Here is a 144,179-nt window from a genome sequence, read left to right on the forward strand (position 1 = left end):
AGAAACAAGAACAATCCACTTCCAAAATTAGTAGACAGAAAGAAATAATTAGAATCAAAGCAGAACTAAAGGAAACAGAGACCCCCCAAAATGATACAAAAGATCAAAAAAAGAAAAAATTGGTTTTTTGAGAGGACAATCAAAATAGACCAACCAATAGCTAGTCTAACTAAAAAAAAGAAGACAGAAGCCGAAATAACAAAATCAGAAATGAAAAAGGAGACTTTACAACCAATATCACATAGATACAAAGAATCATTAGAAACTATTATGAACAACTTTACACAAATTTCTAGACACATGGAAACTACCAAGACTGAACCAAGAAGACAGAAAACGTCGATAGACCAATAATGAGCAATGAGATTGAAGCAGTAATCAGCAGTCTCCCAAGAAAGAATACCCTTAAACCAGATGGCTTCACTGTTGAATTCTACCAAACATTTAAAGAAGAATTAAAACCATTTTTTCAAACTGCTCCAAAAAATTGAAACAAAGGCCATTCTTCTAAACTTATTCCATGAGGCCAACATCACCCTGATACCAAAAGCAGACAAAGGTACAACAACAAAAAAGAAAACTACAGGCCATTATTCTTGGTAATTTCATTTTAAGGAAAACACATAATACAGTCTGTGTTGATATAATTATTTCTGCATGCCTGTCTGTCCATTCATCCATCCATCTATCCATCTATATTATTTACACATATGTAGAGAGAAGTAGTTTCAATAATGATATTTCTGGGTGGTTAGATATAGGATGGTTCCTTTACTTTATTGTACTTTATTGTTTGAATTTTTATAATTCATAGGTATCATTTTTACAAAATCAGAAAAGTAATTTGACTTATAAAACATGACTTCCGTGTTTGTAGCTTGACAGTCGAGAAGAGTAAAGGAGTTGGGACAGAGAGCTGATATATTGTTTTGCATTTTTAAACTTTAAATAAATGTTGCATTTATTTCCTGTGAACGTGTTGTTGTTTAGAGTGGATGTGAACTGACTATTCAGTTTTATTTTCTGCAAGAAGGTGTGGTATCTTACAAAAGTGCTGAATGAAGATATGGAGGGAAGGACACCTTGGCCAAAGTGAACTCAGGGAATTTGGGGGAGGAAATGTAATGGTCTATAGGAAAAAAAAATTGAAAGTAGTGAGACTCTTAGAGTCTATAGATTTCAGTGTTCCTTCAAGAGAGTAGATGACTTGATTTGGAATTCATAATACTGAACTTTTAATTGTCACAGTTATTTTCAGTAAGTAGCCCTCAAAAGTAAGCTTAGGAACAATCTTTTACTGCTTCTATGTATTTTCTACTTAGAGTACAAATTATTTCTTGTCATTTAAAAGTGTCTTAGGACAGACATATAGGCCAATGCAATAAAATAGAGAACCCAGAAATAAATACTTGCATATATGTTCAAGTGATTTTTCATAAGGTCACCAAGATCATTCACTGAGAAAAGTGCAGATTTCAACAAATAGTGCTGGGAAAATTGGATATCCATACACAGTAGAATGAAGTTGAACCTAACACCACATACAAAAATTAACTCAAAATGGAGCAAACACCTCAACATAAGACTTAAAACTATAAAAATCTTATAAAACAATAATGGGTGAACAGCTTTATGATATTGGATTTGGCAATGATTTTTTGGATATGACACCAAAAGCACAGGCAGCATAAGTAAAAATAGACAAATTGAACTTCATCAAAATTAAAAACTTTCCTGTATCAAAGGACACTATCAACAGAGTGAAAAGGCAATCCATGGAAAGGGAGAATATATTTGCAAATCCCATATGTGATAAGGGATGAATATCTAGAAGATATTGTATAGAACTCCTTAACCCAAATAAAAAAAGGGCTAAAAATCTTAATAGACATTTCTGCAAAGAACATATACAAATGACCAATAAACACATGAAAAGATGCTTAACATTGTTAGTCTTGAGGGATGTGTAAATCAAAGCCACAATGAGATACCACTTCACTGTCCATACTACACAAGTAATCTGCAGATTCAATGCAATAAGAATAACAAGGACCTTTTTCACAGAAATAGACAAAACAATCCTAACATTCATATGGAAAAACAAAAGATCCAATTAGCCAAAGCAATCCTGAGCAAAATTAAATAAATAAATAAAGCCAGAGGCATAGCACTACCTGACTTCAAATTATACTACAAAGCTGTAGTAACCAAACAGCATGGTACCAGCATAAAAACAGACACTCAGAACAATGGAATGGAAGAGAGAACACAGAAATCAACCTGCAAGCTTGATAAATCTTTACCCATTCTTTACCCAAATCTTACAGCAAACTGATCTTCAACAAAGGCACCAAGAACATAAACTGGGGAAAAGACTACCTCTTCAATAAATGGTGCTGGTAAAAATGGACATCCATATGTAGAAGAATGGAACTAGACCCTTTACCTCTCAACATATACCAAAATGAACTCAAAATGGATTAAAGGTTTAAATATAAGACCTGAAAGTATAAAACACTTAAAAGAATACATAGGGGAAATACTTTAGGAAATAGGAATGGGTAAAGATTTTATGAGCGCACAAGCACAGACAATAAAATGAAAATTAAACAAATGGGATTATATCAAACGAAACAGCTTCTGCATAGCAAAAGAAACAATTAAGAGTGAAAAGACAACCTAAAGAGTAGGAGAAAATATTTGCAAACTCTACATCCGACAATAGATTAAATTCCAGAATATAAAAGGAACTCAAACAACTTAACAGTAACAATAAAGAACTTAACTGTATAAAAACAATAACCCCACTGAAAAATGAGCAAAGGAGCTGAATAGGCATTTCTCCAAGGAAGATGTACAAATGTCCAATAGACATATGAAAAAATGCTCAACATCACTCAGCATCAGAGAAATGCAAATCAAAACCACATTGAGATATCATCTCACCCTAGTAAGAATGGCTATAATCAAAAAGAGAATAACAAATGCTTGTGTGGGTGTGGAGAAAGTGGAACCCTCTTGCACTGTTGGTGGGACTGTAGATTGGTTCAGCCATTATGGAAATCAGTATGGAGGTAACTCAGATAACTACAGATAGAATTGCCATACAGTCCAGCAATTTCACTGCTGGGTATCTACTGAAAGGAATGGAAATCATTATTACCTGCCCTCCCATGTTTATACCAGCTCTGTTTACAATAGCCAAGATTTGCATGCAACTTAAATGTTCATTGTCATACTGGACAAGGAAAATGTGGTATATATACACAATGGAATACTACTCGGCCATAAAATAAATGAAAAACTGCCATTTATAGTAACATGGTTGAACTTAAAGAAAATCATGTTAAGTGAAATAAGGCAGGCAGAGAAAGTGAAATACTGCATGTCCTCACTCCTAAGTGGGAGCAAATAAATAAATAAATAAATAAATAAGGGTACTATAATCACAAAATGTGTTGAACTTTCAAAACGAAAGAACAGAACTGAGATTACCAGAGGTGGGAGAGTGGGAAGGGATGGGGTTAAAAAAGGAATTGGTAAAAGAACCACAAAACTGATTACATTGTATAATGTTTAACTTTGAAATAAAATATTTATTTTAAAAAACTTAAAATTACAATCAGCACAGAACCACTCAGTGGACACTGGTAAGGAATATAGAACTGCAGGGGAAGCAGTTTGCTGAAAATACTCAGGTCCAGACCAGAGTTTCTACACAACCCAGGTGTACTGGACCTCACAAGACCTGGAAGTACCTACAGAGTCAATCATTAAAACCTGGGATGCACAAAGAAGCTTCCCGATAGAATCAGCAGCAAAGCAGCAATTTAGCTCAATCACAGGGCTCAAGTACTGGTCCCCACAGGAAGTTCCCCCATTTTAGAAGTAAGCAAAGGACAACAAATTAGTTCTAGTGTAGAGCTTAAGTAATGGAAACAGTTAATAATCCAGCACAGAACTGAAATAAAAAGCAAAATACCCGCAGAGCAGAGGCAAAGTTTGATTTTAACGAGTAAAGGTCTCCCTTCACCAAAGAACACCTATAAAATCTAGAAGGACTGGAAGCCCCCTGGGCCCCCAAACCAGGGATGGGGTAGGGCTGGGGGCCTCAGCCACACCCCACAAGCTGCCACAGGAAGTGCCCCAGACTCCTAAGCCAGGGCAGTGGGGAGCTGAGTCATTTTACATTCCTCAGTGATGTATGACAGTTCCAGCTATTCTGCGTCTGCAGTGGGTTGAATGTCCCTCCAAACCCATTGAAACTTAATCCCCACTGTAACTGTTGAGGGTGGGAAGCCCTATATAATTGAAAGGTGGGGTCTTGAAGAGGTGATTAGATTGTGAAGACCATGCCCTAGTAAATGGATTAACCCATTGATGGTTTAATGGTGGTAAAGTGTATGGTTCTGAAGGCTTTAAAAGGAGAAGGAGGGAGGAGTTAACTCTCTCTGCTCTGCCATTCTCTCCATGTGATACCTTGCATTGCTGAAAAGCCATCATCAAGGGAGGCCCTCACAAGATGTGTTCCCTGGACTTTGGACTTCCCCGCCTCCTAAACTGTGTTTCGTACACATTACCCAGTTTCAGGTATTTCTGTTATAAGCAACAGAAATGGACTAATACAGAAAATTGGTATCAGAGAAGTAGAGTGTTGCTTATGGTAAATACTTGCAAATGTGAAAGTGGCTTTGTAACTGGGTGTTGAAGAGAGAGTGGAAGAATTTGGAGGAACAGGCTAGAAAAAATCCTAACTGCCGGTGAGAGTTTAGAAGAAAACCAGGGAAGGTTTGGAACATCTTAGAGACTGGTTAAATTGTGCTAACTAGAATGCTGGTAGAACTATGAACTGGGGCTGGCCCCGTGGCTCACTCGGGAGGGTGCAGTGCTGATAGCACCAACGCCGCAGGTTCGTATCCTATATAGGGATGGCTGGTGCGCTCACTGGCTGAGCGTGGTGCGGACCACACCAAGCCAAGGGTTGTGATCAAAAAAGAAAGAAATATGGACTGTAAAGAGTATAATATGGAGCTTTTTGAACATTGGGGCAAAAATGACCCTTGCTATAAACTTGCAAGGAACTTGGCTGCATTCTGTTCATGTCCAAATGTTTTATGAAATGTGGAACTTATGGGTGCTGAGCCAGGGTATTTGGCCGAAAAAATTTTTAAGCAGCAAAACACTCAGGAAGCTGCATGGCTACTTGCAACAGCCTTCATTGAGTTATGGCAGCAAAGGCATGATGTAAAGCCCAAATTTATAATTAACAAGGAAGCAGAGAGTGAAAATTTGAAAAACCCTCAGACTGGCCATGAAGAGTGAAAAGGTGTCTTCAAGACAGGAAATGAATGGTGTGGCCCAGCAACCATTTGCTAAGGAGATTGGTACAGAAGAAAGGGATTATCAAGAGAAGGGAAAACAGACCTTGAAGGCATTTCAGAGATCTTCGAGGCTGCCCCCTCTATCACAGGCCCAGAGGTCTAGGGAGATGGAATGGTCTCAGAGAATAAGCCAAAGGCGTTCTCCAAAGGCTTGCTGCCCAGGACCACCTCAGGAAGCTGCTTCCAGCACCAGCAACCCAGCTGCTCCAGCCTTGGCTGTATTGAGCTCAGGTGTGGCTGGACCTACAGCTTTGGAAGATACAAGCCAGAAATCTTGGCAGCATCCATGTGGTGTTAGATCTGCAGGCTCACAGAGTGCCAGATATGTGAAGGCTAGGGAGGGAGCTTCCACGCTGATTTCAAAGGATGTGTGGAAAAGCCTAGAAACTCAAGAAGAGCTCTGTTGCAGTGGTGGAGTAACCACATAGAACCTTTGCTAGAGTGATGCTGAGTGATACCGAGTGGGATCGGAGTTGCAGCAGAAAACCCCCACCAGCACCATGCCTAGTGGAGCTGTGAGAGTGAGACCACTGCCATGGAGACCCCAGATCTGTGGAGTTAACAGCAAGCGATGCCAACCTGCGAGAACTGAAGCATGGCCTGAGTCCAGGAAAGCCATAGAAGTGGAGCTGCCAGAGGACTTGGAGGTCCAACCCCTGCACCAGTGTGCAGAGGATGTCGAACATGGAGTCAAGGTACATGATTCACCAGTTGTGAGATTTAATTCCTGCCCTGCTGTGTTTCGGACTTGCTTAAGATCTGTAACCCCTCTCTTTTGGCCTATTTCTCCCTTTTTGAACGGGAATATGTACCTTGTGTTTGTCCCACCATTGTATCTTGGCAGTAGATAACTTGTTTTGATTTCACACATGGAATTTCCACTTTTGAGCTGGTACAGGTTGACACCTTGGAGCTATGGGAATGAAATGAATTGCATTTGTATATGAAAAGGACATGAGTTTTGGGGGGCCAGGGTGAAATGAAGTGGATTGAATGTCCCCCAAACTCATTGAAGCTTAGTCTCCACTGTTAACTGTTGAGGGTGGGAAATCTATTATGATTATTGATAGGTCAGGCCTTGGAGAGGTGATTAGATTGTGAGGATCATGCCCTAGTAAATGGATTAACACAATGATGGTTTAATGGTGGTCCTAGGCATAGTTCTGAGGGCTTTAAAGGGAGAAGGAGTTAGGTGTTAGCTGTCTCTTACTCCTGCCTTTCTCACAATGTGATACTGTATTAGTCCATTTTTGTGTTGTTATAATGGAACACCCGCGACGGGGTAATTTATAAAGAAAGAGGCTTATTTGGCTCATGATTCTGGGATAGCTGCATCTGGCACAGGCCTCAGGCTGATTCTACTCATGGTGGAAAGCATCAGGCAGCTGATGGCTGCAAGATCACATGGTCAGAGGAAGCGAGAGAGAGAAAGAGAGAGAGAGAGAGAGAGAGAGAGAGAGAGAGAAAGAGGGGAGGTGCCAGGGTCCTTCCAAACAACCAGCTTTTGCAGGAACTAATAGAGTGAGAACTCATTCACTATCCCCACCCCCAGGGAAGGTGTTAATATATTCGTGAGGGATCCACCCCCTATGACATAAACAACTTCCAGTGCTGCCACATTGGGGATCATATTTCAACATGAGTTTTGGAGGTAACGACATATTCATACTCTATCACATACCCTGTTGCTGAAGTCCCCACCAGAGAAAACCCTCACCAGATATGTTCCTTGGACTTTGGATTTCCAAGCTTCTGAAATTTTAAGCAATAAATACTGTTTCTGTACAAATTACTCAGTTCCAGGTACTTTGCTATAAGCAACAGAAATGGACTGATACAGCATCCTTCTCAAAATCTGAATGTCAGTTATTTTGTATTTTAGCCAGTCTCATAGGTGTTTAGTGAAATCTCATTGTGTATTTAATTTACAAATATCACTAATGTTGAACATTTTTTTATGTGTTTATTTTCTACTTGTATATCTTCTTTGGTACAGTGTCCATTTAAAACCATTTGCCTGTTCTTCATTGCTGTTTGTTTTCTTATTATTGAGTTTTGAGAGTTCTTTATATATTCTGAGTAAAATTGTTTGCCAGATATGTGTTTAGCAGATATTTCCCCCAGTTTATGATTTTCTCTTCATTTTATTAAGTGTATTTCAAAGAACAGAAGTTTTATTTATTAGATTTTAGTTTTTAGAGCAGTTTTAGTATTACTGAAAAATTGTGCTAAAAGTAAAGAGCATTTTCATATACTCCTTCTCAATTCACCCCCACCCCCACACATAGTTATTCCTATTATGAACATCTTGAATTGGTGTGGTTCATTTGTAATAATTGGTTAAATAATATTGATACATTATTATTAACCCTAAAGTTCATATTTTACACTAGGATACTTTTTTCGTGTTGTACAATTCTATGCATTTGACAAATGTGTAATGTCATGTATCTACCAATACAGTATCATACGGAACAGTTCCACTGCCCTAAAAATTGCTGTGCCCAAGTAGTCAGTGAAGCCATCCAGTCCTGGGCTTTTCTTAGTTGGGAGGCTTTTTATTATTGATTCAGTCTTGTTACTCATTGTTGATCTATTCAAGTTGTCTATTTCTTCTTGGTTTAATCTTGGTAAGTTTTATGTGTCCAGAAATTTATCCATTTCATGTAGCTTTTCCAATTTGGTGGTGTATATTCGTTCTAGTGATCCTTGTGTTTTTGTGGTATCAGTTGAAATATCTTTACATTTCTTATTTTATTTATTTGTTTGGGACCTTTCCCTTTTTTTTTTTTTTTTTTTTGGTTAGTTTAGCTATTGGTTTGGTTTGTTTATTTTAAAAAAAAATTTTTTTGTATCATTGATCCTTTCTATTGCTTTTTAAGTCTCAATTGTATTTATTTCCTCTCTGATCTTTATTATTTCTTTTCTTTTACTTATTTTGGATTTTGTTTGTTCCTGATTTTCTAGTCCTTTGAGGTTCATTATTAGGTTTTTTTTTTATTTTAAATTTTTCTCTTTTTGAAGAAGGCATTTATTGCCACAAACTTATCTCTTAATATTACTGTTGCTATACCCCATAGGTTTTGGTATCTGGTGTTTCCATCTTCATTTGTTTCAAGAAATTTAATTTCTCTTTTAATTTCTTCATTGAACCACTGGTCATTCAGGGGCATGTTGTTTCCATGTATTTGTATAGTTTCCAAAGTTTCTCTTGTTATTGATTTCAGCCAGTCTATATCTTTTAATTGGGGAATTTAATTCCTTTACATTCATGGTTATTATTGATAAGTGAGTACTTACTCCTATCATTTTGTTAACTGTCTTCTGGTAGTTTTGTATATCCTTTGTTCTTTTCTTCATCTGTTATTGATTATCTTTACAATTGGTGATTTTCTGTAGTGATAAGTTTTTATAGTTTTTATTTCATTCTCTTTCTTATCTGTGTATCTGTTTTCCAGTGAGTTTTATACTTTGTATGTTTTCATGATGGTAGTTATTATCCTTTCACTTCTAGATGTAGGACTACCTTCAGCATTTCTTCTAAGGCCAGTCTAGTGGTGATAAATTCCCTCAGTTTTTATTTGTCTGGGAAAGACTATTTCTCTTTCATTTTTGAAGGATAGCTTTCTTGAGTATAGTGTTCTTGGCAGTTTTTATCTTTCAGCACATTGAATATATCATCCCATTCTCTCTTGTTCTCTCAGGTTTCTGCTTAGAAACATGCTGTTAGTCTAATGGGGATTTCCTTACTTGTGACTCAGTGCTTTTCTCTTGCTCTTTTTAGAATTCTCTTTGTCTTTGATTTTTGATAGTTTTACTATAATGTGCCTTGGGGAAGAGATTTTTGTGTTGAATCTCTGGGGATCTTTGAACTTCCTGGATCTGGATGTCCTCTTTTCTCCCTATACTTGGGAAGTTTTCATCTATTATTTCCTAAAATAGGATTTCTATACCTTTTCCCATTTCTTCTTCTGGAACTCCCATAATGTGAAAATCTGTTTGCTTAATGATGTCCCATAACTCCTGTTTCTTCGTTCCTTTTTACTCTCTTTTAAAATTTTTTTTGCCTGACTGCTATTTTAAAATGCCAGTCTTTAAGTTAAAAAATATGTCCTGCTTGATCTTCTCTAGACTGTATTTTTTACCTCATATACTGAACTCTTCAGCTCTAAGATTTCTGTTTGGTTCTTTTTTTATGATATGTAACTGTTAAATTTCTAATTCAGGTCATGAATTGTTTTCCTGCTTTTGTTGAATTTTCAATCTGTATTCTCTTGTATCTCATGTGGAATACACTATAAAACATAAGTACTTCACAGGGCCTGGTTTTCCAAAACCTTGCAGTTTCAAGTATTGACCTTGCAAGGACAGGAAATTTCCCTCAGGCTATAAGCCTCTGTTGCAAGATAAGAATTGTGGCACAGCAGGTTGCTGGCTCAAAGAAAGACTAGTTACTGATTGTTATGTAAAGATACTAAGAAATCCCTATAGGAAGGAATGTTTGCTGAGATCAAACTGTTGTTGATAGGACCACTTAATTGCCTTACTAGAATACCATCCGGCTTGTTTCACTGAAAGTTACCAGCCTATATGGTTAAACTATAACCCAGAAGAGATGGGCTTTGAGTAATCCTTTGCATCTCCGTCACCCAGGGGATGTGGGGTGACAAATCCATGGGGGGTGAAGCAACACAAAGCAACAATCTCATTGAATTTTCTTATGATCATTATTTTCAATTTCTTTTCTGGCATTTTGTAGGTTTCTTTCCTTTAGGATTTGTTACTAGAGAATTATGTATTCCTTTGGAGATGCCATGTTTCCTTGCTTTTCATGTTGCTTATGTCTCCATATTTATATCTGTACATTTGGTGGAACAATATTCTCTTCCAATTTTATGGAATAGCTTTAGTAGAGAAAGATTTATTCCTGTAGATGGGTACTAGGGTGTCATTTGAGTAGGGTGTATTGGCTTTGTTTATGGGTGGATACAGTATTGTAGTCTCTGACCAGCTTCTTTAGCTGTAATCTATGTTATATATGTCTACAAGTGCCTAGTAGCCTAGGCTGCAGAAGTTTGTGGCAGTGGTGGTACAGCTTTGCCAATAGTTGGCCCTGTAGGCTGGTTCTCAGGCCAAGGATATACATGATGGGTCAACCAGCTCAGGGGCTGGATTTTCAGGGATGGGGCTGCTAGGCTGTCTTCAAGTCTGGGGGTGCTTGGCACACAGTGGATTAGCAGCTTGGAGTCTGGCACCCTGCAGGCAGGATTATGATGCTGTTTCTCTGGCTTTGGGCACAGCCACATGGTGCAGAATTCAGTAAACTTGCAGGGTACAAAATCAACATACAAAAATCAGTAGCATTTCTATACACAAATAATGACCTAGTTGAAAAAGAAATCAAGAAAACAATCTCACTTATGATAGCATCAAAAAAAGAACTGAGGAATAAATTTTTAAAAGAAAGTGGAAGATTTGTACACTGAAAACTATAAGGCATTGATGAAAGAAATTGAAGAAGACACAAATAAATGGAAAGATATCTTGTGTTTATGGATTGGAAGAATTAATATTGTTAAAATATCCATGCAACTGAAAGCAAAATACAGATTTAATGTAGTCCCTATTAAAATGCCAATGGCATTCTTCATAGAAATAAAAACAAAATTTAATTTGTATGGAACAAAAACAAAAACAAAAACAAACAGCCAAAGCAATATTGAGAAAGTAAAACAAAGTTAGAGGCATCATACTTCATGATTTAAGTTTATATTACAAAGCTATAGTAATAAAAACAGTATGCTTGTAGCATAAAAATTGAAACATAGACCAATTGAACAGAACAGAGAGACCAGAAATAAATCAAAACATATATGGTTCACTAATCTTCAACAAGGGCACCAAGGGGACACAGCAGAAAAGGATAGTTTCTTCAATAAATGATGCCGGGATAACTGGAATAACTGGATTTCCATGTACAAAAGAATGAAATTGAACTCTTATACCGTAGACAAAAATCAACTCAAGATGGAAAAAGACCTAAGTGAAACACCTGAAACCATAAAACTTCTAGAAGAGAACATAGAGGAAAAGCTCCTTGACATTGGTTGTGGCCATGATTTTTTGGATATCACACCAAAAGCTTAGGCTTTTGGTTCAAAAATAAATAAGTGGAACTACATGAAACTAAAAAAAACCTTTTTCACAGTAGAGGAAACAGTCAAAAAAGTGAAAATGCAACCTATGAACTGAGAAAAATATTTGTAGTCCACATGTCTAATAAGGAGCTAATATCCAAAATTTGGTGGGGGGGAGGAACTCTACAAGTCAGTAGCAGAAAAACAACTAAGCTCATTTAAAAATGGCAAAAGTACCTGAACAAACATTTCTTTAAAGACCATAAAAATGACCTACAGTTATATGAAAAGGTGCTCAACATCTCTAATCATCAGGGAAATGCAAATTAAAACCACTTTGAGATATCACTTCATACCCATTAGGATGGCTATTATCTGAAAGCCAAGAGATAACATATGTTGCATAGGTCTGAAGAAAAGGGAAGAAAAGGGAATCCATTTGTGGGAATGTAGATTGATGCAGCTATTATGGAAGATGTTATGGAGGTTTCTAATGAAATTAAAAAGAGAGCTACCATACAAACCAGCAAGCTTTCTTCTGTTTATATAAACAAACGAGATGAAGTCACCACCTTGTAAAAATAATCTGTACTCCTATGTTAATTGCAGTATTAGTTACAATAACCAAGATATGGAAACATCCTAAATGTTTGTCAAAGGAAAAATGGATAAAGAAAATGTGATATATATATATATATATATATATGTGCATATACATATGTATGTATATATATATCACATATGTATATGCATGTATATGTATGTGTATATATAAATGTCTATATACACAGACAGTGAAATATTACTCAGCCTTAAAAAAGGATATCCTGCCATTTGCCACAATATGGATGAACTGGAGAACAGTATGCCACATGAAATAAACCAGACCCAGAAAGAAAAATATTGTATGATCTCACTCATATGTGGAATCTAAAAAAATAAGTAAATAAATAAAGATCAAATATACAGAGATAGAGAATAAATAGTGGCTACCATGGGTGGGGGTGGAAGAAATTGGGGAGATGTAGGTCAAAGGATACAAAGAAGCAGATATGTAGGATGAACAAGTCTAGAGGTTCTAATCTATAATATGAGGACTGTAGTTAGTAAAAGTACATTGTATTACAGATTTTGGTTAAAAAAGTAGGTTTTAGCTGCTGTTGTCACAAAAAAAAGTAACTGTGAGAGGACAGACATATTAATGTGCTTCAGTATAGTAAATAATTTACTATGTGTATCACCTAACATCATGTAAACCTCAAATATGCATAATTTTGTTTTAAAAAGAATGTCAATGAATAGATAGACATTATAAAAAGGAACCAAATAGACATTCTGGAGCTTAAAATTACAATAACTAAAATTTAAAAAATCACTAGAGGGGCCCAACAGCAGGTTGTAGCAGGCAGAAGAACCCGCAGAACTGAAGATAGTTCAATTGTGACTGTCCAGTGTGAGGAGTAGAAAGAAAAAGAATAAAGAAAAATGAACAAAGCTTGAGAGACCTGGGGGACCCTAGCAAACATAGCAACTTACACATAATTAAGAGTCTCAGAGGGAGTGGAGAGAGAGAAAAGGGAAGAGAGAATATTTGAATGAATAATGGCTAAAAACTTCCCAGATTTGAGGAAAGACCTATAACTATACTTCCAAGATGCTCAATACACTGAAGCAAGAAAATTTTAAAAGATTTACATGAGACACATTATATTCAAATTATTAAAAATCAAAGACAAAATGACAATATTAAAAACAGCAAAAGAGAAGTGACTCATTACACACAAGGGGTCCTTAATAAGGTTAATAGCTATTTTCTCTTCAGACACAATGAAGGTCATAAAGAAGTGGGGTAACATATTTTAAGTCCTGAAATAAAAAACAACCTGTCAAGTAGAATTCTGTATCTGGCAAAATTCTACTTCAAAAATGAAGTTGTGACATTTTCAGATTAACAAAAACTGAAGGAGTTGGTCACTAGTAGATCTTCTCTATAAGAAATTCTAGAGGGGGTCATTCAGGTTAGAATGAAAGACACTAGACAGCAACTCAAATCTACATGAAGAAGTGAACGAAAGTAAAGATAGCTACATAGATAAATATAAAAGCCAGTAGTATTGATTTTTTTGTTTTGTTACTCTTTACTTTTTATTTGACTTAAATGACAAATGCATGAAACAGTAATTATAAATCTATATTAAGGGAAAGATGTCATTTGTGACAAAACAACATAAAATGGAAGGTGAACTGTAAAGGAGCTGTTGTTTTCTGTACTATTGAAACTCAGTTTGTATTAATTCAAACTTGATTTTTTTTAAAGAATAGTGAGCTGATTATTTCTGGAAATACACAGTTGTCATCCTCCATATAGTTCCTGTTGGTTGCAAAACCTTCTGTAGCTAATTATAAGAGTAATAATAGAAATAATAGTAATACTTTTCAATTAGTAACTATGGCCAGACACTGAAAAACACAGTTTCTTGCATTCAATACTTGCTACATACCTGTAAGGTATAAGCTATTACATATCGCGTTTTACAGTTGAAGCAACTGACTAACAGGAATTAAGAAACCTGCTCAAAGATGCAAAAATGCCCTAAATCCAGCTTAAATGCCCATCATCAGATGAGTGGATAAGGAAAATGTGGTATATCTACAAAATGGAATACTACTCTGCTATACAAAAAAAAAAGAAAAGAAAAGAAAGAAAGGAAATACTACCATTTGCAGCAACATGGATGGACTTAGAGAAAATTATATTAGGTGAAATAAGCCAGGCATAGAAAGAGAAATACCACATATTCTCACTTATTTGTGGAAGCTAATAAAAACAAACAAATAAATATACAAACTTGATTTTTATAGGTAAGATGCTAATTGTAATCCACAGATTAACCACTAAGAAAATACTTTAAAAATATAGATAAAATGAAAAGAGAATCAAAATGGTACTCTAGAAAAAATTAAGTAATCAAGTAATAAGGCAGTGATGGAATGATTGAACAACAAAAATGATATCATAGTATATACAGTAAACAGCACAATGGAAGGATAAGTCCTTCCTTATCACTATTCGGTTTAAGTGTAAGTGAGCCCAACTTTTTAATTAAAAGTCAGAAATTAGAATAGATTTAAAAACAAAAGAAAAATGTGATCCAGCTACAGTCATGTGTTGCTTAATGCTAGGATTATGTTCTGAGAAACGTCTTGTTAGGCACTTTTTTCATTGTGCGAACATCATAGAATATACTTTAGAAACCTAGATGGGATAGCCTACTACCATATGGCTCTACCTAGGCTATATGGTATAGTCATTATAATTTAATGGGACTTCCATTGTATATGCAGTCCATCATTGACCAAAACATTCTGATGCATCACATGACTGTATATGCTTTCCACAAAAGTCTCACTTTAGATCCAAAGACACAATTTGATTGAAACTGAAAGGATGGGAAAAGAAATTCCCTATAAATAATAATCAAAAGAGAGCTGGTGTGGCTATACTAATATCAGATGAAATAGACTTTAAGATATAAATTGTTACAAGACACAAAGAAGGGCATTATACATTCATAAAAGGGTCAGTTCATTAAGAAGATATATTGCAGTTAATATAAGACACATAAAAAGGAAAAAAGAACAAAGAATAGGTAGGACAAATAGAAAACAAAATGTAAATAGTATATCTAAACCCAAGTATATCAATAATCACATTAAATATTAATGGTTTAAACAACTGAATTAAAAATCCAACAAATGATTGGATAAAAACAAGACCCAATGCTATGGTTCCCATAAGAAATTAAATTTAAACCCAAATTTAGATAAGAAGATACAAACAGGTTAAAAGTAAAAAAAGGAAACAGATTTTATCCTGCTAGCACTAACCAATGGAGAGCTGTATTCATTATATTAATATAAGAAGAATAAATTTCAGCACACAGAATAGTACTAGGGATAAAGAGGGCATTTCATAATGATAAAGAGGTTATTCACCAAGAACATTTAAAAATTCTAGATAATTATTAAGTCTATTAAGAGTGCTTCAAATGTTATAGCAGTATTGCAAAATACAAGTGAAAATTGGTAGAATTTCAAGGAGAAGCAGAAAAATCTATTGTTACAATCTGAGATTTCAAAATTTCTCTTTAAAAATGGATGGAACAATTAGACAGAAAATCACTAACGATATAAAAAACTTCAGTGACAATATCAAGCAATTTGAAGTAACAGACACTTACGGAACACTTCACCAAACATACATACAATACACAATGTTATCAAGTGTACATGGAATATTTATGATGATAAACCATCTTCTGGGCCATAAAATAAGACTCAGTGCATATAAAAGTTTGCAAGTCATGGAAAGTATATTCTATGACCACACTGGATTTAAATTAAAATTCAATAACAAAAGGCTATCTCTGAAATCTCAAAATGTTTAGAAACTTAAACCTCACGTTTCAAAATTCATGGCTCTATAAAGAAATTAAAAGAGAAATTATAAAGTATTTTGGATTAAATGAAAATGAAACAAAACATATCAAAACACATGTGGCTAAAGCAGTATGTAAAGGGAAATTTATACTACTGAATACCTTTATTAGGAAATAAAAAAATAATTCAAATCAATGACCTCACTTTCCACTTTAATAAGTTAGAGAAAGAAGAGCAAATGAAACCCAAAGTAAGCCAAAGAAAGGAAATAATAAATGCCAAAGAGAAAATCAATAAAAACTAATGTTGGTTTTTTTAAAAGAACTTTAAAATTAATTAAGCTCTAACCAAAATAAGCAGAAAAGGATAGAACACACAAATTACCTTATCAGAAGTAAAAGGTGACGTGACTACAGATTTTAGACATAGTAAAAGGATAATAAGGAAAATTAGGAGCAATGTTATCCCAATTCAACAAGTTTATTGAAATGGACAAATTGCTTGAAAGACCCAAAATACAAAAGCTTACCTAAGAAATAAATTATTTGAGTAGCACTATTGCTCTTAAAGAAATTCAATGTGTAGTTTAAAAACTTCCCATAAAAACTTCTGGTTTCTAGTTTGGCATGCAATGAGCTTAGAAGTCCCTACTAACTAAAAAGCTGAAAAACTGAAAGGTCAACAATGCTTTAGATTCATCATAGAAATGAGATCACAGGAAAACTTCTGCCCCCAAAATTGGAGAAATGGACAGGCAGGTATGGAGAATCACAGATTATTGGAGCAGAAAGCCACCTCCACAGAAATACATATCAGGATAGGAATACCTGAAGTATTAATTGGCAAATTGTTAGAGGCTGAGTGTTCACAAGTCTGAACGATAAAAACTCCAGGAGGGGGCAGTCATATGGAGACTCTTATAGTTTGGGAAGTTTTACCTCCAGGAGCTCTGTTATGCTCTCATAGTGAAGACTGGAGAAAACTCCCACTGAGTGTCTGGCAGAGGAAAGGGAAAAGTTACCATTTTAAGATATGCCAGAGCATTGTTATTTACAAGGCCTGCCTCAACAGAAACTATTTTACCAGAGCCTAACCTACTGGAATTTTATGAGAGCTTAACCTACCTGGGAGAAGAGAAATGCCCAACTACAGCCAGCTGTAGTTTTCCTTCCATGTGGGGGAAGGAAAATATCCAACTGTACTCACCTCTAACTATGTTATATTTCCTAAGAGGGTGATAAAAAGAAATTAAGAAACATGAGAAACACTTGTGAAATTCACAGCCCACTGGCACAAGCTCACTAAAACACTAAGACCCAATCATAAGATTATACAATGCTACTCCCTCCCCCCCACACACATACCTTACCACTACATTACTAAAACCCTGTTTACCACAGCTCCTTTTACACAGTACTTCAGGTTCAATTTTCAACAGAAAATTACAAGTTATACTAAAGGGCAAAAAGCACAGTTTGAAGAGACACAAAACATCAGAAGTAGATCCAGATATGGCAGGGATGTTAGAATTATTACACCATGAATTTAAAACTGCTATGATTAATATGCTAAGGGCTCTAATGGGAAAAGTAGACAACATGCAAGAGCAGAGACATGGAAGTTTTAAGAAATAATCAAAAAGAAATGCTAGAGATCATTAGTAGGCTGGTTATGGCTAAGGAAAGAATCTCTGTGCCTAAGGATATGCCAAAAGAAAATTCCAAAACTGAAAAGCTGGTTATGGCTAAGGAAAGAATCTCTGTGCCTAAGGATATGCCAAAAGAAAATTCCAAAACTGAAAAGCAAAGATAATCAACAACTGGGGAAAAAAAAAAAAAAAAAAAACACGCACACACACACACACAAAAACCAGGATATCCAAGAACTGTGGGACAACTACAAAGCATGTAACATATTCTCAGTGAGAATACCAGAAGTAGAAGAATGAGAAAATAACAGAAGAAATATTTGAAGCAATAATAACTGTGAATTTCTCCCCTAAAAAGCTCAGAGAACATAAGCAAGAGAAATGTTAAAATCCAATTATAATATGCTTTGGCATGTCATATTCAAACTGCAGAAAAATCAAAGATGAAGGAAAAAATCTTGAAAGAAGCCACAGGGGAAAAAGCAACTTACTGATAGGCAAAGATAAGAATTATATCTAGCTTCTCTAAAGAAACCATTCAAGCAAATACAGAGTAGAATAAAATATTTAAAGCATTGAGAGAAAAAACAAAATCACCAACATAGAATTCTGTGTCCTGCAAAATTATTTTTTTCACGAGGGAAGGAGAAATAAAACTTTCTTAGGTGAACAAAAATTGAAGGAATTTGTTGCCCGTAGTCCTGCCTTGCAAGACAAATTAAAACTAGTTCTTCAGAGAAAGAAAAATGATATAGGTCAGAAACGTGGATCTACATAAAAGAAGGAAAAGCATTAAAGAAGAAATGAGTGAAGGTAAAATAAAAGCTTTTATTTTTCTTATTCTTACTTGATCTAACAGATAACAGTTTTCTCAAGTAATAATAGCAATAATGTATTTAATGATTATAGTTTACATATAAACAAAATTAATGACAGCAATGACACAAGAGATATGAAGAAGAAATTAGAAATAATTTGTTATACTGGGAGGCAGATACCATCTCTGCGGCCACCAGTTTGGAAAAAAGCCTAACGAATTTCTGGTTGGGAATAGTGTGGTAGGAGAGTTCCCAGGTCCGCTTGAACCTGCCGGAGAGCAGGCTGCAGGCGGGTGCTAGGCTCGGTTTATACCGGGAGGATACAAAGGTGAACAAGACCCGAGAAAGATCTACACAGTGCTACAAAGGCACCCAGAGCGACCGGTTGTCTGTGCCTAGCAGAAACCTGGTAGACTTCCTGGGCGAGGCGGTGCCAAGCAGGGTCTTGAAGGCCCAGCTGATAGACGAGGGGTGCAGAAGACACGCCCCAGCCCAGCACAGTGCGCACAGAGGGGGGAGACGTGCGGCCAGGGAGGCGGAGACCCGACAGAAACCACACACCCGGTGGGGTCACCACTGCACGATCTAACAGCCTGGGCCAGAGCACACGGAACGGGGAGAAGTCCTGTACAGAAAGTGAAAGCTCAACAGAGATCACACACCCTGTGGTACGTGATCCACCAGCCCAGCAGAGTCCAACCTGACCAGAAAGGTGGCTCCCCGGAGAAGCCCAAGACCCGAGGCAACCACACACACAAGGCACTAGAGGCCAACTGAGCAGTCACGGAGGGAGCCATACCAAATTAGCAACCACAGCAACATCCTAGTTAGTCATTAGTCTCAAACCGGTGGTCTGTGCAACCCCCTGCCACAATGAATAAACACCAAAAAAAAGATACCAGAAATACAAAAAATCAAGAAAGTACACCAGCAAAAGTTAATAAATCTCAAACTCTAGATCCTATAGAACAAGAAGCCCTTGAAATGACTGACAAGGAATTTCGAGTGATAATTCTAAGGAAACTGAATGAGATACAAGAAAACTCAGCCAGACATCATGATGAAATGAGGAAAAGAATACAGGATCTGAAAGAGGAAATGTACAAGGAAATCAATGTCCTGAAAAAAAATATAGCAGAACTTGCTGAACTGAAGAAGTTATTCAGCGAAATAAAAAACACAACGCAGAGTTTAACCAGCAGGCTTATCGAAGTTGAAGAGAGAACCTCTGAACTTGAAGATGGGCTGTTTGAAATAACACAAGCAGACAAAAAGAAAGAAAAGAGAATCAAGGACATTGAAGAAAATCTGAGAGAGATATCAGACAACCTCAAGCACTCAAATATCCGAGTCATGGGTATTCCAGAAGGGGACGAAAATGGAGATTCCATTGAAAACATATTCAACAAAATAGTGGCAGAAAACTTCCCAGGTATAGGAAAAATCACAGATCTTCAGATCCAGGAAGCTCAACGATCTCCAAACGTATTCAACCCAAAAAGGCCTTCTCAAAGACATGTCATAGTCAAATTGGCAAAACTCAGAGACAAAGAGAGAATCTTAAAAGCTGCAAGAGAGAAGCGTCAAATCACCTATAAGGGAGCCCCAATCAGATTAACATCAGACTTTTCATCACAAACCCTAAAAGCTAGAAAGGAATGGGATGATATTTTCAAAATACTAAAAGACAAAGATTGCCAGCCAAGAATACTCTACCCTGCAAGGCTATCCTTCCGAAATGAAGGGCAAATAGTATATTTCTCAGACAAACAAAAACTGTGGGAGTTCACTACCACACGACCACCCCTACAAGAAATCCTCAAGGGAGTACTGGGTTTGGTTCCTGAAAAATAACTACCACTGCCATAAAAACCCAAGAAAAATCTAATCCCGCTAGTATAATAAAAATGGCATTCATGAAGAGAAAACAAGCTAACAAAAACACTATCTACAAACTAAGGAACCACCAAAAAAAGAAAGCAAACAGTAAATCAGAAAGCAAGGAACAAAAGAAACCTAAGACAACCAAACAACCAATAAAATGCTAGGAATAAATCAACACCTTTCAATAACAACTCTTAATGTGAAAGGCTTAAATTCCCCCAATTAAAAGACACAGACTGGCTGACTGGATCAAAAAGCAAGACCCAACTATATGCTGCCTACAAGAGACCCACCTCACCCATAAAGATTCACACAGACTAAGAGTGAAAGGATGGAAAAAGATTTACCACGCAAACAGAAAAGAAAAACGAGCTGGAGTAGCTATTCTTATATCTGACAAAATAGACTTTAAACTAAAAACCATAAAAAGAGACAATGAGGGACACTACTTAATGATAAAAGGTCTGATCCATCAAGAAGACATAACAATCATAAATATGTACACACCCAATGTTGGAGCAGCCATATTTATAAAACAAACTCTATTAGACCTAAAGAAGGAAATAGACACTAATACCATAATAGCAGGGGACCTGAACACCCCACTGTCAATATTAGACAGATCATCTAGGCAAAGAATCAGTAGAGAAACACAAGATCTAAACAAGACTCTAAACCAATTGGAATTGGCAGATATCTACAGAACATTCCACCCAACAACCTCAGAATATTCATTTTTCTCATCAGCACATGGATCATTCTCCAGGATAGATCACATATTAGGTCACAAATCAAGTCTCAATAAATTCAAAAAAATTGGAATTATCCCATGTATCTTCTCAGACCACAATGGATTAAAACTAGAAATTAATAACAAACAAAACTCTGGAAACTATACAAACACATGGAAATTAAACAGCATTCTACTTAATGACATATGGGTCCAAGAAGAAATCAAGCAGGAAATCAAAAAATTTATTGAAACTAATGAAAACAATGATACATCATACCAAAACCTGTGGGATACTGCAAAAGCAGTATTGAGGGGGAAATTTATTGCATTAAACGCTCACTTCAGAAGAATGGAAAGATGGCAAGTGAACAACCTAACACTTCGCCTTAAAGAACTAGAAAAACAAGAACAATCCAAACCTAAAGTTAGCAGACAGAAAGAATCATTAAGATCAGAGCAGAACTGAATGAAATTGAAAACCAAAAAACAATTCAAAAGTCAACGAATCAAAAAGTTGGTTTTTTGAAAAGATAAATAAAATTGACAAACCATTAGCATGGCTAACAAAAAAAAGAAGAGAGAAGACTCAAATAACAAAAATTAGAAATGAAAAAGGTGATATTACAACTGATTCATCCGAAATACAAGGAATCATTCGAGACTACTATAAACAACTATACGCCAACAAATTTGAAAATCTGGAGGAAATGGATAAATTTCTGGACACACACAAGCTCCCAAAACTGAACCGTGAAGACGTAGAAAATTTGAACAGACCAATAACAATAAAGGAGATCGAAGCTGTTATCAGAAGGCTCCCAACAAAGAAAAGCCCAGGACCAGATGGATTCACAGCAGAATTTTACCAAACATTCAAAGAGGAATTAACACCGATTCTTTACAAACTATTCCAAAAGATTGAAACAGACGCAAACCTCCCAAACTCATTCTATGAAGCAAACATCATCCTGATACCAAAACCAGGTAAAGATATAACCAAAAAAGAAAACTACAGGCCGATATCCTTGATGAATATAGATGCAAAAATCCTCACTAAAATACTAGCAAACAGAATACAGCAACACATACGTAAAATTATTCATCACGATCAAGTGGGATTCATCCCAGGGATGCAAGATTGGTTCAACATACGCAAATCAATAAATGTGATACACCATATTAATAAACTCAAACACAAGGACCATATGATCATCTCTATAGATGCTGAAAAAGCATTTGATAAAGTTCAGCACTCATTCATGACAAAGACCCTCTATAAGTTAGGTATAGAGGGAAAGTATCTCAACATAATTAAAGCCATATATGCCAAACCCACTGCCAATATCATCCTGAATGGGGAAAAGCTGAAAGCTTTTCCTTTAAGTACAGGAACTAGACAAGGATGCCCACTCTCACCACTCCTATTCAACATAGTGTTGGAAGTACTAGCCAGAGCAATCAGAGAAGAGAAGGCAATAAAGGGCATCCAGATTGGAAAAGATGAAGTCAAACTGTCCCTGTTTGCAGATGACATGATCCTATATATCGAAGAGCCTAAAACCTCTACAAAAAAACTGTTGGAATTGATAAATGATTTCAGCACAGTAGCAGGATACAAAATCAACACACAAAAATCAGTAGCATTTCTTTTCTCCAATAGTGAACATGCAGAAGGAGAAATCAAGAAAGCCTGCCCATTTACAATAGCCACCAAAAAAATAAAATACTTAGGAATTGAGTTAACCAAGGAGGTGAAAAATCTCTACAATGAGAACTACAAACCACTGCTGAGAGAAATTAGAGAGGATACAAGAAGATGGAAAGATATTCCATGCTCTTGGAGTGGAAGAATCAACATAGTGAAAATGTCCATACTACCCAAAGTGATATACAAATTCAATGCAATCCCCATCAAAATTCCAAAGACATTTTTCTCAGAAATGGAAAAAACTATTCAGACATTTATATGGAACAATAAAAGACCACGCATAGCCAAAGCAATGCTGAGCCAAAAAAATAAAGCTGGAGGCATAACACTACCTGACTTTAAGCTATACTACAAAGCTATAATAACCAAAACAGTATGGTACTGGCATAAAAACAGACACACTGACCAATGGAATAGAATAGACAATCCAGAAATCAACCCACACACTTACTGCCATCTGATCTTTGACAAAGGCACCAAGCCTATTCACTGGGGAAGGGACTGCCTCTTCAGCAAATGGTGCTGGGAGAACTGGATAGCCATATGCAGGAGAATGAAACTAGATCCATACCTCTCACCGTATACTAAAATCAACTCAAAATGGATTAAGGATTTAAATATACACCCTGAAACAATAAAACTTCTTAAAGAAAACATAGGAGAAACACTTCAGGAAATAGGACTGGGCACAGACTTCATGAATATGACACCAAAAGCACGGGCAACCAAAGGAAAAATAAACAAATGGGATTATATCAAACTTAAAAGCTTCTGCACAGCAAAAGAAACAATTAAAAGAGTTAAAAGACAACCAACAGAGTGGGAGAAAATATTTGCAAAATATACATCTGACAAAGGATTAATATCCAGAATATATAAGGAACTCAAACAACTTTACAAGAAGAAAACAAGCAACCCAATTAAAAAATGGGCAAAAGAGCTAAGTAGGCATTTCTCTAAGGAAGATATACAAATGGCCAACAGACATATGAAAAAATGCTCAACATCACTCAGCATCCGGGAAATGCAAATCAAAACCACACTGAGATACCACCTAACCCCAGTTAGGCTGGCTAAAATCCAAAAGACTCTGAACGATAAATGCTGGCGAGGCTGCGGAGAAAAAGGAAATCTCATACATTGTTGGTGGGACTGCAAAATGGTGCAGCCTCTATGGAAAATGGTATGGAGGTTCCTCAAACAATTGCAGATAGATCTACCATACGACCCAGCTATCCCACTGTTGGGAATATACCCAGAGGAATGGAAATCATCAAGTCGAAGGTATACCTGTTCCCCAATGTTTATCGCAGCACTCTTTACAATAGCCAAGAGTTGGAACCAGCCCAAATGCCCATCATCAGATGAGTGGATACGGAAAATGTGGTACATCTACACAATGGAATACTACTCAGCTATAAAAACGAATGAAATACTGCCATTTGCAACAACATGGATGGACCTTGAGAGAATTATATTAAGTGAAACAAGTCAGGCACAGAAAGAGAAATACCACATGTTCTCAGTTATTGTTGGGAGCTAAAAATTAATATATAAATTCACACACACACCCACACACACACTCACAGACACACACACACACACACACACACAAAAAAAAAAAAACCGGGGGGGGGGGAGAAGATATAACAACCACAATTATTTGAAGTTGATACAACAAGCAAACAGAAAGGACATTGTTGGGGGGGAGGGGTGAGGGAGAAGGGAGGGAGGTCTTGGTGATGGGGAGCAATAATCAGCTACAATGTATATCAACAAAATAAAATTTAAAAAAAAAAAAAGGTAACTGCTTAAAAAAAAAAACAAAAGGAATGAGACAGCCTGCTATTTACTGTTATGGAAGGGTGTCTAAACTATATAGTTAAGTGAAAAACACAGTAAAAAACAGTGCATAAAAAAAAAAAAGAAAGAATTTGTTATTATAAGGTACTTGCATTACCCGTGAAGTGGTATAGTGTTATTTGAATTTTTTGTTTGCTTTATTTTGGTGGCTAGCCAGTATGGTGTAGTGTTATTTGAAAGTAGAGTTGGATTAGTTGCAAGTGGATATTGCAAACTCAAAGGCAGTCATTAAAAAGTGTTTGAAAAGATGTATAATTGATATCCTAAGAAAGGAGAGAAAATGGAATTACATAAAATACCATTACAACTAAAAAGGGCAGTAAAAGAGTGCAAGGCAAACGCAGGAAGAAGGAACTAGTGCAGTGAATAGAATACAGTGACAAAATTGGTTGATAACAAACTAAGAATATCAATGATCTCTTTGAACACTAATGGTCAAAATACACCACTTAAAAGACAGAGAACATCAAAATAGATCAAACAACAAGACCCAAATACTGTGCATGTTTTCTACAGAAAATCCACTTTAAATATAAAGACACAGATAGATTAGAAGTGAAGGGATGGCAGAATCATTAGCCCTGCACCCTCTTTCGCCTCTATGAACATACCCATTCAATGACAAAATACAAACCAATTTTTTTTGTTAGAAATTCAGAACCTAGTTGAGAGGTTTCTGCATCCCAGGCAAGCATGAAACTGCCACATTGAAACAGATAGGAGAATTTGAGACAACCTCTTGCCCAAAGCTTTAACCCCAGCACAGCATTACATGACTGGAAAGAAACCCCATGCCCAGCTTCTCTTAAGAGGAAAAGAAAGGATGGATCCATATATTCATGCTCTGATTTTTCTAGGAACTGCCCAAAGTAATTTGCTTTTTCCTCATCTGTTTCAGAGCATTGACAGGACCTGTCATATTGTAGATGCCTGGGGCTGCTGAGTACATAGACTTCAGTTTGAAATAACAAGTTAGCGCATACCACAGCCTTAGTAAAAAAGAAGCAAGTGGGTAAGCCCAACTCACAGCTTCTCCCTGGAGAGGGAAGGAAAGGATTGACTGGATCAAAGGTCATACATTCTGATTGTGCTAGGGGCTGCCTAAGGCACTGGCTTCTGTCTCACTTGTCTCAGAGTGCTGATGGGACTCATGAAACTCTAGACACCTGGGGGCCAATGAGAATAAAAATGGCGGTTTAAAGTAGCATAAATATTTGAGAGGCTTCTAGAATCTCTGGCCAGGCTGGCTGTTTTCCTGTATGAGGTCAGTCCGTGAAGACTGAGAGCGGTGGATGTTTTGTTTAATGCACAGGCACCAACACAAAGAGTCAAGGAAAGTAAACTGGGAAATATGCTTCAAACAAAGGAACTAGGTAAATCTCCAGAAACCAATCCCAATGAAACAGAGATAGATGATTTACTTTGCAGAGAATTCAAAACTAACCGTCATAAAGATACTCAAAGAGGTCAGGAGAACAATGCATTAACAAAATGAGAATTTCAACAAGACAAAAAATATTTTGAAAGTACCAAACATCCTTCTCTCTGCACCAGTGCTGCTTTCTAGAAGGGTCATGAAAACAATGGACTTCTACCACAGTTCTGTGGCTGGCCAGAATCCATGTCCATCCATCTCTTCTGGTCCCATGTAGACCCAGCTAAGTTTGCTGTGACTGAGAACCTGGTACCCTGGAGTGGGGCACCCATCAGGACTACAGGAGACTGCAGGAAGAGTGCCTATCAGGACTGAGAAATGTCAGCCTAGATCCACTTCAGCACCATCTTTGTGGCAAAGGTGTTATTTATGCAATTAGAACAAGCCTTGGAATAAAAGGAAAGGATAACACAGGTCAAAGTGGAAAAGGTGACATGATCATTACAAATTATGCTGTGAACTATTCTGAAACAAATAAAACTGTTGCATGCAGTAACCAGAATGCTGGTGGAGCTAAGGCCCAAGATATAGAAGCAGGAGATGGCACCACATCAGTGGTCATCAGTGTTGGCTGTCTCTTAGATTTATGTAAAAAGCTTCTTTGGAAAGGGATTCATCTAACCGTCATTTCTGAGTCATTCCAGAAGGCTTTGAGAAAGGGAATTAAAGTATTGACTAACATGTTTTTACCTATGGACCTGAGTAACAGAGAAGTTTTGTTAAATAGTATAGCTACTTCCTTGAACTCAAAGGTTGTGTTTCAGTATTCAAGTCTACTTTCTCCATTGAGTGAAAATCCAGTGATGAAAGTGATTGACCCAACCATAGCTACCAGTGTAGATCTTAGAGATATTAAAGTAGCTAAGAAACTTGGTGAGCTAATTGATGACTGTGAGTTGGTGGAAGGGATGGTTCTCACCCAAAAAGTTGCAAATTCTAGAATATCTGGAGTTGAAAAGGTTGAGATTTGGCATATTTAGTTTTGTTATATGCTCCCAAAACAGATATGGATAATCAAATGGTAGTTTCTGTCTATACTCAGATGGACTGAGTGCTGTGAGAAGAGAGTCTATATTCTAAATTAAGTGAACCAAATTTTAAAAAAAACACAATGTATCGTCCTTCTCATACAGAAATCTATTCTAAGAGATTCTGTCAGTGATCATCCCAATTCAGGAAGCCCCAAAAGCTCCATTTTCTAAACAAAATGAAGATTATGATGGTTAATGATATTGAAATAGAAGACATTGAATTCATTTGTAAGACAACTTGAAACAACCCATTTGCTCATATTGACCAATTCATTTCTGGCATGCTGGGTTGTGCTCAGTTACCCTGGAAGGTGAATTTAAATGGTTCTGACAAACTGCTCAAGATTACAGGCTGAGCCAGCCCTGGAAAAACAGTTACAGTTCTTACTCATAGTTCTAACAAACTGGTCACTGAAAAGCCAAATGTTCCATTTATGATGCCCTATGTGTTATTTACTATTTAGTGAAGAAGAGAGCTCTTTTTAAAGGAGGTGGTGCTTCCAAAATACAGTTAACCCTATGATTAACTGAATATGCACGAACACTAAGAGGTATGGAATCCTACTGTGTTCATGATTTTGATTTTGCAGATTTGAGAGGTCTTTAAAAAGTTCATGGAAAAATTTTTATTATCCTGTATTTCCATTTTCCAAGAACTTTTTGAAGTACCCTAATACTGTGAAGGTCTCTCCATCTACATAGCTAAAAATGCTTACCTGAACCCCATTTCTACAGTGACAGAACTAAGAAATCAGCGTGTACAGGGAGATAATACTACAGGTATTAATGTCCAAAAGGGTGGTATTTTCAACATTTTAGGGGAACTAGTTATCCAACCTCTGTTGGTTTTAGTCAGTGTTCTGATCCTAGCAACTGAAACTCCTTGGAGCATTCTGAAAATTGATGATGTAGTAAACACTTAATCTGGATAGCACTAGCTGAGAGACACCATTATGGTTATAAGCTAGTGTGGCTGGAGTAGCAAAAGAGTGCTTTGGTGTTATTTGTTCTGTGGAAGGTTATTTCCTCTGTGAATTCCTGGGCTTGGTCTTCCAGTTGGTATTAGTTTGAAAATATACTAACACAATTTAAAGAAAATATTATTTGATTTCAAAATTTAAAAAAAAACAACATAGGTTATGGAGATAGAGAATACAATAACTGAACTGAAAAACTTACTAGAGGGTTTTAGCAGCAGACTTGGTCAAGCAGAAGAAATGACCAGGGAAGAAGAAGACAGATCACCGGAAGTTATCCAGTGAGAATAGAAAAAACAAATGAAAAAGAGAGAAGCTTAAAGGATTTAAGGGATACCCTCAAGCAGACCAATATATACATTATGGAGTCCCAGAGGTAGAAGAAAAAGAAAAAAAGGATAGAAAGATAATGAATTAAAAACTTTCCAAGTCAGGGAAAGGAAATTGACATCCTAATTCAGCAAGCCCAAGAAGCCTCAGATGAGATTAAACCAAAGAATTTCATACAATGACACATTATAATCAAGTTGTCAAAGATAAAACATAAAGAGAATATTGAAAGCAGCAACAGAAAAGTGACTTGTCACATAAAAGGAAACCCATAATGATCAGTGAATTTTTCATCAGAAACATTGAAAAACATAAGGGAGTGGAATACTATATTTAAAATGCTGTAAGAAAAATATTGCCAAACAGGGATAATATGCTTATGAATACTGTACTTGAAAAATGAAAAAATAGGTAAAGTGTCCCTGAAAATCAAAATCTGAATGTTCGTCACCACTAGACCTACTTTCAAAAAATGCCAAAGGGAGTTTTTTTTCCAAGTTGAAACAAAAGGATGCTGATCAACAATATGAATACATATGAAAGTATAAAACTCACAGGTAAAGGCATATAAACAAATACAGAATACTGTAATACTGTAACAGTGGTAGGTACATCACTTTCAATTCAAGTATAAAAGTTAAAGACAAAAGTATTAAAAATAACTAAAACTGTAAAATATGTTAATTGATATACAATATAAAAATGTAAATTGTGACATCAGTAACATAGTTTGTAGGGAGGAAGAAGTAAAAGTATAAAGTTACTGTATGTAATTGATGTGAAGTTGACATAAGCTTAAAGTAGACTGTTTGAACTTAATTATTTTATGTAAATCCCATGGTAACCAAACACAGAAAAAGTGTAACAGACACAAAAAGAAAAAGAAAAATTAAAGCATATCAATCCAAAAAAAAAAATCAATGAAACACAGACAAGGAAAGTGAGAGAAAAGGGGGGACAAAAGAACTACCAGAAAGACAAAACAATAAACAAAATGAGAATAATAAGTTTTTACCTATCAATAATGATGGAGTTTGGATGTGTTGTCCCCTCTAAAACTCATGTGGAAATCTGATCCCCAATGTGGCAGTGCTGGAAGCTGTCTTGAGTCATGGGGGCAGATCCCTCATGATTGGATTAATGCTCTCCCCAAGTGGGGGAATTAATGAGTTCTTGCCCTATTAGTTCCTGTGAGAGCTGGTTGTTTATAGGACCTGGCACCTCCTCTCTTGCTTCCTCTCTCTTGCTTCCTCTTGCCATGTGATCTGCATGTACCCACCAGCTGCCTGCCACTTTTCTGCCATGAGTAGAAGCAGCCTGAGGCCTGTGCCAGATGCAGCTGTCCCAGAATTGTTAGCCAGCTAAACCTCTGTTCTTTATACATTACCCAGTTTCAGGTATTTCTGTTATAGCAACACAAATGGACTCAAACAGAAAATTGGTACTGAGGAGTGGGGTGTTGCTATACAGATACCTGAAAATGTGGATGCAGCTTTGGAGCTGGGTAATAGGCAAAGGTTGGAGGAGTTTGGAGGACTTAGAAGAAGACAAAAAGACAAGAGAATGTTTGGAACATTTTAGAGACTGGTTAAATGGTTGTGACCAGAATGCTGATAGAAAAGTGGACAGCAAAGATCATGTGGATGATGAGGTCTCAGATAGAAATGAGGAACTTAAAGGGAATTGGACAAAAGATAACCCTTGCTACACCATATCAAGGAACTTGGCCACATTGTTTCCATGCCCTTGGACTTTGTGGAAGATGGGACTTAAGAGTTGTGAACCAGAATGCTTGGTGGAAGAAATTTCAGAGCAGGAAAGCATTAAGGAAGCTGTATGGTTACTTTTAACAGCCTATTCTGCGTTATGGAAGCAAAGGCATAATGTAAAGCCAGAATTTAAAAGGGGAGCAGAGCATAAAGATTAGGAAAATTTACAGCCTGGTCATGTGGTAGAGAAGCAGAAAGGAGGAGAAAAATGCAAGGGTGAAGCAGATAAACTGTTTGCTAAAGACATTATCTTTGTGGTGAGACAGCTAGATGCTAAAAACCATGACAATGGGAAAAAAAGCCCTGCAGGCATTTGAGAAGTCTGTATGGGTGCCCCACCCATCACAGACCCTGAGGCCTAGAAGGACTGAGTTGTCCCAGAGGACAGACCTGGGGTGCAGCTGCCCTCAGGAACCTGCTCCCTGCATCCCAGCTGCTCTGGCTGGAGCAGCCCCAACTGTGGTTCGTGCAGCAGCTCTGGAGAGTAGAAGCCTGAAACCCCAGTGGCGTCTATGTTGTGTTAAGTCTGCAGGCTGGCAGGACTTGAGAGCAGTCGAGGCATGGCAGCCTCAACCCAGATTCCAGAGGATGTATGGAAAAGCCAGGAAGCCCAGGCAGAGACCTACCCCAGGGGCAGAGCCACCACAGAGGCCATCTACTAGAGCAATGCCAAGCAGGAAAATGGGGTCAGAGCCCCCCACTGAGAGCCCCCACCAGGGAAATGTCTTGTAGAGCCAAGGCAGCGGGGCTGCCGCTAGGACCCCAGAATTGCAGGGCCACTGGTAATGTGCAACGCAAGCCTGAAAAAGCTGCAGGCAACAGTACTGCCCAGCGGGTTGTGCCTGGCAGAGCTGTGGGAGCAAGGCTGCCTGAGGTTTTGGGGGCCCAGATGTCCAGTTGTGCCCAGGATGCAGGACTTGGAGTCAAAGAAGATTATTTTGGAGCTTTAAGACATAATGTCTGCCCTGCTGGGTTTCGGACTTGTTTGGGGCCTGTTTCTCCTTTCTTCTGACCTATTCCTCCCTTTTAGAATGGGAATGTGCACCCAATGTCTGTTCCACCTTTGTATCTTGGCAGTAGATAAATTTGTTTTTGAATTTTACAGGTTCACAACTGGAAGGACTTTTGCTTTTGGTCTCAGATGAGACTTTGGACTTTTAAGTTGGTGCTGGGGAAAGCTAAGACTTTTGACACAGTTGGGATGGAATAATTGTATTTTGTATGTGAGAGTGACATGGGTTTTGGGGGTCCAGGGGCGGAATGATGGAGTTTGGATGTGTTCTAACCTCCAATACTCATGTGGAGATCTGATCCCCAATGTGGCAGTACTGGAAGCTATCTTGAGACATAGGGGCAGATCCCTCATGAATGGATTAATGTTCTCCCCAGGTGGGGGTGTTAATGAGTGAGTTCTCACTCTTTTAGTTCCTGTGAGAGCTGGTTGTTTATTGGACCCTGGCACCTCCTCTCTGGCTTCCTCTCTCTTGCTTCCTCTCACCATGTGATCTGCCTATACCCACTGGTTGCCTGCCACTTTTCTACCATGAATAGAAGCAGCCTGAGGCCCATGCCAGGTGCAGCTGTCCCAGAATCGTAAGCCAAATAAACCTCTGTTCTTTATATGTTACCCAGTTTCAGATATTTCTATTACAGCAATACAAACGGACTAAAACAAATAATTACTTTAAATGTAGTGGATTAAACTCCTCAATCAAAAGACAGAGTTGCTGAATGGTTTAAAAAAAAAGTCCAAACAACATGCTGTCTTCAGAAACTTAGTTTAGATATAAAGACACAAATATGCTGAAAATTAAAAAAAAGTGAGAAAGATATTTTGTGCAAACTATAACCAAAAGAAACCAGGGGTGGCTATACTTAGTTAAAATAGACTTTATGTTAAAAACAGTTACAAAGGACAAAAAAGAGGACATTATATAACTATAAAGGGTAAATTCACCAGGAAAATACAACAAGTACAAATATATGTATACACATATACATTTATTTACAGATATATATATAGGTATTTATAATTGGTGCATATATGTATGCACCATCCAAGCACCAAAATACATAAAACTAGTATTGACAGAACTCAAGTAATGGATAGCAATACAGTAATATTAGGACACTTTAGTACTCCACATTCAACAATGGGTAGAATATCTAGACAGAAAAATCAATAAGGAAACATTGGATGGACTTGAGCAGTACTATAGGTTGAGTGGATATAATACATACGGGAAGGGTCTTCAAAAGTCGAATTAAAAAATGAAAATAAAAAATATAAACTTTATTTCTCAACATAACCTCCATCATGTTCAAGACAATTTTGTAAGCGATGATACCAGCCATTTAATCCATACCTAAAGAACTGAGAGTCATAGGAATTTAATCAAGTCTACACAGTCTTTTTTACATTATAAACTGGAAAAATAAATAGTGCCCATTAAAGATATTTTGAGATTAGAAAACAAAAAGAAGTTAGAAGAAGCCAAACCAAGACTGGAAGATGGATGCCTAAATTCCCATCAAAACTCTTGCAAAATTGCCCTGGTTTGATGAGAAGAATGGACAGGAGCATTGTCATAATGGAGAAGGACTCTCTAGTGAAGATTTCCCAGGCATTTTTCTTCTAAATTTTTGGCTAACTTTATCAAAACACACTGATAATAAGCAGATTTTATTCTTCTTTGGTCCCCCAGAAAGTCAACAAGAAAATGCCTTGAGCATCCTCCCAAAAACTGTTGCCATGACCTTTGCTCTTGACCAGTCTGCTTTCTCATGGACTGTATCACTTCCACCTCTTTGTAGCCATGACTTTGATTGTGCTTTGCCATCATGATTGTACTGGTAAAGCCATGTTTCATGTCCTGTTACAATTCTTCTTTGGCCAGCCAGGATGTCAACAAGCAAAATTCTTTGAACATCCCCCAAAAAACTATTGTCACAACTTTTGCTCTTGACTAGTCTGTTTTTGCTTGTACTGTACCACTTCCACCTCCTGGTAGCCATGGCTTTGATTGTGCTTTGTCTTCAGGATTATACTGGTAAAGCCATGTTTCATGTCCTGTCACAATTCTTCAAAGAAATGCTTCAGGATGTTCATACCACTTGTTTAAAATTTTCATTGAAAGTTCTGTTATTGTCTGCAGCTGATCTGGGAATGACAGTTTTGGTATCCATCGGGCAGGAAATTTAATCAGTTGTAATTTTTCAGTCGGAATTGTGTAAGCTAAACCAGTTGAGATGTCTATGGTGTTGGCTATTGTTTATGCTGTTAATCACCAGTCTTCTTCAATTAGGGCATGAACAAAATTAATTTTTCATTGCAAATTGATGTGAATGGTCTGTCACTACAGGCTTCATCTTTAACATCATCTCATCCTTCTCAAAATGAGTTATCTATTTGTAAACTGATCGTTTCTTTGGGACATTGTTCCCATAAACTTTTCGTAAAGCATCATTGATTTCACCATTCTTCCACCCAAGCTTCACCATAAATTTGATGTTTGTTCTTGCTTCAGTTTTAGCAGAATTCACGTTACTCTGATAGGGGCTCTTTTCAAACTGATGTCTTAGCCTCCTTAGTGTCTCAAAGCAGATCCTGTTAAGACACAGTGTAACAAGTTAGGAAAAGTTTATTTTTGTGCAAAATAAATTTGAAGTGCATGCATAGTTTTATCATAGTACATATTTTCCATGAACTTTTTGAAGACCCCACATATATAAAACATTCCACCCAACAGCAAGAGAATATACCTTCTTCTATAGTACACATAGAACATTTTCCAGGATTGAACACATATTAGGACACAAAACAAGTCTTAAGATATTTAAGAAGATTGAAATGATATCAATGTTTTTCTGACCAGAATGGAATAAAGTAGAAATCAATAGCAGAAGAAAATGGAAAAATTTATTTTTTTTTTTTTTATTTTTTTTTTTTTATATTTATTTTTTTTTTAAATTTTATTTTGTCGATATACATTGTAGCTGATTAATGCTCCCCATCACCAAAACCTCCCTCCCTTCTCCCTCCCCCCATCCCCCCCAACCATGTCCTTTCTGTTTGTTTGTTGTATCAACTTCAAATAATTGTGGTTGTTATATCTTCTCCCCCCCCCCCCCCGGTTTGTGTGTGTATGTGTGTATGTGTGTGTGTGAATTTATATATTAATTTTTAGCTCCCACCAATAAGTGAGAACATGTGGTATTTCTCTTTCTGTGCCTGACTTGTTTCACTTAATATAATTCTCTCAAGGTCCATCCATGTTGTTGCAAATGGCAGTATTTCATTCGTTTTTATAGCTGAGTAGTATTCCATTGTGTAGATGTACCACATTTTCCGTATCCACTCATCTGATGATGGGCATTTGGGCTGGTTCCAACTCTTGGCTATTGTAAAGAGTGCTGCGATGAACATTGGGGAACAGGTATACCTTCGACTTGATGATTTCCATTCCTCTGGGTATATTCCCAACAGTGGGATGGCTGGGTCGTATGGTAGATCTATTTGCAATTGTTTAAGGAACCTCCATACCATTTTCCATAGAGGCTGCACCATTTTGCAGTCCCACCAACAATGTATGAGAGTTCCTTTTTCTCCGCAGCCTCGCCAGCATATATCGTTCATAGTCTTTTGGATTTTAGCCATCCTAACTGGGGTTAGATGGTATCTCAATGTGGTTTTGATTTGCATTTCCCGGATGCTGAGTGATGTTGAGCATTTTTTCATATGTCTGTTGGCCATTTGGATATCTTCCTTAGAGAAATGCCTACTTAGCTCTTTAGAAATATGTGGAAGTTAACAAATTCTTGAGAAGCCAATGATTCAAAAAAGAAATTGAAAGTAAAATTAGAAAGTATTTTGAGGCAAAAGAAGATGAAAATTGATGTACCAAAATATGGGATTCGGTAAAAGCAGTACTAGGGTATATACTGATAAATGCCTACATTAAAAAAGATCTCAAATAAACAACCTCATGTTACACCTGGGAAAAAAAGAACAAACTAAGCCTAAAGTTAGCAGAAGGAATGAAATAATCAAGATTAAAAGCAGAAATAAATAAAATAAAGAATAGAAAAATAGCAAAATGAGTGAAACTAAGAATTGCTTTTTCAAAAGGATGAACAAAATTGACCAACATGTAGGTGGATTAATTAAGAAAAAGAGAGACCAGACAAATAGATGAAAGCAAAAATTGAAGGGGAGACATTATAACTCATCTCATTGAAATGCAAGAATCATAAGAGTCTACTATGAACAATTATACGCCAATAAATTGGATAAGCTAGAAGAACTGGATAAATTCCTGAAAACATACAGCTAACAAAAACTGAATCATAAAGAAATAGAAAATGTGAACAGGCTTATAACTAGTGGGGAGATTGAATCAGTAATTAAAAATCTCCCAACAAAGCCCAGGACTAGGTGGCTTTAGTTAATATAAATTCTTTCAAATCTTCCCAAAAGCCCAAGAGGAATGAATACTTTCAGACTCATTTTATGAGGCCAACATTACCCTGATACAAAAGCCAGGCAAGGACACTACCAAAAAAAGTATGGGCCAATATCCCTGATAAAAATAGGTCCAAAAGCGGCCAATAAAATTTTAACGAAGGAAATTCAATTGCACATTAAAGGGATCATATATCATAATCAAGTATGATTTATCCCTGGGATGCAAGGATGATTCAACATAAGCAAATCAATAAATATGAAAGACCATATTAACAGAATGAAGGCTAAAAATATATATAATTTTAATGGATGCCAAAAAAGCATTTGACAAAATTCAGCACTCTTTCATGTTAGTTATTCTCAACAAATTAAAAAGGAAATCATCTGAACATAATAAAGGTTGTATATGAAAAGCCCACAGTTAACATTATACTCAGTGGTTAAAAAGTGAAATCTTATACCCTAAGATCAGAAAGATCACAAGGATGCCCATATTCACCAATTGTATTTAACATGGTACTGTAGTCCTAGCCAGAGCAATTAGGCAAGGAAGAGAAATGAAAGGCATCTAAGTTGAAAAGGAAGAAGTAAAATTATCTCTTTTTGGAGAAGACATGATCCTATATGTGGAAAACACTAAAGATGCCACAAAAAAAAAAAAAAAAAAAACGTGACAAGTAATAAAAGAATTCAGTAAAATTGCAGGATACATACAATATTCAGTTATATTTTTATACACTTACAATGAACTGACAAAAAAGAAAATTAAGAAAACAATCCCATTTACAATAGCATCAAACAGAATAAAACCTTTAGGAATAAACATAACTAAGGAGGTGAAAGATTTCTGTCTAAAAAACATTGATGAAAGAAATTAAAGAGGACACAAATAAATAAAAATATATCCCACATTTATGAATCAGAAGACTTAATAGTGTCAAAACATTTACATTATGCAAAGCATTTTACAGATGCAATGTAATCCTAATCAAAATTCTAATGATATTTTTTACGGAAATGAAATTTATATGGACATAAAGGATTCCAAATTCCAAAAGTGATAATGAGCAATAAGAACAAACCTGTATAAATATACCACATTTTCCTTTTCCAGTAGTCTGATGATGACATTTAGGTTGGCTCCAATTCTTAGCTATTATGAATAGAGCTGCAATAAACATGGGAATACAGGCATCCCTTGGACATGATGATTTCCATTCCTTTGGGTATATACCCAGTAGTGGGATTGCTGGGTCGTATATCAGTTCCATCTGTAATTGTTTGTAATTATTTGCCAGTCTAACTGGGGTGACATGATATCTCAGTGTGGTTTTGATTTGCACTTCCCAGATGCTGAGTGATGTTGAGTATTTTTGCGTGTGGCTCTTGGCCATTTGTATATCTTCCTTTGAGAAATACCTGCTCAGCTCCCTTGCCCATTTTTTAATTGGGATACTTGCTTTTTCACTGTTAAGTTTTTTGAGTTCCTTGTATACTCTGGAATGTAATCCTTTGTCAGATGCATAGTTAGCAAATATTTTATCCCACTCTGTAGGTTGTCTATAAAAAAGAATGAAATATGCTATTCACAGCAACATGGATGAACTTAGATAAAATTATAAGTGAAATAAGCCAGGCACAGAAAGAAATTCCACATGTCCTTGCTTATATGTGGGAGCTAATAAGTAATAAATAAATAAACAAAAAAAAAAAAGATACAACAATAACAGTAATACATTGAACTTTTAAGAGAAGAAAATAGAACTGAGGTTACCAGAGGTGGGAAAGGGGAAGGTGGACAGAGGAAAGGTAGGAATTAGCAAAGGGCCATAAAAATTGATTACATTGTTTAATGAAAATATACTAATTATCCTGATTTGATCATCACATATTACAGGTATTGATATTCAACGCTGTACCCCATAGATAATGTACAGTCAACTATGTTCCAATAATAAATAAATAATATTGTATAGAAAATAAACTACTGAGTGAGTCAAAAATAAATCTACTATAGAAATTAATCATAGGTGATCATTACATAGAAAAATCAATATATATACGTGAATATACATTTGCCTTTTCTTAAATCCAAAAATGTTAATGCTGCAACTAATGACAAATGAGATATTATGCAATGCAAATAATGTAAAAAATAGATAATCATTCAATACTTCATAAAACTGAAACCAACTTAAAAGGAAAAAAGGCTGGTTGCCTTACACCTTCTGATAATAAAACATATTACAAATCTGCAATGATCAACACAATATTGTGCTGCCAAAAAGACAGAATTATAGACCAATGGAACAGAATGGAAAGCCTATAAGTAAACCCATGCATATATCATCAACTGATCTTTGACAACTGTAACAAGAATACAGAATGGGGAAGGGATAATTTCATTAACAAATGTTGTGAAAACTGGATATCCACATGTAAAAGAATGGCTGGACCGTTATCTTTCACCATACACAAAAATCAACTCAAAATGGAATAAAGAAAAATATACGACCTGAAGCTATAAAACTCTTAGAAGTAAACACAGGGAAAAAGCTAATGGCATTAGTATTGGTAATGATTTACTAGATATGAAACCAAAAGCACAGGCAAAAACCAAAATAGGTGAGTGTGATTACATCAAATTAAACATTTTTGCACAGCAAAGGAAACAATTTTAAAGAGTGAGACTGCAACCTCTGGAATCAGAGAAAATATTTGCAAACCATATATATGATAAAGGGTTAATGTTAAAAATGTATGAGGAACTCCTACAACACAACAGGAAAAAATAAATAACCCAATTTAAAATAGGCAAAGGACTTCCATACACATTTCTCCAAAGAACACACACAAATGGCCAACAGGTACATGAAAAGATGTTCAACACCATCAACTATCAGGTAAATCCAAATCAAATCACAATGATATATCATCTCACATCTTTTAGGATAGCTATTTTTTAAAAAATATATTGGCCAGGATGTTGAGAAATTGAATATTTATACAATGTTGGTTGGAATGTAAAATGGTCCAGCCAATATGGAAACTATATGGAGGTTTCCCCCAAATTACATAAATACCAAGAAATACCATGTGATCCAGCAATTTCATTTCTGGATATTAATTCAAAGTATTTTTATTTTATTTTATTTATTTTTATTTTTATTTTTATTTATCAATATACAATATAGTTGATTTTTGTGTCCCTTTACCAATTCCTCCTTTTCCTCCCTCCCTCTCTCCCCTCCCCCCATCAACATTATATCTGTTCACATGTCTTAACAAAATCAAGGACTTGTTGTGATTGTCTTCTTCCCTCCCCCCAGTTCATTTGTTTATTTACTTATTTATTTTTATTAGCTCTCACAAATAAGTGAGAACATGCAGTAGTTCTCTTTCTGTGCCTGGCTTATTTCACTTAATATAATTTTCTCTAAGTCCATCCATGTTGCTGCAAACGGTAGTTCATTTTTTTTTTTTTTTAATAGCAGGGTGGTATTCCATTGTGTAGATATACTACATTTTCCTTATCCACTCATCCGATGATGGGCATTTAGGCTGGTTCCAACTCTTGGCTATCGTAAATAATGCTCCAATAAAAATGGGAGTGCAGGTATCTCTTCGACATGATGATTTCCATTCCTCTGAGTATATACCCAGCAGTGGGATTGCTAGGTCATATATAAGTTCCATCTGTAATTGTTTGAGGAACCTCCATACCATATTCCATAATGGCTGCACCGTTTTACAGTCCTACCAACAGTGAGACTCACCAGCATGTGTTATTCTTTGTCTTTGTTATTAATAGCCAGTCTAACTGGGGTGTTATTCCCTGTCTTTGTTATTAATAGCCAGTCTAATGGGTATTCCAGCCTTAGAATAGCTGGGTCATATGGTAGTTGTTTCCTCAAACAACTATCTGTAGTTGTTTGAGGAAACTCCATACTATTTTCCATAAGGGCTTCACCATTTACAGTCCCACCAACAGTGTAGGAGGGTTCCTTTTACTCTGCAACCTCACCAGCTTTTCTCATGCTCAGTCTTTTGGATATTAGCCATCCTAACTGGAGTGAGATGGTATCTCAAAGGGGTTTTGATTTCCCGAATGCTGAGTGATGTTGAGCATTTTTTCATATGACTGTTGGCCATTCGTATATCTTCCTTTGAGATATGCCTATCCAGCTCCTTTGCCCATTTTTTAATTGGGTTACTTGTTTTTTTACTGTTGTGTTGTTTGAGTTCCTTGTATATTTTTATTAATCCTTTGTCTGATGTATATTTTTCAAATATTTTCTTCCACTCTGTTGGATGTCTTTTTGCTCTGTTGATTCTTTTGCTGTGTAGAAGCTTTTCAGTTTGATATAATCCCATTTGTTTATTTTTCCTTTGGTTGCCTGTGCTTTGGGGGTCATATTCATAAAGTCTGCCCGATCCTACTTCCTGGAGTGTTTCCCCTATGTTTTCTTCAAGGAGTTTTATTGTTTCAGGACGTATATTTAATTCTTTAATCCATTTTGAGTTGGTTCTGGTATATGGTGAGAGGTACAGGTCTAGTTTCATTTTCCTACATATGAATGTCCAATTTTCCCAGCACCATTTACTGAAGAGGCAGTCTCTTCCCCAGTGGGTGGTCTTAGAGCCTTTGCCACAGATCAGATGGCTGTAGGTGCATGGGTTGATTTCTGGATTCTCTATTCTGTTCCACTGGCCCATGTGTCTGCTTTTATGCCAGTATCATGCTGTTTTGGTTACTATCCAAAATATTTGAAATAAGGACCTCAAAATGACATTTGCACTGGTATGTTCATTGCAGTACTATCCACAACACCAAGATGTGGAAGCATCCTAAATGTCCATCCTAAATATTCAGTGGATGAATACATAAACAAAACATGGTATGTACATACTGGAATATTATTCAGCCTTTAAAAAGAAGAGAATGTTGTTGTCTTAGTCCATTTCTGTTGCTTTATAACAAAATACTTCCAACTACATACTTACAGTTTTGGAGGCTTGGAAGTCCAAAGTCCAGGGAAAACATCTGGTGAGGGCTTTGTCCTGGTGGTGACTACAGCAACTCAGGATATCACATGGTCAATATGGCAGAGTGGAGAGAGACTCTCAAGTGCTCTCCTTTTAAAGACCTCAGAACCATGACCATGACCACCATTATTGATCCATTCATTAGGGCATACTCCTCAGAATCTAATCACCTCCTCAAGGACCCACCTTTCATCTACCATAATAGGATTTCCTACCGTCTTAACAGTCACAGTGGGTATCAAGCTTCTAATACATAAAACTTGGGGGATACAATTCAATCCATATCAGTGGTCATATGTGACAACATGAATGACTCTTGAGGAAATCATGCCAAGTAAAGGACAAATACTATATATATGATATGTATTTATATATATACATACTGTGTATGTATACTGTATGTATGTATGCTATATATACAGAAGGACAAATACTGTATGATTCCACTTATATGAGGTGTATAAAAATTGAAACATATAGATGCAGAGAGTATAATAGTGGTTTCCAGGGCCTGGATGATGCAAAAATGGGCAGTCGTTATTTGATAGGTATAAATTTTCAGTTAGGCAACATGATTAAGTTTTAGAGTTTCCCTTTATAACATTTTGCCTATAGTTAACAATACCATATCATCATGTGTCTCATAATATTTCAGTCACCGACAGACCAAATATATTATGATGGCCCTATAAGATTATAAAGGAGCTGAAAAATTCCTGTCATCTAGTAGCATTATTGTTGTTATAACATTGTAGTGCAATTACTTAATTATTTTTATAAATTTAATGTAGCCTAAATGTATGGCATTTATTGAGTCTACAGTAGTGTGCAGTTATGTCCTGGGCCTTCATATACACTCACCACTCACTAACTGACTTATCCAGAGCAACTTACAATCCTACAAACTCCATTTATTATAATTGCCCTAAATAGGTGTACAAGTTTTTATCTTCTATACTGTATTTTTACTGTAACTTTTCTATGTCTAGATATGTTTAGATACATGATCAATATTGAGTTAAAATTGCCTTCTGTGTTCAGTATAGTAATAGGCTATACAGGTTTGTAGCTTCAGGGAAATTGGCTGTACCATATAGCCTAAGTGTGTTGTAGGCCATACCATCTAGGTTTGTGTAAGTACACCGTATGATTTTTGCACAATGAGAAAATTGCCTAATGATGTGTTTCTCAGAATGTATCACCATCAAGCAATGAGTAACTGTATTGCACGCTTAAAAATCTTTTAAAGGTAGATACAGGTTAATTGTTCTTACACAGTAATAATTTTTTAAAAACAGCTGGTAAAAGGTAATTAATTTCAGACAGAGCAGAGTTCAGAGCAAAGAAAATTAATAGGGATAAAAAGGGAGCATTACATAGTGATAAAGGGATCAATTCTCCAAAAACACATAAAAATCCCTAATATGTGTGCAATTAACAATAGCACATCAAAATCTGTGAGGCAAAAACTGATAGAAATAGGAGGAAATAGATGAATCCTCTATTATAGTTGAAGACTTCAACATCCTTCTTACAAGGGGTCTTCAAAGAGTTCATGGGAAGATGCATGTTATCTTTTAATTCCATTTTCCCCCAAATTTTTTGAAGTACCCTTATATTAGAAATAGACATTGGCCACAATAATCAACCACATTGTATATTGACAAAATAAAAAAAATTTAAAAATTAAAAAAAAAAAAAGGACAGATTGATCCGTCAGAAAGTCAGTAAGGATGTAGTCAAACTCAAGAGCAACATAAATTAACTCAACATAATTGACATCTATAAACTACTGCCTTTTTATTGAAACATAATTGAGTGTACATATCTCTGGTATATGGCCGTGAATACCAATACCTGTGTGCAATATGTGATGCCAAAGTCAATATAGTTAGTATATTCAACATTACACAATGTAATCATTTTTTTGTGGCCCTTTACCAATTTCCCACTAACCACTTCCCTCCCCCATTCCCTCTGTTGGAGGCCTCAATTCTATTCTCTCCTTTTGAAAGTTCAACAAATGATTGTGATGGTTGCATCTTTCTTTTTTTCTGTATTTGTTTATGTTTTTTAGCTCCCACTTATGAGTAAGGATAAGAGGTATTTCTCTTTCTGTGTCTGGCTTATTCCACTTAATGTAATTTTCTCTTAAGTTCATCCATGTTGCTTCAAATGGCAGAATTTCATTCTTTTTTATGGCAGAGTAGTATTCTACTGAGTATATATACGTTTTCCTTATCCAGTCATCCGCTGATGGACATTTAGGTTGGTTCCACCTCTTGGCTGTTGTAAATAGAGCTGTGATAAACACGGGAGTAGAGGTATCCCTTCAACATGGTTTCCATTCCTTTGGGTATATACCCAGCCATGGGATTGCTGGGTCATATATCAGTTCTATCTGCAGTTGTTCGATGAAGCAGAAGAAAAAGTGCACTAGGGGTCAGAAGACCTTTACTCCAGTTCTGTAGAGATTTGTGACTTGAAATAAGTCACATAACATTTTAGAGCCTCATTTTCCTTATTTAGGTAATGGGGAAATAATATTTACCTTACTTATTTCATATATTGGTTCTAAAACTCAAATGAGGTAGTATATGGAATTTTTTGGTAAACCATAATTTGTGTGACATTTTTTTAATCTATTAATTTCTCTTTTGGATTGAATCTATGAAAATATATTTCCTGAAATTTTAATTTTGTCTTTCTTCTAATGTTTTCTCATATTAAAAAAGGCTATAGCATTAGAGCTCCTTCTTTAGTCCTAAACAGACAATTAATACATTTTTTACATTCTTGGAAGGTTTATTTTTGTTTAATAATTTACTTCTTGTGAAACACAAGAGGCTAGTAGAAGAGGTGGTGAGAATATCATCATGATTGATTGTTGACTTTTTAGCACATTAACAATATTTATGATGAGTCTTTGAATTCTATTTCTTGGTTTCTGGCCTCCAATAAAAGATTTGGGGCACTAAAATATCGAGTCCATTTGTTATTCTTACATGGCCAAACTCAAATAAGGCCTTCCAGTTGGAGCATATGTTTATTCTGAGAAAGCATTACTACTAACACATGCAAGTTGGGCTCTATGGTTGTGCAGGTTTATTCTCTCTGTTTGGCTTACAGTCCCTCTTAAAAAAACAATTATTGTGTGAGAACACAAAAATTGTGAAGCTAATTTCACCAAAGAAAATATACAAAAGTAGGTCAGCCATTGGATTCTTAACACAGCATTAGGCTACTTAGTAGTCTCAACTTGGGTCTGTTTGGCTTTTATTTGCTTAAACTATATTAATGATTTACTGCATATGAATTGTCTATTGTATATACAGAATGAAAAAAAAAATGATAGATCAGGACAAAGGAGTTTTGTCCCATCAGTGGAAAAAATGGTTTCAAATTTGTCAGCTGTTCAAAAGAGGGTGGTTCTTCTTTCCAGCTGGTGGAAATAGGAAGCAGGTTTACTGATTTGTTTCTTCTAATAGAGACCTGTTTCTTCCTTGTGATGGTCATCTATCCCAATTGGTAGCCCTTTGACTTGCTTGTGAAATTCAGAATATTCTTGGGATCACGTCTCCCTCACCCTCTCCCTCTCCCTCTGTCTCCTCTCTCTCCTCTCTCTCCAGTCAGACAATTGTGAAGATTAGATATCTGGAAATCTAGTGAAGACTGATGCACTTCTTAACCCCCTTCACTATCTTCTGTATTCTAGCAAGATTTCACACTGAGGGGGTTATATGGTTAAAAGTCATCAATTCTGCTGCTTCTTACAAGGAAGTAGCCTAAATAGCCAAGTTGCAAGATACCATGAGTTTCACAGGTGATACTTGGAAGGAAAGGTAATTAACACCTAAGTCCTTAATCCTGATCATACAAGAAGGTAGGTGAGAAGCAGCTCCTCTAGAATACATACCCATGTTTGCACTATTATGTGGCTCACTTTATCTGCTGCCTCAAAATATTGCTTCCTATCTTGCTTGCCTATAAGGTGACAGTCAATTCATGATAATATCTTTTATTCATTGATGAATATGAAAAGAAAAACTTGGAAGGTCAGGAAAATGTTTCCTTTCTTGAGAATCTTAAAGCTATTTAGCAGATATTTATTGAGCATCTACTATATGTGAGGCTTAGCATGTGGAACTTAGAGATTAATGACTCACTCTGTCCTCAAGAAGCTCAGAATAAAACCTACTGAGAACCTTTTTCTTAGTGTCCTTTGACTCCAGAGGCAATTTGTAAGCCTTTTCTTGACAGCCCACAAAGATAGTGTTATTGTAAGTATAAATTACTAAAACTATAGAATCAGAAGGGGACCTCTCAGGAGCAGATGTGGTAGACATGATTGACACTTTCATCATGATAGCTGTGTCAACAAGGAGATACAACTAACAACATGTTTACTGGTATGTCCAGCTCAGATGTCGGTGCTACATGGGAATAGATGTCTCCACAGATTGGTGATGCCAGTTTGGGTAGTGACCCAAAGATCCCTGTGATATATAGATGCACTATCAACTCTAGAATAGAGCCTCACTCCTGAACGTGTTTCACATCTAATAGAGTCATGGGTATATTTGCATAAAACTACATGCCATTTTGTTGAAATTCACTTATGTCTAAATGAACTATAAAATATATTCTCTAATGATTTCAGGTTAAATATTATGCCAGTTTCTTTTGTCTTGGTTTTTAACTGATATTTTTCACCTATTTAGTATCATTTTCCCAAGACTTTCTCAATTTCAAACATTCTCTTTCATTATCCTTGCAAACCATCAGAATGTCCCAGAAATTCCAATTTTTTCAACATCCAAGTTATATCTCCTAGATTTCACCCGGCACCAGGAAGCAACACAGAAACCTCATTTATCAGATTTTATGGATTGATTTGGAGTTTGGAGAATATAGTCATCATACTACTAAAAGCAATATTCAGGGAATGAGGAAATTCCCAAAGCTAGTAAGTAAGAAGAAGAATAAGGCACTCCACAAACCTTTGTTAGGCCATACTTTCCTCCTGGACCACGGTTTAATTCTCTGCCTTCTAGATGCAAAACATGTTTTGAACCACTTAAAATTATAAAATGTCAATTGGTTATTAATATAATGATTTAACATTTAATTTTTTTTTCTGAGTTCAGAATTTAGTTTATTTCACTGAAATGAAGCAGCTGAAAGTACTTCTTTCATCTATATTGCTGAAATTCTGGTTTTAAATGCATATATAAAAACTTATCTAAAACCAGAATTGAAGAAAATGTCCAGAATTATCAGTACAAAATTTATATAAAAGAAAATAACACATTATTCCTAGTTCAGGATTTAGTGAAATTCACTGAAATAAAGCACTTGAAAGTGCATCTCTCATCTGTTGTGCAGAAATTCGTGATTTACGTACACATGAGAAAACTTACTGAAAACCAGCATTGGAAATAAAACCCAGAAACTTCAGTATAAAATTTATGTGCAAAGAATGTTACAAAATTTCTAGTCCAAATTAGTTTAATTCACTAAAATAAGAATCTGAAATAGTAGCTTTTACCTACCTTGTTGAAATTGATATTTTAAATGCATGTATGGAAACTCACTGATCAGCAGTTAAAGAAATGATTTAAAAATATTAGAATAAAAGTTGCATAAAAGACAATGATATATTACTCCTAATTATTTCAATTAGAAATAATTCAGAATTATTCAATTTGTTGAAATGAAAACAGCTGAACGTACATCTCTTCTACCTTGCTAAAATTCTGATTTTAATGCATATATGAATACCTATTTTTTGAGATGATTTATTACACATATATGTGGGGTACAAAGTTGACTTTCAGTAGTTGTGTACAATGTGTGATGGTCAGATCAGGATAGTTAGCTTATTCATCATTATAATACATAATCATTCAAATAGGTAGTTTATTTTGCAGTGGGGTGGAGAGGGATGGGTAAAATGTTCAAAGTTAATCTTATTCAAGTGTTTGTTGTGTTCCTGTCAACTTTGTAAACTGCAGATATGACTTTTTTGTCAATTGGATCATGAAAAAACTAATAGATTTCCACCTCAGGGTGGAAATCTGATAGATTTCAAATGGTTAGGAATTAATGTTTATTCTAAAGTGTGGTCTTTTAAGATTTATGTTCTTATTTTGTTTTGCATAAAAGGTTAATAAGAGGAAATAGTCATACCTGATCTGCAAATTGTGCATAGGGTCTATATAAAAACATTTTGCTATTTAGTAAAGTCTAGTTAAGATAGTTCTTAAATTCACTGATCATCTGTGGTTTTCTTTTTTTGAAATGATTTTATTTATAATTTATAGAAATATAATCTGTAATTATAAATATAATTCAGCCTTTTTTTTTTAGACTGAGTCTTATCCACAGTCACAAGATAAGTTTTCTTAGGCCTGTGTAATATTCTTAGTAGTAATATGTAGAAGAAACTGAAAGAGTGCTACACCTTTTCAAACACTCGGCCTTTGAGATCCAGATGTCTTTCTGCCCTATGGTGCTGAACTTTAAATGGGTAAAATGTGTTTCAGAGGTCAATTTATCAAGTTCTTACCATAGGTTTGCCTTCTGCTCATGTGACTTTATTGGAATCTCTTTTTCCCAAGGCTGTGGACCTCTTTTGACATTTCTGCCTCAGCAACAAAGGATAAAAGCCGTGCTGTGATGGATAAGACACACAAGTAAGAAATACAGATGTGGACTACAGCCCTCCAAAGAAGAACTGACCTTGCTGAGGATCTATGCCAGACATTGGAAATATCTGAAGTGTTAAGAGGTGAGTTTGGTGGTTGTTGGTCATATGTGTGTGTGTGTGAGTGCATGGGAGCATGCATGTGTGTTGAAAATGGTAGACTTATACGGAGAAGATGATCTACATAATGTGAAATGCTGAAGCTTTTCTTTTTTGAGAAAGTTAAGCTTTCTCCCAGAAAGGTTGAGCGATCAAAGCAGTAGTGAAAATCTGAAGAACATAGCTAATAAGATTATCTTCATAGGTTGAAAAATGTAGGCTTTTGAAGTCAGCAGGAAATCAGCCTAGGTTGGGATGATAGGAAAGGAACTATCATTGAGCTTTACCAATCAAGTACCAAAAGCTTTACATGGGTTATCCCATTTAATCCTGATAGCAGTCCTATGATGTGTATGTATTATTATCTCCATTTTACACACAGAAAACAGTCTTGAACAGGTTATTTGACTTGCCTAAGATCACATAGCTATTAAGTTCAGGGTTGTGGTTTAGATCCAGGTCTCTGTCTTGTAACACTGTACTTGGAAAGAACTAAATATCTAAGAGAAAACTATGACTGTACTATTTCATGATTTTCTTATGAAGAATTGTGCTTCTATTTCACTGTGACTCTAGTTCATTTTAGTTTTCTGAGGAAAGTTTTTTACATGGTATATTCAGAAAATCCTTCAGCAATCCCAGTATGTACAACCAACCAACAAACAAACAAAAAACAAAAACAAAACAAAAAAACAGCACTAGTGAAAGAGCAACCATTTTCAACAATATAGCATCTGTACTTCTGATTTTTTTTCCTTTTTCCTTCTTCTGCATTTTTTCATATACAGTATCACATAAATGGAAACAAAAATTTCCAGAATAGATATGTTCTTTATAAGTATAGAAACAAAGCCTTCCATTTTGTGATCTGTTTGATTTATTTAGCTAAAGGAGCAATGCAAAATATATTTCAACTGATTCTAGATTCATGTTGTGTAATTTTGGACACTTGATCAGTCTAAGGAATTTAAGCCTCTTTTGATAATTTAGAAGTGTTTAGGTAGTTTCAAAGAAAGGTTAGGATATAAATCTATTTTTGTCAAATGTAAAGGTGCTTCAAAAAGTTCATGAAAAGATTTGTATTATCTTTTAATTTTATTTTTCCATGCACTTTTTAAGAAGTACCCTCATAGAACTTTGAAGTTTAGAACCTTTAGAACTTCTTCCACATGGCATTTATTAAATTTTAATCACATCTTTTGTAATATTTTTCAGAATTCATTAAGTATGCCAAAATTATGGGCAATTGTGGTATAGTGGCAAGATCCCTTGATCTGAAGTCAGAGAATCTAAGTTGAAATCACTGCTTTGTCTCTTATATACTGAATACGTTTATTTGGACAATTAATTTACTCTCTCTGAGCCTCAGTTTTCTCATCGGTGATATAAGAATAATCATATATCCTCATATAGTCGTGAGAATAACCTAAGATAATAAATGTGAAAGGACTCTGTAGACAATAAAGTTCCACTGGAATGTGAGGAGAAAGGGAATAAAATGAACACTAAAAGGATAGTTACCGTATGCTAGTGACTGTGATAATTGGTAGCTTATTTTCTCTGTTGCTCCCAGCAAGTCCAAGGTCTGCATATCCCTAAGAAAGAGCAGCCTGCTCTCCTGCCTTGGGTCATATTTCCTGGCTCTCCTACCTATTTCCCCAGGAGCCAGTCAGTAATTGGCAACATACTGGCAGGAAGGTAAAAATGTATGAAAGAACCGCCTTCTAGGTCATTCTCTTTGTGTAAAGTGATCTCTCCTCAAAGAGAAGCCTGCTTAACAATTCATATGGGAGAACTCAGGTTTAGAGAACTTAGATAATTTGTCTAAAATGACTGTATTAGTCCATTTCTGTTGCTTATAACAAAATACCTGGAACTGTGTAATTTATAAGAAATCAAAATTTATTGCTTATAGTTTCTGAGGCTGGGAAGTCCAAAGTCCAGGGAACACACCTGATGAAGGCTTTGTTTGGTGGTGGCTTCAGTGACACAGGGTATCACATTGTGAGATGGTGGAAGAAGACAGAGAGAGAGAGCTCTTCATGCCCTCTCCTTTTAAAGACCTCAGAACCATGCCCACGACCACCATTAAACCATCAACTTAATCACCTCTTCAAGAATTATCATAATAGGATTTCCCATTATCAACAGTTACAGCAGTGATTTAGCTTCAGTGACTTTGGGGGGCCATTCAGTCCACTGTATTCTGCCCCTGGCCCCGAAGTTTATGCCCTTCTCATAGGTAAATACATTCATTCTGTCCCCAAAGTCTTAAAATCCAAAGTCCAAAGTTCCTATCTGTGAAATCAAAACAAGTTATCTACTTCCAAGATACAATGGTGGGACAACCATAGGGTACATATTCCCATTCAAAAGGGAGAAATAGGCCAAAAGAAAGGGTAACAGGTCCTAAACAAGTCCAGAACCCAGCAGGGAAGGCATTAAATCTTACGGCTGGTGAATCATGTACCTTGACTCTATGTTCGACATTCTCTGGAAGCTGGTGTGGGGATTGGTCTTCCAACTCCTCAGGCGGCTCCACCTCTATGGTTCTCCTGGTCTCAGATGATGCTTTAGCTCTCACAAGCATCACATGCTGGTAGCTTTACCATACTGAGATCTCCATGATGGTCCTACTCTCACAGCTCCACTAGGCATGGCACTAGTGGGGGTTTTCTGCTGCAACTCTGACCCCACATTTCCTCTCCACATTTCTCTAGCAAAGGCTGTCTGTGGTGACTCTGCCTCTGTGATAGATCTCTTCTTGGTCTGCCAGGCTTTTTCATACATCCTTTGAAATCAGGGTGGAGGCTCCCAAGCCTCCACAACTCTAGCATTCTGTGAGCGTGCAGACTTAACACTACATGGACAACACCAAGGCTTCAGGCTTGTATTTTCCAAAGATGTTGTTCCAGCCACACCTGGGGTTAATGTAGCCACAGCTGGAGCAGCCAAAGCAGCTGGAATATTAGTGTGGGGAGAAGTCTCCCAAGGTGGCCCTGGGTAGCAAGCCTGTGGAGATGCCTCAGGCCTGTTCCCCAAGACCATTCTGTCTCCCTAGGTCTCTGGACCTGTAATGGAAGATGCAGCCTCCAAGACTTCTGAAATGCCTTCAATGTCTTTTTTTTTTTTCTTCTTCTCTTGATAATCCCTTTCTTCTGTACAAATCTCCTTAGCTGGGCTGCACCATTGAATTTTTCTCCTGAAAATGCTCTCTGCTTCTCTACCACATGGCCATACTGAAAGTTTTCCAATGTTTTGTCCTCTGCTTTCTTTTGAATTATAAATTCTGGCTTTATGTTATGGCTTTTCTGCATAAGTCAGCATAAGCTCTTACAAATAGCCATGCAAGTTCTTGAATGCCTTGCTCCTTAGAGATTTCTTCTACCAAATACCCTGGGATAGCAACTTTAAGTTTCACATTCCATAAAACTTTGGGGCACGAAGAGAATGCAGCCAAGTTCCTTGCAAGTTCATAGAAAGGGTGATCTTTGCCCCAGTTTCTAGTAAGTCCCTTCTCATTTACATCTGAGACCTCCTTAGAGTGGTCTTTACAGTCAGTCCATAGTTTATCAGCATTCTTGTCACCACCACTTAACCAGTCTCTTAGAAGTTCCAAATTTTCCTCACCATCATCTAGACTTTTCCCAGCCTATACATCCATATTCTTCCAGCCTCTCCTCAACACCCAGTTCCAAAGCCACTTCCACATTTTCAAGTATTTGTTATAAGCAACATCCCACTTCTCTGGTACAGATTTTCTATATTAGTCCATTTCTGTTGCTTATAACAAAATACCTGGAACTGGGTAATTTATAAGAAAACTAAACTTATTGCTTACAGTTTTGGAGGCTGGGAAGTCCAAAGTCCAGGGAACATATCTGATGAAGGCCGTCCTTAGTGGTAGCTTTGGTGACACAGGGTATCTATAACATTGTGAGATGGCAGAAACAAACAGAGAGAGCTCCTCATGCCCTCTCCTTTTAAAGCCCTTAGAACCACACCCATGACCACCATTAAATCATCAACTTAATCACCTCTTCAAGGCCCTGCCTTTCAATTATAATAATGGAATTTCTTACCCTCAACAGTTACAGTGGGGATTAAGCTTCAGTGACTTTGGGGAGCCATTCAATCCACTGCAGTGGCCCAGCTAGGATGTAGAAAGGTCAGGGTTCAAGCCCATTGATTGTAAAATCTATGCTTTTCTTTGTGTGTTGCAGCATTACAACACACAGGAAAATATCGGCATAGAAAAAAATAGCACTTTAGTAGTAAAATATGTAGAACTGACTTTAAGTGCAATAGGAATTCAGAGAAGGTTAATCTTAATTCAAATTTGATTTTAATTAGTCCGTGTTTTTCTCACTAAGGTGGGCCTTGTAGATTGTCTAAATAGAGAAAAAAGAAGCAAAATAATAACTTCTTTGAGTCTGTTTCTTCAACTATAAAACAGAAATGATACCATTCACCCCACCTTACTACCACTGTTAGGATTGAATGAGACGGCATATGTAAAAACATTTTCTAAATTATGAAAGATTAGTCTTTGTAAATTTATTATTACTTGCCAAAGTATGAAAGTGGGAATATATGTGATGTGTGTCCATAGAGCTGACTGTAAGGAACTAGTTTAAGGATGGGCAACTCTACTACCAGAGAATTATAAAATCTCAGGGTAGGAATGGACCTCAAAGGTCATCTGATTCAATCCCTATCTTGTGCTTGTTAAAATGTGTGGTGTCTCTTAAGGAAAATTATCTGTATCTTGATATAGTCTTTTCCTTCCCAAATTCTGTTAATTTTAGACAACCGTGCTACAGAGTTTTTCATCAATTTTGCAAATTGATTTGAATTCACCTTTTCTTATACTTTTAAAGACTTTAGTGCTCGCTTCAGCAGCACATATGATAAAATTGGAATGATACAGAGAAGATTAGCATGGCCCTTTTGCACACAAATTTGTAAAGTGTTCCATACTTTTATATTTTCAAACTGCTAGAATCACAAAGAAATGATAAATTTTTATGATGATGGATATGCTAATTACCCTGATTTGATCACCACATATTGAATACATATATTAAAATATAACTCTGTGCCCCATAAATATGTAAAATTAATACCTGTTAATTAAAAACAAATTTATAAAAATAAATTAATTAAATAAAAATTTTATTTAAAATATTTTAATAATGTTGGTTGAAGTAAAAGTGTTGTATTTATTTCAATGCAGAGTCTTCCTTGTTCTAGTAATTACCGTCTTCCAAAAATAGGGGAACTGGACTATAGGAAGGCAGTCTGCTTAGTTCTACTCATTCTTTCTGAATTGTGTTCCTAAAAGCAGAGTCCAGGGTCTTTGCATTTCTAAATAAAAACCCTGACTCCTTGGGGAGATATTTTAACACAAAGCACAGAAATGGAACTTTCAGCTCACTTAATCTGGATATGAATCTGTACCTAGGTGCTAATTCATCGCAGGAAAGACCCTGCCACTAATTTGGATTAGTTTAGACCTTTGGTAATCATTTCAAGGCCGTCCTCAGTATAGGGGTTAATTCCAAAGGTAATGTTAGTTATTTTTCTGCAGCTCCAAACATACTTTCCAAGGAAACAACAATATTGCAAATGGTAGTTAATGCAGGTGACATTTATTTTCTTCTTTATATGTTTTTCTGATTTCCAATTTTTCTACAGCAAGCATGTATTATATATGTAATTTTTAAAAAATTTATCGGAGTGAAATTCACATAACATAAAAGTAGCCATTTTGAAGTAAACAAGTGGCATTTAGTACATTCACAGTGTTATGCTAACTTTCTATATAGTTGCAAAACATTTCTGTGACTCCAAAGTAAAACTCTTTACCCATTAAGCAGTTTCTCCAATTCTCCACTGCCCTTAGCCCCGGGCAGCCACCAATCTGTGTTCTGTCTCTATGGATTTATCTATTCTGAGTATTTCATGTATATAGATGCATACAATATGTGCCTTTTTGTGCCTCTCTTTTTTCACTTACCATGATGTTTTCAAGTTTCTTCCACCTTGCAGCATTTATAACTGAATAGTATTTGTTTATTCATTCATCCTTTGATGAAGATTTTTGCTATTTCCACCTTTGGGCTATTGTGAATAATGCTGCAATGAACATGTGTCTATATGTACTTGTCCGAGTACATGTTTACAATTCTTTTGGGTTATATATCTAGGACTGGAATTGTAAGGTTATATGGTTATTCTGTGTTTACTTTTGGGGGGAACTGCTGAACTTTTCCACAGTGACCAAGCTATTCTACATTCTCATCAGCAATGTATGAGAATTCCAATTTCTGCACATCCTCGATTGTATTATTTTCTAGTTTTTTTCCTAGCAAATGTGATACAGTAGTACCTTATTGTGGTTTTGGTTTGCATTTCCCTGGTGACCAATGATGTTGAGCATCTTTTTATGTGCATATTGGCCTTTGTATATATTTTTGAGGAAATATCTATTCAAATCTTTTGCCCATTTTTTAAAAATTAGGGTTTTTTTCCTGCCCTCCTAGTCTTCTCCATTCTTTCTCTCCTTTTTTAAATTTTATTTTATTTTGTCAATATATAATGTGGTTGATTATTGTGGCCCATTACTGAAACCTCCCTCCCTCCTCCCTCTCCCCCCTCCCTCCCAACAACCTCATATCTGTTCACTTGTCATATCAACTTCAAGGAATTGTGATTGTTGTGTCTTCTTCCCTCCCCACCCCAGTTTATTTGTGTATTTATTTATTTATTTTTAGCTCCCACACCTTTTTATTGTTAAGTTGTAAAAGTTTTTTATAAATTCTGGATACTAGTCCCTTATCAGATACATGATTTGCAAGTTTTTTCTCTCATTCTGTAGACTGCCTTTTCACTTTCTTGATCATGTTCATTAATTCTCAAAAGGTTTTAATTTTTATGAAGTCCAATTAGTTTATTTTTTATTATTGCTTTCGCTTTTGGTGTCATATCTAAGAATCCATTGCCAAATCCAAGGTCATATGTTTTCTTCTAAAGGTTTTATGGTTTTCACTCTTATATTCAAGTCATCCATCCATTTCAATTTTTGTATATGGTGTGAGGTAGGGGTCAAACTTTGTTCTTTTGCATGTTAATATCCAGTTGTCCTAATAGTATTTGTTGAAGCAACTCTTTTTCCCGATTGAGTAGTCTTGGCACCCTTGTCAAAAACCAGGCCATAGATGTATGGGTTTATTTCTGCACTGTCAATTTTGTTACATTGGTCAGTATGTTTAGCTTTATGCCAGTACCACACAGTTTTGATAACTGTAGTAAAGTTTGTAGTAAAATTTGAAATCAGAAAGTGTGAGTTCTACAACTTTGTTCTTTTTAAAGATTGTTTTGGCTATTTGGGGCCCCCAGTTGTTCCATATGATTTTGTGGATCAGCTTTGCCATATTTTGTCTGATATTAGTATAGCCACCCTAGCTGTATTTTTGGCTAATATTTGTATATAATATATTCTCCCATTCTTACACTTTCAAGCAATTATGTCTTTGGATCTAAAGGGAGTCTCTTGTAGTCAGCATATAGCTGGATCATGTCTTTTATCCAATAGACTAATCTCTGCCTTTTGGTTGAATAATTTAATTCAATTGCATTTAAAGTAATTACTGATAAGGAAAGGATTCTGCCAGTTTTCTATTTGTTTTCTGTACATCTTATGCCTTTTTGTCCCTCATTTACTCCATTACTGTTTTCTTTTGTGTTTAATTGATTTTTTGTAGTTTACCATTTTCATTCTATTCTCATTTTCTTTTTTGTAATTTTTAGATTTGTTTTAGTGCTTGCCATGGGGATTGTAATTAACATCATAAACTTCTAATAATTTAGTTTGAATTGATACCAACTTAGCTTCTGAGTTGAGCACACAAAAACTCTGCTCTTATTGAGTTTCACTTCCCCTTTATATTGTTATCGACACAAATTTTATCTTTAAGCATTGTGTGTCCCATAACTTAGGTTTATAATTATTTTTATGTATTTGTCTTTTTAATCATGTAGAAAATAAAATGTGAAGTTACAAACCAAAATTGAAATAATACTGGTTTTTATGTTTACATCATTATTTCTTCATATGGCTTCTAGTTACTACCTAGTGTCTTTTCATTTCAACCTGAAGGACTCCCCTTCATCATTTCTTGTAGGAAAGCCTACTGGTAACAAGTTCACTTCGATTTTTTTTTTTTTTAATCTGGAAAATCTTAATTTCTCCTTCAATTTAAAATTATACTTTTACAGGATATAGAATTCTTTGTTGGCACTTTTTGTTTTCTTTCAGCACTTTAAGTATGTCATTTTACTGTCTTCCGACTTCCATGGTTTCTGATAAGAAATTGGCTATTAATCTTACTGAGATCCTCCTTTATGTGATAAGTTGCATCTCCCTTGTTGCTTTGAAGATTCTCTTTATCTCTGTCTTTTTACATTTTGATTGTAACATGTCTCAGTGTGGATCTCTTTAATTTTATTACTCTTAGAGTTTGTTGAGCTTGTATGTATACATTTATGTTGCATTAAATTAAGGAAATATTTGGTCATTATATGTGGAAATATTCTTTCTGCTTCTTTCTCTTTTTTCTCCTTCTGGGACATCCATAATCTGTGTGTTCACTCACTTGATGGTATTCTACAGGTCTCTTAGACTTTCTTTAGTTCTCTTCATTCTTTTTTTCCTTCTGCTCTTCAGAATCAATTATTTCAATTTTCTTGTCTTCAGTTTCTCTGGTTTTTCCACCTGCTCAAATGTGCTCTTGAACTTCTCTAGTGAATTATTTCCTTCAGTTATTGTATTTTTCATCTCAAGAAATTCTATTTGGATCTTTTTTTCATAATTTCTAGCTCTTCATTGATACTTACTTTTTAAATATATTATTTCCTGGTTCTTTTTACTTCTTTCTGCATGGTTTCCTTTAGCTCTTTGAGCATACTTAAGACAGTTGTGTTTTTTTTTTCCAGTGACTACAGTAAAATTTTCTATTTATTTGTATGCCTTATGATTTTTTGTTGAAGTTGGCCATTTGAATATTATAATATGCCAGCTCTGGAAATCGGATTCTTTTTCTTATTCAGTGTTTACTGGTTTTGATTATTGAATGCTGTGGTTTAGTTGAATGCTTTGTTTAGTGAATTTTTCAAATGGTTTTTTTGTGAAGACTATATTCCTTGTCATGTGTGGTCACTGAAGTCTCTCTTATTTTAGCTTGTGTTTAGCTAGAGGCCCTCCCCCGACCCCCATGTTGAGTCAAATTACAGGTAGAGTTTTGACAGAGTTTCTTGAACTCCAGGAGTTAAAAATAATACAGGAAAACATTTCTCCCAGTCTTTGCTGATTGGATCTGTGCTGGGGCACTCCTTCAGCAGTTTGCCAGGTTATTTACACCTGTGCATTTTCCATTGCTTCCTTCTTGCACTGAGCCTAGAAATTAGCCAGAGGTGAGAGCTTGGGTTATCTAAGTTTTTCTCTGAGCACACATCCTGCCCTAGGCATGCATGAGGCTTTTTAAATTCCCCATTATACACAGGCACTTTTGGATGTCCTAATTTTCCAAAGAAACTTTCTCCCTTGCTTTTTCTCAAAGGCTTTAGGCAGTCTATCGTATATTTCAACTGTAATCTTTTGACCCAGATGGCTACGGGTTTCCTATCCATGTTACAATGTTTTAAGTAATGGTTGCCACTTTTCTACCCTGACTGAATTTGAAGTTAGGTGAAACAAACATGAGCACCTTGCATTAGTCCTTCATGTGGTGCCCAGACAGGTTAGAACAAATTAACACAATAATTTGAGAATGGGGTCTACTCTGCTCCCTCTGGAACCAGGGACCAGCATCCTATACTGGGAGTGGGGGCTGCCATCATCAAAACCACAGCTGAGTCAGGGAGGGGGTGGGGAAAGGGTGAATAAAAAATGACATAAAGTTTTCCTACCATTTTTCAGCTGGCATTTTCTTGATTTTACTTTGGCCTGGTTGTTTTAAACATTCGACTGTTTTCCAGAGTTCTGATAAAGTCATTTCTGACAGTTTCTACTTGTTTTTCAATATGTCTGTGGAGGGATAGGAGTTTGGAGCTGACTACTTTGTCACTTCACTGACATTATTCCCACATATATAATATAATAGGTTTAATTTTTAAATTATCAGCACAAAAAGTAGTGGTCAGATTCCTAGGCCAGCCACCACCCTTTCACCACCACCAAACCTAGTTAAACTTAATATACCTGAATAGATTGAGATATCCCTTCCCAGGAAAATAATTGCATCCGATGTGTTTTTTATGCTCCCAATGACTAGGACAGTGTCTCTAACAAAGCAAGAGCTCAATAAGTGCATTTTAAACAAATAAATAGTACTATGAAATCTAACTTTTAGTAATAATAGTGATTATATGGGAACATGTGAAATGCCAGAAACACAAAATTATATTAGCAATCAAAATTTATATCCATACACCCCTCTATACCTTTTACAGAATTTTCATATTTATTATCGCATCAGTGCTTCATAACTATTCTGTTATTACTCCCATTTTATAAATCATATATAGGCTAAACAATTTGTTCCAAGTCATGCAACTCTAAGTTGCAGTGCTATGAATTTTATCTAGGTCTGCTGCACACAAACCTTTCACTTTTCCGTTTCTTTTTGGGGTTATTATGGAAGAGAATCGTCCTTCTTGTCAGTTACCCATCCTGAATGAAGGAAGTACACTGCCCTTTCGAAGGTTTTGAAGATATTGACTGCCAACAACTATAGGAAAGCAGGAGTAAGAGTTTCCTCTCTAAAACATCGTATTCACTTAGCCCTTTCAAAAAAACTGTATGTGTGCATAGCTGTGAAAGGTGAGGATTGAATTCTTGGAGGGGTAAGGTAAGCTTTATCAGCATTCCAAAGGATAATCAGTCTCACCGTTTTAGTCACTTATCATAGGAGCAAGATGAGGCTGTGAGATGGATTTGGAGGTTAGCCCAGGGACCAGGGAAGTAGGGGTGTGGGGGAGAAGAGATGGTCACATGGGCCTTAAGGCTTTCTCTCTCCTTGTCTCTTATTTCCTCTCCTATCCCCATTAGACCTTCGGTGATGTCACTGAATAATTGGAGCCTGGGACAAGAAGGATCAGGTGTAAGAGGAGGTAGGAGTGGCTCCAAGAAACAGTGTAATTTACAGAGGTGAAGGAGGAAGAAAGGTCACATTGTACATTGTGGCAACCGGAGCATTAAAGGAGTTCTTGTGGTTTCTTGGTCATTCCTCTGTAAATGAGAGAAACTACTCATGCTAATAAACTTTGAATGCCTGTCTTACAAGTAGTTGTACAAGTAATATGGCCTGCAGATATCCAGGACAGCTAAGTATCCAGCTTCTGTGCCTGAGTTTCTTTTTTCCCTGTAAAGAAAGCAGAATGATACAGAGAAATGGAGTCAGATAAACCTAAGTTCAAATCTGAGCCCCACCATCAATAGCTAGTTATGTGACCTTGGCAATTTAATTCACTTCTGTTACAAAGTATTATTGTCAGTATTACATGAAAAAATAAACTTGCTTTTGAAATGTCAGGTACTGTTATTACCACATTTGTATTGCCTGAGCTTCAGTTTCAGATAATCCTCATTTATTCTGCATCATTTGGAAATGATAGGATGGTTTTCAAAACTGAATTTGTCAGACAATTTAAGCATTAGAGTTTAAAAATTGACCCTGGATGGAAATATTTCTAAAATATATTGATTGCATACCAGCTTTAACAGTAATCTGAACAGAATTAAACCTTTTCTTGATGAGTGGGGGTCATTGTTAATCATATGACCCCCAGTCATATCAGATATGATATTTATCATATGTATCATATAAGATACAATGATAACACTCAAGGACTGGGAGACTGTCAGTCATGGGAGAGGGGTTGGATTGAGACACATGTAGTCAATAGCCTTAGGAAAATATGTTTGTTTGTTTCTTATGTCTCTTTTTTATAGTTTCTGGGGTTTTTTTTCCCCTAAGTCTCAGCCTGTCAAATGTTGCTTCTTGTTGCTACTGGTATGCTTGCCTCTGGCTACTTCCTTTCTAATTGTTCCTGTTAATATAGACTAGGAAACCCAGATAACTAAACTTATTAAAATTATGTCTAATGCATTGGTTTTCCTGTTGTGATCCCTCAACTAATAGCATCAACATCACCAAGAAACTTAGAAATGCAAAATCTCAGGCCCCACTCCAGGTTTACTAAATCAGAGAACTCTGGAGAAGAGCCCAGTGATCTGATTTAACAGGCCCTCCAAATGATTCTGATATATGCTCAAGATTGAAATTTACTGCTCTACTGCACTTGTTAATAATATACACTCCCAGGTCTCACTGAGAGATGTGATTTAGTAAGTAGGTCTGAGATAGGACCCGAGATACTTAATTTTTTCACCAGTGCCACAGATTATTCTGATGAAAGTAGTCAAAAGGCACACTTGGAGAAATATTTTCTCAAGCTGTAAAGCTAGGGCTTACAGACCTCTCGAGTCTATTGCACAGATTGGGTTACATACCCTCCACACGCAGGTCTGTGAGCTAGGTAATAGAAAAGAAAAGGTTCTGGGAGCCATAGGTATAGAAAAATGAATGGGTTTTATTCAGATCTAGGAGCAGCTATCCTAGTGGCTTCTCTGAGAGTTCTGAGAAGCACTATGGATCAGAGCTGTTAGTCTTTTATACTTATGTCCACAACCCTGGACACGTAGGTGCCCATACACAACTTACATTAAGTAGTAACAAGGAACACCTGAGGATATTTACAGCAAATGCTCGGCAAGATTCTGAACATCTGAGGGGCCCTGACATTTTTCTGTTTTTCCCAGCACAAGCCTAGACCAGTTCTTCTCAAACCTACTTGGGAGTGGTTAAAATGCATATTCTGAGTCAATAGGTCTGGGGTTCAGCAATTGAATGGGCTCCCAGGTGATGCCTATGCTACTATTGGTGGACCACACTTTTGAGTAATTTGTTCCTCGAACCTTATATAGTAGGTGCATTATAAGGGTTTTTATTTTACTTTGTTTTTGATTTTTTTTTACCCAGAATGTTTTCTATGAGTAAAAACAGTATCAGTCTTCCTTGATTTTGTAAAAGATGCCACTTTCTCTAAAATAAAATATTTTCAAGGTTGTTTATTCATATTTTTTAAATTAAAAAAATTGAGCTAAAAAATTAATCAGACAATATGAGTTAGTTGGCTTTTAAGTACACAATGGAGTAAATTTACTTCCTAGACTCAGTGTCATCTTGGTAGGCTTCTTTTTTTTTTTTTATTGAAACATAATTGATTATACATATTTGTGCAGTACTGAGTTGACTATCAGTATTTGTGTATAATACAATCAGGATAGTTGGCATATTCATCATTACAAAATGTAAAATGTAGTGGGCTTTTTTTTTGCCACAAAACAAGTCTTAATACATTTAAAAAGACTAAGATCATAGAAAATATGTTCTCTGACCACCATAACAGAACAAAACAGAAAATTCACATATATGTGGAAATTAAACAACACTCTCCTAATTAAACAATGGGTAAAAAGAAAAAAATACAGGGAAACTAGAGAGTACTTTCAGATAAAAATCAAAGTGCAACATATCAAAATGTATAGGATGCAGGCTCATACAGTGCTTAGAGGAAAATTTATACTTGTAAACACCTACGTGAAAAATAAGAAAAATGTCAAATTTGAAATGTAAACTTAGACCTTAAGAAAATAGAAAAAGAAGAGCAAACTAAATCAAAAGTGAATATAAGTAGGAAATAACAAAGATTACAACAGAAATGTATGAAATAGGGAATTAAAAAACAATAGAGAAAATCAACAAAATGATTCTTTAAAAAGATCAACAAAATTTGCAAACCTTTATCTAGATTGACCAAGGAAAAAAGAGAGAAGACCAAACTTACTAAAATCAGAAATAAAGCAGGCGCATTAATACATTGTCATTATGGTTTTTTGTGGTGGTAAGATTTAGTTTCTTTCTCTTTCTCATTTGTATTTTTGTTCTACCAGTGGGTTTTGTTCTTTCTTTTGTATTCATGGTAGTGATTATCGTTTTTCAGATTCCAGATGCAGGACTTCCTTGAGGATTTCTTGTGGGGCTGGCCATGTGGTGGTGAACTCCCACAGTTTTTGTTTGTCTGGAAAATACAGTATTTCTCCTTCATTTCTGAAGGATACCCTTACTGGGTATAGTATTCTTGGCTGGCAGTTTTTTCTTTTAGTATTTTGAATATATCATCCCATTTTCTTCTGGCCTGTAGAGTTTCTTTTGAGAAGTCTGCTATTAATCTGATAGGGGCTCCCTTATAGGTGACTTGATGCTTTTTTCTTGCTTCTTTTAAGATTCTTTGTCTTTGACCTTTGCCAGTTTGACTGTAATGTGTCTTGGAGAGGTTGAATCTGTTTGGGGATCTTTAAGCCTTCTGAATCTTAAGGTCCATGTCTCTCCCTATACCTGGGAAGTTTTCTGTTATTATTTCATTGAATAAGTTTTCCATACCTTTTCCTTTCTCCTCCCCTCTGGAACACCCATGATTTGAATGTTTGTGTGCTTAAGGTTGTCTTCTAAGCTCTCTTAGGTTTTCTTCATTTTTAAAATTCTTTTTTCCTTTTTTTTGACTGCCTGGGTTATTTAGAAAAGACTGTCTTTAAGATCAGAAATTCCTTCATCTGTTTGTTCTAGCCTGCTGCTTAAGCTATTGGTTGTGTTTTATATTTCATTCAGTGAATCTTTCAGTTCCATGAGTTCTTCTACATTCTTTTTTAAGGTGTTAATCTCTTTGTAAATTTCCTGCTTTATATCCTGGATTTTTAATTCCCATTTCACTGTGTTATCTGAGCCTTCTTGTATGTCAGTGAGTTTCCTTAAGATTGTTGCTCTGAATTCCTTTTCAGTCATTTCAAGACTTTCCTGCTCTACAGTGTCTGGTATTTGAGAATTACTGTACTCTTTTGGTTGTGTCATATTTTCTTGGATTTTCATATTTCTAGTATCTCTACACTGATGTCTGGTCATCTGGTATTTTTAGGCTTCTCAGAGGCTTTTTTTTCTGTTCTTCTGGGTTTTAAGTATACCTCCAGCAGGGAATGGGTAGCAAAGCTTCCCTCCTAAGAGGGTCCAAATCCTGTGATAGATTTCATTATTCTCTCTGAAGCTAAGATAAATGTTGCCCTTTCTCTAGTCTAAGCCCTGTTGTCAGCATTTCTCTCCTTCCTTACGGGTGTTGATCTATAATCCCAGCCCTTTCCCACAGGCAAAATCATTTGTCCCTCTGATGATCCTGAGTATTTCATCCTTTCAAGAGGGAATGGGACTCTGAGCCAGGCCTTGGTGCTTTTCCCTGGCTATGGCAATCTCTAGACCTCTCCATATAGAAAAAAATACTTTGGTAGGAATGCTAGTCATCGAAACCCCTCAGCTTTTACCTTGTGGATTGCTTTAAACATTTCTATTACCTAAAGAATTCATGTTGGTTGCTGGCATCCCCGCAAGGATTAAAAAATAAGTTGTAAGTGTTGTCAATCTAGAAAACTTTTTCATTTCTACCATTTCACATTGGATAAATGACTCCAGAATGTGACTTCTGAGGTGAACCCAATGCAATCAAAATACTTTAGTGTGACAGTTGGGCTTTCCAAAGTGGAGTGTGTTGATTTTTGAAGTTGCCAGAGCTGGAGCTGTTTATATGAAATGGACTTCATAAATTATTTTAGTTTATTTTCTGGAATGCTCAACCTTAAAGTTATTGTAGGTAAGCTGTAATATTATGTACTTGTCACTACCCTCTCCCTTTTTACTTCTTTCCTCTCTTCTTCTCATGCTATTGCAATAGTATAGTGGAGCTGGGATCAGACAGACCTGGGGTTCAAATATAAGTGTTTGTTTTTTGTAGCTGTATGACCTTGAGCAGTTATTTAACCTTTCTGAGCCATAGTTTACTTATCTGTACAATCAGGATAATAAAACCTATATTGCAGGTTATTGTAAGCATAGAAATAATGTATGTAAAGCATCTAGCAAGATGTCTGGTACATAGTAAGGCTCGATAATTTGAAGATGTCATTACTGATGGTAACATTATTACCTGCCCTCTTCATTTCACAGGGTTGTTATGAGGATGAACTTGGTTATGTGTAAACTCTCTGCAATTGTAAATTACTACAGTCAGGATAGTATACCTTATTATTATCTAACCAACTTTATTTTCTACTAATCTAGTAGACATATACTGCCCATTCAAAGTGGGTCTTCTCACTGTACCATCTAAAACTTTTTCTTATGCTGTCCCATTGCCATTACCCACCTCCTCCATCTTTTTCATCCATCTCAGTGAGTCCGAAATGTGTTCAAGTGGTAGAGCACCTGAAGTCATGATTCTCTTTGTGTAATTTCATGATATACTATGATGAAATTGTGTAATTTCATCATAGCTATATGATTTTGTACAATTTATTACTATTTTATTACATATTTTAATATAGAGAAGCTGTAGCAAGAGTCAAAAAATTAAACAAATGTACAGAAGGGGAATTTATTTTTATTTCTGTCTTTTTAATTTATTTTTCTTAATTGACCCATGATAATTGTATATATTTATGGAGTATAATGTGATACTTTGGGCAATGATCGTATCAGGGTGCTTAGTGTATTCATCACCTTAAACATTTGCCACTTCTTTGTGTTAGGAACATTCAACATTACCTCAACTAGCTATTCAAAAATACACAGTACTTTGTTGTTAACTGTAGTCTCCCTTTATTAATATAGAACACTAGATCCCATTCTTTCTATCTCTCTACTATTTTGTATCAACTGACCACCCTCTCCCCTTCCCCACTTCCCCTTCCCCCCATTCTCTTCCCCTCTCCTGTATCTAGTAACCACTATTCTATTCTTTGCTTCCGTGAGATAACTTTTTTAGCTTCCACATATGAGTGATGATGTGGTATTTTCTCTGTACCTGGCTTATTTCACTTAACATAAATTTCTACAAGCTCATCTGTATTGCTGCAAATAGCAGAATTTCAATATTTTTTATGGCTGAGTAGCATTCCATTGTGTATATATACCACATTTTCTTTATCCAATCATCCCTTGAAGGACATTTAGGTTGCTTCCAACTCTTGGCTATTGTGAATTTCAAATTAAGAATACTATCTTAATTATTTTTCAAACCGAGAAAAGATTACTATTTTATTTAAATATTGGAACACCCTGGCCCATTGTGCAGAATCAAAATGCTCTGATGGAGGAATTTGAGATATACTGGCCTATCCTTCCAAAGGGTATCGATTCTGTGATGGTTATTGTTATCTACAGAAATAAATTTTATTCCTATATAGTTTCAATGAAAATCCTTGAGTTCTGTGATTGCTCTTCTCTGTAGGCCAGACCTTACAGTAGGAATTGCAGTCACTGAATTGGGAAACATAAATGCAATGGGAGTAATTGGACTCAGAGTGGGAGGAGCTAAGTGATAATACTCATATGACAAAGGCAAGGTGGTTGTGGTAACCAACCTTGACAGCAGAGTCAAAGCAATCAGAATGGTCTGACTCACACAGACTTATGGCATAAATCGTGGTATTATTAGAAGTGAAATAGATAGGAAAACTACTAAATTCTTACTTGATCTGTGTAAACAGAAAAGTTCTAGGCCAAGTAAACAAGTCTTACCCGAATCATAAAAAACAGAAAGTCATGGCCCCTCAGTCAATTCCAATACTTGAGCCAGCTTACAGACTCAAAACTCCTATAATGAAGGGAAGCCCAAATCCCCTTGAGGAAGGACCCTGGTAGATTACCAAAGGTTTATACTGTTAATTTTTCTCCCAGGCTTTACCAAAGGGACCTTTTAACATGGTAACAACAACAACAACAACAACAACAACAAAAGACTTCAAAGTAGCCATTTGTTATGGATTGAATTGTGTCCCACCAAAATGTTTATGTTGTACTCCTAATCTCCAGTACCTCAGAATGTGACTTTATTTGGAAATAGGGTCATTTCAGATGAAATTAGTTTGGTTAAGAAGGTATCAGACTAGAGTAGGGTGGGCCCCAAATCCAATATAACTGGTTTACTTACAAAAAGGGAAAATTTGGCAGAGACAGGCACACAGGGAGAATGCCATATGAAGATTGGAGTTATGCTGCTACAAGCCAAGAAAATACCTCAAGCTAGTAGAGAGACTTGGAACAAATATTTCCATCATGCCTTCAAAGGGATCATGGGCCTGCTGACACCTTGATCTTGGACTTCTAGCTTCCATAACTGCGTGACAGTTTCTATTGGTTAAGCCAGAAGCCCCAGGAAACTAATACATCATTATAAATATGTTCACAGAAGTTAAGGAAAGCATGACTACAGAAGTAAAGGAAGGTATGATGCCAATGTTATGTCAAACAGAATATCAATGAAGACAAATTATAAAATATAATCAAATGGAAATTGTGAAGTTGAAAGGTACAATAACTGAAATAAAAAATTCACTGAAGGGGCATGATGTGGATTGATTGAATTGTGTCCCCCAAAGTCTATATATTAGAAGCTTAATTCCCAGTGTAACTGTTGAGGGTGGGAAATCCTATTATGGTAATTGAAAGGTGGGGCACCGAAGAGGTGACTAGATTGTAGGACCATGCCATAATGAATGGATTAATAATGGTGGTTAGAGGCATGGTTCTGAGGACTTTAAAAGGAGAACACATGAGAGTCTCTCTCTGCTCTGCCATTTTCTATCAAGTGATACCCCTGCATTGCTGTAAAGGCATCACCAAAGAAGACCCTCACCAGATGTGTTCCCTGGATTTGGACTTCTCAGCCTCTGAAACTGTAAACAATAAATTTTGTTTCCTTAAGAAGTATCCAGTTCTAAGTATTTTGTTATAAGCAACAGAAATGGACTAACAGTAGATTTGAACTAAAGAAGAAACCATTAGCAAATTTGAAAGTAGAGCAATAAAAATTATTTAAGCTAAAGAACAGGGAGAAAAAAGAGAATAAAGAAATGGACAGACCCTCAGAGAAGTGTGGGACATCAGTAAGCATAACAACATATGCATAATGAGAGAATCAGAAGGGGAAGAAACAGAGGAAGAAGAAAAAATTATTCTAAGAAATACTGGCTAAAAACTTTACAAATTTATTAGAAAACAGTAACCTACAAATGTAGGAAGTTTAACATACTCCAAGAAAGATAAATACACAGAGATGCACAAACTAACACATCATATTAAAATTGCTGAGAGTCAAAAACCAGGGGAAAATCTTGAAAGAAGCAAGAGAAAAATGACATGCCCTTTACAGAAGAACTTCAAGAAGATTTATAGCTGATTTCTTAGCAGAAACAATGGAAGCTCTGAGATCATATATTTAAATTGGTAAGAGAAAAAAAACTATCAACGAATAATTCTATAACCAGCAAACCTATTGTATAAAAATGAAGGTGAAATATAGTCTTTCTCAAAGAAAAACTGAGAAATTTTGTTGTTAGTTGGTCCACTTTACAAGAAATATTAAAGAAAGGTCTTCAAGCTTAAGGCAGGTGATCCCAGGTGGTAATTTGAATTCACATGACAAAAAGAGCACCAATGAAGATAATTATGTAATTATAAAAGATACTATAAGTGCGTATTTCCCCTTTCCTAACTGATTTTAAATGTAAATGTATAAGTGAAAGAAAGTGAGCTGAAACGCTAGGTACGGATCAAACTTTATTAAAGGAAAAGAATCTGTCAGGCTGCACTAAAAATGGAGAGCAGCAACCGGCATCGGGGTGGGAGGGCTTATATAGGCTGTAAGGAAGGCTGATGTAATCAGGGAGGGGTTTGGTGCTGGTGTGGAGGAATTTCTATTTCTCAGAAACCATGAGGTTTCTTGTAAGGGAAAGGCTGGTGGCCATTTTCTGCTGAGTGTGTGTAAAATGGCACCGATCACATCCAAGATGGCCCTAGTCATGTCCAAGCTCTGTCATTCCCACCTTTTAAGTATAGGGATAAGGGAAAAGGGGCAAAGGTCTCATACTTCTGAAGCTACTTCTTGCTGGAGATGGGTGAAGATATGAAAAAAATAGAACAATTAGGTGGCAGGATATTGGTTTCATGTGGAGAGGCTGTATTCTTCTGGCGAAGGGTCAGTGGTTCTCAAGGGATGATATCCTCCTCCCAGGAACAATTTGACAACCTTTTGGTTGGTGAAAGCCTGCATACATTCCTGTAAGAAATTAGAGAAACAGCAGGAGAGGCAGATACCAAGAAGAAGGACAAGTCCCATCATGGTTAGGGGTACAATGTGTTTTGTCCTGAAGTCCTCCCCCATCGCTATAGCCTAGGTGAGTGGTTTGGGTGAAGCAGAAATGTTTTGTTGGGGGAAGGGTCACTGAACTCCAGCAGAATCCCCCGTGGAAAGAGCAATACAGTAGTTTTTACCACCATAAGAACATGATGTCGCAGTTGTCTGGTCATAGCATGTTGTGGGAACGTATGTCACAGATGTGAATGTGTCCTGTAGGGTTCCCCCAAAGATTCTGGGTGGCAGACCTTGGGGGGTTGCAAAGTGTCCTTCCACCCACCAAGACCTTGGTTATACATTGTGAACAGGGTGTGGCATATGTCTCTGTTAGGAAAAGAAGCAAGAGGAAGAGAAAGGCAGTCGTTCAGGGGCTGAGAGGTTAAGAGTGTGCATAGTAGGAAAAAGGAGTAGAGGGTAACCTCGTCGGGGTGTAATCACAGAGGGCGTCCAGGCTAATTCAGTTACCCACTCAAAGATGTCTTCAACATGAGGTGGCAGGTCAAGACCAGTCTTGGAGCAGCTCCGGTGTGAAGGACGTGAAGAGGGCCTGCAAGAGTGAGAGGACGATTGCCAGGGGAAAGATCATCCTTATGGGATTGGGGGAAGAGCAGAGGTCCTGGAGATTTTCAACTTTGTGGGTCCTAACACGGACAAAGTGTAAGGAGATGTCGGGTTGGGGGTTGAACAGAGGGACCCCTCTGGCTCGGTGTTAACAGATTCTTTAGGTAAAGTCTCAGATGCTAGTTTTACCAAGGATAAGTGATACCAAGGGGACTTTCCTAGTACCTTTACTGCCATGGAGAAGTACTGTATAAGGTCATTCCCAACATGGTGAGAGGGGCTTTGGGATTCGGGTTTCTAATACACACTTGCTGTCCCAGGCTCAGTTTAAAGTCTGAGGAGGAGGTGGGGAAAGGATGAGGCAATAGAAGGTTGGCCTGTTCCCAAAGAAGATCCCTAATAATAAGCAAAAGAGCAGAGAGATACTGGCCTAAAGGTGATGAGCAGGAAGGGAGAGGTGTGAGAGTGAAGGGTCTACCATACATAAGTTCGAAGGGGCTGAGGCCAGTGGGTTTGGGGGTGCAGGTCACAAGTGAGTGAGTGCTAGAGGTAGAGGTTGGGTCCGAGGGAGGTGAATTTCCATGGACAGCTTGGTGAGGTGTGTTTTTATGAGGTGATTGGCTTTTTTCTACTTTGCCTGATGACTAAGTCCTATATGGTATATGTAAATCCTATTTGATATGTAACATCTGTGCTGTGAGTTGTGTAATCTGGGAAATGAATGCCGGGCCATTATCAGACTGGTCGCTGGTGTATTAGCCAAACTGAGGGATTATTTCTGAGGTGAGAGCATGCGTTACTGCTGTAGCATCCTCTGAAGTGCAGGGAAAAGCCTCAACCCAACCTGAAAAGGTATCTACTAAGGTTAGAAGATAAGCACGTCCTTTTGTGGGGAGGCATGTGAGTAAAGTCAATTTGCCAATCCTGGCCAGGAGTGTATCCTCTGGCCTGGTGGGTGGGAAAGGACCAAACTTGGAGGCCACCTTGATTGGAGCAATGAGTACACAAAGGACAATTTTGAGTGATTTGTTTAAGTAACTTGGCCATGTGGGGAGAGTAATATAAGGACTGAAGAAGGCGTAGTGGGGTTCATAGCCTATATGAACTGAATTATGGAAATCTAAAAGGATTTGCTCAATTTGTGTGGTAGGGAGGACATAGCACCTAGAGAGAGTATACCAGATGTCCTTCCTCTGTACTTCCAACTGTTGGAGGTGTTGTATTTCTTGAGGTGTGTATTGGGGTAAGGGTGTAGGGGCCATGAGAAGGACCTGAGTGTGAGAGGGAAAGTGGGGGCCTGGTGATTGACCAGACTGTTTTGCAGTTAGATCTACCAGTTTGTTTCCCTGGGGAATAGGGTCATTGGAGGTTTGGTGTCCTCTGCAGTGTATAAACCCAACCTCCTTTGGGAGTTGTGCTGCCTCAAGAAATATCATGATAAGATGTCTGTTTTTTTATGGGCCCTCCTAGAGTGGTCATATATCCTCTCTCCTTCTATATGGCCATACAGGAGTGTAGGACGTGGTAAGCGTACTTAGAGTCAGTGTATATATTGACTCATTTGTTACTTGCCAGAGTGAGAGCACGGGTGAGGGCAATGGGTTCTGCCTGTTGGGAAGTGGTGTTAAGGGGGAGGGGGACTGCCTCAATAGTTTGTGTTAGATTTACTATGACATAACCCACCCGGGCAGTGGGCGTGGAGGTGGTGATCCCATCTATGAACCATGTATGTTGGGGCTGCATAATGGGATGTGGGGAGATGTATGGAAAGGGATTGAGAAAGAGGTCTAAAGCCTCAATGCAATTATGTTCTAAGGGTCGTGAGTGTTTTGGGACGAGAGCGGCTAGATTTAAGCAAGGGCAAGGTTTAAAGAAGAACTGGGAATTTTCAATGAAGGTAAGGTGGATAAGTTGTAGGCAGTAATGGGAGAGAATTGACATGACCTTGTGGCTGAGAAGGTCTTGAAGATGATGGGGGAACAAATGACTGTTTGCTGTCCAAAAGTTAGTTTAGAGCTTTCTTGTGGTAAAAGGGCAGATGGCTGCTAAGGCCTGTGAACAAGGGGCCCATCCCCGGGCTATGGTGTCTAGTTGTTTAGAGAGGTATGCAACTGGGGAGAAAATACCTCCTGCCTCTTGTCCCAGGACCCTGACTGCCAGTCCTTGGGTTTCGGTGACATATAGGATAAAAGGATGAGATCGGTTTAGGAGGGATAGAGCTGGTGCTGTGAGAAGAGCGGCTTTTAATCACTGGAAGGGAGAATGAATGGGCTTTGTGGGATCTAAGGGAATGGCAGGATCCCCTTTGGCTGCCTCACAAAGTGGTTTTGCTAGCACGCCAAAGTTAGGAATCCATAGGCAAAGATACCCTGCAAACCCCAAGAAAGAAAGTATTTCACCCTCTGTGGTAGGAGTAGGGAGTTCAGAAATTAAACTCTTGTGATCCACCATTATTTCTCTGGTGTTGGGGGTGAGGTGGACTCCCAAATAGGTGACTGAAGGAGAAGAAATTTGGGCCTTGCTGGGGGACACTTAATATCCCCTGGGTGCCAGGAAATTAAGGAGAGCAACAGTGTGGGCCTGTGAAACCTCATAGGAGGGGCTACAAAGGAGGAGGTCATCCACGTATTGTATTCTTGAGCTAAGGCCTGGCTGAAGAAGTGGGGGCTATCCCGACCAAGTGAAGGTGAACAGGTTTTGAAAGGAAGGGTGTAAGGGGATAGAAAAAAAAGCATCTTTGAGGTGAAGTATAGAGAAGAAATGGGTTGTTGAGATTGTGGATAGAAGAGTATAGGGGTTAGAAACAATTTGGTTTATGGGTAAAATGGCCACATTAATGGCCCTGAGGTCTTGAACTAAATGATGTGAGCCATTAGGCGTTATAACTGGAAGGATGGGTGTATCAAAAGGCGAGTGGGTAGGCTGTAAGAGAAGAGAAGAAAGGAGTTTGTGTATGATGGGTTTTAAGCCCATTAGGTGTTTGTCAGTGATGGGGTATTGTGGGACATTAAGGAACAAAGAGGGGTTCTGCAACTTAACAAGGATAGAGGAATGGTGCATAGCAATTAAGGGAGAAGAAGTGTCCCATACTATGGGATTACCTTGTCCAAGGGGAAGGAGAAGGTGGAAGCCTCAGTAGCCAAGTCTGGGGCAGCCTACAACAGCAGTATTGTAGCTGGAGTTAAAGTGTTTAGGGTAAGGGTATCTTTGAATTTGGATAGGATGTCCCATCCCAGTAAGGGGGCTGGGCATTGAGGCATTATTAAAAATTTGTGTGTGAATTGGGTATGACGTAGGGTGCAGGTAAGGAGTTGAGTGAACCGTGGGCGGTATTCTGATCCTGTGACCCTACTATTGTTATAGAGGACAGGGTTGTTGGTCCTGCATATTCAGGAAGGGTAGAGTAAGTGGCTCCTGTATCAATGACAAAAGAGATGGGCTTACTACCTGCTATGAGGAGAGTTACCCTGGACTCATGCATGGTGATCTCCATGGGAGCTTTGGGCCCTGGGCATCATCAGTCCTCCTCTTCAGTGAATCCAAAAAGTTCTGGTAAGGATGGCTGTGAAGCCAAAGGCTGTGGGTTGGGGACTGGGCCAGTCCCTCTCTGGTAAATGGAACAGTCAACCCCCGAGTGACCTGGCTGTTTGCAGTGAGGATATGGCCCAGGAGGGGGCCTGGGGTTAGGACAGGCCGGTACCCAGTGGCCCAGTTGACCATGTTTGAAGCAGTTCCTGGGTGGCTTGCACCTAGAGGCAGATGGCTTAAGGGTAACGTGAGCCTTGGATGGCATTAGCCAGGAGTTGGTATTTGGCCCGATCTCTTTGGTATCGATCTTTCTTCTCCTCCTCCTCCCTATTGTTAAAAACCTTGAAAGCTGCATTGAGGAGGTCTCGTTGGGTCATATTTGGACTATCCTCAAGTTGTTTTTGGTTTTTTTTTTATATCAGGGGCTGATTGGGTAATGAAATGAGAGTGTAAGAGGGCCATGCCTGCAGGGGAGTTTGGATCTATAAATGTATATTAATGTAAAGCCTCAGAGAGGCAGGTTAAGAGCTCACGGGACTTTCAATGGATCTCTGTGTGATTTCTCTAAGCTTGTCATAATTGACTGACTTGCGAGTAGCCTTTTGGAGGCCATGAAGTAGGTGTGTGATTTGGGGCATGTTCCTCATCTGCCTGTTGTTGGGCTGTTATCCAGATCTGCTCCCTATCCTCGGGGGACAAGGTGGAAGTGAGAATCATGAACACATCATGCCAGGTGAGATCATAAGACTGGGTGAGATATCTGAATTCCTTATGATATGTATCCGGGTTGGACTGGAAAGATCCCAGTTGTTTTTTGATTTGGGAGAGATTGGAAAGAGAGGGGGACATGGACCTGGACAATTCCCTTCATCCCTGCCACTTTCTGGAGTGGGTATAAATGAGCCAGAGCTGAGGCGGTGTTGTCACCTGATGAAGGGGAAAAAGGAGAGGTGTTGGGTGGCTGAGGACAAAGAGAGGGAAAAGGTGAAGGAGCTGGTGGAGGATCTGGAGTGTATGGAGGTGGTTGGGGAGCAGAGTGTTCTGACAGATCAAAACATTGATCCAAGTCCAGAAGGGGAGGTTGGGCATGAGCTAGGAGAATTCGAGACATAGGACAGTTTTGACAGAGAGGACACTATCGGATATAGAAGACTTGAACATAAGGAATCTCTCTGGCTATGCCACTTCAGTGAGAAAAGTTGTCTAGGCCTCTGAGAGTATCCAAATTGAAAGTGCCATTTTCTGGCCAGTGGGATCCATTGTCTAGTTTGTATTTAGGCCAAACCTGATTGCAGTAGAAAATGAGGCATTTGCACTTAATATCTCCCTGGAGGCCAAGAGGTTGGCCAGGACACAGCCCAGAGGCATAGAGCATGGAGAAAACGAGACATTTAGGTTTAAATTGGCCAGGAGACAGCCCAAGGGTGTAGAGCGTGGAGGTTTGGATTGTGAGTATCCCATTTAGATGGTGAGAAAGGAGGTTATCAGTCCCAGTAGAAGACTGGTAACACCAAGGAGCATCCTCATTGATGTATGCCTTCTTTTTGAGAGAGAAGCCACCAACTGGCTAGAGGAGTGTCCTCCAATAGCTGGATGGCATGAGAGGGTTCCCTCAGCCAGACACCTCAGCTTCATAGCAAGTAGAGAGTAGTTGTAGAGAGTAGTCAGGGGAACCATAGAAGTAGGACAGACCCACTGACTCACCTTGAATTGAGGCTGATTTTGGATGTGTTGGTCTGAAACGGCAGAAGGAGAGAGTCTCAGAGGTACTCAGTTTGGAAGGTCCGGGAATGGTGGCCGGGGGGCCAATCAACCTGAGAGGGGATCGTCCAAAGGTCCCAGCCAGGACCCTTCCCAGGTTTCACCACCAAAATGAAAGAAGGTGAGCCAAAATGCCAGGTACCAATCAAACTTTATTACAGGAAAAGAATCTGCTGGGCTGCACTCAAAATGGAGAGCAGCAACCAGCATCAGGGGGGGAGGGCTTATATAGGCTGTAAGGAAGGCTGATGTAATCAGGGAGGGGTTTGGTCCTGTTGTGGAGGAGTTCCTATTTCTCAGAAACCATGAGGTTTCTCATAAGGGAAAGGCTGGTGGCCATTTTGTGCTGAGTGTGTGTAAAATGTCTCTGATCATGTCCAAGATCCATCAATAAGTAATATGTATACAATGTATTGTTGGGCCTATAAAAAGTAGAAATGTAATACATATAATGTACAGCTGCTCCTTGACTTATGATGGAGTTACATACTGAAAAACCTGTCCTAAGTTGAAAATGTTATAAGTTGAAAATCGGTGTCTTGTAGACATGATGGGATGCAAAAACACAAAACACAGCTTCAAAAAACACTGACAACACAGTGCACTGTAAGATACTGGTTGTTTACCCTCATGATCACATGGCCCACTGGGAGCTGCAGCTTACATCATGAGAGAGTATAGTGTCACATATTGCTAGCCTGGGAAAAGACCAAAATTCAAAATTTGAAGTACAGTTTCTACTGAATGTGTATCAATTTTGCACCATTGTAAAGTCAAAAGTTGTAAGTCAACATAAATCAGGGATAGTCTGTATTTGTCAATAACAATGCAAAGGAAGAAGCAGAGAGCAAAGCTGTGTAAGGTAAGGAAATAAATACAGATAGTAAAATAATAAATATAACAATGGATTGTTGAGTTTGTATCATTTATAGATGTGATATATATGTATGTGTATATATATATAACAAGAGAAGGGGGAGCTATATAGTAGTCATGTTTCTACATATCACTAGAATTAAGCTAGTATAGTTTAAACCTGAAGCTGATTCTAAGTTAAGATGTATAGAACAACTATCAAAAATATAAATTAAAAAATAGTGAAAAATCATTAATGGAATGTAAATGCTACATTTAAAAATATTCAATAAATTTATTTTTTTATTTATTTTTTTTTTTAATTTTATTTTGTCGATATACATTGTAGCTGATTAATGCTCCCCATCACCAAAACCTCCCTCCCTTCTCCCTCCCCCCCCTCCCCCCCAACAATGTCCTTTCTGTTTGCTTGTTGTATCAACTTCAAGTAATTGTGGTTGTTATATCTTCTTCCCTCCCCCCCCCCGATTTGTGTGTGTGTGTGTGTATGTGTGTGTGTGAATTTATATATTAATGTTTAGCTCCCTCCAATAAGTGAGAACATGTGGTATTTCTCTTTCTGTGCCTGACTTGTTTCACTTAATATAATTCTCTCAAGGTCCATCCATGTTGTTGCAAATGGCAGTATTTCATTCGTTTTTATAGCTGAGTAGTATTCCATTGTGTAGATGTACCACATTTTCCGTATCCACTCATCTGATGATGGGCATTTGGGCTGGTTCCAATAAATTTAAAAGAAAACAAAGGGGGAATCGAGTAAGAAAATGACATGAGACACATAGAAAAACAAAAAGTAAAATGGCAGATGTAAATACAACTATATCAATACTAATGCTAAATGTGTATGGATTAAACAATAAAATCAGAAGAGAAGGATGGTCAGACTAGATTTTTAAAATGTTCTATTTGTTGATGACAGTAGACACACTTTAGATTCAATGACACAGACTGAAAGTAAAAGTATCGAAAAAGTTACTTCATGCAAACAACACCAAAGGGAAACTGGAATGGCTATACTAATATCAGACAAAATGGTTTTAATGAAATGTTACTAGAGATAAAATTGTCAATCCATCAGGAAAATATAACAAATACAAACATATATATACCCACCAACAGAGCACAAACATACATGAAGCAATAATAGACAAATAAAAAGAAATATAAAATTTTACTTAGTTTTAGTAGGGATATAATTAGAGAGAAGATCAATAAGAAAATAGAGTATTTGAACAGTACAGTAAGCTGACTAGACTTAATAGATACCTATAGAACACTCCACCCAGTGACAGCAACATAGTATATATTCTTCTCAACTGCACATGGGACATTCCTCAGAATAGGCCATATGTTAGGTCATAAAGCAAACCTAAATAAATTTAAAATGGTTAAAATAATACAAAGAATGTTCCCTGGCCACAACAGAATAAAATTAGAAACCAATAATGAGAAAAAATACTCACAAATATATGGAAATTAAAGAACACATTCTTAAGCAACAAGTGGATCAAAGAAGAAATCAAAAGGGAAGTCAGAAAACACATTGAGATGGATGAAAATGAAGACACAATATAACAAAACTTATGAGTTGCTGCTGAATCAGTGAGGAAAATTTGTAGCTTTAATGCCTGTATTAAGAAAAAGGAAAGATCTCAAATGAATAATCTAAACTTCTAACTTAAAACAGTGTGAAAAAACAGAAAACTAAACCTGAAGCAAGCAGAAGGAAAGAAATATTAAAGATTATAGTGGAAATTAATAAAAAATAAAGTGTAAAAAAGCAGTAGAGAAAATCAATGAAACCCAGAGCTGGTTCTTTAAAGAGATCAACAAGATTGACAACTCTTTGGCTAGTTTAACCAAGAAAAAAAGAGAGAAGACTCAAGTTACTAGAATCAAAGATGAAAGAAAGAACATTACTGCCAATCTTACATTAATAAAATGGATTATTAAAAAATCTCTCTGGCTAGTACTTGTAGTACTATGTTGAATAGAAGTGATGGGAATGGGCATCCTTGCTTTGTTCTGGATCTTAGAAGAAAATCTTTTAGTTTTGGGGTTTTTTTTCCCGTTGAGTATGATGTTAGCTGTGGGATTTTCACGTATGGCCTTTATTGTGTTGAGACACGTCTCTTCTCTACCTAATTTGTTGAGAGCTTTTATTATATAAGGATGTTAAATTTTATCAAATGCTGTTTCTGAATCTATTGCAGTGATCATGTTTGTTATCCTTCATTTTTTGTTAATTTAATGTATCTCATTGATTGATTTTCGTGTGTTGTATCATCCTTGCATCCCAGAGATAAATCTTAGTTGGACATGATGTGTGCTCCTTTTAATGTGCTGTTGAATTAAATTTGCTGATATTTTGTTGGCAATTTTTACATATATTTTCATCAGGGATATTGGCCTGTAGTTTTCTTTTCTTGTGGTATCTTTGTCTGGCTATGATATCAGGGTGATGTTTACCTCATAAAGAATCTGGACGTGATCCCACATCTTCTAATTTTTGGAAGAGTTTAAGAAGGATTGGTATTAATTCTTAAATGTTTGGTTGAACACATTTTCCTTATCCATTCATCTGTTAATGGGCATTTAATGACTTCCACCTTTTGGATATTGTGAATGACTTTACAATGAATATGTCTTACAAATATCTCATCAAGTAGAGAGTTGAATTGTGGTTATCAGAGGCTGGGAAGGGGGAAGAGGAAATAGGGAGAGGTTGATTAGTGGACACAAAATTACAGCTAGACAGGAAAAATAAGTTCTAATGGTGTAAAATACTACTAGGCATTATAATTAATAATAATTTATCATATGGTCTCAAATGGCTAGAAGAGAAACTCAGATGTTCTCACAGGAAAGAATTGATAATGTTTTGTGATAATTAATATGCTAATTATACTGATTTGATCATCACACATCATATACATGTATTGAAATATAACTCTGTACGCCATGAATATGCATGATCAATACATGTCAAATAAAAATAAATAAATTCCTTTAAAAAAATCAAATATCTCCTCAAGATTCTGTTTTTAATTCTTTTGAATATATACCCAGAAGTGGCATCGTTAAATCATATGTTAATTTAATTCTTATCTTTTTGAGGATCCTTTATACTGTTTTCTAAAGCAGCTGCACCATTTTACATTCCCATAAACACTGCACAAGTGTTCCAGATTTTCCACATTCTTGACACTTATTTTTTGTTTAGTTTTTGTTTTTATTAATGTTCATCTTCACAGGTGAGAGGTGATAATCTCATTTTGATTTTGCTATATATTTCCCTGGTCATTAGTGACATTAAGCATCTTTTTATATGTTTCTTGGTCATTTGTACATCTTCTTTGGTGAAATGTCTATTAAAATCCTTTTCCCATTTTTAAATTGGACTGTTTGATTTTTTGGTTGTTGAGTTGTAGTAGCTCTTTAATTCTGGATATAACCTCTTTTTAGATAAATGTATTATAAATACTTTCTCCCATTCCATAGATTGTCTTTTTACTGTGTTAATTGTTTCCTGCGCTTTTATTGCCTGTCCTTTTTGTGTTGTATCTAAGGAATCACTGCCAAATTCAATGCCATAATGCTCATTCCCTATGTTTTCTTTTAGGAGTTTTATACTTTCAGGTCTTACATTTAGGTCTTTAACACGTTTGAGTTCATTTTTGTATATGGTATAAGGTAAGGGTTCAACTTTATTCTTTTTCATGTGTATATTCAGTTTTCCGAACACCACTTTTTGAGGAGACTATCCGTTCTTCATTCAGTTGCTTTGGCACCTTTGTCAAAGATTATCTGACCATATATGTGAGGATTTATTCCTGGGTTCTCTGCTCATTCCATTGGTTGATATGTCTGTCTTATGCCAGTACCATACTGTTGTGATTGTGATTGCGATTGCTGTATCTTTGTAATATGTTTTGAAATTAGAAAGTTGAAACCCCCAGATTTAATTTTTTCTTCTCAAGATTGTTTGGCTATTTGGAGTTCTATGATATTACATGTGAATTATAGGATGGTTTATTCTATTTCTGCAAAAAGTACCATTGGGATTTTGACAGGGATTACATTGAATCTGTAGATCACATGGGGTACTATGGAAATTTTAACAATAGTATGTCTTCCAATCCATGTATCTTCTTGAATTTGTTAAGGCTAGTTTTGTGGCCTACCATGTGATCTATCCTGGATAATTTTCTATGTGTGCTTAAGGAGAATGTATATTTTGCTGTTATTGGGTAGAGTGTTCCATAAATGTCTATTGGATCCAATTGGTCCACAGTCTTCTTTAAGTCTTTTTTTGTTGTTGTTGATCTTCTTTCTGGTTGATCTATCCCTTATTGAAAATGAAGTTTTGAAATCTGCTACTATTATTATGTTATTGTATATTTCTTCTTTCAGTTCTGTCAGTGGTTGCTTTATATATTTATGTGCTCTGCTATTGGGTTTATATATATATTTGTAATTGTTATATCTCCCTGGTGAATTGACCCTTTTATCATTATAATACATTCTTCTTTGTTTCTTGTGACTGTTTTTTTTTTAATTTAAAATCTATTTTGTTTGATATAAATATAGCTACTCCTGCTCTGTTTAGGTTAACATTTGCATGGAATATCTTTTTCCATCCTTATGCTTTCAGCCTATGTATGTACTTATAACTAAAGTGAGCATATACAGCAGGCCCTTCATATCTGTAAGTTCCACATCTGTGGGTTTCACCAACTGTGGATCGAAAATATTTGGGAAAAATTATAAATAATAGCAATGCAATGATAAAAATAATACAAATAAAAAATACTGTAGAACAAAAATTTATATAGCATTTACATTTTATTATGTTTTATAAGTAATCTAGGGATTATTTAAAGTGTACAGGAGGATTGCATAAATTATATGCAAATACTATGCCATTTTATATCAGGAACTTGAGCATCAATGGATTTTGGTATTTGCAGAGGGTCCTGGAACCAATCCCCCATAGTTACTGAGAGACAACTGTAGTTGGATCTTGTTTTTTATTTATTTAGCCATCTATGTCATTTGATTGGGGAGTTTAATCCATTTATATTTAAAGTAATTACTGATAGGGAAAGACTTTGTATTGCCATTTTGTTAGTTGTTTTCTGTATGTCTTGTAGTTATTTTGTCCCTGTTTTTTCCTCTCATCTTACTTTCTGTTTCATTGATTTTTTTTTTGTAGTGATATGCTGTTATGGACTGAATGTGTGTGTTACCCCAAAATTTATATGTTGAAGTCCTAACCCTTAATGTAATGGTAATAGGAGGTGGGGCTTTGGGGGTAATTAGATTTTGAGGGTAGAGCCCTCATGAATGAGATTTCTGTCCTCATAAGAAGAAATATAAGAAAATCATTCATTAAAAAGCAAATAAAGCAAGAGGAAAAAGAAAGAAAAGGAAGAGGAAGAAGAAGAAGAGGAAGAGGAAGAGGAAGAAGAAGAGGAAGAAAAGGAGAAGAAAGAAGAAGAGGAGGAGGAGGAAGTAGAAAGAAGAAAGAAGAAACAAAAAGGAGATAACTTCTCTCTTTGCCATGTTAAGATATAATGCGAATATAGCCATCTTCAAACCAGGAAGAGTGCCCTCACCAGATACTGGATCTGCCAGTGCCTTGATCTTGGACTCCCTGGCCTCCAGAACTGTGAGAAATAAAATTTTTGTTGTTTAAGTTACCCAGACCAGCCTAAGCTTACTAAAACAAATGCTTTGATTCATTTTTCATTTTTTTGTGTATTTCCCTTGTGCTTACCAAGTGGTTTATGTAAAATATAGCTATAATAATCTATTTTAAACTGATAACAATGGTATTTCTATCGCATGCCAGCTCTCTACTCTTTACATCCCCCCACTTTATGATATCAGTGTCACAAATTGCATCTTTTTATATTTTGTATCTTCTAACATTGTTTCATTGTTATAGTTATTTTTGTTATTTTATCTATTAAAGTCTACACCTGAATTAAATGTTATAAGTCCACTATTACATATGACAGGATTCACAATTTGTCTATATATTTACCTTGACCAGACAGCATATATTTTTTGTGTTTCTTTTGTTATACAGGGTCCTTTCATTTCAATTTTAAAGACTCCCTTTAGCAATTCTTGTAAGTAAGGTCTAGTGGTGATGAACCCTCTCAGCTTTTGTTTATCTGTGAATGTCTATTTCTCTTTCATTTATAAGGATAGTTTTGTCAAAAAAAAGTATTCTTGGTGGGCAGGAGTTTTGTCAGCACTTTGAATATGTCATCTCACTCCCTCTGGCCTGAAATGTTTCTGCTGAGAAATCTGCTGATAATCTTATGGGAAATATTAGTCAGGATTCTCCAGAGAAACAGAGCCAATAGTTTAGATAGATATAGATATATGAGAGGGGGTTTATTATGGGACTTGGCTTATACAATTATGGAAGCTAGGAAGTTTCATGATATGCCATTGGCAAGCTAGAAACCAGGGAATCCAGTTACATAGCTATGAACAAGTCTGAAAGCCTGAGAACCACAAGAGCCAATGGTGTAACTCTTAGTCCAAGGATAAAGGTGTAAGAAACTGAGGAGCTGATGATATGAGTCCCAGTAAATGAAGGCTGAGGAACTTGGATTTTTTTATATCAAAGGGCAGGAGAAGATGGGTTTTCCAGCCTCAGAAGAGAGAGAAAATTTGCCTTTCCTGTGTTTTTTGTTTTATCTGGGTCCTCCACCAACTGGATGTTACCCACCCACATTGGGTGAGGGTGGATCTTCCTTAGTCCACTAATTCAAATGCCAATCATTTCTGGAAACACTCTCACAGACATACCCAGAAATAATGCTCTACCATCTATGTGGATATCCCTTTACTTAGTCAAGTTGAAACCTAAAATTAACCATCACATGGGAGCTCACTTATATGTGATGAGTCACTTTTCCCTTGCTTTTTTCAAGATTCTCTCTTCATCTTTCACTTTTGACAGTTTGATTATAATACTCTTCAGTGTGGGCTTCCTTGGGTTAATCTTTGTTGTAGTCCTTTGAACTTCTTAATTTGGATGTCCACTTCTTTCCTCAGATTAGATATGTTTTCAGCTATAATTTCGTCAAATAAGCTATCTGCACCATTCTTTCTCTCACTTTCTGGAACTACTGTGCTGTGTGTATTGGTCCACCTGATGGCTTCTTATAAATCCAGTAGGCTATCCTTACTTTTTTTATTCCTTTTTCTTTTTCTTCTCTGACAGTACTTTCTTTTTTTTCTTTTTCTTTTTTATTATTAGCACACTCATTATTATAAATTGTGATTTTTAAAATGCCCTTTACCTGACATATCATGCACCAAACCCCCTCCCTCCCTCCCCACCCCCCATCACTAGTATCTTTAGGTTTGTTATCTCCTTCTAAAGTTCTACATATTGTTGTGGTCTTTTCTTTCTTCCTTTCTTCCTTCCTAGCACCCAGTTATGAGTGAGAACATGCAGTATTTCTCATTCCTTGCCTGGCTTCTTTTACTTAACATAATTTTCTCAACTCATCCATGTTATTGCAAATAGCAGAATTTCATTCTTTTTTATGGCTGAGTAGTGTTCCATCGTGTATATATACCACATTTTCCTCATCCAGTCACCCGTTGATGGATGCTTATGTTGGTTCCATATTTTGGCTATTGTAAATAGAGCTGCAACCATCATGGGAGTGCAAGTATCCCTTCACCATGATGATTTCCATTACTTTGGATATATACCTGGTAGTGGGATTTCTGGATCATATGGTAGCTCTATCTGTACTTGTTTGAGAAACTTCCATACTGCTTTCCATGATGGCTGTGCTAATTTACAGTCCCACGAACAAGGAGGTCTCCTTTCCTCGCATCATTGCCAGCATTTGTTATACTTGGTCTTTTAAATAATGGCCAGCCTAACTGGGGTGAGATGATATCTCAGTATGATTTTCATATGCATTTCTCTGATGGTTAGTGATGCTGAGCATTTTTTCATGTACCTGTTGGCCATTTGTATGTCTTCCTTTGAAAAATGTCTTTTCATCTCCTTTGCCCATTTTTTAATTGGTTGTATAGTTTGCAAATATTCTCTCCCATTCTGTAGGTTGTCTTTCCACTCTGTTGATTGTTTCCTTTGCTGTACAGAGCTTTTTAGTTTGATATGATCCCATTTGTTTATTTTTTTCTTTTGTTGCTTGTGCAATTGGGATCTTATTCATAAAGTCTTTGCCAAGCCCTGCTTCCTGGAGTGTTTACCCTATGTTTTCCTCTATTAATTTTATGGTTTTGAGTCTTATATTTAAGTCTTTAATCCATTTTGAATTGATTTTGCTATATGGAGAGAGGTTTAGGTCCAGTTTCATTCTTCTGCATATGTATGTCCAATTTTCACAGCACTATTTATTGAAGAGGCAGTCTTTTCCCCAATGTATGTTCTTGTTGCCTTTGTCAAAGATCAGTTGGCTGTTAAGTCTGTGGGTTGATTTCCAAGTTTTCTATTCTGTTCAATTGCACTGAGTGTCTGTTTTTATGCAGTACCATGCTATTTTGGTTACAATAGCTTTGCAATATAATGTGAACTTGGGTAATGTTATGCTTCTGGCCTTTTATTTATTTATTTATTCACTTACTTACTTTCTAACTTATTTATTTATTTATTTATTTATTTATTTTAATTTTATTTTTTTCCCTTAATTTTATTTTGTCAATATACAATGTGGTTGATTATTGTGGCCCATTACCGAAACCCCCCTCCCTCCTCCCTCTCCCCACTCCCACCCAACAATGTCCTTTCTGTTTACTTGTCATATCAACTTCAAGGAATTGTAGTTGTTGTGTCTTCTTCCTCCCCCCGCCCTGGTTTTTGTGTGTGTGTGTGTGTGTGTGAATTTATTTATTTATTTTTGGCTCCCACCCATAAGTGAGAACATGTGGTATTTCTCTTTCTGTGCCTGACTTCTTTCACTTAATATAATTCTCTCAAGGTCCATCCATGTTGTTGCAAATGATAGTATTTCATTCGTTTTTATAGCTGAGTAGTATTCCATTGTGTAGGTATACCACGTTTTCCGTATCCACTCATCCAATGATGGACATTTGGGCTGGTTCCAACTCTTGGCTATTGTAAAGAGTGCTGCAATGAAAATTGGGGAACAAGTATACCTTCAATTTGATGATTTCCATTCCTCTGGGTATATTCCCAACAGTGGGATAGCTGGGTCATATGACAGATCTATCTGCAATTGTTTGAGGAACCTCCATACCATTTTCCATAGAGGCTGCACCATTTTGCAGTCCCACCAACAATGTATGAGCATTCCTTTTTCTCCGCAACCTCGCCAGCATTTATCGTTCAGAGTCTTTTGGATTTCAGCTATCCTAACTGGGGTTAGATGGTATCTCAGTGTAGTTTTGATTTGCATTTCCCGGATGCTGAGTGATGTTGAGCATTTTTTCATATGTCTGTTGGCCATTTGTATATCTTCCTTAGAGAAATGCCTACTTAGCTCTTTTGTCCATTTTTTAATTGGGTTGCTTGTTTTTTTCTTGTAAAGTTGTTTGAGTTCCTTATATATTCTGGATATTAATCCTTTGTCAGATGTATATTTTGCAATTATTTTCTCCCACTCTGTTGGTTGTCTTTTAACTCTGTTAATTGTTTCTTTTGCTGTGCAGAAGCTCTTTAGTTTGATATAATACTATTTGTTTATTTTTCCTTTGGTTGCCCATGCTTTGGGGGTCGTATTCATGGAGTCTGTGTCCAGTCCTATTTCCTGAAGTGTCTCTCCTATGTTTTCTTTAAGAAGTTTTATTGTTTCAGGGTGTATATTTAATTCTTTAATCCATTTTGAGTTGACTTTAGTGTATAGTGAAAGGTATGGGTCTAGTTTCATTCTCCTGCATATTAATATCCAGTTCTCCCAGCACCATTTGCTAAAGAGGCAGTCTCTTCCCCAGTGTATAGGCTTGGTGCCTTCGTCAAAGATCAGATGGCTGTAGGTGTGTGGGTTGATTTCTGGATTCTCTATTCTATTCCATTGATCAGTGTGTCTGTTTTTATGCCAATACCATATTGTTTTGGTTATTATAGCTTTGTAGTATAGCTTAAAGTCAGGTAGTGTTATGCCTCCAGCTTTATTTTTTTTGCTCAACGTTGCTTTGGCTATGCGTGGTCTTTTCTTATTCCATATAAATGTCTGGATAGTTCTTTCCATTTCTGAGAAAAATGTCATTGGAATTTTGATGGGGATTGCATTGAATTTGTATATCACTTTGGGTAGTATGGACATTTTCACTATGTTGATTCTTCCAATCCAAGAGCATGGGATATCTTTCCATCTTCTTGTATCCTCTCTAATTCCTCTCAGCAGTGGTTTGTAGTTCTCATTAAAGAGATTTTTCACATCCTTGGTTAACTCAATTCCTAACTTTTTTTTTTTTTTTTTTGGTGACTATTGTAAATGGGCAGGCTTTCTTGATTTCTCTTTCTGCATGTTCACTATTGGAGAATAGAAATGCTCCTGATTTTTGTGTGTTGATTTTGTATCCTGCTACTGTGCTGAAATCCTTTATTACCTCCAAGAGTTTTTTTGTAGAGGCTTTAGGCTGTTAGATATATAAGATCATGTCATCTGCCAACAGGGACCGTTTGATTTCATCTTTTCCAATCTGGATGCCCTTTATTTCCTTCTCTTCTCTGATTGCTCTGGCTAGTACTTCCAACACTATGTTGAATAGGAGTGGTGAGAGTGGGCATCCTTGTCTAGTTCCTGTTCTTAAAGGAAAAGCTTTCAGTTTTTCCCCATTCAGAATGATATTGGCAGTGGGTTTCTCATATATAGCTTTGATTATGTTGAGATACTTTCCGTCTATACCTAACTTATTGAGGGTCTTTGTCATGAATGAGTGTTGAATTTTATCAAATGCTTTTTCAGCATCTACAGAGATGATCATATGGTCCTTGTGTTTGATTTTATTAATATGGTGTATCACATTTATTGATTTGCATATGTTGAACCAAATTTGCATCCCTGGGATGAATCCCACTTGATCGTGGTGAATAATTTTACTTATGTGTTGCTGTATTCTGTTTGCTAGTATTTTATTGAGGATTTTTGCATCTATATTCTTCAAGGATATCGGCCTGTAGTTTTCTTTTTTGGTTATATCTTTACCTGGTTTTGGTATCAGGATGATGTTTGCTTCATAGAATGAGTTTGGGAGGTTTGCGTCTGTTTCAATCTTTTGGAATAGTTTGTAAAGAATCAGTGTCAATACCTCTTTGAATGTTTGGTAAAATTCTGCTGTGAATCCATCTGGTCCTGGGCTTTTCTTTGTAGGGAGCTTTCTGATAACAGCTTCAATCTCCTTTATTGTTATTGGTCTGTTCAGATTTTCCACATCTTCCTGGCTCAGTTTTGGGAGCATGTGTGTGTCCAGAAATTTATCCATTTCCTCCAGATTTTCAATGTTGTTGGCGTATAGTTGTTTATAGTAGTCTCGAATGATTCCTTGTATTTTAGATGAATCAGTTGTAATATGACCTTTTTCATTTCTAATTTTTGTTATTTGAATCTTCTCTCTTCTTTTTTTTGTTAGCCATGCTAATGGTTTGTCAATTTTATTTATCTTTTCAAAAAACCTACTTTTTGATTCATTGATCTTTTGTATTGTTTCTTGGGTTTCAATTTCTTTAAGTTCTGCTCTGATCTTAATGATTTCCTTCCATCTGCTAACTTTAGGTTTGGATTGCTCTTGTTTTTCTAGATCTTTAAGGTGAAGTGTTAGGTTGTTCACTTGCCATCTTTCCATTCTTCTGAGGTGAGCATTTAATGCAATAAATCTCCCCCTTAATACTGCTTTTGCAGTATCCCACAGGTTTTGGTATGATGTATCATTATTTTAATTAGTTTCAATAAATTTTTTGATTTCCTGCTTGATTTCTTCTTGGACCCATATGTCATTAAGTAGAATGCTGTTTAATTTCCATGTGTTTGTATAGTTTCCAGAATTCCATTTGTTATTGATTTCTAGTTTTAATCCATTGTGGTCTGAGAAAATACATGGGGTAATTCCAATTTTTTTGAATTTATTGATACTTGATTTGTGACCTAATATGTGATCTATCCTGGAGAATGATGCATGTGCTGATGAGAAGAATGAATATTCTGAGGTTGTTGGATAGAATGTTCTGTAGATATCTGCCAAGTCCAATTGGTCTAGAGTACTGTTTAGATCTTGTGTTTCTCTGCTGATTCTTTGCCTAGATGACCTGTCTAATATTGACAGTGGGGTGTTCACGTCCCCTGCTATTATGGTATTAGTGTCTATTTCCTTCTTTAGGTCTAATAGAGTTTGTTTTATAAATCTGGCTGCTCCAACATTGGGTGCATACATATTTATGATTGTTATGTCTTCTTGATGGATCAGTCATTTATCATCATGTAGTGTCCCTCATTGTCTCTTTTTACGGTTTTTAGTTTAAAGTCTACTTTGTCAGATATAAGAATAGCTACTCCAGCTCGTTTTTCTTTTCTGTTTTCATGGTAAATCTTTTTCCATCCTTTCACTCTTAGTCTATGTGAGTCTTTATGGGTGAGGTGGGTCTCTTGAAGGCAGCATATAGTTGGGTCCTCCTTTTTAATCCAGTCAGCCAGTTTGTGTCTTTTAATTGGGGAATTTTAGCCTTTTACATTAAGAGTTGTTACTGAAAAGTGTTGATTTAATCCTAGCATTTTGTTGATTGTTGTTTGGTTGTCTTAGGTGCCTTTTGTTCCTTGCTTTCTGATTTACTGTTTGTTTTCTGTGTTTGTTGGTTCCTTAGGTTGTAGATAGCATTTTTGTTTGTTTGTTTTCTCTTCATGAATGCCATTTTTATTATACTAGTGGGTTTAGATTTTTCATGGGTTTTTATGGCAGTGGTCGTTATTTTTCAGGAACCAAACCCAGTCTCCCTTGAGAATTTCTTGTAAGGGTGGTCGTGTGGTAGTGAACTCCCGCAGGTTTTGTTTGTCTGAGAAATATACTATTTGCCCTTCATTTCGGAAGGATAGCCTTGCAGGGTAGAGTATTCTTGGCTGACAATCTCTGTCTTTTATTATTTTGAATATATCATCCCATTCCTTTCTGGCTTTTAGGGTTTGTGATGAAAAGTCTGATGTTAGCCTGATTGGGGCTCCCTTATAGGTGACTTGACGCTTCTCTCTTGCAGCTTTTAAGATTCTCTCTTTGTCTTTTAGTTTTGGTAATTTGACTATAACATGTCTTGGAGAAGACCTTTTTGGGTTGAATACGTTTGGAGATCGTTGAGCTTCCTGGATCTGAAGATCTGTGATTTTTCCTGTACCTGGGAAGTTTTCTGCCACTGTTTTGTTGAATATATTTTCAATGCAATCTCCTTTTTCCTCCCCTTCTGCAATACCCATGACTCAGATATTTGAGTTCTTAAGGTTGTCTGATATCTCTCTCAGATTTTCTTCAATGTCTTTGATTCTTTTTTCTTTCTTTCTTTCTTTTTTTTTTTTTTTTTTTTGTCTGCTTGTGTTATTTCAAACAGCCCATCTTCAAGTTCAGAGGTTCTGTCTTCAACTTCCACAAGCCTGCTGGTTAAACTTTCCGTTGTGTTTTTTATTTCCCTGAATAACATCCACAGTTCGGCAAGTTCTGCTACATTTTTTTTCAGGGCATTGATTTCCTTGTACATTTCCTCTTTCAAGTCCTGTATACTTTTCCTCATTTCATCATGATGTCTAGCTGAGTTTTTTTGTATCTCATTCAGTTTCCTTAGAATTATCACTCGAAATTCCTTGTCAGTCATTTCAAGGGCTTCTTGTTCTATAGGATCTAGAGCTTGAGATTTATTATCTTTGGGTGGTGTACTTTCTTGATTTTTGTGTTTCTGGTATCTTTTCTTGGATGTTTATTCATTGTGGCAGAGGGTTTCACAGTCCACAGGTTTGACACTATTGACTGACTAAGATGTTGCTGTGGTTGCCAATTTGGTATGGCTACCTCAGTGACTACTCAGTTGTCCATTAGTGCCTTGCTTGTGTGGTGGCCTCGGGTCTTGGGCCTCTCTGGGGTGCCACCTCTCTGGTCAGCTTGGACTCTGCTGGGCTGCTGGGTGATGGGGCGGTACCACAGGGTGTCGCTCCTGCCGCTGCCACTTCCCCCGCTGCTGCCGCTGCCGCCGCTCACACTACTGCTGCCACTTCCCCCGCTCCTGCTGCTGCTGCCACTACCGCTGGTGCCACTTCCCCCGCTGCTGCCGCTGGTGCCGCTACCGCCGGTGCCACTTACGCCGCTGCCGGCTCCTCCGCTGCTGCTTCTGCCACCAGTTCCTCCCTTGCTGCCCTAAAACTATGAGGAAACTGTGTGCATCATCTTCTTTCAAGTCTCATATCATCAGTTTTGGAGTCTGGGAAGTCCAAAGTCCAGAGAAGACATCTGGTGAGCGTTTCCTTTAGTGGTGACACTGTGTATCACATTGCACGAAAGGCAGGAACAGAGTGCCTTACTTATTTATTTATGCTTAGGATTGCTTGGCTATTCAGGGTCTTTTGTTGTTCCATACGAATATTAGGATTGCTTTTTCTATTTCTATGAATAATGCCATTGGTATTTTGATTACAATTGCATTAAATCTGTAGATTGCCTGGGTAGAACAGACATTTTCATGATGTTAATTCTTCCCATCCAAGCACATGGAATGTCTTTCCACCTTTTTGTGTCCTCTTTAATTTCTTTCAGTAGTGGTTTGTAGTTCTCATTGTAGAGATCTTTTATCTCCTTGGTTAAGTTGATTCCTAGGTTTTTTTACTTTTTTGGTGATTATTGTAAATGGGCTTGCTTTCTTGATTTTTTCTTCTGATAGTTCTTTACTGGAGTATAAAAACTCTACTGATTTTTGGGTGTTGATTTTGTATCCTGCAGCATCACTGAAATTGTTAATCAGCTCTAAGAGTTTTTTGATAGAGTCTTTAAGTTTTTCTATATATAAGATCATGTCATCTGCAAACAGGCACAGTTTGACATTGTCCTTTCCAATCTGGATGTCCTTTATTTCTTTCTCTTGCCTGATTACTCTGGCTAGTACTTCCAATATTATGTTAAATAGTTTTGGTGAGAGTGAGTATCCTTGTCTTATTCCTGTTTCTGACTGAATAATTTCTAGTGACTTATCTTCAAGGTTGTCAATTATTTCTTCTATTTATTCAAGCCTTTTGTTAAAAACCTTTGTGAATTTTTCAATTTAATCATTGAATTCTTCAGCTCTAGAATTTTTTTCATTCATCTTTGTAGTTTCTATCTCTCTGTTGATATTCTCATTTTGTTGCTTATTATTTAGTTGTCTATTTGTGTTTTCTAGTAGTGCATGTAGCCTCTTTAGGATGATTACTTTGAATTTCTTGTCAGGTAATTTGTAAATGTCTCTTTCTTTAGGGTTTGTCTGGAGATTTATATTGTTATTTTGATTGGAGCCTGTTTCCCTGTTTCTTCATGTGCTTTTTTATTTTTAATTCTGATTTTTATATTTGAAAGAAACAGCTACCTCTCCCAGTCTGTATGGATTGTTTTTGTACATCAAAGGACCTTCACCAGTTCAGCCTGGCAAGAGATTCTGGGGGCTCCTCACACTTTTACAGAGATGCATCTTCTTTGGGTTTGTGCATTTAATTTCCTAATTAGAGTGTCTTGCCAGTTTGTTTTTCATGAGCTTATAGTCTCTTGCTCCCTCTGGCATCTCACTGCAGTACTGCAGGTTCTCTGTCACTGCCACAAGCTACTGACCATTATTTTGTTTTCAGTGGCCCTTGGACATTGAAAGTATTTTGATTCTTTGTACTGCTCTAAATCTGGCAAGGCCAGAACATTGAACACACATTCTTCTCCAGTCTTTTTCTCCCACAGGTGAAACCATGAGTTAGTTGCTTTTTCCCAGTCATAGCAAACTGTTTCTTCTCTGTATGTTATTACAATTTCTCTGACACTTCCACAAGCCACTGAAATCTGTTTTGTTCTCAATGGCTCTTAGGCATTCAAAGCATTCCCATTTCCCATCAGCTCTCTGAGTCAGGTGAGACAGGAACAGCCCCTCATTCATCCCCCCAAAATCTGGAATGTTGGATGTATGTTCTGCTATTCTCCTCTCTCAAAGGACAGCTGTGTGTTAGACTTTTCCTTTCAATTGGGAGATGTGACAATGTGAAGAAGTGTATTATGTGGATGAGATTTAAACACAGTTTTATACCTATTTCAGTGCAGCTGTTCTTGGCTTTGAGCTTGCCTGGGGTACTGCAACTTCTTAACTGGTTTCTTATGTTCTCATAAAGGCTTTTTGGACCATATATTCTTGTTTAATTGGCATTTCTGTGGTAGATCGATGTCTGTGGCTTCCTATTCTGCCATTTTGCTGATGTCCATCTTAACCATTTCTAAGTGTACAGTTCAGTAGTGTTAAGTAATTCACATTGTTGTGCAGTCTCCAGAACTCTTTTCATCTTGCAAAACTGAAATTTTGTACCCATTAAACAAAAACTCCCCATTTCTCCCTCTCTCCCCACCCCAGCCCCTGGCCACCACCATTCTACTCTGTCTCTATAAATTTGACTACTTTGGGTACTTCATATAAATAGAATCATACAATATTTGTCTTTTGTGATGGGCTTATTTCACTCAGGATAAGTGTCCTCAGGTTTATCTATGTTGCAGTGTCAGTTTTTTTTTTCCTTTTGAAGACTGAATAATATGCCACTGTATGTATATATCACAATTATTTTTGTTCATTTTTCCAATAATGGAAGCTTGAGTTGCTTCCATTTTGGGGCTGTTGTGAATAATGAACTAGAACTTGGATGTACAAATATATCTTACATACTGTATTTTCAACTCTTTTGAGTATATACCCAGAAGTATGGTAGTTTTATTTTTAGTTTTTTGAGGAAACTTTATACTGTTTTTCATACTGGCTGCACATTTTATGTTCCTCGCAATAATGCACAAGAGTTCCAATTATTAAAAAATTCTTAGAGCTAGTTAATAATTTCAGTAATGTTGCAGGATACATAATCAATGCCCACAAATTAGTCACATTTATATTCTCCATTAATGAACTAAAAGAAAGAGAAATCAAGAAAGTAAGCCCATTTACAATAGTCACCAATAAAATGAAATAAAATAAAATAAAATACCTAAGAATCAATTTAACCAAGGAGGTGAAAGATCTCTGCAATAAGAACTACAAATCACTAGTGAAAGAAATTAAAGAAGACACAAAAAGATGGAAAGACATTCCGTGCTCTTGGATTGGAAGAATTAGCATTGTTAAAATGTCCATTCTACCCAAAGCAATCTACAGGCTCAGTGCAATCCCCATCAAAATACCTATGACATTCTTCACAGAAATAGAAAAACAATCCTAACATCCATATGAAACAAAAGACCCTGAATAGCCAAAGCAATCCTGAACAATAAATAAATAAATAAATAGATAGATAGATAGATAAATAAGTAAATAAAGCTGGAGGCATACACTCTCTGACTTCAAATTATACCACTAAGCTATAGTATCCAAAACAGCATGGTACTGGCATAAAAATAAACACTCAGACCAGTGGAACAGAATAGAGAACCCAGAAATCAACCCACAGACTTACAGCCAATTGATATTTGACAAAGGCAACAAAAACATACATTGGGGAAATGATTGCCTCTTCAATAAGTGGTGCTTGGAAAATTGGATATCCGTATGCAGAAGAATGAAACTAGAACTGCACCTCCCAGCATATACCAAAATCAGCTCAAAATGGATTAAAGACTTAAGTGTGAGATCTGAAAATTTAACACTGCTAAGGGAGAATATAGGGGAAACACTTCAGGAACTAGGGTTGGGCAAAGACTTTATGTTTTTTTTTTTTTTTTTTTTAAAAATAAGACATGTTTATTATGCTAAAGAACAGATTATTCATTTTCCCAAAGCACTAAAATAGCACATGGCATAGTAATTTAGCACACAATATAAACTGATATATACAATCAATAATCCCCCAAAACGGCTATTTTAAGTCTCACTTTGGGAGTCCTTAAAAACTTACTCTTAAATGACCTTTATCTTTATTAAAGTTATCAACAAACAATAAAAAGGAGTTACCTCCGAAAAATCTTGGTGTAAAAGAAACAATTCCTAGACCTGGGAGATTTTATAAGGGAAATACTTGAATTGCTTCTTTGTAACTGAGCTACCTCAAATAGTCTCAAGTTCGTTTTTATTTAAGGTAACACTACTAGTGTTCCTAGTTTGAGAAAGGATTATTCTAAAGGTAAGTTTAATATTGCAACTTTCACCATAGGGCCTCCATCTAAATCACATCTCAAGTGGAAGGAAAGGGGTGTGAGAAAACAAATTTTGCTGCACACCAAAATTATTCTACAAAATGCAGAAATGGCAACAGTTCTCCGTAAACTCAGCAAGGCTTCATAAAAGTACAGCAGGGTTGACTTTACAAATATTCACTTCCATTAGGTGATCAGAGACAAGCTGAAGAGACAGACAGTATCTGGGACAGTAGCCCTTTAAAATGGGTATTGAACTTCATGTTAAATCGTTACATTCTAATTGGATATTTATACAGGATATATCAGTATTCTCCTAAAAAGGTTTCCCAATTCTGAATGTCTTTCAAGCACAATTTAAAACATGCTCAAAAATTTCCTTCCACATCAACCAGTTTTTTCTGAGTTTAAACTCAACTTAAATTTGTCTGGTCATACAAACCAAAGCAGAGACTTAGCAGCTGCATTGGAAATTGGGACTTGCATCTAGATTTAATGTGAAAGAAATTATTCTAAGATAATTTTAAAAATTAATCTATTTTTATTATTCTGCTTGTACCTTAACTATGGCATAACAGATTTGCTAATTTAAAAGGTCATAGAACCAGTAACCCCAGTTTTATCTACAGACCATTTGAGGTACTTTTTATACTTGAAAGCATTTTCTTGTATTCTGTTCTTTGCTCTGAAAACATGGGCTTTAACCAGTCAAGGGAAACACATTTGGTCTCATCATTCAGGAGTACTTCAGGATGTGTGTGCAGCATTGTAAACAGGACAGAATGCAGGCAAGACAGTTCCAACTCAGAGCCTCGCCCCTCAAGAAAAGGACTTAGTGGTCCATCCTTTAAAATCCCCATTTCCAACAGTTTCTGGTGATATGGCAGTCCTAACACCCAAGGTTCTCCTTCAGGGCGCTGTCCTCTGTGGCTGTCTGAGGCCTTGGGCCCTCTTCCCAGACAGTCCCTCTTTAGAGCTTCCCCGACACTGAAGGGCACCCCAGCAAAATGCTCTTCTGCAGGAGCAGAGAACAGACCCACAGCTTTGCTCAGAGTGGCTGCTGAAGCTGAATTTCTTCTTATTGATTCTTTCAAATATGGGCGCACTTTGCTGCCATTGTGAAGCAAGAGGTCAGCCTCATTCAGATCATCTTTCGTTTCCAATGATAGCACCTCATTGTGTGAATCTCCATTTACATCATTCACAGGCTTATTCATCCAGGAAGGTTTATCAGCTGAACAAGGGCTCCCCTTCTGTGTTCTTTTCTTAAGGCTACAGGATAATGTGTCCAAGTCTTCTCCTCTGCCATCCTTCACTTTTGCCAGGCAGGTGCCAAGAGCCCCTCTCCCTTCCCTCATGCTTTGTGTCTTTGATGTAAGGAGCCTGAGGTCACACCTTTGCCAGTCAGGGGAGGACCTTCAATGGATCTCAATATGAACCTGCAAGCGCACGTTCAGCATCATGGAAGCCACGATGTAGAGGTAGGGGAAGTTGATGCGCAGCCTCCAGGCTAGGTCGGAGAAGATGAGCAGCGTGCGGGTCAGCCCCTTGCAGAAGACCCCATAGGAGCGGGCGGCAGCCGAGCGCGAGAGCTGGACAGCCAGGCCCGACAGAGCCGCCGCCATATAGAGACCGGCGCTCTCACTGCCCGCCCGCCCGCCCTCTCCGCCCCGCGTCGCCCCGGGCCTCCGCTCTGGCCTCTGGCCAGCGCTCGGCGCGCTCAGGGAGCGAGGGAGGTGGCGGCGAGGCCGGCGGGCGGGCGGGCCTCGGGGGAGCAGAGTCCTCGCGTCAAGCTCGAGCTAGCGCCTCTGCCAGCCGCCGCCTGGTCCCAGCCCGGCCGCGCGGCCTCGGGCAAAGACTTTATGAACAAGAGCCCAAATGCATAAGCAACAAAAGAAAGAATAAATAAATGGGATTATATAAAACTAAAAAGATTCTGCACAACAAAGGAAGTGATCAACAGAGTGAAATGACAACATACAGAGTGGGAGAAAATATTTGCCAACTATACATCTGACAAGGGATTAGCATCCTGAATATACAGGGAACTCAAGCTACTACACATTTAAAAAATAAATAAATAACCCAATTAAAAAATGGGCAAAGAGCTGAATAGACATTTTTGTAAGGAAGACTTAGAAATAGCCAATAGACACTTAAGGAAATGTTCAACATCACTAATCCTCAGAGAAAAGCAAATTAAAACCACATTGAGATATCACCTCACCCCAGTTAGACTGGCTATAATCAGAAAGACAGAGAATAACAAATGCTATCGAGGATGTGGAGAGAGGAGACCACTCCTACACTGTTGGTGGGACTGTAAATTAGTGCAACCACTATGGAAAACAGTATAGAGTTTTCTCAAACAACTCCACGTAAATCTACCATACAATCCAGCAATCCCACTTCTGGGTATATACCCAAAGGAATGGAAATAATCATGTCAAAGGGATTCCTGCATTCCCATGTTTATTGCAGCTGTATTTATAATAGCCAAGATATGGAACCAACCTAAATGTCCATTAATGGATGACTGGATGAGGAAAACGTATATATACACTGTGGATAATGAAAGGTATATATACACCATGGAATGCTACTCTGCCATAAAAAAGAATGAAATTCTGCCATTTGCAACAACATGGATGAGCTTGGAGAAAATTATGTTGAGTGAAATATACCAGGCACAGAGGGAAAAATACTGCATGTCTTCAGTCATTAGTGGGAGCTAAGAGAGAAAGAAGGAAAGAACCCACAGTGGTGTGTTGAAGTTGCAGAGGGAGAGAACATACATAGGGTTGTGGTGTGGGGTGGAGGAAGTGGAGGATGGGGAGGAAGGTCAGGGATTAGTTGGGTGGGGAACATGGGGAATAATAACAATTTGTGGAAATGGGCATGCTGATAGTCTTGATCTGGCCATCACATCTTGGGCACACGTGGTGATGGTCAGCTTGTACTCCATGAATATGAATAATCAATAAAAAAAAGTTCTGATTTCTCTATGTCCTTTTCCACACTTGTTATTTTCTGTTTTTTATTTGTTTGTTTGTTTTGGTAGTAGATATTCTAATGACTGTGAGATGGTATTTCATAGTGGTTTTGATTTTCATTTCCCTAATGATTAGTGATGTTGAACATCTTTTCATGTGCTTGTTGACAATTTGTATATCATCTTTGGAGAAATACGTATTTAAGTTTTTTGCTCATTTTTAAATCAGGTTGTTGTTTTTTTGTAAAGTTTTAAGAATTCTTTATATATTCTGGATATTAACTAGTTTATATATATATATATGATTTCAAAATAATGTCTCCCATTTTGCAGTTTGCCTTTTAACTATATTGATTGTGTCCTTTGATGCACAGAAGGTATTAATTTTGATGTAGCCCATTTTATCTATCTTTCCTTTTATTGCTTGAACTTTTGGTGTCATATCCAAGAAAGCATTGTGAAATTCAGTCATGAGGCTTTTCCTTTATTTTCTTATAAATTTTTTATAGTTTTAGATCTTATATTTAGGTCTTTCATCTATTTTGAGTTAATTTTTGTATGCGGTATAAGGTAAGGGTCCAACATTATTCTTTTTTGTGTGGATATCCAGCTTTCTCAGCACTATTCGTTGAAAAGATGGTCCTTTCCCCATTGAATGGTCTTGGTACCCTTGTTGAAAATCATTTGACTATATGTGTGAGTGTTTATTTATAGGCTCTCCATTTTCTTTCATTGGCCTATGTGTCTGTCTATACACTAGCACCACACTATTTTGAGTATTGTTGCTTTATAATAAGTTTTGAAATCATCAAGTGTGAGACATCCAACTTCCTTCTTTATTTTCAAGATTATTTTGGCTATTCTGGGTCCCTTGAGATTCCGTGTGAATTTTATGGTGTATTTTTCTATTTCTGCAAAAGACGCTGTTGGGATTTTGATAAGGATTGCATTAAATCTGTAGATCACTTTGGGTAGTATTGATATCTTAACAGTATTAAGCCTTCCAATTCATGAACATGCGTGGTTTCGTTTTGAGAGGATGAAAATGTTCTAAAATTGACTCTGGTGGTAGTTGCTCATATCTGTAGAAATACAAAAAAGCGCTGAATTGTACACTTAGAACGGGTGAATTGTATGGCATATGAATTATATGTCAATAAAGCTATTTTTGAAAAAGACACAGTATACAGTGTCCTTACCAATGTCTGCTCCTAATGTATTTATATATGCAAATACATGCTTTGGTCTGCTATAGAATAGCTCAGAAAATTTTGTATGGTACTTAACTTTGTAATAAATATGGTTTATTATTATAGTTTATATTATTTTATCATCATCACCAAACTCATTTATGATGGTGCTGGTGTCTGATGTGCAGTCACATCCAGAGTGGCTGCAGAGCCTGGGTCTGGAGTCCAGGCATGCACAGAATGACTGTAGCTCTAGGATCTGAGGTGCAAACATGCTTTCTGCAATGGTGATACTAGTGTCTGTTATACGGGTATGTTCACTGAAGCAGTGGTGCTGGTGTCCAAAGTGTGAGTGCTCACAGAATGGTTGTGGATTTGGGATCCAGGGCATGGGTGCACACAATGAGGTGGTGGTACCAGTGTCTGGGGTGCATGTGCACATGGAGCAGCCATGAACTGGGGTCTAGAGCCCAGGAATACACAGAGTGACCATGTGCACTCTTGCTGGTGTGGTGTGCAAGGTAAAGGCACTCATGAAGCAGCCACTGTTGACATCTTAACATAACAATATAGTTTATATTAACACTAACTTAATTACAATGGTATACAAAGACTTTGCTCTGATATAGATCTGATCCCTCCCCCTTCCCTTGTGCTGTTTTTCATACAAATTACATCTTTATGCATTGTACCTCGATTAACCCAGTTTTTGTTTTTGTTTGGTTTTTTTTGGCTGCTGCCCAGTACAGTGATCAAACCCTGGACCTTGGTGTTATCAGCACCACGCTCTAACCAAATGAGCTAACCAGCCACCCCTGTAGTTGTATTTCAAATCAGATAGAAAAAGAGGAGTTACAAAAATCACATACTGTGTCTTTAATTTACCTATTTCATTACCTTTACCAGTGCACCTTAGTACTGGATGTAGATTCAAGCTACTATTTAGTTTTTTTTTTTTATTGCCTGAAGAACTCCCTTTAATCTTACTTCTAGGGCAGATTTCCTAGTGACAAAGTCTCTGTGTTGATTATCTGGAGATTTCTTAATTTTTTTCTCATTTTTTAAAAATAGTTTTGCTCAATGTAGAATTCTTGGTTGACAGTCTTTTTCCTACAGCAGTTTGAATTTATCTTCCCAGTGGGTTTCTGAAGAGAAATCCTTTTTAGTCTTATTGAGGTATCCCTTGGATGTGATGAGTCACTTCTCTCTTGCTGTAATTGACTTTTTTGTGTCTTTGGCTTTTTACAGTTTCAGCATAATGTGTCTAGATGTAGATCTTTTTTTAGTTTATACAACTTTGAGTTCATTGATCTTCTTGAATGTATAGATTAATGTTTTCATCATATTTTGGTAGTTTTCAGCCATTAAAAAAATTTTTTTTGTTCCTTTCTCTTTCTGCTCTTCTTCTGAGACTCCTGTTATGTGTGTGTTAATATGCTTGATGGTGTACCACAGGTCTCTTAGAATCTGGTAATTTTTCTTCATTCTTTTCTCTTTTTGCCCCTCAGACTGGACAATCTTGGTTGACCTATCATCATCAAGTTTGCTGCTTTATTCTTCTGCTGTCTGAAATCTGTTGTTGAGCTTTCCTGTGGATTTTTCATTTCAGTTATTATGCTTTCAACTTCGGAATTTTCATTAATATTCTCTATTTGATAAGATAACTTATTTTCCTTTTGTTTTTTTGACATGTGATTGTTTAATTTTTTCAGTATATTTAAAATATCTGATTTAACATCTTTGTCAAGTAAGCCTGACATCTGGACTTGATCAGGGACAGTTTCTATTGATTTTTTTTTTTTCCTGTGTATGAGCCATACTTTCTTCTTTGTTTGCCTGTCTCAAATTTTTTGTTGAAAATTGGGTATTCTAAAATAATATAATAAGGCAACTCTAAAAATCAGATTTTCTCCTCTTCCCAGGGTTTGTTGTTATAGTTGTTGTTTAGTGACTTATGAAGTAATTCTGTAAAGCCTGTATTGTTTTTTTTTGTGTGGCCACTGAAGTCTCTGCTTAGAACAGCTTGGTTGTCAGCTGTTGGTTCAATAGAAATTTTCTTAAATTCCTTGAACCCATAAGTCTCCCTCCCTTTGCCAAGAGGCTTTGCATGAATGTTTGAGGCATACTTTTAACACTCTAGGAAGCATTTGATAACTTTGCCTTAGGCTTTACTTCCTGATTGCCTAGAGCCTTAAGGTCAGCCAGAGGTGAGAGATTAGGACATTTTCAGGTCTTCCCTGAACACACATATAGTCTTGTAAAAGCTCATGTCCTTCTAGATTACCAGGAATATGTGGTAATTTTTCAAAGCCTCTTATGCATATCTCATTTCCAGCTTTTCCTTTTAAGTTTCTTGGTCAACTTCCGGTTTGCTCCAAGTGCTATTACCACCTCAGGTAGCTGTGATGTTAAATAATTGCTTTTAATTGTTTTCGACAAACATCCCTAAGGAAAAAGCTGTTCATCATGAATGAGCTCTATGTCACATCAAATAAAGTTAACCCCTGAAAATGTCAGGTTTTTAAGGAACTGACAGACAAGCACGTAATGATAATTCTATGAGAATGGGACTTTGGGGGAGCTGTAAACTCGTTCTACTCCCTCTGTTATCTTCTAGGCTGCTGGTTCTCATGGCTACTGTGATTGTGAGGATATTGGCTTTTAAGGCCACCATGGATCTGAAGAGAGAATGGGGGTAGGGAAAATTAAAATGCCACAAAGTTTGCTGTTCTTACCAAAGTTCAGTCATTCTATTGCTGTTTTTTGTGTTGTTCTCATTGTTGTTTTAATAAATACTTTTTGCATTATTGACCTTGGTATTATAAGGTTGCACTCTAAATAGCTAAGCTAACTGACCAACCCCATAACTAGCATTTAAAGTTATGTAACCATCAAAAGATTTCATGTCATAACGAACATGGCATAATGAACTTTTGAACATTTGGAGTGTTATTACTATACAATGTTTTTTTGCTATTTTAAATTTCTACTGTGAAAAAAAGTCCTTTCAAAACAAGCTTGTATTAATGTCAACTGAAATACAAAGTCAGTCATAGACAGATTTTTAATCAAATCTCTCCTGGATAATAAGTGACTCACAAGAATTCATTTTAACCCAACCCACCATCATTGGGGCAAAAGCCAGGGCTATGTATAACTGATCTGAAATCAAATGGTTTTTATAATTTTCATCAGCTGAACTTGGCTGCAGGCTTCTATGAGTATGTCAGAGACTACAACAGTACAAGGATGGAGCATTTAATAAAGTATTTATTGAAAACCTACTATATACATAGCAGTATGCTAGATTTGGGGTTGGGGTTAGGGAAAGCAGAGACACAAACATGAATGTGGACAGTTCTTGTTTTTAGTGGAACTCACAGTCTAGTTCAGGATAGAAACATACTTGTAACAAATGGAGAGAGTAAAGTGGGAGAAGGAGAGGGGAAAGAATCCTGAATGTGGAAAGCATTACTCACTAGTGTTGACTTCACCATTGTTTTTCATACCTCCGTGATCTTTCATATACTGTTCCATCTTCCCAGCACATCCTCCTCAATTTCCTTCCACTTTCCTTGATAAAGCTAGCTCATATTTCACCTCTCTTGCCTCAGACAGCAGAATTACTTATCCCTTCCTTGGTATTCCCCTAGCACTTATAAACAACCTTATGAGAGCGTATTATATTGTTTTGTAATTATTTGTTTATATATGTATCTTACTAGAATTTGAGCACCTCAAGGAAATTGGTCTTATTCGTTTTAGAATGCTCAGTACCTGGAGCACATAGTATACAAGGAGGGAGTGAAAAATTAGAACTCCTAGCTTCAAAGATCCCAACTGGCATTGTGATTTTTTAATGTGGAAGGGAAGCTTTTGGATCTCCTCCTAGTGGCGATATCTGGATAACAGAGGAATACAAGCCCAAGAGAAGTACTACTTTAATATCATGTTCCAAGAGTAGAGTTGATGGTGAAGCAACATATCAAGTCTGGAGGTTTGAAAGCAAGCTAGATGGACAACTGGTATAAAGCTTTATAGTTTATAAACAGCTTTTACATGTTTCATATTTAATCCTTACAAAACTATGAAATAAGTACCATCATTATTCCCATTTTACAGGTAAGAAGAGTATGACTCAGAGAGGTACCATGATTTGCCCATAATCAAACAATTAGTCATGATAGAATTGAGACTAGAACTTAAGTTTCCTGATTCTCATTCTACTACTACAGTCACTGCTTATTATTAAATGATTCATTTCACTCTCCGCTGTAGCCAGTAGTAACAGTATCTTACATTTACACAATTTTACAGTTTATAACACTTTAACATCCATATTATTTGATCCTCACAACAGTTTTCTCAGAAGACAGATGACAGTATCCCCTATTTTCTGTGTGAGGAAACTGAGACTCAGAGGTGAGATGACTTGCATATAAATCACAGTTTCAATGAGTGGTAGAGGGAAGATTTGAACCCAGAGCAACTGACTCCAACTCCAAATGCAGACGGCTTCTCACTATACTCAGACCCCTCTTGCTGTTCCTAAATGGGACCTTCAAAGGTCAGCAGCATCCTAGGCCATGGGGCAGCCAGGAGAGTATTATTATTGATGTATTATTTAATATAATATATATTGCATTATTAAGCATTCCTTGTTCTGAAAGCCTCTGAAATATTTTTAAAACTATGTTTCTCATGAACTTCACTGGTCGTAGAAGTACAGCTCCTGCTGAGATAGAACCGAGTGACTGTTGAAAAAAGCAATACATAACTGTTTGAGGAAGGAAGTGAAAACAAATAGCATGTTGGTTGAAATAAGGAGAATTAAGATTCATGAAAGTCTAGTAACCTCTAATACCCTTCTATTCCCCTTTTTCCCTCCTATCCCCATTTTCTTCCCAATATATCTTGAGGGCCGGCCTGTGGCTCACTTGGGAGAGTGCGATGCTGATAACACCAAGGCCACGGGTTCGGATCCCTATATAGGGATGGCCGGTTAGCCCACTTGGGAGAGTGTGGTGCTGACAACACCAAGTCAAGAGTTAAGATCCCCTTACCGGTCATCTTTAAAATATATATGTGTGTGTGTGTGTGTGTGTGTGTGTGTGTGTGTGTGTGTGTGTGTGTGTGTGTGTGTGTGTGTGTGTGTGTGTGTGTGTGTGTGTGTGTGTGTGTGTGTGTGTGTGTGTGTGTGTGTGTATCTTGAATTTTATCTTGGAGATTTGGGGGCTAACTAGACTTAAGCTGATGACATCATGGCTGCAATAGTGCAGCTACCCCTCAGAATTGTACTGATCATTGTGCCCTTTCTTGTTTTAGTCTAATGATTTGAATATGAAGGCAGAAAATAGGATGTACTCTATTTCATTCATTTCGCAAAGCAGTTAATTGGAGAGAATCAAGAAAGATCAAGCCCAGTGTTGTTAATTGAATGGGATGCTCAAGATACGTTTATTGCTATTAAAATAATAAGAAAGGCACTATTTTTTTTCAATTTACCATAAATACAGGATGACACAGACACATTTTTCTGTAGCTTATGACTAAAAGAATCTTGGGGGTGAAGGTAGGTGGCACAGAGAGAAAAAGAGAGGGAGGAGCGAAAGAAGGGAAAAGGGGAGAGGGAAGGAGAAAGAGAGAGAGAGAGAGAAGAAACTTCACCAATGAATCATAGAAATGGGTGTGATCTCTAGAGAAGCTGCTTTCATAAGAGCTCCCTAGCCATCGCTAGTGGCCAGAGAACACACATTCACTGCACAGTTACTCTAGCAGAGACCATCTCCTGTAGCATATGATGCAGCTTCCCCACATGTACTCCAACTAATCTTTCTCTAGATCTTCTTTATATAGTGAGAAGATAATAGTAAGTATGTAACCTACAGCTTTCTTGCCCTTCTGGAGTGTCCAGCACTAGAAATGTTTTTGTGTGTGAGAAATTGAATTCAGTATAAATTAAGATTACATTTATCAATGTGGTTTTAATTAGTTTGGACAACAGAGTGTGTATACTGCAAGGTGTTTTAGATGTGCTGTGGACATAGGTCCTTCATAATGGGATAAGTGGCAGTGGAAGGCAGCAGGAAAATGAGCTCCAGTTAAAAACCTGGGGATAATGGGTCTTGAAATCAAATCATTGTGTGTCTATTTTGCTTGGATGAATGGGTAATAAAAGTCAATAGACTATAAACATTTTGTCTAAATTTTAAGCATTTGATGTAGAAGTGAGGGACAAGAGTTGAAGTGGTTTAATCATGCAAAGATTTTGGGCCTCCTTTGAATGAAATCCTAAAGTTTGAATAAGCTCAGTTGTTCTTAGCCAGAGCTGTGACCATTTTTGCTGTGACTCACATCATATTGAAAATGCATTGAGGATAAAAAATTTAAAAAAGAAATAAAGAAAAAGCCAATTTTGTTTGGAGGGTAATGTAAAACCAGACAGGCTTACAAGAGTGCTCTCATTGTTAGAGGAAAATCCCATTTTTACAAACCACAGAAAATATGCTATTTCATAGACTTGTTTCTTTGCTAAGTGTTACTAGCTATAAACTACTCAAGAGTGCGCAAACAGGTGAGTGTAGCTGGAGTCTGAGAAAGCCAAGAAGCAAATCTTTATCTGCTTTATGATATAATTGCTGTATGTGATTGTTTTACTATAAATAAAAATAGGAAGACTTGAATTTTGAATTTTCTCAGAGTGCCTTCATGTGTCTCTTTTTCATTTTAAGAATTCGTAAAGTTTTCAAACCTGTTTGCCTCCCAAGTGTATGAGAAAGCCCTCACTTTATGTTTCTCCCTGGCATTTGTGTAACTTCTTCAGCTGATGTGCTTGACACAGGGATTTGGAGGTGGGCTACATAAGTCATAACATCTCAAATTTGGGTTGTGTAGGTAATGATGTAGCTCTATTAATAGATAGCATGTATGTGAAAGCACTTAGGCAACTTATGTAAAGCAAATGTAAATGATTTCTCATATTTTATTACTGTTATTGAAGTTTTATAAAATCTCATTCTTTTTGCCATTTTAAAAGTAAAATGCTACGGTCTGATACAGTACAGATTTAGATTTGTTCTCTTTAAAGTTAATTCTAGAAACAGTGGTACAGTTCAGAGAGGAGAAACCAAGGAAAAAGCTTAGTATTCTTATGACTGAACTATAGTAATTTCTCAATTGCTGGGCCCTACCAAAAATCCCATATAGCAGATAATTTTTAATATGTGCATTTTCTTTGAAGGTGTCTTTTATGAAAAAATTGCTATAAGGGGGAGGGAAGGGCAGCTAAGTACGTGTCCCCAAGTATCTATCAAAGCACACATTCCCAAAACACAATAATCAAGTGGCTTAGCCACCTGCAGATAATTGAGAATTTACTATTCTGTTCTTGACTTGGTTACTGCTGGGCAGCTCTGTCCTACGTAGATTGGGGGCTTTTTTGAACATTTCTAATGGTTTTGGCTCAGTAGATATGGCCAGATATTTCAGTCTCTATACAGAGTGTCATTTGGAAGATTTTGGAAAAGATAAAGTAGAATTTGTAGTAGAACCTGAGGACTGATCTTGGAAAATTGCTCTGTGCAATTAATGATCTTTTTTTCTTGGTGGAAATTCTTGAGGTCACTTTTGGCAGACTTTATCTGCATGCTTCTCTGCTTTATTTATTTATTTATTTATTTATTTATTTATTTATTTTGGCACCTGGCCAGTATGGGGATCCAAATCCTTGACCTTGGTGTTACAGGCTGTGCTCTAACCAACTGAGCTAACCAGCCAGCCTCTTTTCTCTGCTTTTTGAGATTCAGACACAAGTTTGCAATATTTGCTTAATCATATTCTTAAGCAACTTATAGGCGAACTCTGTACCTATAACACATGGCAAAGCTTTTAGCTTCTTAAAACAAATTACATCCAGTTCTATAATTTCATCTTACTAATGTGATTTTCCGAAGTATGTCAGTCTTTAACACGTTCATTTCTGATTTTTTTCAATCAATAGCAATGAAAGATAACCTTTTAAAATACCTGTTATAAGTAATAGCTAGAACATCATCTTTGAAATTTTTCTCCCCACTCACCTTCCTTTTTAGGCAAAAATGACTATTTGCCTTTAGCCATCCTAAGGCTTTAATTTATCACTCATCACCAGTAATATTAGGCATGAGGCATTGATTAAGGTACTATATCATATTTATCTTCATATATTTATAATTTTTAAAAGTTTTCTCATCCCAGCAAATTGTTACTCTTTCCTTTAAGGCTCAACTCATAGTTCCCTATACCTTTTAAGACTTGATCACTTAGCCACAGTTTATAATTATGAATTGTATAATTATATTATTATTGTCTGTTCTTATTTCCCACCACCATCATTATAAGCTCCTTGAGATCAGGATCCTTGTCTGTTTTTATATCCCCAGCCCCTAACATGTTTCCTGACACATAGTTGGCACTAACTAAGTGTTTTTGAATTAATTAATTAATTAACTATCAAGTCAGCAAATGACCTCAAATATTGTATCCTCCTTGAATTCTTTCCTAATCTCTTCAAGTACTACCCCCATTTCCCACCCCACTGACAGAGTTGAACATTCCCTCTTCTTTATGTCAATGGAAGTTTGCAAGTAACTTGGGTGGCCGACCATATATCTAGGTTTCCCTGTGATATCCCCAATTTATCCCTATTGTTTTGGCATAAATATTAGTAAACACTCCATTCTCAAAAGTATCCCAGCTTGTACTGTAATTGAGATGCTCACCCTCTATAGAACTTTCTAGGACCATTTGTAAGTCAGTTTTTTACTAGTTTGCAAGTTCTTTGAGGACAGGCTCAGTTCTGGTTTCTCTTCCTAACCCTGGGGCTTATCACAGTGTCTGGCACTCAGTGACTATTCTTCTGAATGAAAAGACATTCCTGCTATCTCATCTCAAGAAGCTTGCATTCTAAAGCAAAACAAAACACACGCGCGCATGCGCACACACACACACACACACACACACACACACACACACACACACACATGCACACACAACATGACACCTACATATCTACACAGGTTTTAGGACAGACAATCAACATTTTTCTTAAAATCTTCTTGCTTAAGGCTTTGAAAGGTAATGTCAACAGCTCAACTCATAGCTCATAACAAAACGTTATTTTTGCTAGGTCATTTATTTCTTTTATAGTTTAGGTTACTGAGTAGGAAACTTTCATAATAATAATTAGTAATTTCAATGAGGGTTTCCTGTGTTTGTGGGATTTTCCTTGAGTTTAAATTTGCTATCGTATGTCTACATGTACTTGGTAAAAATGTTCACACCAATGCCAATGTCAGTTTGGACAGAGCTAAATATCAGATAGTATAAAAGACGACAAACATTCTGTGGTCCACTAGCTAAGAGCAGTCAAACTTATCTTTCGTAAGTACCTCTCATTTGCCAAGAAAATATACATTTAGTCTTATGAACAGTTGTTTTTCAGTGATTTTTGAGGTTTGAATAAATTCAGGGGGAAATATCTCAATTTAGAAACTATTTTGAAGAGAATAAAATGTAATTCAAATAGTAAATGTGGAACTTATAAAGGAAATGGGCTTTAAAATTTGAATAACAAAGATTAATGGAGAAACCAAAGTGAAATGTGTGTCTGTGTTGGCTAATTCATTAAGGGAAATTTATAAAGTCACAAGTGGTAGTGTAATCATGAGAGAAGTGATTATATAACTGCTTAAATGTCAGTTCTGAGATGTCAATTCTGTGTGAATATGTTTCCAAATCTGACTCCTAAAGTGAGCATGCAGTTATCCATAACATTCCTAGAACTACTGATGGCCTTTCTCCTTGTTTGTATAAATAGGACTGAGCTGTGACTGGAAATCCCTGGTACACTGGATTACTTAGGTAGCCTGATTTTAGATTAGTGAGCACAGCTGCTGCCTGAAGAACTTATCAGTGCTCACAGGTCTACAGCCTTGCCTCACTCTCAGTCTTCTTTTCAAAAAGAAAAAAAAAAGGTTGGTTTCTGTTACCCCCTTTACGTATATTGAGAACCTACTGTGTTCTGTTCACTTTTGTAAGAACTTTTCTTATTCGTCTTATGTAATCTTTACAATTATCCTGTGAAGTAGCTCCTCCTTTTACACATGAGGAAACCAAGGCTCAAAGAGAAGAAAACATTTGGCTAGGTTAGAACTAAAACCAGGACAGAGGAGATAGGTGAGAGGAGGTGTTTAGAAATAGAATTGTCCTCTTTTGTAATAAATATTCTACTTTTTTATTGAATCATAATTGATCATACATATTTCAGGGGTTCAATGTTGACATATGTTGATCAAATCAATATTACTAGTATGTATATTGTTACAAATTGTACTTATTCTTTATGTCCCTTGCCTGACTTCTCCCTATCCCCCTCTCCCTGCCCCTCCCCCTTCTAATTACCCTAGATTTCTTCTCTCCTTCTGAAAGAATAAAGGTTACTCTGTTGATTTGTTGCCTAGATGATCTGTCCAATGCTGAGAGGTGTGTTCAGGTCGCCCAATATTATCATAGAGCAGATGCTTCTGTCACTCTGGAATGGGCTTTGTGGAGAGAGACATCCTCTTTTCTTTGGTCTCTGCTGGTGACTCTCCTTTTGTTGATGCACTCCAGTGGCTGGTGGATCATCTGCATGGTGGTTGTGACATCTAGCAACTTTCGCAGCAGCAGTGGTTACTGTGGTGGCTGTGGTGGGCCACCCACATGGATGTGATGTTTTTGGCATGCTCCTTGGCACTGGTGGAGGGCCCCAGGGTACTTCAGCTTGCCTGGTTGTGGGCAGGGGTTCTGGTCCCCACTCCATGCCCTGGGCCCCTGGGCAGGTCTCCAAGGCACTGGCAGTGTGCCTGGTTGTGGGTGGAGGGGGGTGTCCAGTCCACAGCTCCATACCCTGGGCCCCTGGGTGGGCCCCAAGGCACTGTAAGTGTGCCTGGTTGTGGGTGGGGGTTCCGGTCCCTGGCTCCATACCCAAGCCCATGGGCAGGGCCCCGAGCTGCTAGTGGTGTGCCAGGGTGTGGGCAGGGGGTCTGGTCCCCAGCTTCAAGCTCCAGGCCCCTGGACGGGGCCCCAAGGCACTGGCAGTGTGCCTGTTTGTGGGTGGGGGTTTCGGTCCCCAGCTCATTGCCTGGGCCCCTGGGAGGAACCCCAAGGTGCTGGTGGTGTGCCTAGGCTGGAACTAATGTTTTGTCCTTTGCTTACTTCTAAAATGAGGGAACTTCTTGTGGGAACCAGTACTTGATCTGTGTGGTTGAGCTAAATTGCTGCTTTGCTGCTGTTTCTCTAGGGAAGGCTTTTTGTGCAGCTCAGGGTTTAATGCTTGTCCTTATAGTTACTTCCTGCTCTCCAAAGACCCGGTGCACCTGGGTTGTGAAGAAACTCTGATCTGGGCCTGAATTTTTTCATCAAACTGCAGCCCATGCAATTCTGCATTCCCGATCAGTCTCCTCCGAGTGGTCCTGTGCTGATTGGGGGGCAGATCGGCTGTCCTTGCTGTGTCCCAGTGTTCTCCTGGTGGGGCCATCTCCCCCACCGCCCACACTCCAAACACTTCCCATGGGATGGGCCCTGCACCGGTCCCTTGCGATGAGTCACGGGCTTCTGAATGGCTCCCCTTTTTCAGCTGTTCTGGCTCCTCACTCCTGTGTGGATCCACGGGAACCCTATTAGTGGTCTTGCTGTCCTGGGGGCCACCAAGGCCCTCTTCTCCCCTGCCACCTCCAAGCAACTCCATCCGAAGGGCACAGCTGCGGTTTCTGCTGGCTCCTGCTCCGTGCCTCAGCAGCTGCAGGCTTAAAGTGGCTGCAGCCTGAAATGCTCCAAGCAATTTTTTCTTTCTCTCATCGTGGTTTCTCCTGCCTTTGTGAACTCTGTAGGTCTTTCCTCCTCTTCCCCTGAGCTCCAGCAGCCTCAGCTTGGCTGTTGTTACATTTTTATAGTTTTAAATTGGTTGGTTTGTGGGAGAGAGTGTTATTTGTCACCTTACAGCCTGCTTAAATAGTCTGAAAATTTTAATGATTTTCCAGTCTTCCTAGTACATGGGTTCCTGATATTTTGCAAAGAGTAATGCTGGAGAGAATGTGCTCTTCACGAGTAGATTTCAGCGTTAGCAAGAAGGATCTGATGTGGGATCTAGAAACACTTCCCTGGCATAAAAGAAGAAAGAGAGTCCTTCCAAGGAGATATATATATATATATATATATATATATATATATATATATATATATATATATATATATATGTAAATAAAAATATCCTTGAATATATATATTCAAAGTTGTGCTAGGCAGATAGCTTTAGCTGTTATTTGGGGGATATGGGGGTGGAATTACAATGTTATTTCCACCACTGAAATTTTTGTGTCTAGAATTATTAGAGAACTAGGGACTCTATATTTTTAATATAAGGTGAGTTCAGTCATTATAAACAGAAAAATCAAATGCCAGAGAACCTGTAGTTTCTTAGTAAAAAATCTCTATATTCTAAAATTCTTTTCCAGAAGTTTACTGAACATGATAGTGATATGTGTGTTTATTTGTAGGAACTGGTAACATATAAACACAACAAACCAAACAAGCAAACTCTTGCACCATCGCTACTGCAACATTTTACCACAGAGGAATGCCACTGTACATGGATTACAAGCAGGCTAAAAGGAAAAAGAGCTGATTAGACCTCAGACCGCCCACTGAACGGGATGACGGCCACAGCTGCAGTGGAGGCACCAAAAATGGAGAAGAGTGCCTCCAAAGAAGAGAAGCAGCAACCTAAGCAGGATAGCACGGAGCAGAGCAATGCTGATTCTGAAGAGTGGATGAGCTCTGAGAGTGACCCTGAACAGATAAGCCTTAAGAATGGTGACAACAATAATAGCTGCCAACCTGGGGATGGTCCGCTGAAGAAGAAGGGGATGTCCTCCAAACCACACCGCCAGCTCTGCCGATCACCCTGCCTGGATCGTCCAAGCTTCTCTCAGAGTAGCATTTTACAGGATGGTAAGCTTGACTTAGAAAAGGAATACCAAGCCAAGATGGACTTTGCTCTAAAGCTGGGCTATGCTGAGGAACAGATTCAATCAGTACTGAACAAGCTGGGCCCAGAATCCCTTATTAATGATATATTGGCAGAGCTTGTCAGACTTGGGAACAAAGGTGATTCCGAAGGTCATGTCAACTTGAGTCTGTTAGTGCCTCGTGGGCCCAGCTCCAGAGAGATTGAAAGTCCTGAATTGTCTCTTGAAGATGAAATAGACAACAGTGACAATTTGAGGCCGGTTGTCATTGATGGAAGTAATGTGGCAATGAGGTAAGCCAGGCATATTTTTTCTCTCTTTTTTAAAAACTGCTCTGAACTCATAGAAATCATCTTCCTTTGCAAAGTGTTATAAGAGGCTATTGGTTGTTATCTGTAGTTTATAGTCCTGTAGGTGGACAGAGACTAAAATGATCCTGCCCTGCCTTTTCTCTTTCTTTTGAAATTGCTTCCAATTTGTTTTTAGGTGTTACGAAGGCAGTTTAGGTATCAGTGATACTTCAGAAGAGACATAACCACTCACCTTTGTTCCTTTTAGGGTCCGCTTTCCCACCCCTGCTGGGCTAATCATCTTGAAAATTCTGGTTTCATAATGTCACTTGGAGGCTTACTTAGGAACTTTCAGTAATTCCCAATTGCTCTTCTACGAAGTTTGGATCCCTTTCCTTGGCTTTAAGGGTTCTTTGTGATCTGGCCTTTCCCTCCTCCCATTTGATCATATCTCTCACACTTATTGCATCTATATCAATCTCTTTAATGGTCTCTATGTAAATTATGCTGATTTCTACCCCCACTACCTGTGTTCATGTCATTTCCCAACCTACAAGTAACCTCCCCTCCTTACCTCTATACCCTTCAAGATGCGTCAACTTCACAAAGACCTTCCTGATTTTTCTGATCCCAATGACTGTCTCTGACCTACAGTACCTATGATAGGTTGAATGATAACTCCTCAAAGATGTCCACATTCTAATCCCCGAAACCTGTGAATACATTATCTTACATGGTAGGAGACACTTTACAGGTGTGATTAAGTTAAGGTTCTTGACGTGAGAGAGATTACTGTGGATTATCAAAGCAGATCCAATGTAATCACAAGGGTCCTTATTAGAGAGAGGCAGCAGGACCAGAGTAAAGAGTAGGAGATGTGATGACAGAAACAAGAAGCTGGAGGGATATAAGAAAGGGACCATGAACCAAGAAATGTGGGTGGCCTCTCAAAGATAGAAAGGGCAAGGAAACAGATTCTCCCCTGAAGCCTGCAGAAACAATACAGCCTTGCCAATACCTTGATTTTAGACTTCTGACTTCTTGAACTGTAAGAAAATAAATTAGTGTTATTTTAATCCACTAAATGTGCAGCAGTGGGAGACTAATGTAGTTAGTATCTATAGTGCCTTCATATTTTATTCCATACTCTCTTATATAATGTTTTTATTTCTCATCAGAGAGCTTTAGGAATTCCTTCTTCTATTTCCTAAATGAATCGTCATCCAGCCCTGGCTTGAAAATTCCCAGTGATCAGGAGCCTGCTTCCTATTGAGTTTACCATTGCTTAATAGACTCACTGGAATCCTTAGACTGTAAAGCAGTCAGAGCAAAGTAAAAAGCCTTAGCCTAGCAGATTTTAAATTAGATTATTCCTTTGTCTTTGAGAGCAGGGACCTTGCTTTATGCCTCCCTTGTTTTCCTCACAACATATAGTACAGTGTTGAGTGCTCCCACAGAGATACTAGGGAGCAGGAAGGGGGATAAGTCTTGAGAACCATACCACTACTGTTGCTTAGCAGGCTATCCAGGAAACACATTTCAGTATATAGTCCTGTTTAATCCTCACAACAACTTTATCTTACAGATGAGAAAACCAAAGCTCAGCAGGGTTAAGTGACCACCCTGAGGTTTTATAGATAGTAAGCAGCAAAGTGAGGACTTGAATTTAAGTCCTCTGGCTTCAAATGAATGAAATGAAACTAACATTTATGAATACTCTGTGCCAGGTTCTTTTGCATATGTGATTTAATCCTCACTGAAAGCCCTGCAAGAACAGGCTAATTAGGTTCATTTTTTGCAGGTGAAGAGACTCGGGTTCACAGAGGTTAAATAACTACCTAAGGTTACACAGGTAATAAATGACAAGGCTTGGATTAAAATCTGAAGCTGACGCCAAGGCTCTTTTGACATTATCACACAATATTATGTAGCTCTTAATGTTACTAAGAATATTTGGCATCTCTTCTAGTAGCAGAGAATACATTTACAGATTTCGTTTCTTAAATCTTTTAAATCATGACAGCATCATCATAAGGTATATAAAGCAGGCTAGACATCTCTCCTGTTTAAATGCCAGAAGCATAGTAATAAAAAAGTTAAATGACCTGCACACAATACTACAGCAATGAGAATGATGCAGTGGGCCAACGAGAAGTCAAAGATGATGTCTGTGTTCAAAGGGCCAAAGGTATCTCTGCTTCCAACTTGCAGGCATAAAATAAGCTAGAGTGATTCTTGAGGGGAAGGGGACTCAATCTCTTACCAGACCAGACCACTCAGAATATCCTAAATTCTGCACAACTCAATCTCTCACCAGACCAGACCACTCAGAATATCCTAAATTCGACCTGTTTCCCAAGGCCTATCTTTCTTTAAGGGTTTTGTGTTTTGGAGTTGGGGATGAGAAGAACCCAGGACTTCCTTGGGGACTTTGACTTCATGGTGATACATGTCTTTGGTGATCCTTGTCTTTGGACTTCTGTTCAAGGATCACTGATTATGAAGGACTCTATGGTTCTTTTGCTTTGTAAGGAATAATAAAGAAATTAATTACTATGATAATTAGTTCCCATATATCCAGTGTGTGTTAGTAGCAAACTGTCATACTGACAGGAAGATGAACTTTTGTCTCCTGTATGACGTGCTTTGCTAAATTAAAGGTACCTAACACAATTTTAAAAAGCAAAAAAAAAATTTAAAAAATCAGCACTCAACCTTATTTTTAGGAGCATATAATAATGCATAAAGACCACATGATTATTTATTTATTTATTTATAAATATCCAACTAAAATTTACTGCAACTTTTGTAGAATTTAATTTGTGTTACAAGATATGTTGCATAGAAAACTACTTAAAGCCCCTGAGGAAAAATACCTGTGGTTTAATGTGCAACTGGTTTTGTTTCTTCTTTAGGGAAAAGGTGAGAGATGATCTCTGGGAAAAATAACGGCAAAGTGTTGAGAAGCAGAACTTAAGGTTATTTCATGTGATGGCTGGGGAATTGTGTTTCTGGTTCTCGGCAGCATAAAATATCTAGTGTTTGTTTTTTTAGTCTGTTGGTCTTCGGTATCTGAGTTGGTAGCTATATAACAATATTTCAGCCCAAGAAGGGATTAAATATTAGTTATACTAATTCATTAACACGTTTCAAGAAAGCAGTTTTAGAAATAAGATTCAGGGATGCCACATGGCCCAGCACCACTTCAGACAGACACAGAGGGTGTCCTGGCACATCCATCTCTGGGGATCACCTCACTCTAGGAACTGGCCAGGTGTCATTCCTGCCTCTTGCTCCCTTCCCAGATGCTATAACTACAATGCAATTGCAGAATTCGACACAGCACACCTGCACGGTCCAGGCTGATCTACAACCCTAACAGTTTATTCATGCAACACTGTGCCAAGTTCCTCACTTTATGTGGGAAACATTTTCACATCCTGCTCAGATGATCTTTTTGTTGTACAAAATGATTTTCCCTATGCTATTTATTTCTGAGGAGACACAGATGCACCAGGAAGGGGGCTAAACCTTAAATAAAGTGAAATGTAGAGTTTGGCAAAGGGCAGCTGGAGGATATTCTTGTGAGGCCAAACATGGTATCTGCAATGGTTTCAGAGTCAGTGGCCACCAGGGCCTGACTCGGTGATGCAGTTTTCCTCCTGTCTGCAGAAGGGCAGTGAGCTTGGGAAGCACTCCCCTTTCTCCCAGGGAGAAGCAGTACAGTGGCCTCTTAGAGCTGCAGTGACTGTCTCACTCAGATGGCATTGTTCTTTTGAATGACTGACTGATTGCACACAGGCAGGGGCCATAAAGAATGTCAACTCCCAGCTGCTTTCTCATCCATTGGCTGAAACATCTCACTGGGTACCTACTTGCTATTGTGGGGTTTAACTGTGCCCACTAAAGCTCATGAAAGATTCACATGTTCTATGGATGATCACTGACTATGGCATGAGGCAAACATGAGGAGGGAGCAGGACCTAGGGCATTCTCAGAAAGAATGGGCATGAGCTGTACTCATTTACTGAAAAACCATTTTTTCCCATTTGATTTACCTTTCTACAAGTAGGAAGTGAAAAATGTCCAGCATTTGAACAAGCATCTTTCCGTGTTGAGTGTTGAAATGCAAGTATGGCTGGGAATCAGAAATGCTACCATGACTTTAAGATACTTATATACATCTGTAACATAATTTAAAAGGGTCTTTACACAACATAAAAACCTCAACAGCACCTGCCCGTATTAAGTGTTTTATTGTTTTTTTTTCAACTTTATGGTCCATTACAAAATTAGATACCACTATTCTCATATAGCCCCTCCCCCCTTCCTTAAAAAAAGTGATTTTAAACTTAAATTTGTACTTAATAAATAGAAAGTACATTTGACTGGCAATGACCTACAGTAGAAAATTCCTTCAGGCATCCTCCTTGATGGAGGAGAAAGTTGGAACATTACATGTACTTGGTCCTTGGGTGTGGGTCCAGCTGGCAGTCCCTGGATCTGTCTGACCAACTGTCCCATGGACCATGCCATTTTTTTTTTTTTTTAATTGGAGGCTGGCCAGTATGGGGATCCAAACCCTTCATCTTGGTGTTATAACACCGTGCTCTAACCAACTAATATTTTCCACATTTTAAATGCACTAGTGGTGTACCTATGATTCACATACTGATACATGATAAGGTCCTAAAGGGTATATTCATTCTGAGAGCTGTCTCCTTTGGGAGGAGAAATGCATTTCAGAGTAATTAAGGCTTTGAAATGTAAATGTCACCATATTCTTTGTTATGTCTCAGAGAAGCCCAAACATTTGACTACTGCTAAAAAAAGGTTGCACAGGGAGAAGCCAGTGACCCATCTGCTGTGCAGAATTTGGCTTGGAAACCTGGATCATGATAAGTTTCTAAGCCATTGTACAGGACAAAGTAACTTAGTGCCACCACGATACTCTGTTACTTGCAGGTAGTAGGCATTTTAACCTTTTTATTTATTGATTGATTGATTATATATATTTATGGGGTACAGAATCGAATATCAATACATGTGTATAATATGTGGTGATCAAATCAAGATAATTAGTATACTCATGTTTACAAAACATAATCAATCTTTGAGACCCTTAACTAGTTTCTTGCCAACCCCCCTTCACCTTCCCCTTTCCCACCTCTAAAACCACAGTTCTGCTCTCTTTTTTTTTTTAAAGTTTGATGTATTATTGTGATTGTTTGTTTCTTTCTTTCTTTTAGCTCCCACTTATGAGTGAGGACATGTGGTATTTCTCCTTCTATGCCTGGCTTATTTCACTTAACATTATTTTCTCTAAGTTCATCCACGTTGCTGCAAATGCCAGAATTTCATTCTTTTTTATGGCAGAATAGTATTCCACTGAGTATATATACCACATTTTCCTTATCCAGTCATCTGTCAATGGACATTTAGGTTGATTCCAACTCTTGCCTTTTGTAAAGAGAGCTGCAGTAAACATGGGAATGCAGGTATTCCTCTAATATGATGGTTTCTATTCCTTTGGGTATATACCCAGCAATGGGATTGCTGGATCGTATGGCAGTTCTATCTGTAGTTGTCTGAGGAACCTCCATACCATTTTCCATCATGGCTGTACTAATTTACAGTTCCACCAACAGTGCAGGAGGGTTCCCCTTTCTCCACATCCTCACCATCATTTATTATTCTGTCTTTTTTTATAATAGTCTAACTGGGGTGAGATGATATCTCAGTGTGGTTTTGATTTGCGTTTCCCTGATGCTGAGTGATGTTGAACATTTTTTCATGTCTCTGTTAGCCATTTGTATATCTTCGTATGAGAAATGTCTATTCAGCTCCTTTGCCATTTTTTAATTGGGTTACTCATTTTCTTACTATTGAGTTATTTGAATTCTTTGTATTTTCTAGATATTAATTCCTTGTTGGATGCATGGTTTGCACATATTTTCTCCCATTCTATAGGTTGTCTTTTCACTCTGTTAATTGTTTCCTTAGCTGTGCAGATTTTTAGTTTGATATAATCCTATTTCTTTATTTTTTCTTTTGTTGCCTGTGCTTTTGGAGTCATATTCATAAAGTCTTTGCCCAGTCCTATATCCTGAAGTGTTTCTTCTATGTTTTCTTTTAGGAGTTTTATAGTTTCAGGTCTTATATCTAAGTCTTTTTTTTTTTTTTAATTAATTAATTAATTTTTTTAAAATTTTATTTTGTCGATATACATTTTGGCTGATTATTGCTCCCCATCACCAAAACCTCCCTCCCTTCTTCCTCCTCCCCTCCCCCCCAACAATGTCCTTTCTGTTTGCTTGTTGTATCAACTTCAAGTAATTGTGGTTGTTATATCTTCTCCCCCACCCCCGGTTTTGTGTGTGTGTGTGTGTGTGTGTGTGTGTGTGTGTGTTTGTGTGAATTTATATATTAATTTTTAGCTCCCAACAATAACTGAGAACATGTGGTATTTCTCTTTCTGTGCCTGACTTGTTTCACTTAATATAATTCTCTCAAGGTCCATCCATGTTGTTGCAAATGGCAGTATTTCATTCGTTTTTATAGCTGAGTAGTATTACATTGTGTAGGTATACCACGTTTTCCGTATCCACTCATCCAATGATGGACATTTGGGCTGGTTCCAACTCTTGGCTATTGTAAAGAGTGCTGCGATGAACATTGGGGAACAGGTATACCTTCGACTTGATGATTTCCATTCCTCTGGGTATATTCCCAACAGTGGGATAGCTGGGTCGTATGGTAGATCTATCTGCAATTGTTTGAGGAACCTCCATACCATTTTCCATAGAGGCTGCACCATTTTGCAGTCCCACCAACAATATATGAGAGTTCCTTTTTCTCCGCAACCTCGCCAGCATTTATCGTTCAGAGTCTTTTGGATTTTAGCCATCCTAACTGGGGTTAGATGGTATCTCAGTGTGGTTTTGATTTGCATTTCCCGGATGCTGAGTGATGTTGAGCATTTTTTCATATGTCTGTTGGCCATTTGGATATCTTCCTTAGAGAAATGCCTACTTAGCTCTTTTGCCCATTTTTTAATTGGGTTGCTTGTTTTCTTCTTGTAAAGTTGTTTGAGTTCCTTATATATTCTGGATATTAATCCTTTGTCAGATGTATATTTTGCAAATATTTTCTCCCACTCTGTTGGTTGTCTTTTAACTCTGTTAATTGTTTCTTTTGCTGTGCAGAAGCTTTTTAGTTTGATATAATCCCATTTGTTTATTTTTCCTTTGGTTGCCCGTGCTTTTGGGGTCGTATTCATGAAGTCTGTGCCCAGTCCTATTTCCTGAAGTGTTTCTCCTATGTTTTCTTTAAGAAGTTTTATTGTTTCAGGGTGTATATTTAAATCCTTAATCCATTTTGAGTTGATTTTAGTATATGGTGAGAGGTATGGATCTAGTTTCATTCTCCTGCATATGGCTATCCAGTTATCCCAGCACCATTTGCTGAAGAGGCAGTCCCTTCCCCAGTGAATAGGCTTGGTGCCTTTGTCAAAGATCAGTGGCTGTAAGTTTGTGGGTTGATTTCTGGTTTCTCTATTCTGTTCCATTGGTCTGAGTGTCTGTTTTTATGCTAGTACAAGGCTGTTTGGGTTACTATAGCTCTGTAGTACAGTTTGAAGTCAGAGAGTGTTCAATGCCTCCAGCTTTATTTATTTATTTATTTTTTGCTCAGGATTACTTTGGCTGTTCAGGTCTTTTGTTGTTCCATATGAATGTTAGGATTGTTCTTTCTATTTCTGTGAAAAGTGTCATTGGTATTTTGACAGGGATTGCACTGAACCTGTAGATCACTTTGGGTAGTATGGCCATTTTCACAATGGCATTTCTTCTAATCCAAGAGCATGGAATGTCTTTCCATCCTTTTGTGTCCTCTTTAATTTCTTTCAGCATTGATTTCTAGTTCTCATTGTAGAGATCTTTCATCTCCTTTGTTACCAGCTGTGGCTAAGACCCCCACCCAAGCCACCTCACTAGCCAGCCCAGCTGTGCATGGGATCCCTGCTGCACCTGCTTGAAGTATAGAGGCCATTGCCAGGGGCCATCCATACAGCCTCACCAGCCAGACCAGTTTCTTGGGCAGATCCCTGCCCAAGCTGCCTGACCAGCCAGTGTGGCTGCTGCTACCATAACCATTGCACCAGCTGTTTTAGCCTTTTTAGATTGCAGAAGGACATTTTATATGTTTGGCCCAAAACAGGTCATCTTGCAAGCATTACTTTTCCATTTTAAAAAATGTATTCATTCCTTCAATATTTATTGGGTGCTAACCTTTGCATACTAGGCCCTTGTGTAGGTCTTCATTGCCACCTTGATAAATGTTGAAAGTGCCTTCTGATTCTTACTGGGCATTTGGTGTGTCTCATGGAATGCTCTAATGGCATAATTTTAATATATTTTTAATGTGATGCTGTAGGTATGTTACATTTTTTCTTAACATAATTCTTAGTATGTTAAAAAATTGGTATCAGAATACAAATTCATCAAAATGTTAACAGTATTTGTCTCTGGGTAGTAGTAAAACAGTTGGACTTCAATTTTTTTCTTTATATTTTATATATTTTCCACATTTCAGACTTTAAGCATATATTACTTTTGTTGTAATGAAAAATATTTTTAAACAAATAATTTGGTAGTATAAAATAAAAAGTTGGAGTGTCCAACATCAAATGTTACTCTTGTATTTATTTCTGGACCTAGACTGTGTTTGGGAGATCACACTTTATAGCACTGAAGAGCCAAATAAAATTCCAACCCCTTCCTCCAAATCCCCCTTCTGATGACAATTGTAATGATTTTCCCAGGTTCTGTTATTCTTTATACTCACCAACACTGTAGCAGTGGGAAAAATCACAACTGGACATCTTCCTTACCTGCCTGTTTTATGCTAGGTTCATCCAATATTAACCCTGTGCGCTTGCCCAATTTCCCTGTTGTTCAATTTTTTAGAAGCAATCAGTGGTAGCTGTTTGGCTTTTTAAGTTTTTACAATGTTTATTCCTATAAGTAATTGTGATACAATTTCTTCTGTTTTTACATCATGTTCTGATTGTAAAAGGAATACTTGATTTTTTAAGGAAATTTTGGAATTAGAGGAAGAAAATAAGTTACTTATAACTGGCACACAGAATAATAATTTTTATTAATGTTTTGATGTATCTATTTCTACGATTTTTCCTAAGCTTATACATTTCTTCTACAAAATTGGGATTATGTTATTTATTATATATATTTATCCTTTTTTCTGTATCCCTTTTTTCTCTGATTATATTGTGAGCATTTCCAACATCTTAAAATTTTCAAGAATATGATTTTTATTGGTGCACTATATTTAATTAAATGGCTACTATGTGATAAGCATTTTTAGTCAGCATTTAAGTGTGTCTGCTTTTGCTGTCAATGTTATTTTTTAAGCTTAATATATGTGCTTAAAACTCATCTCCAACTAATCCTCCATATAAACTTTATCTAAATCTCTGGTAACACCTCTTCTTTTTTCATCTCTTGTGACTCTCTGAATCTTTGAAAAGGAGGTGGTAGTAGAAACAGAAGAGAAGAGATATAATGGGAGTAATGATAGGAAATAGCCATCATGGCTGCTATAAGTTAGGAGGTGTTATTAAGCATGTGTGGCCTTGAATGAATTTGTAATAATAATGGTAATATTTGTAACAATTGAATAAAATAGAATTTGATTTGATCTTTTAAAAAATACATTCTTTGGCATCATCAAAAAAGAAAATGTGTGTGGTTAATCCCTTGGTACTAAGAAAAAGCTTGTCTCTTATTCCCTATACTCCTAAAGCCATGGCAATAAAGAAGAATTCTCCTGCAGAGGAATACAACTTGCTGTGGATTGGTTTCTAGATAAAGGCCATAAAGATATTACTGTATTTGTGCCTGCATGGAGAAAGGAGCAATCCCGCCCCGATGCACCAATTACAGGTACTATTTCAAATGAGGCATTTCTCTTATCTAGAGGCAGAGCTAGCAAGATAGTTTGGGGAGAGGTTGATGGTCCCAATTTTGATGACTAGTTTTCTAAGTTGTTAAGTATACTTAAAATGTCTTTTATTAAGTATATTTTTGATAACACAATCCAAATAAAACCATTATTGTTTTGTAGCATATGGCAGTTAAATAGAGACAACTTCAATTCCGCAAAGCATAAAGCACATAGTTGGAAAAAAAGAGTGCTTTTCTATTTGACCGTAGACTTCAGACTAATGGGATGGATCTGGTTATGAACATGACCAAGTTTTTCAAGAGACTAAAGAAACCATGGTAGACAAGGGGTCTCATTTCTATACCAGGGAAGTGATTGTAGGATTTGCACATTAGAGGGTGAAACAGAGAGAGAGAGAAGTCCCATGGCAGCTAGAGCCGACTTATGCATGAGGCACAGTAGGCCCAGCGTATAGGGCTAATGATACTTTTAAGGTCCCACAGAAATGTTTTAATTTTATTGTTTTTCACATCAGAAGGAAAAATTGAATATAATAACAATGAATGTATAATAATGTATCTTCTGGATTATATTTGGCTTTATACCAATGCAGTTGTAAAATGAAATTTTTAATATTTCTTTATGGAGGAAGGGGTGCATGAAGGCAAAAGTGCCTAAGATCCACAGAAATCATGATGCAGTCCTAATGCCAGTAGGGTCACTATACTCACTTACACAGCAAGTGAATGACTGTCTGAGCTGTGTGTGAAACTGTCTGCCATTTGCTGAACACCTCAGTCTGGGAGTAGAACCTGGCCCTCCTCAAACCCAGCCAGCAAGCTTTCTCTCTTCAGCAATTAAGAGGCCAAAAGGAAAGGGGATCATTATTCAAATGTTATAGCTTGATGTTCTACCTTAGTTTTGCTCTTCCTTCAGGTAGAAGCCAAAAATTTAAGTCCCTAGGAGTGATGCTTTACTCTTTTCTTGACAGACATATCCTCAGCATAAAATGCTCTGTTTTCTTCAACAGCCAAAAACCTGGTGCTTTGGCCAATGGGCAAAACAAACATCAAGAATGCTAGGGTATCAGTATTACTTCTCACTCTTTTTTATTTTACTTTTCTTCATTTTTTTTCTTTTATTATTTTTTTACTTATCTCTATGGTGGTTTTTAAAACTTATATGTCATTGAATCTATTTCCTTCATTTTATCAAAAGGAAAACTGAACTCCTAAGGGGAAGGTGACTTGCCTAAGGTCACAATCCAAATTGGTGTCATAGCTAGGAATAGAGGCCACTTTCTAAGGGCAAATAATATATTCATCTAGAACCAACTTTTGTTTTTGTAATATGGGGATAATGCTGTTAATTCCCAAAGATGATTTCTACTCTGTGGCGTATAATCATATTTCGACAGATCAAGATATTCTGCGTAAACTGGAGAAGGAAAAGATTCTCGTCTTCACGCCATCCCGAAGGGTCCAGGGCAGGAGGGTTGTCTGCTACGATGACCGGTTCATAGTCAAACTGGCTTTTGATTCTGACGGCATCATTGTATCTAATGACAACTACAGAGACCTTCAAGTCGAAAAGCCAGAATGGAAGAAGTTTATAGAGGAGCGATTGCTGATGTATTCTTTTGTGAATGACAAGTGCGTTTCTTTCCAGTAGTCTTTGAATAGCCTATATCCAAGTTATTAGTATGACTAGATTTCATTTCATTTCAATAAGCATTTACTGAACACTTACTGCGTACCATGCATTATGCTGGTTGTCATGGAGATAAAAGGCTGCATAAGAAACTGAAGACACCCTTAAGGGGCTCAATGTGTAGTAAAAAAGAGAGAGAAAAGAGACAACCACAATGTGTTGTGATAAGTATTACAGTTGAAGATTTAAAAAAAAAAAATTTATCTACATGAAGTGATAAAAAAAAAAGGTTTCCCAGAGAAAATGATATTTGACATGAAGTTTACAGACAGAGGAAAGGGGGCTGCTGGGCATGACAGGTACAAGGGGATGTCATGAATAAAGCTATGAAGGTGTGAACATAGGTGGTATGTTGGGGAAACCATCAGGCATGCCAGTATGGCTGGAACATATAGTCCATGGAAGAATAACACACAGGGAAAATCATCCTTTCTATGTGATCAAGTGGGAACAAAGGGAAGAATTGCTGGATTAGCAGAAGATAGACTTAAGGCAGAAAGGGCAATTAGAAGGCTGTAACAACAGTATAGGCAGGAGATAATGAAGGTCTGAACTCCTAGTAAGGGGCAGTGGGGACAGAAGGGAAGACATTTACCCCTTGCTTTCTTGCTTGCTTTCAGATTTATGCCTCCAGATGATCCTTTAGGACGTCACGGCCCAAGCCTTGAAAATTTCTTAAGAAAGAGACCTGTTGTTCCTGAGCACAAGAAGCAACCATGTCCTTATGGTGAGTACCTATGTGCAGAACTGAATTCTGTACTAAGGGAAACATAAGGACTCTGTGAATACTTTTCTGTTCCAGATTTTCCTTTCAAATGGGAAATCCTGGCTTATCCACTTCCTGTGAGTTAAAGTTTGTGTCTTCATATACTCTCAGTTGGGTATTTAAAGAAAAATTCTAGAAACTGCATGAGGAAACAGTAACTAGAATTGAAGAAAAGATTAGTTGTCACTTGTTAAAAAAACGCATGTGCCCTGGCTGCTTAAGTCCTGAGCAATGTTGCTAGGAGCAGGGAAATGCAGAAACCCACATGGCCTACAGAAGCAGAAAGGGCAATGCCAAACTGGATTTGGCCCCAAGAAGAACATGTCTCTCAGGCAGGTGACTGCACCCTCTGTCAACTAATAATACCCTTTTCTTCTGAATTGTACTCTCCGGTTTGCTTCCAAATATCATTTTCATTTGCTCTTTAAAAATATAGTTTTCTAGAGTGTTTTCATTCTCTTCCTGAGTCCCTCTGATACAAAGTTTGTGAGCCTAACAGTGCAACATGGGCTGCTTGGTCGAGGCTACTTTGGATGTTCGCTCTTTTTGGATAATCATTTGTTTTTATGGGACATTTTCGTTTTTGTCTTTGATTAACATTTAAATCACAGAGTATTTTCATGCTTATTATCTCCTTTAATTTTTACAATGACCGTATAATATAGACATGATTATGAACTTTGTTTACAGAAGAGGAAAATGAGGCTCAGAAAATACTCACTTACCAGTGTCACATGGCTAGTAAGGGACATAGCAACAATTGCAACTCAGGTCTGACTGGCCTCCAAACCTGTGCTCTTTGCACTGCACCATGCTGCCTCAGCATACAGATTATGCCTAGGCAAAGTTGTGCACTATCGGAAAATAAAGGCTGTTCAACTGCTCAACTCTTAGCTTTTACACTGCAATTTCCTCCCCAGTTTTTCACTTCCTCCCTTTCCCTTTACAGTGTGTGATGCCTCCTTGGTGTTGTCTGTCTCTCATCTTTGTGGACAGTTAACTTTCTGCCTTGACCCCAAACAGTAAAATCCTAACCTGAGTGACCAGATTGTTATGACAGTTTCTGGCACAAAGGATTGCACCCCTATGAGAGAGAGTCTTACCCCAAGGCATTATTTTTCAGGCAAAAAATGCACCTACGGCCACAAGTGCAAATACTACCATCCGGAGCGGGCCAACCAACCCCAGCGTTCGGTGGCTGATGAGCTCCGCATCAGTGCCAAACTGTCCACAGTGAAAACCTTGAGTGAAGGCACCCTGGCCAACTGTGGCACAGGGATGTCTAGTGCCAAAGGTGAGATAACCTCAGAGGTCAAACGTGTGGCCCCCAAGCGCCAATCAGATCCTAGCATCCGGTCCATGGCTGTGGAGCCTGAGGAATGGCTGTCTATTGCCCGTAAGCCTGAGGCCAGCTCTGTCCCTTCACTTGTGACTGCCCTAAGTGTCCCCACAATTCCACCCCCCAAAAGCCATGCAGTGGGTGCACTCAACACCCGTTCGGCCAGCAGCCCAGTGCCAGGATCCTCCCATTTCCCCCACCAGAAGGCCTCTCTGGAACACATGGCCAGCATGCAGTACCCCCCCATCCTGGTTACCAACAGCCATGGGACCCCTATTAGCTATGCTGAGCAATACCCAAAGTTTGAGTCCGTGGGGGACCATGGCTACTATTCAATGTTAGGTGACTTTTCCAAACTGAACATCAACAACATGCATAATCGAGAGTACTACATGGCTGAAGCAGACCGGGGGGTGTATGCCCAGAATACCAGCCTCTGTCCTGATAGCCGTATGAGCCATCCCAGGAATGACAACTATTCCTCTTACAACAACCTGTACGTGGCTGTAGCTGATGCCCATCCTGAAGGCAGTTTGAAGCTGCACCACTCAGCATCTCAGAACCGTCTTCAGCCTTTTCCTTATGATTACCATGAAGCCTTAACGCGAGTACAGAGTTATGGCCCAGAGGATTCTAAGCAAGTCCACAAGCAGTCAGTCCCCCACTTAGCTTTGCATGCCCAGCACCCAGCAACTGGAGCACACTCCAGCTGTCCTGGAGACTACTCCATGCCTCCCAATATCCATCCCGGGGCAAGCCCCCAACCAGGCCGTGCCCTAGTGATGACTCGGATGGATAGCATTTCTGACTCCCGCCTCTATGAAAACAACCCCATGAGGCAAAGACGACCTCCTCTGTGCCGGGAACAGCATGCCAGCTGGGACCCGCTGCCCTGTGCAACTGACTCCTATGGCTATCACTCCTATTCCTTGAGTAACAGCCTCATGCAACCATTTTATGAGCCAGTTATGGTACGGAGCGTGCCTGAAAAGATGGAGCAGCTTTGGAGGAATCCTTGGGTTGGAATGTGCAATGATTCCAGGGAGCATATGATCCCAGAGCACCAGTATCAGACCTACAAGAACCTCTGCAATATTTTCCCTTCTAACATCGTCCTTGCAGTGATGGAGAAGAATCCCCACACAGCAGATGCCCAGCAATTGGCAGCCTTGATTGTTGCTAAGCTTAGGGCTGCATGTTGACATGACATAGGACTTATTCTTTTATACGAATATTAATACTAATAATACATTAATACTATGATTACAGTAACTAATAATTTGTGTTGCACTTTACAAGTTACAGTGTTTACATCATTTAAGCACATAACAACTCTTATTTTATAGAGAAGGAAATTGAAGCTCAGTGAGATTAAGTGACTTGCTAAGGTCACACTGCTAGCAAATGACCAAGTCAAGACGTACACCCAAGTCCCCTGACTCCAAGTCCTATGCCCTTTTGCACTGCACCATGCAGGTAATGGAGGACAAAACCCCAAGGGATTCCATTATCAGCATTTTCTTAGTCACAGTCTATATTACAAAGTATGGATGATATATAAAATTTAGAGAGCAAAAGCATCAGGACCAGATCGTATGTTGAATTAACTTTTTAGGTTTTTTTAATAGGAATATTTAAAGCTATTTAAAAGTAAATGAATACTTTATTGCATGGATAGCTGATCATTCAATATTTCTATCAATTAAGCTTTAGGGTCACACTGAAGCTTCTAGAACTATATTTCACACCTATTGTTAGCAATTATATTGCATGTCTGAATGTATATATTTGGCTTGAGATGTGTATCTGTATAACCTTTTACATAATGATAATGAGAAGATAGGCTCTGTACAGTCCTTAGTCTACAGCTGTATAGATCATAAATCTGACTTGATGATTTTATGTCATATTTCATAGTTTTGGTTAGTTTTGAAAGTGAAATTACATGCCAATGTTTTAACATTGCTTTCTTGGGCACCAGAAAAAAAACAGCTCTATTTCCTTTGCACTTTTTACTTGCCAACAGTTATTGACAGTTCTTAGCTTCCAAGTCTCTTCACCTCAGCAATTAGGGGTCAGGTTGCAGCCTTCTTCTGCAGAGGAACTGATGGATAACCTCAAGTTCCGAACATAGAATGTGTTTGCTACACAAGTGCAGAAGAGTTTGACCAGGACCAAGGGACTTTCTACCAGAGTCCAAAAAACCTTATTCCAGAAGAGATGGCTCATATGGCATTAAATGATGAATACAAAAGCTTCACTCCAGGAGGGACTAATGGATGCTCTTCGGACTTCTGACCTATGCAGTATTCAATATCACAAGATAAAATGTAATGGAGGACAGTGCATAGCCATGTAATCCACTTTCTCCTGCTGTCCACCTTTTGGGCAATAAGGTCAATCATTGGTGGAGCAGAATTTCTTTAGGAAACAAAACCAGGGGATTTTCTAGGTGGAAAAAGGCAGCTTCCAAAAGCGGATGCTGCATCTTTACTAAGAGCTGGCTTAGTTACGCACTGCAAATCCATGCAGAGGATACACTTGCCATTAGATATTTCTTAAATGTGTTACTAAAGAAGGCAAGACTTTGGGGTTGGGAGGGACCATTTGTGCAACTTGTATCTTGCTCAGGGTGGGAACCTTTGTAGCTAAATGCCTCTAGGAGAGGCACTGTTTTTTTAAGCTGCACTAACTGAACTCTCTTTTTGAATCCATTGTATATTTCAACATTTTGAACCATGTCCAGCACAGTATTTCTTGAGCTGGAACTTGCTAACTTCTATGGTCATTTTCATGAAAGTTAAGAAGGCCTGGCCTTGGCCTTTTGTTTCTTCATGAGAAGGTGTGACACTGCCTATAAATGTTTCTTACTGTGAAACACTCCGAATGTGAGGCTGTAGTCAGGGTTGTTTCTGGTGGTTTGATAATGGCTAGCGTGCTGCTTCCTGGCTTTCTGTGTCTGTCCAAGTTGATTAATACTGCATCTCAACCAATGTTTCCCTTCAGTTAATCACAGCTTCACATTCACCTACTATCCTCTAATCTTCCCATCTCCCAGCATATTGATAAAGTGTAGGTCCACAGAGAGTGACAGTTGCCACTGCAGTGCTTGCTATTTCACACAAACACCATTTCATTCCTTCAACTTTTTGGACCTTCTAAACCTGCCCTGTGTCTAAATCAGGGTATTTGACAATCTCAGATGACTCTAATGCCTTTGTGCCAGTTAATTCATCTTCCTACCAAAATCATCAATGGCACCGCAGTATCGACTAGCTGCACAATTTACAGGGAAGCACAAGATTATCCTTGTCAGCTGCAGTTCATCTTGAACATGTTCATATTTAGTACTCAAAAAAATATATAAGCTCCTCCCAATACAGGAAATATTTTAAGGCAGAACATGTATCTTATTTCCTAAAAATTATTGTCATTCTTCTCCTCTCATAAGATGTGTATGAACCAAAGCTAGGAGCAAAGCCTCAAATAACCAGAAATGACCTTTTGTTGATACAAATTGTATCTTTTTTTTTTTTTTTTATTGTATAGAAACAAATGTACAAAACTCATCTTAAGCTAGGTTCCTACTGAATTTTCACCATGATGTTTGTGGCACTATGTGTCACAAGGAAGTAGCCCAGGGGTCACGAAGGAGCTTTTATTTCCAAAGGGCAGTAATAGTTTATAGACAAGGCCTCTTTATTACTAGGTACACAGCTATTGTGTGTACAATTTCAAGCATTATATTGCATAAGTTCTCTTCAGCCTATAAAATTTAATATGTCCTTGAGAAAGGGATTTTGTGTAAAAAGTATCAGTGTTAGTGAATCATCTGCAGGAATCTAAAAATGGAGCTGTATAACTATGAATACATAAAGATTGGTTCTTAATTATTAGAGAAACATTTTATTTATAATGAGGTCTGCATACTTCTTGACTTTTCCATTTTGTCTACAATTATAAAACAGCAAATAACAGAGAAGTATTGGGACCCCCCCTTGATTCCCATGGTAATATAATCAAGCTTCTTTCATGGGGCTAAGAGTGTGTCCTTCAGGATACTTACCTCTAAGCACTCAGCAGGGGTTACTGCACATTGTTTTTTGTGGTTTTCAAGAAGCAGTATATTTTGCAAGAGGTGCTTTGTAATATTCTTTCACTGATTTTCTGACCTCATGGCAAGTCTGTGCCTGTTCAGGACTTAGATTTTGTAGATTTTGTGATTTGTATGTGTGTGTGTATGTGTGTATAATTTTGTTGTTTTCATTTTGATCTAAAAGAGAAGTGTGACCCTGGAGTGGCATGGTCAATCCAGGTCACTCTTTCTGTAAGACAGCTCAGAGGAAAGGTGTCTGCCTTTTCAAAGGTAACATCAAACCACTGTACTCTTTGTTAAGGTGCCAGGTATGGATTGTAGAATGCCTTCTGGAAATGGTCTAAGAAACTTTTCTTCTTCTAAGTAATGAAACACATAGCATGATTTTCTCTCTCTCTCTCTCTCTCTCTCTCTCTCTCTCTCTCTCTCTCTCTCTCTCTCTCTGCTAGTTTCCAGGAGAATACTTCTCTAACATTTATTTTTTTCTATTTTGGAATAAATTCTCTTTATACAGTAATTCAAATATTGATATCCATTTACCTTTGGCACTGAGTTTTCTTCTAACATAGAAGAGTTCATTTTGAGAGACACTCAGTTACCATTCTAATTATGCTGTAAGTATGGCAATTTGTATAAATGTCCTTTTTCAGGGCCAACAATTTCAATACTTTGTTTTACTCTGTGAACCAGGTCTGGGTCTGCACAGGGAAAGTAATGCCGAGCTGTCCAAAGAGCCCTGTTCAGGTCTCCTCCTAACCCTTCTCTTCCTTCCCTTAGTTTGCTTCTCCTCAGGTCTGACACTGAGGAGTGCCTAGTCTTCGAATGAAATGACACTATAGTTAGTTCTCATTGGAAACCAAACCAGTATATTTCTGGAAACTGCTTGTATAAAGTAGTCAATGCCTTTGTAAAGATTCAGCATATTCATTATCTATTGTATTGTAGCTAGCTATATACATAGGCAGATTGACTATTTTTAGTCCTGGTTTGTGTATCATTGAGCTATAGTAGTTTGCTTTATCCATTTGTGGGATTAAACAATACTGTTTAATGGCTGTAAACTTTTATAAAACCTCTTTGGGTTTTTTGTTTGACCCAAACATAATGTAAGTCTCAATGACAAAATACACAAAGCCAATCAGAGGTGAGTGAAAATATATCCCTTCCCCAGTTTTGTCTGCCCCTGTAATGCACGTGCAATGTTTTGTAATATGTTCTCACTAGCATGAATATGTTCTGACTACTTCATGAGGCTTTAATTTGTTTTACCTATAATTGTGATGGAAAATGCTATATTGTTGAGAACAATGAACTGTAACTACACTTATTTACTGCATAAACTATTTGTCTACTAACCACTAATGGCTCTGTTTCTTTAAGAACATCAATAACAAAAGCCATGCCATACGTAGATAAACATATACTTCAGTTTGCTGGATATTAATATTAAATTTCTGTCCTTGCGACTTGCATCTTGAGATAACCTATCAGGGCAGGGTTCATCTGAATTTTACCATGGTAAGCATATGCCCTCTCATTTTTGAAAACTAACACAGCTCCAAGTGCTAGTCGAGCTGGTGCTTCCCATAGGTCAGGACTGGGCCTCCATTGGTTGGTCAGAACCAGGTGGCAGGCTCAGGGCCCAGACTTAATTTCTGTACACAGCCTATAGTTTCTCTCCTGAATAGCCTCAGGGCCACAGAGACATTGATTATCCACTGAGCCTTAGCCAGAATATCAGAGCCAGAAGGGACCTAGCACCCTACAGTTCACACTCAGGGAGTGCTCAGCTGCATTAACCATTTCTGGTTAAAGTCTGGTTATAGAGGATCCAAGAGAGCTGAAGAGATTTGACCAAGGCCAAACAGGATTAGTAGCAAAGGCAGGACTGGAAGCTCGGGCTTTGACTCCCAGGCCAGTAAGCCCTGTATTATAGTGGTGTCAGTTCTTCCCTCAGGCCTCTCTGGGGCCTCCTTACCCATTCCCCACCCCAATCCAGGACTGTCTCATTCTAAAGGCAGAGGTGGTCACAGTGGCTGCAGCAGAGTCCAGCCTAGGATCCTTTGGAAGGGACTATTTGTGAATCTGAGAATACCTTTTTCTTTCATCATCTTCCATGGAACTAAGAGTGCTCATCCTCACCCTTTTCCTCTCATTTCTTACTCTTGCTGCCTCCTCTCACCTTCCTCAGGCATACATGTATCAAGTTGCTACTGAGTACCAAATCGGGACCTGGCCTGTACCGGACTAGGCAGACAGAAGAGGAAGAAACAGTTCCTGTCTTGGGGAACTTGCACTCTAGAGGGGGAATGAAATTAATACCTTAAGACTTCCTTGGAGGGCAGTGGCAGTGTGAGGGCAGGAAGAGTAAGAACGATAAGAATTCCAAGAGACAATTCAATACTCAGTGCTTCTTCCCTAATCACAGGTAGAAAATCAACTGGTCTGGCCATATCCCTCTTCAGCTCACCTCTCTGGCCTCATGACCTACCAAATCCTTCACAACACTATGTTCCAATTCTTCTGGACCCAACTCTGGTACCCCCAGCCATGCTCTTTCTCAACCCCTCCATACTTTGAACTTCCTTCCACTCCTTGTTCTAACTAGTAAAGCCTTGCCTTTGAAGACCCAGTGCTACTTACTCCATCAAGCTGTCCCACCTCCTGGTCCAGCCATTGCTAATCCCTCCACTTAGTGGGCCTTGCAGGAATTTTTAACAATACCTTTGTTAGCACCTTACTTTGTTATAAAGTTGTTACTTTGTGTCTCCATCACAAAACAGGGAGTTCCTGGGGGGCAGGAACCATGTTCTTCATCACTGATGATTTCTCTCCTGTCAGGGGTCTCTTAATTACTGTTATTAAATAATAATATAATCCATGCTCCCATCCCTTGACCCCCATTCCCTTTCTCAGTTAAATGGATGCAGTTCAAAGACTTTTTCTAATCACTGTCTGATCACTAATCATAAGGAAAGGGTCCAAGGGCAGTTTGCTTCCTAGCAGCAACACCCGCCACACCCTTCCCTACCCCCGCCATCCTGAAGTCCTTTAACTTGGCCTCACAACTCCCAGGTTTTAGGAGTACTCCAGCCAACAATGACCCTTGGCTCTTACTTCCTCCAGACCTGCACTAGAAATGAACTAAGGCAGGCTGCACTTCATCTTTAGGTTGGTCTTTCAGGGCCAGGGGAAAGCACTTTGTCTTGGGTTATATGGAGACCTGAGTCCTGAGTTCAAGGCTCACCAACCCTGGCACAAATTCACACCACTCACACATACAAAGCATCTCAAACTTTAGTGTGCCTCAGAACCACCTGAAGGGCTTCTTAAAGCATAGATTGCTGTCCACCCTCAATCTTTCTGATTCAAAAGGTCAGGAGTGGGATCCAATAATTTTCATTTCTAACAACTACCCAGGCAATGCTGATGTTGAGAGAAAACGTTGGTCTACACCAACCTGCTCTGTGACCTTGGGCAAATCTCTTCCCTTTTTGTCTCCATGTGTCTCAATGCATAAAATAAGAGACTAGACTAGAACTGTGATTTCCAAACCTTATTTTCTTTAGCAGCAAAACCTATCTTTCAAAAGAAATCTTATGTAGGATCCCAATACATACATGTCAGGGCTGCTCTGGTGAAGTGGTGGAGGAGAACCAAGAGCTTGTGGCACCCATCTCCCCATGGAGCAGGTGCTGGAATACCTCCCAGAGTACACATTTGCAAATCCCTTCAGTATATGTGGCCTAGATGCTCTTTGAGGGTTCTTCCAGCTCTGACATTCCAGGATGCTAAAAGACTTTCAGCATTTGTCATTGTGAGGAGAGGAGTTGGAGGGAAACTGACTTTGCATTAAGTGCACAAGACTGCTTTACCCATGTCTAATGCTTCAGTCCACAAAGAAGAGGAAATCTTAACTCTGTTGGGCTGTTGGGCTCATGGACTCCTTTGACAATCTGATCTGATAAAAGCTGTGGATGAGCTCCCTAGAAAAATTATATACACATATCTACAAAGATATTTAGTATACCCTTTCAGGTGTTGTGGACTCCCTAGGTGTCCTAACTCAAATTAAAACCCTTCATTGGACTCTGGCCCAGCATTTCCACCAAATTCCTCCTTGACATTTTCATAGCATAATCCCTCTCCTTCCTTTCATCATTTCTTGGCACAGCCACTTACAGAAATCCCTTAGCAGAGGCATTGGGTTATCACTTGGTGACTTTGTCCTTCCTCACCCAGCTGAAGACTTAGCAGTGAGAACATGGTTTATTTATCCCCATCTCTAGACAGCTCAGGGCTGACACGAGGGAGGCACTCTTGAGGTGAGGTGGGAGTGTCTGAGGAGATAGGGTGACTACAGACCAGAGGCTTTGGCTACAAGGCCAAGAGTGGAGAAGTGACAAAGAAAGGATTTTCTCTGGGGCTGGCCAGTTAGATCAGTTGGTTAGAGCACGGCGTTATAAAAAGAAAGGCTTCTCCGTGGCTTTCAACTGCTATTTGGTGCCCAGTTAGGGCAGGCAAGGAGATGAGCAGGAAGCCTGCTGGGCAGCAGCAGGAAGGAGTCTTCCCACTGTCAGGGAGGCTCTGAGCAAGCCCTCCCACTCCTGGCTAGGCTGTGTGGCCAGCAATGCCTTTCCTCTGGGGCCTGATGCTTCCAAGTGAGCTGGCTCCATACTATAGCTGAGGTGAGCAAAAACGGTGTGAGGAGTCAGGCAGAAAGTATGGGTGGAGCCTGGCTGTGAAAGCAATCAGGGCCAACGGGCCCAAGGAGCCTCAGGACCCAGTTCCTGTTCAAAGCCCTATTATGATTCTACCTTCTGGAGCACCCACAGTAAAGAGCGAGAACTACATTAGTCTACCCCAGCACACACCCCCTCATCTCACAAATACCAAAGTGACAGTTGCCTGTTTATTGTTTTTTAAAACAAAACAAAACAAAAACCCAAACATTCGAAATTCCACCATGGTGGAAAGCCAAATTGATGTGGCTGATCCGGGCTGTCTCCCAAACTGTTTCACAGAGCATCAGGTGCATCATGGGTGGGCTGTTGCCACCCCCAATGGCAAAAAGGGCTGGATGAACACTTGCACCACAGAAGGCATCAGAAGAGCTGCAGGCCAGTTTTGAGCCCATGCAGCTGCCCCTGGCTCCAGAGAAGGCCCTCAAAGTTGCTACTGCTGCTGTTGCTGCAGTTGCCACTGCTGACACCACAGCTCAGGCCCAGGGTGCTGTGGAGAGAGTAGAGGGTCAGTCTGGGAAAAAGGCAGCTTTAGGCTCTGAAGGGACCAAGGGAGCCTGATATCTAAGTGTCTATAGGAAGGGCCCACCGTCCTGCCTGGCTTTACAAAAAGACTGGAGCAAAACTGAGAAACTTCAGTTGGGCCCCTGGAGTGGCTGTGCCGTGCCCTCAGTTGGAGAAAGGAGGGAGGGAAGGAGGAGTGGAACTTTTCAGATGAAGCTTTATGCAGAGCTCCAGGACATATACCAGATTAAAACAGAACTGTTTGGGTTGATGTAGGGGAGGGGACCCCACACCACCCCATCCCCAGAAAGATACTGAAAGTGGGTGCCTTAACAGGGCCTCCTTCCAAAGCCCTAGAGCTTGGGGGCTGGATCCCTCCCATACCCAATAGCTTGTTAAAGAGCCCAAGGCCCAGGCTTGGGCTTTAGGGCTAGGCCCAGGTCCCATCCCATGATTGCAAGATTGCTCTAAGAAGATGACTGCCCTCCCTCTCCCTAGCTTTGCTGAAAACACTCTTGCTTCCCCTGCTTTCTGCAGGTCAAAGGTCCTTCCAGCTGGGTGAGGGTGACAACTGAGAGTAAAGCCATCATCCTTCCCTTCAGGCAGATCCATACACTACTGCAGCTGAAAAAACCCTTAGAAATAATCTAGTCCCATCCCCTCCCATCACCCACAATCTTACAGACAAGGAAACTGAGGCCCAGAGTTGAGAAAGGACTTGCCCAAGGCCACATAGCCAAGTCAGGGATGGAGCTAAGACAAGGAGCAGAGGTGGGCATGTCCTGCTCCAGCAGAGGAAGCCTCCCTACTACAAGGAGTGTGGGAACTGGGCAGAATCAACTTCCTTCTTGATTTAACAGCTCCACCTGCCCACACTTCACCATTGATGTCTTGGTGCTCATCAAGCCAGCCTTACCCAGGGTCAGGCTGGAGGCTGAGGGGAGAGGGAACCTCTCTCAAACACATAAATCCCACCCCCAACTAGAGACCACCTGGCTTCCCCAGCTGCCTCGTCTCCTCTCCAAGAGGACTGTGGCTCCCTGGCTTTGGACAGAGTCCATGGCATTGCCTTGGGCCTGGCTTGCTGCTGGGGCCCCTGGGTTCTACAGCCCTCTCCCAGAATGCCCAGATGAAGCAGGGCTCATGTCCCAGGGAGTGAGCAGGTAGCACAGGGATAGAATCTCAATTTCAGGGGCCCAAAGGGGTCTCTCTCTGGTACTCACAGGATTCTCCTGGTCACAGTGGCCCAGCATTCTGGAATGTACAGGCCCTCTGGATGGGCTCCTTTGTGTTACCAGCATAGCCCTTCAGCAAGGGCTGCTTGGTTCCTGGCTCCCTGATGACCCATGGGCTCCCACGCCTGTGATCCAGAGGCGAGTTTCGAGGGAGAACACGGAGCCCTGCGCAGGCCTTGCTACCAAGATGCCTGGACAGTGTGGGGAGGCCTACTGATTACTCTGTGCACCTTTGGAGAAATCTCTTCCCCTTTCTGAGCCTCAGTTTTCTCCTCAGGAACATGAGCAAGCTGGATTACAGCATCTGTTCTTGACCTTTTAGGAGTGGTGGACCCTTTAGAGAATCCATTGAAAGCTATAAACCCCTCGCCTCCCAAAATGCATGCATACACACATCCACTCACACACAATCTGGATGCAGTCAGAGAGGGGAGCCAAGCCAGTTCTTCATGGCTACTTCACTGGCTCCCCACACTAGAGGCAGGGAGTCCTGACAAGGGCCCAGCCGGGGACTGGAGCTTATACTTCACTCATTTAGTCCCTGACTGGGAACAGCTACCTCCCCCACCCACCCCACTTTGTCTCCTCCTCTCCCTCCCACAGGCAGCAGAGAAAGGGGATGAGAAATCCTGCTGCCGTGGGCACTCACCCAGACTTGCACTTCGGGGGTTCCAGCCGCCGCTCTAGCACAGGCTGGTCCAAAAGATACATGGTGTCATAATTCTCCAGCATAAGCTCTGCTGGGTCCTCAGTCTGACCTGGCATTTGGCCTAAGGGGAATGTGTCCCATTGCACATCTTCTGTGGAGCAAAGGGAGGTGGCAAGAGTGGGCTGATGAGCTGGTTCTCCAAATGGCACACAGGCCCACCCACCCTGTTCATCTACCCACCTCACTTAGCCTGCTCACCACAGGCTCTCTGAGTACCTCCAACCTCACTCCTCTCTGTATCGCTTCTCATGAGCTCCTCTACCTTCGTGACCCACCACACACTCTTCACGGCACTTCTTCCCCTCTATGTGTTTATACACACACACACACACACACACACACACAAGCACACAACTACAGACATTTTTGTTCCTTTCTGCTCTTCTCCCACTTTCCCAGGCACATCCCCACAAAGACACAGACAACTTCTTCAGACCTGGCTGTATCACTGCCTCAACCTCTCACCATCACCCCTATTCCCCCGCCTGTGTACACACACAAACACACACACATACGTGCACACACATCCTGGACGGTCTGGATGTCCCAGAATTCCCACAGCACCCCTTCTCCAAACCCATCCATACCTCAGAGTATCTGAATGACCTAGATTTTCCTACACATCTTCACACAAACCCCCTGATGTGTCTGAATGCCACATCCTTTCCTAGTGGCCTTGCCTGGAGAGATACGCCGACACCCACCTCAGAGGTAATATGCTCCCCTGACCCCTGGTAAGGTCTTCTTGCCCTCAAATGCACAAAGAACACCCCTTCTCTAGGGAAAGGCTGTCTCACTGAACGTCCCACCCACCACCACCCAAGTATATAAACAGAAGCACAAATACCAAGCACTCCATTCAATGAAAGTCCCCAGTTTCACTACCTGCCTCCCACACCTCTCATTCATAGACACACAAACCAGAGATCTTCATGTCCCTACCTCCTCACAAATGTGTGTGCACAAACAGAAGCAATGGCAAGAGGCAGAGGGAAAGATTAAACACCCTAGCCTTTCCAAGTTCACAACCCCCATACTCCACTTTAGGATGGGCCATGCCAGGTATTCCCCACCCGCATCTGTCATATCACTACACCACCCTCCATACAGTATCATATGAAATACCTCCCTCCCCATCCTTACACAGATACATCCAATGTTTTCAGGTGAAGCCTTCACCAGCAAGCTCTTCCACGTAGATTCTGTTTCTGGCCTCCTACATCTCCCTGCTACTCTCTGTCAAGAATTCTCCATCCTAATGCCCCTGGCATTCTGTAAAGAATCAACCCTGGACCAGCTCTTTGTGTAACCCATACAGAAGCCCCTCAGGAAGGGCTGTTCCTCTGTCTGCCCATCTCCCAGCTCCCAGCTCTCTTACAAGAAGTCATGCCTGTCTAAATGCCCAGCATTGCTCTATGATACAGAAACACCTTCGTGCACAGGGGCTCTGTCTGTCACTGACCTGATCACCCTCCCCATCACTAATATCCCCAACCCTGTCTACATCACTGCCCCTGCCTCTTTAGCCTGACACCCTTGTACATGTCCCCTCAATGATAGCACAAACACATAGGCCACCTCTGGATGGCTGCCTCACTGCCTGTTTCCACGCCACTCCATAGACCCCCACCTCTTGGTGCTACAGCTTCTCTCTCATACAGATAACTCTTGGTCCTCATGCATCTCGGCGGCCCTGCCTACCCTTCCAAAAATATACATGATCACACATGCGCATGCACTACAGCCCACTTCACAATGCCTTCTTTTACTGCCCCTACTTCTCTCTCTCTCTCTCTCTCTCACACACACACACACACACACACACATTCTTCTGCCTATGTCAATGTCCCTCCCTTTTGATATTTACAAAGACCCCCAAACACAGCCCTCCTAGCCCTAAGATGTTTCTGTCACTGTGCCATGGTCTGTCCAGCAGGCCTGGGACACACCCATACACACACACACACAAAGACATAAACACATTCTCCCACCCCTAGCACTCAGGGTTCTTCTTCATGCCCTAGTCTTTCCACACCTGTCCACACAAGGGCAAAGCCTACAAGTTTCCACATAAGCTCCTTCACTGCCTCCCCTCCCACTTGCTCCTTGTCACTCCCTACCATGCTCACCCTATACCACACCAGGCCCAGCTGTCTTCCTTCCCTCCCTCAGGCTCTAGCATATAAACTGTGCCCCTGCCTCCAGTGTGTACATGCATACACACCAGACTATTCTGTCACCCCTTCTGGGTCTCCCTGCCTTGAGGTTCCTGTTCCCTAACGTAAATGAGGGCACTCAAAAGACCATCCTCAGAGGAGCATATTCATGTTCCCCACTCTCCCATCACCTACCCTCCCTGCACACCCTCTTGGCTTTGGTCTCACTAACTTGTGTGCATACCTAAAAACCATATCACTCTTTATTCTCTCTTCTGATGTCACTTCCAGTTTCTCTCACTTAAATGCCGTGGATTGCTTCTTTCTAATACACACAGCAAAATCCTGTCTTACAGCCAGCCAGCTTCCATGTGTACATACACACACACTCATACACAGAGAACACTGTCTCACTGCATGTGAAGAACATGTGCAGAATCATATACATATATACCCCCTAGCTCTTCTTTTCTTCTGCCTTTTACTGCCCAGTGCCCACACCCACACCATCCCCTCCCAACATGATCTCTACATGAAGCAGCCAACAGCCTGACAGTGGTCCCTGGAGCTTACATGCTCTATCCTAAGGGGGAGGGAAGCTGACTCCCAGGATGGCCTCGCATTGCCTACCTCCTGCTACTTTCCATCTCTTCCCCTAAGAAAGAAATGGTGAAGGGAAGCCTTAAGAGCTGGCCAGAGAGGGAAGAAATTGGTGTGGGGAGAAAGTGGATATAAGGCTTCTTACCTAAGCTAACTTGCCATGCAGAGCCCTGCAAAGCTTCTCTCTTCTGGGCCAGGAGCCTGGCATTCTCAGCAGTGGGGGACTCCTGCCCCACAGAAAAAGACCCGATCTCCATTCTCTCTTCCTCCTCCTCCTCTTCTTCTTCATCATCATCATCATCATCATCATCATCATCATCATCATCACCACCACTACCACCACAACCACCACCACCACCTTCATCATCATCATCTTCATCCTCCTCTTCCTCTTCCTGGTCATCATTTTCCTTTTCCTCTTCCTCCTCCTCCACCTGGTCTTGCAAGACCTCTTTCTCATTCTTCTCTTCTTCCTTGACATCATTAAAGCTGCCCTGCTCCTCCTGCTGCTGGGCCTTTCCTTCAGACCCAAAGCTGGAGCCAGCTGGTTCAAGGCTCCCATGCAGACTGTCCAGTGTGTATGGAGACTTCCCAATGGGGGAGACCTCTGAGCCCTCTTGCATCAGGCAGTTTTCTCCACTCTGGGTATAAATGGAACAGATGCTCAGCAGCTTCTTCTGCTCTTCATCTGGTAGCACCTGCCCCATGGCTTTGAAGACACTAAGCAAAGAGAGGGATGAGGTAAGAAAGATTCAAAATCTCAAATCATTTCATACCACAACACTCCAGGGTTTGAAATTGGTCTCTGAGCTTCCAGATGTGCCTGTGAAAGGCAGTGCAGTAGAGCAGACATAACACAGAAACAACAGGACCATGGACCCTGAATTAGCTCTGTGGTTTGTCTTTGTGCCTTACTTCCGTTCTCAGTAAAAGGAGGAAAATGAGTACCTAACTTACAGGGTTGTGTGGAGGAATAAGAAAGCTCACATAGAGATGGTGGGCATGCTGATAGTATTGATTTGCTCACCACATCTTGACGGTCAGCTCTTGCCCCATGAATATGTATAATCAATAAAAAAATAAAAAATTTTTAAATTTTTAAAAAAGAATGCCTGGCACAGTGCCTGGCACATAGTGGGCATGTGATAAATGATAGCTATTAGTCCGTACTGAAACACTATGTAAACATACAAAGTACCCAATGGGCCTGCAGAGCTGGAAATGAGAATGGTAATTCCCTCTCTCCTCTGGCCTTAGCTGAACAATCTGTCCTGAGCTCCAAGGATATGCCCAGTGGAAGTGTGCTGGGCTCCTCGTGCATGGAACAGAAAGTGATCCCTTTGTGGGAGTGGTTACAGCCCAGCCTAGGATGAAGGAAAAGAGAAAAAAAAAAAAAAAAAAAGCAGTGGTTGACAAGACAAAGCAGGATGTGGAAGGGAGGCCAGATGAGCACTGCAGATCTACTGTGGGCACTACAGGAGCCAGGGGGAGGCAGAGAGCACAAGGAGGCTGGAGAAACCAAGGGGGGGTTTCATGTAGGAGGTGGGGCCCTGGAGGACCAGGGACAAGAACGAACACACTGTGCTCCTTGCGGTGACAGTAGTCTGGCTGGAGGGCAAGGCCTGTGCTGAGGAGCCGTGGGAGGAAGGAAAAGGAGGCTGGGAAGGTAAATGTTGTGAGTTGGGGCAGGGGGGTCACCCACCAACTCTAAGCACAGGTGAAGGCTGTGTTTCTGAAGATCACCGTGGTGACTGTGTGAAAGATGGTCTGGACGGGGCAGCCTGGAGGCAGAGACACCAGGGAAGAGCCTGTTCCAAACAGTTCAGACCCGAGTCATGAGGGCTGACCTAGGGCACTGGTGGTGGAGATGGGAGGGAAAGAAGCTGTGGAGGACAGTCAGACAGAGAGCAGGGCTTGGTAACCAATTGCAGGGGTCAGGCAGAGGAGGGTTAAAGATGATAACACTGTGCACACAGAAGATGGTGCTAACAACAAAACCAGCAACCGATACAGAGCTGCTGGGAAGCAGAGTTCATAGGGAGGAAGAGGGTTGGCATCCCTCACAGAGCAGAGCCTCACACAGAACCTAGGACCTAATAGGCACCTGGTCACTGCCAGAAGCATGGGTGGGGTGAAGGAAGAGATGAAGTTTCCTTCTAGGTGTATCAGTTTGAATGGCAGGTGGCTTACAGACCGGCCGTATACCCACTGGGCTGTTTTCTCTCTGGGCACATGCAGACTGGACATGTATGCATGGTCGCCGATCAGTGGGGACAGGGCTGGGATCTGGGAGACTCTCTGTGGTGCTAATTTCATATTCCAAGAAGACACTGGTTCAAATTGAATTGATACTGGCTGGCTGGGGGAAGTTCTTGAAAAGCCTCCAACTTTTTTTTTTTTTTTTTTTTTTTTTTTTTTTTGCTTTTCCTTTTAAAAGATGACCAGTAAGGGGATCTTAACCCTTGACTTTGTGTTGTCAGCACCACGCTCTCCCAAGTGAGCCACAGGCCAGCCCAAGCCTCCAGCTTTATTAGAGGAAAGCCAGAGAAGAACTCTGCTCTCTCACTGTGGTCCATTAGTGTGATTAATAATAAATATTCCCAGGCACTTGATACTGGCAAGATGCCTTATAAGTGCGGTTTATTATTACCCACCACTATCTCAAGCTGTGTAGTCTGACCACTAACATGCAGGGGTGATACAAATCTTAAAATACATCTCCTTCCTCAGGTATGTCTGGTCAAAGCTCACGACTGAGGTCACAGGTTCAGGCTGATGGAAAGAAGGTGGATTTTGTCATACGACCCGGGCCCAGAACCCTGTCCCACTGTCAACAAACCTTGTGACTTTTAAATAAGTCATATCACGTCTCAGAGCCTCAATGTCTTATCTGTCAAATAAGGGTATACTATCCTCACCTCCTAAGGTTGTTGTGTCAAATTAAATAAAGTAAACTCTACAAAAAAACACAGCACCATGCCTGACATATATTTGCCAGTGGTATCTTTTATTTTTTTCTCTGGGGAAAACAAAAGCCAAGTTCTGATGTGTCTAACAACAGATGCTTTCTTACAATCTAGTGGAGCATTTTAGACTAGCACAGGACTATAGACAAGCTATCTAGATTCTGATCCCAGCTCTGACTTGCAAAGTTGCTATGACTTGCAGCACAATACCTGCCCAAATCCGCTTTATTTCCCACTCTGTGCGATGGGGTGATTAGAACTCTAGATTCACTGGTTATCTGGGAAAGCCAGGATCTGCGCACAAAGAATTGTACCCAATGAGCCGCTGTTAGTGCTGGCACGTGTCACATCCCTCTGGTATGCTTAGATTGGGAGAAGATCTCTGTGGTCCAGACTTCTCCAAGACCAGCAGCTTCCACTCTGTAGGCACTTAGGACTGGAAAGTACCTTGAAGGCCACCTATCCAAACCTCTCCATTCTCATCTTTTCATACCCTCCGCCCCATTCCACACACATACCATGTTCCTTCTGTACTTTTAAACTTCCTTTATTCTTTTTCCTGCTTAAATTGCTCAAATGCCTCCTCTGTGATGCTCTTCCTGACTCCTCCAGGACCTTTTGTTTTTCCTCCCAGTTTCCCACCCATCCATGTCACTTCTAGTCTAGAGCACCCACATCTAGCGATGTGGCTGTTTGGTTCAGTCTCATCTCCTGGAGGTCCTACCTGGGCTGACTTTGTCTACAAGGCCACGTTTTTTATCTTATAAACATTACTATGTCCCAAATGCCACCAGGGTTTAAGAAAGACTTTTGGACTCAATAGGAAGATCAGGAGACAAAGAAGGTTTTCGCATCTAGACTCCCACTTCATTCATTTCCCAGGCACTGAATCAGCTCCCATCAAGGACAGCACTGCTGGCAATGAGACAGTTCAGTTCAATGACTTTTACTAAGGCCTGTTTCGTGCCTGGACTTGTGTGGTGTGCTGGGCACAGACAGCTAATGCAGGGCCCTTGCCCTTGAAAACCTTAGTCTGACAGAGGGAAGGAGACATAGTGACACAAAATCTCAGATTTGGGAAGTATTTGAGAATCAACAGTACAGGGTAGATGGTGCTGCCACTAAGTGAGACGGGGAACAGAGGAAAAAGATCACTTTGGAGTTAGGGTGGGAATAAGATGACCAATTCTCTTTTGGTCAAAGTAAGGTGCCTGTGGGCTACCCAAGAGGAGATGTCCAACATGCCGTCGAGTAGGAGGCTGACTTTTGGCGGAAAGGCCTGGGATAAAGAGATTTGGGACTCACCACTTCATACGAAGTAGTAATAAGCACAGATATTTCAAGGAGGGAGTGGTAAATAGCATCGATACGGCAGACACAGACTGACAACGGCTGACTGGATTTGGTAATTAGGAAGTTAAAGCAGCTTTGCAGATGAATGCCAAATTGCAGCAGGTTGAGGAGTAAGAGGGTAGTGAGGAAATCGAGACTGCTGAGTGTATACTACTCTTTTGAGATGTTCTGATGGAGGGAAAGGAGTGATAAGCTAATGACAACCCAAAAGAGGGATGCAGGGTCCAAGGAGGTTTTGTTTGCGTTGTTGTTATTGTTGTTTTGTTTTAAGATGAGGAAGAACTCAGGCACGTTCATAGGTTAAAGAGTGAGAGCCAGCAGAGCAAGGGAGAGGCTGGGGTGAGGCCCCAGTGATACTGGCAGAGGTGGCTCCAGCGCAGATGGAGGAGCAAGCTTTGAGGCAGGACAAGGCCACCCCACCCTGAAACTGGCAATTAGGTTGAGTGCAGTTGCAGATCAGTTCAGAGCTGGACCTTCAAGAGGGCCCTGCTGGATGCCTCCATGTGCCTGAGGAAGCTAGGTTGAAATGGGAGAGGGTAAGGGGCTTGAGTGTAAGGGTTTAGAATAGTCAGGAAATGGGAGAGACAGTGGTCAGAAAACAAGTAAAAGTCTAGACAAGCAGAAGTGAGGTCTAGCCCAAGATCAAAAATCATACCTCTACAGTGGCAGCAATCCACAGGGCTATGTGGTTTTCTCCAGCAGAAGTCAGCTACCCGGACTGAGGAGTGGGGGAAGCAGAGCGTGGAGGATCAAAGCCAGCGCAGGGATTTGCAAGTCAGATAGGGCAAAGGATAGGCAGAGCTCAGGGTGCTGATGATGAGTGGCTGAAGTGATCAACCACAGACAGGAGCAAGAGGAAGCAAGATCAAGGGAGGTAGAAAATGGAGGGATGGAGTTCCGGATGCAGGCAAACAGCAGATATCATGGGATGCGAAGGGAAGAACTAGAGGACAAGAGGTGGTGGTCACCAAGTGGGATGCTAGGATGTCAGCTTTCAGAGGTGGAATAGCTCTGAATGATGGAAATGAGTTGCTGAGTGGAGAACAAAGGTCACTGAAGTTGAGGAGCTACAGAGTATCAGATGGGTCACCCAAATCAAACAGATACTGCTCCAGAAAACAGGAAGAGAATCAGGTGCTAAAGGCTTCCATGAGTATGAGGGAAATAGCTTAGGGGCAGGAAGTGACAGAGAAAAGGAAAGGGAGACAATGACAGGTATTTATAGGAACCAGTGCAATATTCAGTTTGACCACAGAACCCAGGTGGATTGGGTAAAGGGGCCTCATGGGAGGTATGGTCACCATGATAGGTTGGGCCAGAATCAGAAAGATCTTTGAACACCAGGCTAAGAAGCTTAGACTTCACCAGGAAGACAATAGGAAGCCACTGAAAGTTGCTGAGCAACTATCAGAGGTATACTTTGGGAAGATTAAATAGAGGAAACAGCACTCGGCTTGGAATCAGAAGACCTGGGTTCAGCGATAAACAGCAGCTACCATTTATTGTGCATTACTCTGTGCAGGCCACTGTGCTAAATACTCTAGTAGGATTGTCTCATCCATTCCCATACTGGACTTAGTTTAGTCAGGTCTTAAGCTGTCAGATCTTAAGCAAGAATACCCTCTCTGGACTC

At 38.6% G+C, this 144,179-nt stretch overlaps 4 protein-coding genes and 2 pseudogenes across 5 annotated transcripts in view; 3 read left to right on the plus strand and 3 right to left on the minus strand.

The window, feature by feature from the left end:
* The first annotated feature begins 5,488 nt into the window (after positions 1-5,488).
* LOC134368051 (T-complex protein 1 subunit delta-like) lies at positions 5,489-28,001 on the plus strand (annotated as a pseudogene).
* Positions 28,002-52,355: 24,354 nt separating this feature from the next.
* Positions 52,356-52,453, plus strand: LOC134368791 (U6 spliceosomal RNA; annotated as a pseudogene).
* Positions 52,454-93,393: 40,940 nt separating this feature from the next.
* On the minus strand, positions 93,394-94,344 carry LOC134367491 (protein FAM220A-like). The gene has a single exon (XM_063084238.1). It carries the CDS (start codon positions 94,245-94,247, stop codon positions 93,513-93,515), a length of 735 nt encoding a protein of 244 aa, XP_062940308.1. The 5' UTR covers positions 94,248-94,344; the 3' UTR covers positions 93,394-93,512.
* LOC134367492 (small integral membrane protein 10-like protein 2A) lies at positions 94,238-94,514 on the minus strand. The gene has a single exon (XM_063084239.1). The coding sequence runs from the start codon at positions 94,512-94,514 to the stop codon at positions 94,308-94,310; it is 207 nt and encodes a 68-aa protein (XP_062940309.1). The 3' UTR covers positions 94,238-94,307.
* Positions 94,515-109,802: 15,288 nt separating this feature from the next.
* On the plus strand, positions 109,803-125,387 carry ZC3H12B (zinc finger CCCH-type containing 12B). The gene is made up of 5 exons (XM_063084659.1): positions 109,803-110,410; positions 120,230-120,369; positions 121,788-122,022; positions 122,701-122,807; positions 123,970-125,387. The coding sequence occupies exons 1-5, from the start codon at positions 109,803-109,805 to the stop codon at positions 125,385-125,387; spliced, it is 2,508 nt and encodes an 835-aa protein (XP_062940729.1).
* A 7,807-nt stretch (positions 125,388-133,194) lies between these two features.
* LAS1L (LAS1 like ribosome biogenesis factor) overlaps positions 133,195-144,179 on the minus strand; it is a 20,196-nt gene continuing 9,211 nt past the window's right edge. For both annotated transcript variants that reach the window (XM_063083281.1, XM_063083280.1), the window contains 3 exons: positions 138,373-138,947; positions 135,412-135,562; positions 133,195-133,513 (listed from right to left, as the gene is read on the minus strand). In XM_063083281.1, coding sequence (XP_062939351.1) covers positions 133,387-133,513; positions 135,412-135,562; positions 138,373-138,947 — 853 coding nt within the window. In that variant the 3' untranslated portion in view covers positions 133,195-133,386. The remainder of the gene's footprint in view (positions 133,514-135,411; positions 135,563-138,372; positions 138,948-144,179) is intronic.

Source organism: Cynocephalus volans, chromosome X (genome assembly GCF_027409185.1).
Source record: "Cynocephalus volans isolate mCynVol1 chromosome X, mCynVol1.pri, whole genome shotgun sequence".
Classification (NCBI taxonomy): Eukaryota; Metazoa; Chordata; class Mammalia; order Dermoptera; family Cynocephalidae; genus Cynocephalus; species Cynocephalus volans.

What these genes read in the sequence shown, in the direction of transcription:
- LOC134367491 (XM_063084238.1), bottom strand. Translation starts at nt 94,247, where the DNA reads ATGAGGGAAGGGAGAGGGGCTCTTGGCACCTGCCTGGCAAAAGTGAAG.
- LOC134367492 (XM_063084239.1), bottom strand. Translation starts at nt 94,514, where the DNA reads ATGGCGGCGGCTCTGTCGGGCCTGGCTGTCCAGCTCTCGCGCTCGGCT.
- ZC3H12B (XM_063084659.1), top strand. Translation starts at nt 109,803, where the DNA reads ATGACGGCCACAGCTGCAGTGGAGGCACCAAAAATGGAGAAGAGTGCC. An exon ending in GGAAGTAATGTGGCAATGAG is followed by an intron (nt 110,411 to 120,229) that starts GTAAGCCAGGCA and finishes ATACTCCTAAAG; the next exon opens with CCATGGCAATAAAGAAGAAT. An exon ending in GAAGCAACCATGTCCTTATG is followed by an intron (nt 122,808 to 123,969) that starts GTGAGTACCTAT and finishes ATTATTTTTCAG; the next exon opens with GCAAAAAATGCACCTACGGC.